At 39.0% G+C, this 141,202-nt stretch overlaps 2 protein-coding genes and 47 non-coding genes across 52 annotated transcripts in view; 48 read left to right on the forward strand and 1 right to left on the reverse strand.

The window, feature by feature from the left end:
* Positions 1 to 19,577: 19,577 nt before the first annotated feature.
* Positions 19,578 to 19,649, forward strand: trnac-gca (transfer RNA cysteine (anticodon GCA)). The gene has a single exon. It is a non-coding gene; the product is annotated as a tRNA-Cys (tRNA).
* Positions 19,650 to 20,652: 1,003 nt separating this feature from the next.
* trnac-gca (transfer RNA cysteine (anticodon GCA)) lies at positions 20,653 to 20,724 on the forward strand. The gene has a single exon. It is a non-coding gene; the product is annotated as a tRNA-Cys (tRNA).
* A 1,004-nt stretch (positions 20,725 to 21,728) lies between these two features.
* On the forward strand, positions 21,729 to 21,800 carry trnac-gca (transfer RNA cysteine (anticodon GCA)). Its single transcript has one exon. It is a non-coding gene; the product is annotated as a tRNA-Cys (tRNA).
* Positions 21,801 to 22,757: 957 nt separating this feature from the next.
* trnac-gca (transfer RNA cysteine (anticodon GCA)) lies at positions 22,758 to 22,829 on the forward strand. The gene has a single exon. It is a non-coding gene; the product is annotated as a tRNA-Cys (tRNA).
* A 1,986-nt stretch (positions 22,830 to 24,815) lies between these two features.
* On the forward strand, positions 24,816 to 24,887 carry trnac-gca (transfer RNA cysteine (anticodon GCA)). The gene has a single exon. It is a non-coding gene; the product is annotated as a tRNA-Cys (tRNA).
* A 1,004-nt stretch (positions 24,888 to 25,891) lies between these two features.
* On the forward strand, positions 25,892 to 25,963 carry trnac-gca (transfer RNA cysteine (anticodon GCA)). The gene has a single exon. It is a non-coding gene; the product is annotated as a tRNA-Cys (tRNA).
* A 1,004-nt stretch (positions 25,964 to 26,967) lies between these two features.
* On the forward strand, positions 26,968 to 27,039 carry trnac-gca (transfer RNA cysteine (anticodon GCA)). The gene has a single exon. It is a non-coding gene; the product is annotated as a tRNA-Cys (tRNA).
* A 947-nt stretch (positions 27,040 to 27,986) lies between these two features.
* Positions 27,987 to 28,058, forward strand: trnac-gca (transfer RNA cysteine (anticodon GCA)). The gene has a single exon. It is a non-coding gene; the product is annotated as a tRNA-Cys (tRNA).
* A 957-nt stretch (positions 28,059 to 29,015) lies between these two features.
* Positions 29,016 to 29,087, forward strand: trnac-gca (transfer RNA cysteine (anticodon GCA)). Its single transcript has one exon. It is a non-coding gene; the product is annotated as a tRNA-Cys (tRNA).
* Positions 29,088 to 30,091: 1,004 nt separating this feature from the next.
* trnac-gca (transfer RNA cysteine (anticodon GCA)) lies at positions 30,092 to 30,163 on the forward strand. The gene has a single exon. It is a non-coding gene; the product is annotated as a tRNA-Cys (tRNA).
* Positions 30,164 to 31,167: 1,004 nt separating this feature from the next.
* On the forward strand, positions 31,168 to 31,239 carry trnac-gca (transfer RNA cysteine (anticodon GCA)). The gene has a single exon. It is a non-coding gene; the product is annotated as a tRNA-Cys (tRNA).
* Positions 31,240 to 32,186: 947 nt separating this feature from the next.
* On the forward strand, positions 32,187 to 32,258 carry trnac-gca (transfer RNA cysteine (anticodon GCA)). Its single transcript has one exon. It is a non-coding gene; the product is annotated as a tRNA-Cys (tRNA).
* A 1,004-nt stretch (positions 32,259 to 33,262) lies between these two features.
* trnac-gca (transfer RNA cysteine (anticodon GCA)) lies at positions 33,263 to 33,334 on the forward strand. The gene has a single exon. It is a non-coding gene; the product is annotated as a tRNA-Cys (tRNA).
* A 957-nt stretch (positions 33,335 to 34,291) lies between these two features.
* trnac-gca (transfer RNA cysteine (anticodon GCA)) lies at positions 34,292 to 34,363 on the forward strand. The gene has a single exon. It is a non-coding gene; the product is annotated as a tRNA-Cys (tRNA).
* A 957-nt stretch (positions 34,364 to 35,320) lies between these two features.
* Positions 35,321 to 35,392, forward strand: trnac-gca (transfer RNA cysteine (anticodon GCA)). Its single transcript has one exon. It is a non-coding gene; the product is annotated as a tRNA-Cys (tRNA).
* Positions 35,393 to 36,349: 957 nt separating this feature from the next.
* On the forward strand, positions 36,350 to 36,421 carry trnac-gca (transfer RNA cysteine (anticodon GCA)). Its single transcript has one exon. It is a non-coding gene; the product is annotated as a tRNA-Cys (tRNA).
* A 1,004-nt stretch (positions 36,422 to 37,425) lies between these two features.
* On the forward strand, positions 37,426 to 37,497 carry trnac-gca (transfer RNA cysteine (anticodon GCA)). Its single transcript has one exon. It is a non-coding gene; the product is annotated as a tRNA-Cys (tRNA).
* A 957-nt stretch (positions 37,498 to 38,454) lies between these two features.
* trnac-gca (transfer RNA cysteine (anticodon GCA)) lies at positions 38,455 to 38,526 on the forward strand. Its single transcript has one exon. It is a non-coding gene; the product is annotated as a tRNA-Cys (tRNA).
* A 1,004-nt stretch (positions 38,527 to 39,530) lies between these two features.
* Positions 39,531 to 39,602, forward strand: trnac-gca (transfer RNA cysteine (anticodon GCA)). Its single transcript has one exon. It is a non-coding gene; the product is annotated as a tRNA-Cys (tRNA).
* Positions 39,603 to 40,559: 957 nt separating this feature from the next.
* On the forward strand, positions 40,560 to 40,631 carry trnac-gca (transfer RNA cysteine (anticodon GCA)). The gene has a single exon. It is a non-coding gene; the product is annotated as a tRNA-Cys (tRNA).
* Positions 40,632 to 41,588: 957 nt separating this feature from the next.
* trnac-gca (transfer RNA cysteine (anticodon GCA)) lies at positions 41,589 to 41,660 on the forward strand. Its single transcript has one exon. It is a non-coding gene; the product is annotated as a tRNA-Cys (tRNA).
* A 1,004-nt stretch (positions 41,661 to 42,664) lies between these two features.
* On the forward strand, positions 42,665 to 42,736 carry trnac-gca (transfer RNA cysteine (anticodon GCA)). Its single transcript has one exon. It is a non-coding gene; the product is annotated as a tRNA-Cys (tRNA).
* A 957-nt stretch (positions 42,737 to 43,693) lies between these two features.
* trnac-gca (transfer RNA cysteine (anticodon GCA)) lies at positions 43,694 to 43,765 on the forward strand. The gene has a single exon. It is a non-coding gene; the product is annotated as a tRNA-Cys (tRNA).
* Positions 43,766 to 44,769: 1,004 nt separating this feature from the next.
* On the forward strand, positions 44,770 to 44,841 carry trnac-gca (transfer RNA cysteine (anticodon GCA)). Its single transcript has one exon. It is a non-coding gene; the product is annotated as a tRNA-Cys (tRNA).
* A 957-nt stretch (positions 44,842 to 45,798) lies between these two features.
* On the forward strand, positions 45,799 to 45,870 carry trnac-gca (transfer RNA cysteine (anticodon GCA)). The gene has a single exon. It is a non-coding gene; the product is annotated as a tRNA-Cys (tRNA).
* A 1,004-nt stretch (positions 45,871 to 46,874) lies between these two features.
* Positions 46,875 to 46,946, forward strand: trnac-gca (transfer RNA cysteine (anticodon GCA)). Its single transcript has one exon. It is a non-coding gene; the product is annotated as a tRNA-Cys (tRNA).
* A 957-nt stretch (positions 46,947 to 47,903) lies between these two features.
* On the forward strand, positions 47,904 to 47,975 carry trnac-gca (transfer RNA cysteine (anticodon GCA)). Its single transcript has one exon. It is a non-coding gene; the product is annotated as a tRNA-Cys (tRNA).
* Positions 47,976 to 48,979: 1,004 nt separating this feature from the next.
* On the forward strand, positions 48,980 to 49,051 carry trnac-gca (transfer RNA cysteine (anticodon GCA)). The gene has a single exon. It is a non-coding gene; the product is annotated as a tRNA-Cys (tRNA).
* Positions 49,052 to 50,008: 957 nt separating this feature from the next.
* Positions 50,009 to 50,080, forward strand: trnac-gca (transfer RNA cysteine (anticodon GCA)). The gene has a single exon. It is a non-coding gene; the product is annotated as a tRNA-Cys (tRNA).
* Positions 50,081 to 51,084: 1,004 nt separating this feature from the next.
* On the forward strand, positions 51,085 to 51,156 carry trnac-gca (transfer RNA cysteine (anticodon GCA)). The gene has a single exon. It is a non-coding gene; the product is annotated as a tRNA-Cys (tRNA).
* A 957-nt stretch (positions 51,157 to 52,113) lies between these two features.
* trnac-gca (transfer RNA cysteine (anticodon GCA)) lies at positions 52,114 to 52,185 on the forward strand. The gene has a single exon. It is a non-coding gene; the product is annotated as a tRNA-Cys (tRNA).
* A 1,004-nt stretch (positions 52,186 to 53,189) lies between these two features.
* Positions 53,190 to 53,261, forward strand: trnac-gca (transfer RNA cysteine (anticodon GCA)). The gene has a single exon. It is a non-coding gene; the product is annotated as a tRNA-Cys (tRNA).
* Positions 53,262 to 54,218: 957 nt separating this feature from the next.
* Positions 54,219 to 54,290, forward strand: trnac-gca (transfer RNA cysteine (anticodon GCA)). The gene has a single exon. It is a non-coding gene; the product is annotated as a tRNA-Cys (tRNA).
* Positions 54,291 to 55,294: 1,004 nt separating this feature from the next.
* Positions 55,295 to 55,366, forward strand: trnac-gca (transfer RNA cysteine (anticodon GCA)). Its single transcript has one exon. It is a non-coding gene; the product is annotated as a tRNA-Cys (tRNA).
* Positions 55,367 to 56,323: 957 nt separating this feature from the next.
* On the forward strand, positions 56,324 to 56,395 carry trnac-gca (transfer RNA cysteine (anticodon GCA)). The gene has a single exon. It is a non-coding gene; the product is annotated as a tRNA-Cys (tRNA).
* Positions 56,396 to 57,399: 1,004 nt separating this feature from the next.
* On the forward strand, positions 57,400 to 57,471 carry trnac-gca (transfer RNA cysteine (anticodon GCA)). Its single transcript has one exon. It is a non-coding gene; the product is annotated as a tRNA-Cys (tRNA).
* A 957-nt stretch (positions 57,472 to 58,428) lies between these two features.
* trnac-gca (transfer RNA cysteine (anticodon GCA)) lies at positions 58,429 to 58,500 on the forward strand. Its single transcript has one exon. It is a non-coding gene; the product is annotated as a tRNA-Cys (tRNA).
* Positions 58,501 to 59,504: 1,004 nt separating this feature from the next.
* On the forward strand, positions 59,505 to 59,576 carry trnac-gca (transfer RNA cysteine (anticodon GCA)). Its single transcript has one exon. It is a non-coding gene; the product is annotated as a tRNA-Cys (tRNA).
* Positions 59,577 to 60,533: 957 nt separating this feature from the next.
* trnac-gca (transfer RNA cysteine (anticodon GCA)) lies at positions 60,534 to 60,605 on the forward strand. The gene has a single exon. It is a non-coding gene; the product is annotated as a tRNA-Cys (tRNA).
* Positions 60,606 to 61,609: 1,004 nt separating this feature from the next.
* trnac-gca (transfer RNA cysteine (anticodon GCA)) lies at positions 61,610 to 61,681 on the forward strand. Its single transcript has one exon. It is a non-coding gene; the product is annotated as a tRNA-Cys (tRNA).
* A 957-nt stretch (positions 61,682 to 62,638) lies between these two features.
* Positions 62,639 to 62,710, forward strand: trnac-gca (transfer RNA cysteine (anticodon GCA)). Its single transcript has one exon. It is a non-coding gene; the product is annotated as a tRNA-Cys (tRNA).
* Positions 62,711 to 63,714: 1,004 nt separating this feature from the next.
* trnac-gca (transfer RNA cysteine (anticodon GCA)) lies at positions 63,715 to 63,786 on the forward strand. The gene has a single exon. It is a non-coding gene; the product is annotated as a tRNA-Cys (tRNA).
* Positions 63,787 to 64,743: 957 nt separating this feature from the next.
* trnac-gca (transfer RNA cysteine (anticodon GCA)) lies at positions 64,744 to 64,815 on the forward strand. Its single transcript has one exon. It is a non-coding gene; the product is annotated as a tRNA-Cys (tRNA).
* A 1,004-nt stretch (positions 64,816 to 65,819) lies between these two features.
* On the forward strand, positions 65,820 to 65,891 carry trnac-gca (transfer RNA cysteine (anticodon GCA)). Its single transcript has one exon. It is a non-coding gene; the product is annotated as a tRNA-Cys (tRNA).
* Positions 65,892 to 66,895: 1,004 nt separating this feature from the next.
* On the forward strand, positions 66,896 to 66,967 carry trnac-gca (transfer RNA cysteine (anticodon GCA)). Its single transcript has one exon. It is a non-coding gene; the product is annotated as a tRNA-Cys (tRNA).
* Positions 66,968 to 67,924: 957 nt separating this feature from the next.
* Positions 67,925 to 67,996, forward strand: trnac-gca (transfer RNA cysteine (anticodon GCA)). The gene has a single exon. It is a non-coding gene; the product is annotated as a tRNA-Cys (tRNA).
* Positions 67,997 to 69,000: 1,004 nt separating this feature from the next.
* trnac-gca (transfer RNA cysteine (anticodon GCA)) lies at positions 69,001 to 69,072 on the forward strand. Its single transcript has one exon. It is a non-coding gene; the product is annotated as a tRNA-Cys (tRNA).
* Positions 69,073 to 112,923: 43,851 nt separating this feature from the next.
* Positions 112,924 to 120,297, reverse strand: ppp1r3aa (protein phosphatase 1, regulatory subunit 3Aa). 2 transcript variants are annotated; one of them, XM_088924278.1, is made up of 4 exons: positions 119,501 to 120,297; positions 118,193 to 118,245; positions 117,655 to 117,758; positions 112,924 to 116,235 (listed from the first exon to the last, which is right to left on the reverse strand). In XM_088924278.1, exons 1-4 carry the CDS (start codon positions 120,277 to 120,279, stop codon positions 114,133 to 114,135), a joined length of 3,039 nt encoding a protein of 1,012 aa, XP_088780404.1. In that variant the 5' UTR covers positions 120,280 to 120,297; the 3' UTR covers positions 112,924 to 114,132. The 2 variants fall into 2 exon arrangements, with proteins under 2 accessions (XP_088780404.1, XP_088780405.1); XM_088924279.1 differs by lacking the exon at positions 112,924 to 116,235 and having other exon boundaries at positions 117,477 to 117,758; positions 119,501 to 120,285.
* Positions 120,298 to 133,258: 12,961 nt separating this feature from the next.
* foxp2 (forkhead box P2) overlaps positions 133,259 to 141,202 on the forward strand; it is a 195,771-nt gene continuing 187,827 nt past the window's right edge. For 2 of the 3 annotated variants that reach the window (XM_088923349.1, XM_088923351.1), the window contains exon 1: positions 133,259 to 133,399. The gene's annotated coding sequence lies outside the window, so the exon portion shown is untranslated. The remainder of the gene's footprint in view (positions 133,400 to 141,202) is intronic. The other variant, XM_088923350.1, reaches the window with a different exon arrangement.

The raw sequence follows: 141,202 nt of genomic DNA on the forward strand, positions 1-141,202 counted from the left end.
ATACATACACATTGTATAATGTATTTTAAAATAAAATGTTAAATGCTCAAAATGAACACATTTATGGATGAAAGAATACACAACATCAGCAAAAACTGCAAATTAAAATCAAAAATGTTTTTTTAGTTTTAGGGGGTTGAATACTGTACATATGTTGGTTACATAAGTATTCACGCCCCTAAGTCAATAATTGTTGAAGCCTATGGCAACAATGACATCTGTGAGTCTTTTTGTATAAGTCTCTACTAGCATTGCACACCAGAATGTTTTCAACATCCCAGATTTGTTTAATAATATTAATTTTAAAAAAATCATTATTTGTAATTCAGCAAAATGGGACATCATTGAAAAGGAGTCATTACTTTTGCAAGGCATTGCATGGTGGGAAACACCTGACTTTACAAAATAATGTCTTTTTTTGCAGGTGTTGGAAAACGATTTGCTAGGGTCCCTTTTTTTAATTGAAAACTTGCTTGAATCAAAAGAACAATTTCTTGTTGTGCTCCATGATGTGTAAGTATGCTTGTCTGCAAATGAAAGACTTCCATAAGTGTTATAAGAGAAAGTGCTTAGCTTTATTTAAAACCAGGATCCATTGGAAAAAAAGCAATATTATATATATATCTTTTAATTCTGTTGGAATCTGATTCGTTTGAATGTTTTCCTTTACATATTATTAGAAACACTTTCTATGACTAGCAGTATAGGAACATTTCTATTATGCATCCAGAGTACATCTTCATATTCTGCCGCAGGCAGCCACAGGAGTTGTTTGTGTGAGTGGCACCCAGAGCGACCCGACAAAAGTGACATTTTGTTGAGAATCAATATAAGAAGAAAATCTCTTGGTTGTTTAAACACTGCATTCAAATCCCTGACACAGCTGAAAGTCTTATCTACAAACAACAAGAAATTCTACCAATAGTAGAGTTCAAGACCGTAGAGTTCAAGACCACTGACCATCCTTGTTATGAGCTCTTGTACTCTGCAAACCAAAGGGCAATAATTGGGGATTGAATGACATACAGCACAAAATATACTGTACATGTTAAGGAGAGATTGAACTGCATCTTTCTCTTCCTTATATAGTCCAAGATTTTTATTGTGTTTTTTCACTTTTTAAAAATAGTCTAGAATTCTCATTGGATCAGAACAGTCTGTGAGTAGCTTCAAATATTAATGCCCTTATTAAAACATCAAATATATTCTAATTTAAATAGGAAAAGACAGGAGAAGCAGGAGAGGCTATTTTAAATGTGTTCTGAGTCAGCAAAGATGCCATTTTAATTTTTAAGCTCCTATGTGCATCATTAAGAGTTTATAACTACGTTTGTATCACTGCTGTTTAATTCATCTGTCAAATTTTCTTATGTAGCGCACTTAAAACCCAGAACAGCAATCTGATAATGATCAACTGGCACAAATTTTAAAAATCAGGTAGCGTGAAAGAAAGAAACCAGATTTTTTTCATTTCTCAGGAGAAAAATAATTTACACATAAATGTCCAATTACATGTAAAAGTTCAATATCCACTGGTTTGAAGTAATTTTACACTTTGATGTTGCTTCTTCTGTGAACCTTCAGTCTTAAAAACTATAATTTCATTATGTCTTAAACATTTGAGTTCCTTTAAATGTACCTCAGATTCTTCAAATGGTTCATAGGATTTTCATCTTTTTTGTTACATATTTCTACATTCAGCAGGGTTCACTTGTTTTTAATTTATTGAGAACCCATTTTTTCTGTCATATTAGAAAACTGAAATACATTGGTAACTGGCATGAAAAATAGGAAGGAAAAAGTCAATAATTAAAGATTAAAGTGCTAAAACAGAATTGTAATCAAAATTTCTACAGTTCCTTGGTGTTGTACTAAATTGCAAGTATCCTAAAATGAACTTACTCTAACTCTAATAGGAGGAAAATCCTAAATGAAAACCCACATAAAAGCACTGATGCAGAAGACCCTTGCTGATAATGTAGGACAGTGCTGCTGCATACACAGAGGAATCATTATCAAAAGGCAGAATGACTTTCACATGATAATTCAGCCAATGCCTACTCGCACATGCCTAGGGATTCTGAGGTTTCCAAGGCTACCCTGCTCCTGTGCTACTCCATCAGTTCTGTTTCATCTTTTCCAGTTCCAGCTGAATGTCAAGCAGCTAATAAATGCAACATGGCTTGTTAAAGCAACACAGACATTTCACAATAATGACTTTCACAGTCTTAATGTGCCTGTCCTGGCTGTGGGCAGTTGAAGCCATGCAGTGAATAAGATTCTGCCCCATGTTATTTAAGGGCCTTTTCATTATGAAGGACACTACTGCCTTTTGTAGTGTCTTAGAAGTTGATTTTCTGCCAAATCAATCAATGTCACGTAACTCAATTAGCTTTTACTGCAAGATTTCCAAAGCCATGGTGACCCTCAGGCAATAGTATAGTTACCAGTTTTAAAAATCCAGTGATGACCGTAGTCAATATTCAATAAATTAATCTTTCTTTTCTTGGAATCAATTACCTGTCCCTGTGATGAGTCATCCATTTCCTTAAATTCAATAGTAGTGGCAGAAGAAAATGAGCAAGATGTCCATCATCATGTGGCATTATAAAATACAGAAGAGGAGATGATGGTTTGTCTGAATTGTGCTTACCTGTATACATCCTCTAGATTAGTGAATGTACAGTATTGGGATTCATCTCTATTATATACGATCTATTGTGACTGTTATATATGATCACATTTTAAAATAGATTTTGGAGCCAATGCTTAGGTTTAACTTAAATAGCAAATGACATGAAAGCATTTTGAGGGAAATCTGAAAATAAAATTATAGAAAAAATAGTAGAGGCTATTCTTAATTCAAGATACTGTAGGTATTTTTAACTTTTGAATCACCAAGTATTTTTGATTCTACTGAATATAAACATAGTCATTCTATTTTTGCATGTATGATTTTGTTGCCATTTTGAGTAATTGATTGTTTATGGTCAATGGTGAAAGTTTAAAAACATAAATGTGACAGAGGAGTCTGTCACGGGGTACAGATAGCACAGAAAATACAACATTCATACACCTTCCATTGAGCGGTTGCTAGATAAATTCCTGAGGGTGCACACTCAGGGCTTGACTAGTAACTGCTATTACTTAATTTCATATACATTCATGTACATAAACATACCTAATTTCACATACATTCAAATACTTAAACACAGGTATGAGTGAGTATTGTGGTGTGAATGGAGAGCGCTCTCAAAATGGATGTTACTCACTGTTTGTTTGGTGTCAGTACTTCCGGGGTGAGTCACCCTATGGTGGCCTCAAAAGGCCAAACCTAACCCCAGTTCTCAAGGGTTATTTATGGAAAGGGGAAAAACCACTTTGAATTAGAGATATGGTTTGTTCCAGAGGGGGAGTGGCTTACAAGCTATTTAAGCTGGCTCCTCAGCCTAAGAGGGGCTGGTCGCTGGTCGCTGGTCGCTGGTCGCTGGTCGCTGGTCGCTGGTCGCTGGTCGCTGGTCTCACTCTGCCTGAAATCCCTGCCAAGCAGATGGAGAGGAAGCAGTTTGGCAAAGTGAAGGAGCTAGTCTCCCGGCTGAAGAGGAAGTCTCTGAAGCAGCGGGGCAGCATGTACAGCTCGGATAGCCGGCCGCCGGGCCGGCAAGTTGTTGTTGCAATAGTAATCCTGCTCAATACAAGAGGAACCGCAGGTTCAGACATTTGGTGCGTGTGCTTGGCTGAGGAGCCAATGGTGCGAAGCTAACATCTGTGGGATTATGACTGAACGCCTCTAAGTCAGAATCCCACTCTGCCACCAAAAATGTCACACAATGGCCTGAGCAAGGCCAAAGTAGGTCTGTTTTATCTCAAACTGGCTCCGCCGCAAAAGCACCCAAGCAAACAAGTGCAGTCTGTTTACAGTGCTCCCAGTCCCCCACACCAGAAAACAACCCCCTCCCCCCAAAAAAGAAACAAAAACTAATTATTCAAATAAAGGTAAATCCTCTATCCCTCTATCTAACCACCAACAACCAAACCCTCTTAGGCTGAGGAGCCAGCTTAAATAGCTTGTAAGCCACTCCCCTCTGGAACAAACCATTTCTCTAATTCAAAGTGGTTTTTCCCCTTTCAATAAATAACCCTTGAGAACTGGGGTTAGGTTTGGCCTTTTGAGGCCACCATAGGTTGACTCACCCCGGAAGTACTGACACCAAACAGTGAGTAACATCCATTTTGAGAGCGCTCTCCATTCACACCACAATACTCACTCATACCTGTGTTTAAGTATTTGAATGTATGTGAAATTAGGTATATTTATGTATGTGAATGTATATGAAATTAAGTAATAGCAGTTACTAGTCAAGCCCTGAGTGTGCACCCTCAGGAACTTATCTAGCAACCGCTCAATGGAAGGTGTATGAATGTTGTATTTTCTGTGCTATCTGTACCCGGTGACAGACTCGTCTGTCACAGTTAAAAAAGAAACCATTGTGATCAAGAGGTCCAAGTGTGATGTTCTGGACAACAATAATCAAGTTCTAGGACCACACTTGGCATCTTTCCTTCAGGTTCATCCTGATGTGACAACAGTCCAGCAGGACAACATTCTCAAGTTGCTTGTTTAACAAAAGCTTTCCTGTGAGATGATCATTGTAACAGTAATGCTGTGGAGGGCCTGCCTGCCCTTGAACTGCATTGAAACTGAGAACTGAGATGACAAGTGGCATCTAGGGCTCAGAGACCAGTGTCAAGCAAATGCTTGTCCAGGGTCTACAGGAGGAATAGAACACAAATCCACAAGATAGCATCTACAACCTGGTGCGAAGTGTGAAATATACACAGCTTTTATTGCTTTAAGCAGTGACTGCACACTGCAAACACTACAAGCCTATGACTTTCACAGTACGATACCTTTTGACCAAACTTGTTGATAAGAAATATTATTCAGCATAATAATTTTATATACAACAATCAAGTTTTATCCGTATTATATCTGTTCAAAAGTAAGTGCACCTACCACAGAATAATTTATATCTGTTACAATTAAAAACGCAAATGTTTCTTTTGATGCTTAACATATACAGTCTACCTACACTGATTTGAGTTATCAACAAAGCAATGAGAGGATAAGAAAAGGTAAAGAGGCTCCTTTGACCAGAGACAAACCTAGCAGACTAATTCCAACTCCAATCCAGGTGGCACTGAGCCATTTGAGATCCCCAGATAAATTAGGTACTATCAACCAAGCAATGTAGATGGCCCAGTGGCCTCCAGTCACTTGTAATCTTTTGATGTTCTTATGTTCTAATCTTATTCTGCTGCATGGGAATCAAGGGGCCTTTGGCTAGAGGTTTAATTAAAGATTGGCCTTCCAATGTCTGGATCATAGAGTTCATCTAGCATGAGCTTGGAGGATGTGCCTATACTATTTGTAATATTTTGAACTGTAGGAGAGGAGTCTTTGAATACATTCCAAACAAGGGGTATATCTGAGTAAATTTATTTTAAAAAAACTGAAAAATGTTTAATAGAACTGTCAATACTATCTGTTTAAAATCTGTTGATGCTAACTGAGCAACCTAAAACACAAAAATATATAGAAAATCGAGTGGAGTCTTTCTTTTGCTGAATGTTTCATGTCTGAATATATTTTCCCCTAATGTCCTCTAGTAATACTGTTACTACTATGCTGCATAGACCTGTGGTAATTTTTTCTTATTTTTTAATATTGTATTTTAATTCTAAATTTTGTTGTAATTTTTTAATTGGCATTAAAATAAATTTTGAATTTTTCTTTTTATGATCCCAAAAACTCATGTAATTTCATGTCAAAGCCCAAGGTAAATTATTGTCCTGGAATGTAAGACCTCCATACTTTGTCATACATTAGTCCTGTATGTAACAAGGACAGCTGGAAGATACTTGTAATCCTTGGCTCGATTACAAAGAAGACATGTTCCACATAAGAGTCAATATCCCATTTGATATTAGGCCAGCAAAAGTGCCTTTGTACGTTCCTCCACCTTAAGCATGCCTGGATGTCCAGCAAAACAAGACTCTCTAATACTGTACCACAGATTTGGCAGAATGAGGGCCAAAGCAATCTGCAAGATAGGGTGTTTGGAGGTGTTTGATTGGCAGCAGCTTTTTCTACTGCCAACAAAGTAACTTCAATATTGTGGGTAGGTGGATTGGTTTGTTCTGGGTCAGTTACAGAATCATTGGGTGTTTAAATTCTAGAAATAACATCCACCTTGCCATTTTTTAAGATCAATCTGTAGGAAAAAGAGACATTAAATCTGGAAAATCTAGATTAGATCTGGAAAAGAGCAGATCCCATCTTGCCTGACATGGATTCAGTTGCTTGGCTTCCTTGATGTAAGCCAGATACTTGTTAGTAAAAACAACTGAAAGATGGGCTGCCCCCTCCAATAGATGCCATCACCACTCTTCTAAAGCCAGCTTCACTGATTTCAGTTCCCCATTGCCACATCATAGTTATGGTATGATTAAATACTGTATATAAGAGTAGAGAATTTGACAGGTTCCTAGTCGCTGTGACTGGACTACCCCTACTCTGAGGTTTGGATGCCTCCACCAGGGCATCAGGGAAACTGTATTTCAACAGTGGCGCCATCACTAACTGGTGCTGGAGGTCAGCCTTTTTTTCTGAATGCAGTAATAGGTGCCGTCTCTGTGCTAATATGATGATAAAGCAAAGGTTGCAATTGGCAAAACCCAAAAACATTGAATATGTTTTGAAGTGAAAGGAACAGACAAATCCCTCAATGCTATTACCTTCTGAGGATCCATTTGCAGACCACAGAGAAGCAATAGCTAAGAAAAGAGATTTTAAAGGTGTGCAATTAGCATTTCTCTAGTTTCACATAGAGGCGGTGTTGATGGAGCCATAGCACAACTGTCACACCCAGTACACCTAGAGGGCGCTCTACTTCTCTTCTGTTCCTAGTTCCCTGTGATTATTCATGTCTTTCTGGTGTCTTGTTGTGTAGCCCATTTACTTCCTGCTTCTGCTCTGCTACTGGCTTAGCATTGAGGTTCAGATGTCCTGAAACCCGCCTAGCACCAGGTCGCCCCACGTCCGCTACCTGAGGGCATAGGTTTCTATACGGCATTTCCTGAACAGCTGAGTCTGGGCTAACCCCCATCTCGCCGCTACGCATAGGGTCTATTTTCGCTCTCCTGCTATTCCACAGTTTTTCCTTTTGGACATCTGTGACAACAACATGATGCACATTCTAGATGAGATCTTCAAAAGAGTAAAGAAAAAAGAAAAGGTTATCAATATATACCACATAAACTCTATCCAGCATGTGGCGAAAGATGTCATTAATAAAGTTGTGGAAGACTGCAGGAGCATTACAGAATTCAAAAGGCATAAATACATACTGTATTCATAGTACCCAGAGCTTAGGTTGAAAGAAGTCTTCCATTTATCACCTTCCCTGATATGCACTAAATTATATGCCCCTCTTAAATCATATCTTTATAAATAACATAGCTTGACTAGTTCTTTCCAACAAAGAGGAGATTAAAGAGAGAGGGTAATGATCTATAACAGTTATTTTATTAAGACTGAGATATGAGCATATGAAGAAGGTGGAATAAACCTTTTTTTTCAAATTCTTCTCTACATATTCCTCCACTGCCTGTAGGTCTCAGCAGGGGAGAAGGCAAAAAAACAACCTCTAGGGGGTGATATCCCAGGTAGATCATCTATGGGGCAGTCGTAAGGTAGGTGCAAAGGCAGACCCTGAGATTTCTCCTTGCTGAAAATGTCCCTAAAATCTGAATATTTTATTGGCAGCCAAGCAGTAGAAAGGCCAGAAGAACATATACTTAGTCCAATGATGAGAAAAAACAATTGTGAAGCACAACAGCACCATCTGCTCTGAGACCACTCCAGAGCCAATGCCCTTAGGGTCCTTAAGGGCAGGAGAAGACATTAAAAAGGGAGCTGAACCAGGGATGTCTCGGCCACTGATAAGAAAATATGGGAGGTGGGGTTCAATAGTTCTCAACCAAATACTGTCCAGATTCTCTTACGAATCTACTGTCCATCTTGTCCTGATCTTGGCCAAAGAACAGTGTGGAACAATGTGTCCCCACTGACCACATTGAAAAAAAATTGGGGTTCCTTCTCAGATGTAGATTCCTTCCTTGGTCCCTTGCTTCTGGTGTCTCGAGCAAAACTATAAAGTCAACTGGCTGTTTCAGTACTAGTCATTCACTACCTGGGCTGATGTCTCGGTTTCTGGATCCAGCCATTTATTGGCCAAATGAATTAGATCAAATATTTGAGACTGGGTCAAAATGGAGGGGTTATAATGTCATTCATGGTACTTTTGAGACCTCACTCTTGACATGACTCCCTCTCTCCACAAATGCTTGCCCAGAGCCAAGGACCCCATGACAGGCCCTCCTCTGTTCTCACAAAAGGCTTCAAGTAAGTTTCCATATAATCTTGGGCATCATCCTCCACAGGACAGCTTATAGCCCCCACAGTGCTGGTTGGCTCAATATCCCCAAATGTTTCACCAGATCCTGGCACAGGCCCTGGGTTATCTCCATCTGTGCTTGTAGGTATTGGGTCTGGGCCTTAAGGGACTCCTCTGGGGCCATTTTGTAAAGTACAGTACTTTGCAAAACAAAACATTGTTTTGCTTCTTTAAGTCGCCTCCAATCAAACTTTGTTTTCCACATCTTATTCTAGTGAAGGGCGATTCTTCCTCCTTTTCTAGTGTAGCGGCAATGTTTGTTAATAAGACAGAATTAAGTGTTGCGGTGCTTTCCCAAATGAGGCCCCATCTCTCTGTTCATCTCTGTGGTGCAGCCACAGAGAAACTATTCATGCAGGCTGATTTAAAGATGTTTTCTTTTGATAAGGGACAGCTCCCAAAGGGGGATGCACTTAGCTAAGCCTGGCTATCATGATCAATGGTCATCCATTGGCACCTATCTGTCTAGGGAGTGCCAGATGGACATCTGGACTGCATTCCTAAGTGTCAGGAGTAAATGACTCATATCTCACCTTGATCAACCAATCAGGGACTGGTAGGGCCGAGTAACCCACGTGGGACTCTGATGCCCATGGAACTTTCAGCCAATGAATGAGCTAAAGTTCCTCCAGGTAAAAACAGGCAACACAGAGGGCCTGTAGTGAGAATTCTGGGGACTTTTCTAAAGGGAATTCAAAGGAGAATTCCAGGGCAGGACGGCCCAGGAGCAGAAGGCTCCCAAGGGCAGGACATTCTCGCAGTGCGCCTCCTGACCATCCTGAGACTCAGCCCGGACAACCACGGAACGGCCAGTGTGTCAGAGTGCCAGAACTTTGCTTTGTTCTAAGAGTCTACAGCGGAGGTTGCCAGAGAGTAACCAGAGGATCCACCTGAGGTTAGCATCAGCAGCAAGCCTCGTGAACAGGTCGGAACTGTGGACACCTGAATCACTATTCAGAACTAGCGCTTCATCAGGAACGAACTGGTCCTCTTCCTGACTTGCTGGGACCCACAGTCATCTTTTCTCCTGTGCACAAACTTTGCTAGTTAAAGCCAACACTAACTAGCCGGTCAGAGAGCATCAGCAGTGCACCGTCGCAAGCCGCACAGCACAGCCTGGCACGGAGCCAGAGAGCCCTCAGGAGATCTGAATCCCCAGAGATTGGATGAGTATTCAACTTCAATGCATTACAGCTCAAGAATTCAATTGTTATCCCAACCAGTTGATATCAATTTAATTCCTAAGAGTTATGTACTTGTTTTGAGTATCTAATGTAGAAGTTGTAACCAAGTTCAATTACGAAATGGTCTAAATGAATGATATACTGAACGTATGTCCTCTTGATATGTGTAACTCTTTGCAACTGATTGAATATATACCTTTTGTATTCTGATAACCCTCTCGATAAGATCTGTTAGGTTTACATGCATATTTTATGTATTAATAAATGTATCCTCGTGTATTAGTACCTGTGTGTGTGCGTTGTTTGAGTTATATCGCATGGTTGGATTCTAAAGCCATCAAAAGAATCAATTTTGTGATTTACGGCTACAATTAATAATTGTCCCCGTAAATGCCCAAACCCTACAGAACTGGTGCCTTCAGAGAGCACACTACACTAGGATGGACTATGATCCCCCATTTCTATTAACCTCTTAAAATATAGTACCCTTAGAATCAAAATAAGAAGATTTAAAGGCCAACCCGTTGCACCATTTAGCCTAATGAAACACAATGAGGATAGAAATCACGGGTCAGAAAAAAGCAGGGTTGAGAGTCTGATAAAAAACAAGCAAAGCTAGGGACAAAACAGTGGCTCTGAGCAGAACTATAATGGAACATAGAGTACACTGACTGGACACTGAAGCACTTGAGACAACACAATTCAGATTTTCTGCTTTTCATCCTACAGCAAAGTTGTAGTGACTCATGAAAAGGAGAAGATACAAAATATGCAAAGCTACTGTCATGAACAAAGCATTGTAAATATACTGTATAAGGGCTCAATGTTCTTCTGCTCACCAAGCTACCATCTCACTGCCATCTGACAGAGAGCACCTACATTTATTTCAGACTCAACCATGTGGGGGAACCTCTTCAGGGAATGTTTCTTTACAACTGCTGAAAGACTATGGCATCATGGAAGACCTGTACCACTGATTATCTAGTTGAGACAGTGGCTCATGAAGAATCATGAGTCACGGGCTGCAGTTTGTGCATCAGCATTGATAATAAATCCCATTTCTTGTCTCATTTAATTAATAATAATTAGAATTATTTGGTAAAAGCTAATGATGTGTATAGAGCAGAAATCATAAAAAAGTTAGTTAAGTATTCTCAAGAGCAGAAAACCAGTTTAATCATGTACTAATACCCTTCCCCAGCAAGTCAGCTTTTCTGGGCTTAATTTTAGTGAGAGTGGTTGAAGTCCTGATGATCAGATCGTTGAAATAGCTTTAGGACTCTGTATTAATTTTGACACACATCCACCAGATGTGTCACAAAAGGAATACATACAAAAGGTGTTTGTAAGACAGTACTTGTACTTTGTCAGTGTCCTACTTAAGGTTAAGCTTTGTCTAACCAGGAAGAGAATGTGATTTATGCTACAGTTTAAGTCAAACACTTATAGCCGTGCCAAGCAGTGGCTCTTTTTGCTTCTCCGACAGTGTGCTAATGTTATAGGTTTGTAGAACTTCAGCTTCAGTTCAGTGCAGTAAATGTGTACGTAATTTTTTTAGCCATCTTTGCAGTTTTCAGTGGTAGTCTAAATGCCTGGTGTTATGTTGACAACATTTTGAGACTTGAGATTCAGACGATGTTACAGCAATACCAAGATCAAGGTAATCCTTTAATCTTTCAGCACAGTAATCCTCATTCCCATATGGCAGGGCTGGCAGTGTGTGCTCTGATGATAGCAGCTTGACCTGCTGAGAGCTTTTGCACCTGAGTACTAAATACATGTTTCACATTATACTTGCACATTTGGTCTGATAGTCCCTATGTTTATTTTTTGCATACTATGTGTCTCATGTGGACAGTGTGCAAGCACTTGATCACAGGAACTGGCTCTTACAAATGTTCTGACATATGATTTTACAATGCTGCATAGTGTTAAGACAACTATGTTGTTGTGACAATTGCCCAAGCATTTTCCAAAATATGTTCAGTCATTAAGTAATAAAAATGCACAATGGTTAAGATTGCAGTTTCTAATCAGGTTACTATCAACATTGATCAGAATAATGTTTGAAAGAATTATTTGAATGAGTTAAATTATGTGTCTGAACACACCATTGATTAATCCCTCTGCTACTTATCTTAAGAGAAGTAACTTTTTAACTTTTAGATTGCAAAGACACAAATGGTAATGTAAAAAATACAAATTTTGGTTATGTAGCAGGTGCAGGTGCCACTTTTGCATCACACATAGCCTACTTGTGATTTTAATGTGAATATATCATGGCTTATTTCAGTTCAGATAACCACAAAAGAACTAAGCCCCTACCCCCCTAGATCTTCTGAAGGGCTTTTTGTACATTGTTTTACTCCTTACTTCATTATCAATAGTGACACTAGGTCTTGGATATTTTAGAGCAAGAACACAAAAGCCTCATTTGCAAGAGCATATTCCATTTTGTGGATGTGTTCCATTTTTTAATTGCTTTAAGGACTGTGTTGTCTGCTTTGAGACATGGGAAAAGCTAGATTGAATGGACGTGCATAGGTCCTGGTCAGGAATGTACCTGGGAAGGAGATTACAGAGCAACTACAGTCAAACATCTGTCCAGAGAGGAAGGGTTTTACTGCCACTACAGCTTGGAGAAGCAGACAAAGAGATTAAGTTCCTGCTGGAATACGAAAAAATACTCTGGGATTAGACAATTATTCTTCCATTAAATGACAAATCTAATCCCAGAACTCCCACACTGACCAGATCTTACAATCTAATGTAGTGAATCTGTCCCACTAGTTGATGTCAGTAAATATCTAATATGTTTTTACTGTAAATGGATGTAAAAGGTCTATTAACTATTTCTGCTTTGATAACACTGTAATTCGTTGGTCATGATAGTTTTTGAGTTTGAGTTTGAATTTGTATTTGGTCTGTGCCAGTGCTACTCAGGTAAATCAGGAAAATGGTGAAGATTGCCTGTTATGCTGGGTTAAAATGCCTTTTGTAAAAGTTATCACTGTTGTCCTGGTTCAGTGAAAAATGTAATTTCACAAAAATGAACCTCTAAACACTTGACTGGGATTATACAGTAGGTTTGTGTGCCAAGTCAAAGGCACAAAAGTGCCACTAATATAGCCAATGCAAGAGACCGCTTGAAAACGAAACCACATGCTAATAGTAAAGATAATATTCCTACACAAAAAATGACCCTTATCTTTATATAAGTGTATGTACTGTATAAGAAAATAAGTAAAATCAAGAAAAATACAAATTATACATATATAGAGACAGTACATGGAAGTTCAGCAACAGCTGCAGCCAGTTAGAAATTAACTCTCCTTGCTTTAGTAGAAAGAAACTCCCAGTTAAAAATGAAAGTGAACAGCAAACTTTATATTCAATAAATATCTGTGCTAGTTTCCCTGGCTCCTCACAGATTTTATTTTATTTTTTTAATTGAATACAGGGGCACTTCCTGGGTACTACAGTACCTTGTTACCATTCACCAGCAACAGGTAACTGTTTGTCACCATGGTTGACCTCCACTGGCTGTATAGTACCAAGCACATCAGGCCCAGTGGAGATGCTGTTGCTCCTATGTAGACTCATGCTTTGACACCTAATGTCTGACAGACTCAAATACAGTTGACAACTCTCCACTATAATTGACATAGCAGACAGCAGTAAGAAATATTTATTTTTGGCCAACCAGGTTTCTGTATGGAGCAGGCCGATGGCAGTGTGAGGAAAAGGAAATTACAATTTCACAGCTAATCCTCTTCAGGAGTTGTGAAACATGCTGCACGTCAAAGATACATATGTGGGCAGGACAGTACAAGAGTCGTTTCTGGGAGCCCAAAAAAGATACAATTGAAAATTCAAAATGTGGTGGCTACAAAATGTAAAAAAATACATAGCAAAATAAATACATTCATCTGCTGTGGAAATACAACAAGCAAGAAATGCTGGTTCTGAAAAAACACATGATTATTACTGTAAAAATAACTAGAGAAACTTTTTTCTGCAGTGATAGATGATTGCAGAATATAGTAAAATGTATAGTAAATATACAGTATATAGTAAATATATATGTAGAAACTTTACGTTAAAAAACAGTCAACTTTGTCTCTTTAACAGTATAATGGAAACATCTGCCAGAAGTCAGGAAAAGAATTTATAAGCAATTACTATTATCAGGATTTTAATTTATGATCTGTGACACCAGTAACTGGAATTTTGTCTTTTTATGTTTTACAGTGTTTCTAGGATACACATAAAGACATCATAAAGAAAGTTCAAGAATCCTTTGATGAAGAGACAATTTCTGTTCTAACATCATATCTTAATGCCACTGGAGATTCATTGTCACATACATTAGAGAGCAGTTTTCAGAGCATTTAGCACATATAAATACATAATAAAGCAGCAAATAACTTTTTAACAAGGCATTTTGAGAACAACATTCATTTATATGATGACAATAGCCTCAATTATTTTCCTCACATTTCTGAGGTAATAAAATTGTTTATAGAAATGCAGGAGTTTCATAAAAATTTTGTTCTTTACCTAGAGCGCTTACATAGAGTTACTTTAATAATAAATATATCATATTAAGAATCTTGATTTTTAAAGCAAGAGAAGCCATCCCACAAAGTCAGTACTTTATGGAAGGACCTTTGGTAGCAATCACAGTTATTAGTCTTTTTTCTCAGGTGTGTACCAGCATTGCACAGTGGAATGGTCTGCTTTCTGTCCATTTTTCCTGGCAGAAATTCACCAGTTCTGAAGACACATGAAAGGTTACTAATAAGATTACAAATTGACAAATTGGTAGTTACTGTAGTTGGTTTGACAAGTCCTTTGAAGATAATTTGATGGACTGTAATCTCCACACCTTTCTGGAAATGTATGCAATTTATTGGATACAATTTATTACTTTGACGGGGTGTAATGGAGCAGCCATTTCTGGAATTTTTAAAAGGGGTTGGGCCACCAGTGGGTGTCATAGAAACACTCCAGAACCTGAAAGAAAAGGAATTACCTGAATTCTCACAAGGATATTAGGGGATAGGCTTCACATGTTTGAAAACAAACTCCCTATTTAAGGACTAAGAGAATAGGCAGATGTTGTCTACTCAGGTTTTGGGATAGACCCTCGTATTCTAATTTTTTGTCTATCCTGATGTCTGTTTGTTTTTTTTTTGCTTGTCTTGGGCTGCTGTAACACATCAATTTCCCTTCAGGATCAATAAAGTCTTATCTAGTCTTCTAAATAGAGTTTTGATCTCATTTTGAGATTGTTTGTGATTATCGGAAGGTTCCAGATTTTATGGTCCAGTTAGAAACAAGAAGGAACCTTTAAAGAACACCAGCTCTTAGTAAAAGGTTAGCGAGAGCAAAAGGAGGATTACAACCAGCAGGAGTCTCTGTCATTACATTGTAGGCTTGTTGGTAAGTTAACAAAGGCGATAGAGTGGGACCAGCTAAACTGGACTGACCAGGTCGAGGTTGCATTCCACTGCAACATACTCTATCATGAAGAAAATAGGCGTGCACACAGGAAGGCCAAAGTCAGGTTGGGTAGGGTTAATTGCATCAGTGTTTGTCCAACCTCCATCTAATTCTTGCAAAAGGGGGCAGGTTTGTGCAGTTTCCCATACTGCACTGCCATCAAAGGGGGATTTGTCACACTAGGCAAATCAAGAACATTCTCTCTCTTAGACACTCCAGTGTGACTCCATAACATGATGCTGGCATAAGTTGGGATGGTACGGTGTTGATCTTGCACTAAATGTTATACTTTTCATGTAGACCAAAAAGTTAGATTTTTGTCCTAACTATAAAACATTTTGCCAGACATTGGTAGTGACATTTGCATACTTTGTCAATCTCTTTTTCAGTATACATTCTTTCATGCTCCTTGCCCATACAGACCCACTCTGTGTAGGTATCTGTGTGAGTCCTAATGCCCCAGTATAGTGATGGGGACACTACTGTATATTGTAAAAAATGTGCTGTCCTTAGGATGAGAATACCATCTGAAGGACTGTACCTGGTACCTAAATACCGCGTGAATGGATACAAATGTAAGTTGATTTTGAAAAAAGAGTAAACCAAATAAATTAATTGAATATAGTCCTTGATAGTTGATTTCGGGTAGTTGGTTTGTTGTACTGTTTCAACAGAGTGAGACATGGCTTCAAATTCAATATGTAACTTATGGGAACATCAAGTTAAATTTACTCTAAAGTCTTTACACCACTTAGATTACACACAGTCATAGGCCATCACAATAATTCTGTGACCTTTCAAATGATCCTTTTGCCTCTGAACTGATATACTGTAGTGTTATTGTAGTAAAGGGGTTGAATACATATGCTGTTCACAAATAATACAATCTCTATTATGGTGAACATTGTCTAAAGAAACATAAAAGAATAGAAATTACTTTTTTATTCAACAATATGAACCTTATTGATATCAGTGATGCCCTTCAGTGTCCTACTGTTTTCTACAAAAACTTTCTCTAAAAAAATCTGAAATTGTATCTTTGTTGTGACAGTTTTCCCCAAGCACTGTGCTTCTGACTTCTAAAACAAAAAACATCGAAGTTCTCTGAACTCTGCATACAACTGTCACAAACTGCACAAAGAAATTAATCAACCCTTGAAAAAAAAGAATATAAAATCCCAGAAGTCATCTCCTGTGGCATCTCTTTTGGGAAAATGCATTCATTAAGCCTTTCATCAAAGCAGTAAACAGGAAAAGACTGAAATCATTGCAGCTGAGGATAAAAATCTATCAATATATTCAAGAAATTCCATTAATGGGTCTGTTAAAATTAAAATTCAACATTTAAACTATTGTTTAATGGATTAAAATCTATTAATATAGAAAGGCATTAAGTAGTTTGAAATTCTTTCACCGTTGATTGCAAAGAAAGTGTGCTTTTGCTTTTGGCATATGAAAAATGTCTCATTTTCAAGATTGCTGTACTATTAGCTGTTTATCACGACTCTTAGTGTAAAACTATTCTTCATTATTACATTAATATTTGAAAAATACTGGATGCAAAAGCCTAATGTAGAGGACTTTCTGACTAGACCTGTTGTGTATTCTTTATTGCCAGAACAATTAACTTTCAATTCAATATAGAGTAAAAGGCTTTGGGAATTCTACCTTAATTTTGTCATCCATCTCTAAACAAAAAAGCTATTAGTGTTTTGGTTATACTTCCCAAATGTTGACTTCCAGTGAGGTTATATTTACATTTTAAATGCATATCCTACTGCCTACTTGTCAACTCAAAGTACTGGGGCAGGCCGTTCCTTTTCCACAAGTTTTATATTTATATTTGGTCTTACGTGCCCTGCTCTACCAGAATGGACCCTGCTAAATAGGATAAGTCCAGTTTGCTCACCGCTGTGCTAGCGGTTCTTTTTTCCCAGGCTGGACCCCGTTTAATAGGGTAAACCCAGCCTGGAGGTCACGAGGCACAGCAATACACTTTCTTTGTGCCTTTGTGTTTATTTTTCACACTTTTTGTGTTATTTTTCGCCCCTGCTAACCTCACACTGGTGCTTCCGTCCCCTCACCCCGGGGTGTTGACGTTTTACTGGTGCTCGCCTCGGTGCCTCCCACTCTGCACTGTCACTACAGTGTTGCTAAGGTGACCACACCAGCGATGGGTTGTAATAGGCAGGTAAAAACTGAGCTGGAATCACAAACTGAACATCAACCCATCCCTGATCCAGAGACTATCGGTGACAAATATATGCAATAAAAGGAATAAAAAGGAATTCCTGTGAGTACTGTATATTGTGAAAGTTCAAATTAGTTGATCAAAGTGATGGGTAGTTATGACAGATGTTTTTTTTACTTATATACTGTACAATACCAACCATCCTAGAATGTCAGACACTGAATGGATCTCTCACCTAAACCACAGCAGGATATTATTTTACCTTTCCTGTCAAATAAATTATATGCTCCTTGAAACAATTTATCAACTTAATGGAGTTAGCAATTCCTGCCTGGTGAACACATTGTTGGCAGACATCCCTTCACTGGTGCACAGCTCAGCCTGCTGTCTGCTGTGTTCTTGTGTTCATATCACCATGAAACATTGAAGCGAAACCTTAATTGCTGTTGTACTGCAGAATGTAGTGTTCATGTTGGGGGTGGCTCTCAATTAGGTTAAACTGCACACTGAGTCACATTTATCAATATCTATCAATTTATCAACAACATTATATGAAATTATTTTCAAGGGAAAATCCAGTTAGCTGTTGTCTTATTTTATCAGTTATAAGTGAATTCCATACATTCAAATTATATTTAATTGATACATTGTACACTTTAGTTTTCCATTATCAAATAAAGAATTTTTCACAGTAGTAATCTGCATTACACAGCTGATATTCTTTCTATAGACACAAATAATGACCATGCAGGACAATAAGCGCATAACATGGATTCCATATTTTCATGGCATCTATCAACATCATAGTGTCGCTATTGTTCTTTGACTCCAGGAGAACACCAGGAGAAGCTGACGGTTAATTGCTTGAACTTAATGTAAAACGTCTGATCTCTAACAATTTTCTGTTACTGTTATCTGGAAAACGTCTTTCCCAGATAATATCACAGGACAACTTTCAAAGAGAATTTTAGGGCTACTACAAAAAGCACAAGTAACCAAATTTACAGTTAACAAGAACAGCATATTTCTAATTTTGGTTTATTGAACTTTTGAGTACAATATATGCATTGAACGTCCTTGTTATTACTTCATTGTGTAATCTATTGCCAGAAGGCATATCATCCTGCAACTCAAAACTGGCAACACACTGAAATTTAGCAGAGTGTGAACCTGGAAGGGAGACCTCCCTGGAAAAAAAAAGTTGCTACTGGAAGAGGTGTAAGTGGGGACAGTAGGAGGTGCTCACCCTGCAGTCTATATGGGTCCTAATGCTCCAGTATAGTGACGGGTACACATCTACTGTCAAAAGGTGCCGTCCTTTGTATGAGATGTAAAACCGAGGACCTGAGACTGATGGGTCATGAAAAATACCAGGATGTTTCTCAAAAAGCGTAGGGGTGTAACCCCGGTGTCCTGGTCAAATTTCACAGTGAAATTACCAATCATAGCCTGCCATCCCAGGTTATGTTATTCTATGACACTAAATTAATTAGGTAATTGCAGTGATATTTTCATTGCATTTCAGCATTATTTTGATTCTTCTAATGTGTACAGATATTTTACGACGTTTCGACCCACTGTGTCTTGGGGTACACTCACAGGGTTTTGATTCAAATCATGAGCAAATTTAATTGAGACATGCTCCAAGATCATCGTGAAAAGCCACTCTGCACAAAGTTATCCTTATTACTATTGCTTGCCTTGAGCCTGATTGAAAAGTTACCAATCGCATTTTTCTTTAACTATCAAGATACATAGGCTGTGCTGGATTGTTTTACCTCCATTTTGTGTCGGGTTACACAGCTGGGCCTTCCAACGGCTTAAATGGAGGTAGCCTGTCATTCAAGGTGAGCTGGGGGTGGAGTCAAGGGAATTTAAACCAGACACTATTGGCGAGGAGGAAGTCTTGTCTCTGTGTGTGAGGGGGTTGTTTTATCATATTCTGGAAACTTTTTTCTCAAATGTGTTTTTTCCTGCCATCCCTGGTTATTTTTTTCTATGACCATCCCTGATTTACCCGCAAGGTGGGGTTTCACACGTAGCCAACCTTGTGGGACAAGCTCCAAGATCATCGTGAAAAGCCACTCTGCACAAAGTTATCCTTATTACTATTGCTTACCTTGAGCCTGAATGAAAAGTTACCAATCAGACCACTTAGAGAGTCATCTGGTTTCATGTGGGGGTATAGCTCAGTGGTAGAGCATTTGACTGCAGATCAAGAGGTCCCCGGTTCAAATCTGGGTGCCCCCTTTCCACTTCCCCAAAGTGGCTTTAAGAGATCTATTTTCAACCCACTGGAGTTCCCAGTTGATATGTTCTAACATGAACCGTAGGCTTGCAAAATCAAAAAGTACAGCTGGTGCTGGATTGTGGTTCTGCCACCTACAATGCCAAAGAACTTCCATGGTAATTGCGGTGACATTTTCATTTCATTTCAGCGTTAATTTGATTCTTCTAATGTGTACAGATATTTTACTAGATTCCTACCCACTGTGTCTTGGAGTACACTCACAGGGTTTTGATTCAAATCATGAGCAAATTTAAGGAGAATTTCACTTTTAAACACAAAATGTGTCTTTCTCAAAATTCCACCAATAAAAAACTTTTTCGGTTTTGGGGAATCTGCTCTATGTATGATAGTCGAATTCAGATACTGTGGTCACGCTGAGAATGTGAAATGCTTCTGAAAGAACAAATGAAACCGATAGGACCCTTGCAACTTGACAAAGCTTAGCGTGACAATGGCAGTACAGGCCTTCATCCCATGACCTCTCTTGAGGTTGTCCTCTGTTGCTCAAGGCTCGTATTTTTCTTTAACTATCAAGATACATAGGCTGTGCTGGATTGTTTTACCTCCATTTTGTGTCGGGTTACACAGCTGGGCCTTCCAACGGCTTAAATGGAGGTAGCCTGTCATTCAAGGTGAGCTGGGGGTGGAGTCAAGGGAATTTAAACCAGACACTATTGGCGAGGAGGAAGTCTTGTCTCTGTGTGTGAGGGGGTTGTTTTATCATATTCTGGAAACTTTTTTCTCAAATGTGTTTTTTCCTGCCATCCCTGGTTATTTTTTTCTATGACCATCCCTGATTTACCCGCAAGGTTGGGTTTCACACGTAGCCATCCTTGTGGGACATGCTCCAAAATCATTGTGAAAAGCCACTCTGCACAAAGTTATCCTTATTACTATTGCTTGCCTTGAGCCTGTTTGAAAAGTTACCAATCAGACCGCTTAGAGAGTCATCAGGGCTCATGTGGGGGTATAGCTCAGTGGTAGAGCATTTGACTGCAGATCAAGAGGTCCCCGGTTCAAACTCGGGTGCCCCCTTTCCACTTCCCCAAAGTGGCTTTTACGAGATCTATTTGCAACCCACTGAAGTTCCCAGTTGATATGTTGTAACATGAACCGTAGGCTTGCAAAATCAAAAAGTACAGCTGGTGCTGGATTGTGGTTCTGCCACCTACAATGCCAAAGAACTTCCATGGTAATTGCAGTGACATTTTCATTTAATTTCAGCGTTAATTTGATTCTTCTAATGTGTACAGATATTTTACTAGATTCCTACCCACTGTGTCTTGGAGTACACTCACAGGGTTTTGATTCAAATCATGAGCAAATTTAAGGAGAATTTCACTTTTAAACACAAAATGTGTCTTTCTCAAAATTCCCCCAATAAAAAACTTTTTCGGTTTTGGGGAATCTGCTCTATGTATGATAGTCGAATTCAGATACTGTGGTCACGCTGAGAATGTGAAATGCTTCTGAAAGAACAAATGAAACCGATAGGACCCTTGCAACTTGACAAAACTTAGCGTGACAATGGCAGTACAGGCCTTCATCCCATGACCTCTCTTGAGGTTGTCCTCTGTTGCTCAAGGCTCGTATTTTTCTTTAACTATCAAGATACATAGGCTGTGCTGGATTGTTTTACCTCCATTTTGTGTCGGGTTACACAGCTGAGCCTTCCAACGGCTTAAATGGAGGTAGCCTGTCATTCAAGGTGAGCTGGGGGTGGAGTCAAGGGAATTTAAACCAGACACTATTGGCGAGGAGGAAGTCTTGTCTCTGTGTGTGAGGGGGTTGTTTTATCATATTCTGGAAACTTTTTTCTCAAATGTGTTTTTTCCTGCCATCCCTGGTTATTTTTTTCTATGACCATCCCTGATTTACCCGCAAGGTGGGGTTTCACACGTAGCCATCCTTGTGGGACATGCTCCAAAATCATTGTGAAAAGCCACTCTGCACAAAGTTATCCTTATTACTATTGCTTGCCTTGAGCCTGTTTGAAAAGTTACCAATCAGACCGCTTAGAGAGTCATCTGGGCTCATGTGGGGGTATAGCTCAGGGGTAGAGCATTTGACTGCAGATCAAGAGGACCCTGGTTCAAATCCGCGTGCCCCCTTTCCACTTCCCCAAAGTGGCTTTTACGAGATCTATTTGCAACCCACTGGAGTTCCCCGTTGATATGTTCTAACATGAACCGTAGGCTTGCAAAATCAAAAAGTACAGCTGGTGCTGGATTGTGGTTCTGCCACCTACAATGCCAAAGAACTTCCATGGTAATTGCGGTGACATTTTCATTTAATTTCAGCGTTAATTTGATTCTTCTAATGTGTACAGATATTTTACTAGATTCCTACCCACTGTGTCTTGGAGTACACTCACAGGGTTTTGATTCAAATCATGAGCAAATTTAAGGAGAATTTCACTTTTAAACACAAAATGTGTCTTTCTCAAAATTCCCCCAATAAAAAACTTTTTCGGTTTTGGGGAATCTGCTCTATGTATGATAGTCGAATTCAGATACTGTGGTCACGCTGAGAATGTAAAATGCTTCTGAAAGAACAAATGAAACCGATAGGACCCTTGCAACTTGACAAAGCTTAGCGTGACAATGGCAGTACAGGCCTTCATCCCATGACCTCTCTTGAGGTTGTCCTCTGTTGCTCAAGGCTCGTATTTTTCTTTAACTATCAAGATACATAGGCTGTGCTGGATTGTTTTACCTCCATTTTGTGTCGGGTTACACAGCTGGGCCTTCCAACGGCTTAAATGTAGGTAGCCTGTCATTCAAGGTGAGCTGGGGGTGGAGTCAAGGGAATTTAAACCAGACACTATTGGCGAGGAGGAAGTCTTGTCTCTGTGTGTGAGGGGGTTGTTTTATCATATTCTTTTTTCTATGACCATCCCTGATTTACCCGCAAGGTGGGGTTTCACACGTAGCCATCCTTGTGGGACATGCTCCAAAATCATTGTGAAAAGCCACTCTGCACAAAGTTATCCTTATTACTATTGCTTGCCTTGAGCCTGTTTGAAAAGTTACCAATCAGACCGCTTAGAGAGTCATCTGGGCTCATGTGGGGGTATAGCTCAGTGGTAGAGCATTTGACTGCAGATCAAGAGGTCCCCGGTTCAAATCCGGGTGCCCCCTTTCCACTTCCCCAAAGTGGCTTTTACGAGATCTATTTGCAACCCACTGGAGTTCCCCGTTGATATGTTCTAACATGAACCGTAGGCTTGCAAAATCAAAAAGTACAGCTGGTGCTGGATTGTGGTTCTGCCACCTACAATGCCAAAGAACTTCCATGGTAATTGCGGTGACATTTTCATTTCATTTCAGCGTTAATTTGATTCTTCTAATGTGTACAGATATTTTACTAGATTCCTACCCACTGTGTCTTGGAGTACACTCACAGGGTTTTGATTCAAATCATGAGCAAATTTAAGGAGAATTTCACTTTTAAACACAAAATGTGTCTTTCTCAAAATTCCCCCAATAAAAAACTTTTTCGGTTTTGGGGAATCTGCTCTATGTATGATAGTCGAATTCAGATACTGTGGTCACGCTGAGAATGTAAAATGCTTCTGAAAGAACAAATGAAACCGATAGGACCCTTGCAACTTGACAAAGCTTAGCGTGACAATGGCAGTACAGGCCTTCATCCCATGACCTCTCTTGAGGTTGTCCTCTGTTGCTCAAGGCTCGCATTTTTCTTTAGCTATCAAGATACATAGGCTGTGCTGGATTCTTTTACCTCCATTTTGTGTCGGGTTATACATCTGGGCCTTGCAACGGCTTCAATGGAGGTAGCCTGTCATTCAAGGTGAGCTGGGGGTGGAGTCAAGGGAATTTAAACCAGACACTATTGGCGAGGAGGAAGTCTTGTCTCTGTGTGTGAGGGGGTTGTTTTATCATATTCTTTTTTCTATGACCATCCCTGATTTACCCGCAAGGTGGGGTTTCACACGTAGCCATCCTTGTGGGACATGCTCCAAAATCATTGTGAAAAGCCACTCTGCACAAAGTTATCCTTATTACTATTGCTTGCCTTGAGCCTGTTTGAAAAGTTACCAATCAGACCGCTTAGAGAGTCATGTGGGCTCATGTGGGGGTATAGCTCAGTGGTAGAGCATTTGACTGCAGATTAAGAGGTCCCTGTTTCAAGTCCGGTTGCCACCTTTCCACTTCCCCAAAGTGGCTTTTATGAGATCTGTTTGCAACCCACTGGAGTTCCCCGTTGATATGTTCTAACATGAACCGTAGGCTTGCAAAATCAAAAAGTACAGCTGGTGCTGGATTGTGGTTCTGCCACCTACAATGCCAAAGAACTTCCATGGTAATTGCAGTGACATTTTCATTTCATTTCAGCGTTAATTTGATTCTTCTAATGTGTACAGATATTTTACTAGATTCCTACCCACTGTGTCTTGGAGTACACTCACAGGGTTTTGATTCAAATCATGAGCAAATTTAAGGAGAATTTCACTTTTAAACACAAAATGTGTCTTTCTCAAAATTCCCCCAATAAAAAACTTTTTCGGTTTTGGGGAATCTGCTCTATGTATGATAGTCGAATTCAGATACTGTGGTCACGCTGAGAATGTGAAATGCTTCTGAAAGAACAAATGAAACCGATAGGACCCTTGCAACTTGACAAAGCTTAGCGTGACAATGGCAGTACAGGCCTTCATCCCATGACCTCTCTTGAGGTTGTCCTCTGTTGCTCAAGGCTCGTATTTTTCTTTAACTATCAAGATAAATAGGCTGTGCTGGATTGTTTTACCTCCATTTTGTGTCGGGTTACACAGCTGGGCCTTCCAACGGCTTAAATGGAGGTAGCCTGTCATTCAAGGTGAGCTGGGGGTGGAGTCAAGGGAATTTAAACCAGACACTATTGGCGAGGAGGAAGTCTTGTCTCTGTGTGTGAGGGGGTTGTTTTATCATATTCTTTTTTCTATGACCATCCCTGATTTACCCGCAAGGTGGGGTTTCACACGTAGCCATCCTTGTGGGACATGCTCCAAAATCATTGTGAAAAGCCACTCTGCACAAAGTTATCCTTATTACTATTGCTTGCCTTGAGCCTGTTTGAAAAGTTACCAATCAGACCGCTTAGAGAGTCATCTGGGCTCATATGGGGGTTTAGCTCAGCGGTAGAGCATTTGACTGCAGATCAAGAGGTCCCTGGTTCAAACCCGGGTGCCCCCTTTCCACTTCCCCAAAGTGGCTTTTACGAGATCTATTTGCAACCCACTGGAGTTCCCCGTTGATATGTTCTAACATGAACCGTAGGCTTGCAAAATCAAAAAGTACAGCTGGTGCTGGATTGTGGTTCTGCCACCTACAATGCCAAAGAACTTCCATGGTAATTGCAGTGACATTTTCATTTAATTTCAGTGTTAATTTGATTCTTCTAATGTGTACAGATATTTTACTAGATTCCTACCCACTGTGTCTTGGAGTACACTCACAGGGTTTTGATTCAAATCATGAGCAAATTTAAGGAGAATTTCACTTTTAAACACAAAATGTGTCTTTCTCAAAATTCCCCCAATAAAAAACTTTTTCGGTTTTGGGGAATCTGCTCTATGTATGATAGTCGAATTCAGATACTGTGGTCACGCTGAGAATGTGAAATGCTTCTGAAAGAACAAATGAAACCGATAGGACCCTTGCAACTTGACAAAGCTTAGCGTGACAATGGCAGTACAGGCCTTCATCCCATGACCTCTCTTGAGGTTGTCCTCTGTTGCTCAAGGCTCGTATTTTTCTTTAACTATAAAGATACATAGGCTGTGCTGGATTGTTTTACCTCCATTTTGTGTCGGGTTACACAGCTGGGCCTTCCAACGGCTTAAATGGAGGTAGCCTGTCATTCAAGGTGAGCTGGGGGTGGAGTCAAGGGAATTTAAACCAGACACTATTGGCGAGGAGGAAGTCTTGTCTCTGTGTGTGAGGGGGTTGTTTTATCATATTCTGGAAACTTTTTTCTCAAATGTGTTTTTTCCTGCCATCCCTGGTTATTTTTTTCTATGACCATCCCTGATTTACCCGCAAGGTTGGGTTTCACACGTAGCCATCCTTGTGGGACAAGCTCCAAAATCATTGTGAAAAGCCACTCTGCACAAAGTTATCCTTATTACTATTGCTTGCCTTGAGCCTGTTTGAAAAGTTACCAATCAGACCGCTTAGAGAGTCATCTGGGCTCATGTCGGGGTATAGCTCAGTGGTAGAGCATTTGACTGCAGATCAAGAGGACCCTGGTTCAAATCCAGGTGCCCCCTTTCCACTTCCCCAAAGTGGCTTTTACGAGATCTATTTGCAACCCACTGGAGTTCCCCGTTGATATGTTCTAACATGAACCGTAGGCTTGCAAAATCAAAAAGTACAGCTGGTGCTGGATTGTGGTTCTGCCACCTACAATGCCAAAGAACTTCCATGGTAATTGCGGTGACATTTTCATTTCATTTCAGCGTTAATTTGATTCTTCTAATGTGTACAGATATTTTACTAGATTCCTACCCACTGTGTCTTGGAGTACACTCACAGGGTTTTGATTCAAATCATGAGCAAATTTAAGGAGAATTTCACTTTTAAACACAAAATGTGTCTTTCTCAAAATTCCCCCAATAAAAAACTTTTTCGGTTTTGGGGAATCTGCTCTATGTATGATAGTCGAATTCAGATACTGTGGTCACGCTGAGAATGTGAAATGCTTCTGAAAGAACAAATGAAACCGATAGGACCCTTGCAACTTGACAAAGCTTAGCGTGACAATGGCAGTACAGGCCTTCATCCCATGACCTCTCTTGAGGTTGTCCTCTGTTGCTCAAGGCTCGCATTTTTCTTTAGCTATCAAGATACATAAGCTGTGCTGGATTCTTTTACCTCCATTTTTTGTCGGTTTATACAGCTGGGCCTTCCAACGGCTTCAATGGAGGTAGCCTATCATTCAAGGTGAGCTGGGGGTGGAGTCAAGGGAATTTAAACCAGACACTATTGGCGAGGAGGAAGTCTTGTCTCTGTGTGTGAGAGGGTTGTTTTATCATATTCTGGAAACTTTTTTCTCAAATGTGTTTTTTCCTGCCATCCCTGATTATTTTTTTCTATGACCATCCCTGATTTACCCGCAAGGTGGGGTTTCACACGTAGCCATCCTTGTGGGACATGCTCCAAAATCATTGTGAAAAGCCACTCTGCACAAAGTTATCCTTATTACTATTGCTTGCCTTGAGCCTGTTTGAAAAGTTACCAATCAGACAGCTTAGAGAGTCATCTGGGCTCATGTGGGGGTATAGATCAGTGGTAGAGCATTTGACTGCAGATCAAGAGGTCCCCGGTTCAAACCCGGGTGCCCCCTTTCCACTTCCCCAAAGTGGCTTTTACGAGATCTATTTGCAACCCACTGAAGTTCCCCGTTGATATGTTGTAACATGAACCGTAGGCTTGCAAAATCAAAAAGTACAGCTGGTGCTGGATTGTGGTTCTGCCACCTACAATGCCAAAGAACTTCCATGGTAATTGCGGTGACATTTTCATTTCATTTCAGCGTTAATTTGATTCTTCTAATGTGTACAGATATTTTACTAGATTCCTACCCACTGTGTCTTGGAGTACACTCACAGGGTTTTGATTCAAATCATGAGCAAATTTAAGGAGAATTTCACTTTTAAACACAAAATGTGTCTTTCTCAAAATTCCCCCAATAAAAAACTTTTTCGGTTTTGGGGAATCTGCTCTATGTATGATAGTCGAATTCAGATACTGTGGTCACGCTGAGAATGTAAAATGCTTCTGAAAGAACAAATGAAACCGATAGGACCCTTGCAACTTGACAAAGCTTAGCGTGACAATGGCAGTACAGGCCTTCATCCCATGACCTCTCTTGAGGTTGTCCTCTGTTGCTCAAGGCTCGTATTTTTCTTTAACTATCAAGATACATAGGCTGTGCTGGATTGTTTTACCTCCATTTTGTGTCGGGTTACACAGCTGGGCCTTCCAACGGCTTAAATGGAGGTAGCCTGTCTTTCAAGGTGAGCTGGTGGTGGAGTCAAGGGAATTTAAACCAGACACTATTGGCGAGGAGGAAGTCTTGTCTCTGTGTGTGAGGGGGTTGTTTTATCATATTCTTTTTTCTATGACCATCCCTGATTTACCCGCAAGGTGGGGTTTCACACGTAGCCATCCTTGTGGGACATGCTCCAAAATCATTGTGAAAAGCCACTCTGCACAAAGTTATCCTAATTACTATTGCTTGCCTTGAGCCTGTTTGAAAAGTTACCAATCAGACCACTTAGAGAGTCATGTGGGGGTATAGCTCAGTGGTAGAGCATTTGACTGCAGATCAAGAGGTCCCCTGTTCAAACCCGGGTGCCCCCTTTCCACTTCCCCAAAGTGGCTTTTACGAGATCTATTTGCAACCCACTGAAGTTCCCCGTTGATATGTTGTAACATGAACCGTAGGCTTGCAAAATCAAAAAGTACAGCTGGTGCTGGATTGTGGTTCTGCCACCTACAATGCCAAAGAACTTCTATGGTAATTGCGGTGACATTTTCATTTCATTTCAGCGTTAATTTGATTCTTCTAATGTGTACAGATATTTTACTAGATTCCTACCCACTGTGTCTTGGCGTACACTCACAGGGTTTTGATTCAAATCATGACCAAATTTAAGGAGAATTTCACTTTTAAACACAAAATGTGTCTTTCTCAAAATTCCCCCAATAAAAAACTTTTTCGGTTTTGGGGAATCTGCTCTATGTATGATAGTCGAATTCAGATACTGTGGTCACGCTGAGAATGTGAAATGCTTCTGAAAGAACAAATGAAACCGATAGGACCCTTGCAACTTGACAAAGCTTAGCGTGACAATGGCAGTACAGGCCTTCATCCCATGACCTCTCTTGAGGTTGTCCTCTGTTGCTCAAGGCTCGTATTTTTTTTTAACTATCAAGATACATAGGCTGTGCTGGATTGTTTTACCTCCATTTTGTGTCGGGTTACACAGCTGGGCCTTCCAACGGCTTAAATGGAGGTAGCCTGTCATTCAAGGTGAGCTGGGGGTGGAGTCAAGGGAATTTAAACCAGACACTATTGGCGAGGAGGAAGTCTTGTCTCTGTGTGTGAGGGGGTTGTTTTATCATATTCTTTTTTCTATGACCATCCCTGATTTACCCGCAAGATGGGGTTTCACACGTAGCCATCCTTGTGGGACATGCTCCAAAATCATTGTGAAAAGCCACTCTGCACAAAGTTATCCTTATTACTATTGCTTGCCTTGAGCCTGTTTGAAAAGTTACCAATCAGACCGCTTAGATTGTCATCTGGGCTCATGTGGGGGTATAGCTCAGTGGTAGAGCATTTGACTGCAGATCAAGAGGTCCCCGGTTCAAATCCGGGTGCCCCCTTTCCACTTCCCCAAAGTGGCTTTTACGAGATCTATTTGCAACCCACTGGAGTTCCCCGTTGATATGTTCTAACATGAACCGTAGGCTTGCAAAATCAAAAAGTACAGCTGGTGCTGGATTGTGGTTCTGCCACCTACAATGCCAAAGAACTTCCATGGTAATTGCGGTGACATTTTCATTTCATTTCAGCGTTAATTTGATTCTTCTAATGTGTACAGATATTTTACTAGATTCCTACCCACTGTGTCTTGGAGTACACTCACAGGGTTTTGATTCAAATCATGAGCAAATTTAAGGAGAATTTCACTTTTAAACACAAAATGTGTCTTTCCCAAAATTCCCCCAATAAAAAACTTTTTCGGTTTTGGGGAATCTGCTCTATGTATGATAGTCGAATTCAGATACTGTGGTCACGCTGAGAATGTGAAATGCTTCTGAAAGAACAAATGAAACCGATAGGACCCTTGCAACTTGACAAAGCTTAGCGTGACAATGGCAGTACAGGCCTTCATCCCATGACCTCTCTAGAGGTTGTCCTCTGTTGCTCAAGGCTCGTATTTTTCTTTAACTATCAAGATACATAGGCTGTGCTGGATTGTTTTACCTCCATTTTGTGTCGGGTTACACAGCTGGGCCTTCCAACGGCTTAAATGGAGGTAGCCTGTCATTCAAGGTGAGCTGGGGGTGGAGTCAAGGGAATTTAAACCAGACACTATTGGCAAGGAGGAAGTCTTGTCTCTGTGTGTGAGGGGGTTGTTTTATCATATTCTGGAAACTTTTTTCTCAAATGTGTTTTTTCCTGCCATCCCTGGTTATTTTTTTCTATGACCATCCCTGATTTACCCGCAAGGTTGGGTTTCACACGTAGCCATCCTTGTGGGACAAGCTCCAAAATCATTGTGAAAAGCAACTCTGCACAAATTTATCCTTATTACTATTGCTTGCCTTGAGCCTGTTTGAAAAGTTACCAATCAGACCGCTTAGAGAGTCATCTGGGTTCATGTTGGGGTATAGCTCAGTGGTAGAGCATTTGACTGCAGATCAAGAGGTCCCCGGTTCAAACCCGGGTGCCCCCTTTCCACTTCCCCAAAGTGGCTTTTACGAGATCTATTTGCAACCCACTGAAGTTCCCCGTTGATATGTTGTAACATGAACCGTAGGCTTGCAAAATCAAAAAGTACAGCTGGTGCTGGATTGTGGTTCTGCCACCTACAATGCCAAAGAACTTCTATGGTAATTGCGGTGACATTTTCATTTCATTTCAGCGTTAATTTGATTCTTCTAATGTGTACAGATATTTTACTAGATTCCTACCCACTGTGTCTTGGCGTACACTCACAGGGTTTTGATTCAAATCATGACCAAATTTAAGGAGAATTTCACTTTTAAACACAAAATGTGTCTTTCTCAAAATTCCCCCAATAAAAAACTTTTTCGGTTTTGGGGAATCTGCTCTATGTATGATAGTCGAATTCAGATACTGTGGTCACGCTGAGAATGTGAAATGCTTCTGAAAGAACAAATGAAACCGATAGGACCCTTGCAACTTGACAAAGCTTAGCGTGACAATGGCAGTACAGGCCTTCATCCCATGACCTCTCTTGAGGTTGTCCTCTGTTGCTCAAGGCTCGCATTTTTCTTTAGCTATCAAGATACATAGGCTGTGCTGGATTCTTTTACCTCCATTTTGTGTCGGGTTATACAGCTGGGCCTTCCAACGGCTTCAATGGAGGTAGCCTGTCATTCAAGGTGAGCTGGGGGTGGAGTCAAGGGAATTTAAACCAGACACTATTGGCGAGGAGGAAGTCTTGTCTCTGTGTGTGAGAGGGTTGTTTTATCATATTCTGGAAACTTTTTTCTCAAATTTGTTTTTTCCTGCCATCCCTGGTTATTTTTTTCTATGACCATCCCTGATTTACCCGCAAGGTGGGGTTTCACACGTAGCCATCCTTGTGGGACATGCTCCAAAATCATTGTGAAAAGCCACTCTGCACAAAGTTATCCTTATTACTATTGCTTGCCTTGAGCCTGTTTGAAAAGTTACCAATCAGACCGCTTAGAGAGTCATCTGGGCTCATATGGGGGTTTAGCTCAGTGGTAGAGCATTTGACTGCAGATCAAGAGGTCCCTGGTTCAAACCCGGGTGCCCCCTTTCCACTTCCCCAAAGTGGCTTTTACGAGATCTATTTGCAACCCACTGAAGTTCCCCGTTGATATGTTGTAACATGAACCGTAGGCTTGCAAAATCAAAAAGTACAGCTGGTGCTGGATTGTGGTTCTGCCACCTACAATGCCAAAGAACTTCCATGGTAATTGCGGTGACATTTTCATTTAATTTCAGCGTTAATTTGATTCTTCTAATGTGTACAGATATTTTACTAGATTCCTACCCACTGTGTCTTGGAGTACACTCACAGGGTTTTGATTCAAATCATGAGCAAATTTAAGGAGAATTTCACTTTTAAACACAAAATGTGTCTTTCTCAAAATTCCCCCAATAAAAAACTTTTTCGGTTTTGGGGAATCTGCTCTATGTATGATAGTCGAATTCAGATACTGTGGTCACGCTGAGAATGTAAAATGCTTCTGAAAGAACAAATGAAACCGATAGGACCCTTGCAACTTGACAAAGCTTAGCGTGACAATGGCAGTACAGGCCTTCATCCCATGACCTCTCTTGAGGTTGTCCTCTGTTGCTCAAGGCTCGTATTTTTCTTTAACTATCAAGATACATAGGCTGTGCTGGATTGTTTTACCTCCATTTTGTGTCGGGTTACACAGCTGGGCCTTCCAACGGCTTAAATGGAGGTAGCCTGTCATTCAAGGTGAGCTGGGGGTGGAGTCAAGGGAATTTAAACCAGACACTATTGGCGAGGAGGAAGTCTTGTCTCTGTGTGTGAGGGGGTTGTTTTATCATATTCTTTTTTCTATGACCATCCCTGATTTACCCGCAAGGTGGGGTTTCACACGTAGCCATCCTTGTGGGACATGCTCCAAAATCATTGTGAAAAGCCACTCTGCACAAAGTTATCCTAATTACTATTGCTTGCCTTGAGCCTGTTTGAAAAGTTACCAATCAGACCGCTTAGAGAGTCATGTGGGGGTATAGCTCAGTGGTAGAGCATTTGACTGCAGATCAAGAGGTCCCCGGTTCAAATCCGGGTGCCCCCTTTCCACTTCCCCAAAGTGGCTTTTACGAGATCTATTTGCAACCCACTGAAGTTCCCCGTTGATATGTTGTAACATGAACCGTAGGCTTGCAAAATCAAAAAGTACAGCTGGTGCTGGATTGTGGTTCTGCCACCTACAATGCCAAAGAACTTCCATGGTAATTGCGGTGAAATTTTCATTTCATTTCAGCGTTAATTTGATTCTTCTAATGTGTACAGATATTTTACTAGATTCCTACCCACTGTGTCTTGGAGTACACTCACAGGGTTTTGATTCAAATCATGAGCAAATTTAAGGAGTATTTCACTTTTAAACACAAAATGTGTCTTTCTCAAAATTCCCCCAATAAAAAACTTTTTCGGTTTTGGGGAATCTGCTCTATGTATGATAGTCGAATTCAGATACTGTGGTCACGCTGAGAATGTAAAATGTTTCTGAAAGAACAAATGAAACCGATAGGACCCTTGCAACTTGACAAAGCTTAGCGTGACAATGGCAGTACAGGCCTTCATCCCATGACCTCTCTTGAGGTTGTCCTCTGTTGCTCAAGGCTCGTATTTTTCTTTAACTATCAAGATACATAGGCTGTGCTGGATTGTTTTACCTCCATTTTGTGTCGGGTTACACAGCTGGGCCTTCCAACGGCTTAAATGGAGGTAGCCTGTCATTCAAGGTGAGCTGGGGGTGGAGTCAAGGGAATTTAAACCAGACACTATTGGCGAGGAGGAAGTCTTGTCTCTGTGTGTGAGAGGGTTGTTTTATCATATTCTGGAAACTTTTTTCTCAAATGTGTTTTTTCCTGCCATCCCTGGTTATTTTTTTCTATGACCATCCCTGATTTACCCGCAAGGTTGGGTTTCACACGTAGCCATCCTTGTGGGACAAGCTCCAAAATCATTGTGAAAAGCCACTCTGCACAAAGTTATCCTTATTACTATTGCTTGCCTTGAGCCTGTTTGAAAAGTTACCAATCAGACCGCTTAGAGAGTCATCTGGGCTCATGTGGGGGTATAGCTCAGTGGTAGAGCATTTGACTGCAGATCAAGAGGTCCCTGGTTCAAATCCGGGTGCCCCCTTTCCACTTCCCCAAAGTGGCTTTTACGAGATCTATTTGCAACCCACTGGAGTTCCCCGTTGATATGTTCTAACATGAACCGTAGGCTTGCAAAATCAAAAAGTACAGCTGGTGCTGGATTGTGGTTCTGCCACCTACAATGCCAAAGAACTTCCATGGTAATTGCGGTGACATTTTCATTTCATTTCAGCGTTAATTTGATTCTTCTAATGTGTACAGATATTTTACTAGATTCCTACCCACTGTGTCTTGGAGTACACTCACAGGGTTTTGATTCAAATCATGAGCAAATTTAAGGAGAATTTCACTTTTAAACACAAAATGTGTCTTTCTCAAAATTCCCCCAATAAAAAACTTTTTCGGTTTTGGGGAATCTGCTCTATGTATGATAGTCGAATTCAGATACTGTGGTCACGCTGAGAATGTAAAATGCTTCTGAAAGAACAAATGAAACCGATAGGACCCTTGCAACTTGACAAAGCTTAGCGTGACAATGGCAGTACAGGCCTTCATCCCATGACCTCTCTTGAGGTTGTCCTCTGTTGCTCAAGGCTCGCATTTTTCTTTAGCTATCAAGATACATAGGCTGTGCTGGATTCTTTTACCTCCATTTTGTGTCGGGTTATACAGCTGGGCCTTCCAACGGCTTCAATGGAGGTAGCCTGTCATTCAAGGTGAGCTGGGGGTGGAGTCAAGGGAATTTAAACCAGACACTATTGGCGAGGAGGAAGTCTTGTCTCTGTGTGTGAGGGGGTTGTTTTATCATATTCTTTTTTCTATGACCATCCCTGATTTACCCGCAAGGTGGGGTTTCACACGTAGCCATCCTTGTGGGACATGCTCCAAAATCATTGTGAAAAGCCACTCTGCACAAAGTTATCCTTATTACTATTGCTTGCCTTGAGCCTGTTTGAAAAGTTACCAATCAGACCGCTTAGAGAGTCATCTGGGCTCATGTGGGGGTATAGCTCAGTGGTAGAGCATTTGACTGCAGATCAAGAGGTCCCCGGTTCAAATCCGGGTGCCCCCTTTCCACTTCCCCAAAGTGGCTTTTACGAGATCTATTTGCAACCCACTGGAGTTCCCCGTTGATATGTTCTAACATGAACCGTAGGCTTGCAAAATCAAAAAGTACAGCTGGTGCTGGATTGTGGTTCTGCCACCTACAATGCCAAAGAACTTCCATGGTAATTGCGGTGACATTTTCATTTCATTTCAGCGTTAATTTGATTCTTCTAATGTGTACAGATATTTTACTAGATTCCTACCCACTGTGTCTTGGAGTACACTCACAGGGTTTTGATTCAAATCATGAGCAAATTTAAGGAGAATTTCACTTTTAAACACAAAATGTGTCTTTCTCAAAATTCCCCCAATAAAAAACTTTTTCGGTTTTGGGGAATCTGCTCTATGTATGATAGTCGAATTCAGATACTGTGGTCACGCTGAGAATGTGAAATGCTTCTGAAAGAACAAATGAAACCGATAGGACCCTTGCAACTTGACAAAGCTTAGCGTGACAATGGCAGTACAGGCCTTCATCCCATGACCTCTCTTGAGGTTGTCCTCTGTTGCTCAAGGCTCGTATTTTTCTTTAACTATCAAGATACATAGGCTGTGCTGGATTGTTTTACCTCCATTTTGTGTCGGGTTACACAGCTGGGCCTTCCAACGGCTTAAATGTAGGTAGCCTGTCATTCAAGGTGAGCTGGGGGTGGAGTCAAGGGAATTTAAACCAGACACTATTGGCGAGGAGGAAGTCTTGTCTCTGTGTGTGAGGGGGTTGTTTTATCATATTCTTTTTTCTATGACCATCCCTGATTTACCTGCAAGGTGGGGTTTCACACGTAGCCATCCTTGTGGGACATGCTCCAAAATCATTGTGAAAAGCCACTCTGCACAAAGTTATCCTTATTACTATTGCTTGCCTTGAGCCTGTTTGAAAAGTTACCAATCAGACCGCTTAGAGAGTCATCTGGGCTCATGTGGGGGTATAGCTCAGTGGTAGAGCATTTGACTGCAGATCAAGAGGTCCCCGGTTCAAATCCGGGTGCCCCCTTTCCACTTCCCCAAAGTGGCTTTTACGAGATCTATTTGCAACCCACTGGAGTTCCCCGTTGATATGTTCTAACATGAACCGTAGGCTTGCAAAATCAAAAAGTACAGCTGGTGCTGGATTGTGGTTCTGCCACCTACAATGCCAAAGAACTTCCATGGTAATTGCGGTGACATTTTCATTTCATTTCAGCGTTAATTTGATTCTTCTAATGTGTACAGATATTTTACTAGATTCCTACCCACTGTGTCTTGGAGTACACTCACAGGGTTTTGATTCAAATCATGAGCAAATTTAAGGAGAATTTCACTTTTAAACACAAAATGTGTCTTTCTCAAAATTCCCCCAATAAAAAACTTTTTCGGTTTTGGGGAATCTGCTCTATGTATGATAGTCGAATTCAGATACTGTGGTCACGCTGAGAATGTGAAATGCTTCTGAAAGAACAAATGAAACCGATAGGACCCTTGCAACTTGACAAAGCTTAGCGTGACAATGGCAGTACAGGCCTTCATCCCATGACCTCTCTTGAGGTTGTCCTCTGTTGCTCAAGGCTCGCATTTTTCTTTAACTATCAAGATACATAGGCTGTGCTGGATTGTTTTACCTCCATTTTGTGTCGGGTTACACAGCTGGGCCTTCCAACGGCTTAAATGGAGGTAGCCTGTCATTCAAGGTGAGCTGGGGGTGGAGTCAAGGGAATTTAAACCAGACACTATTGGCGAGGAGGAAGTCTTGTCTCTGTGTGTGAGGGGGTTGTTTTATCATATTCTTTTTTCTATGACCATCCCTGATTTACCCGCAAGGTGGGGTTTCACACGTAGCCATCCTTGTGGGACATGCTCCAAAATCATTGTGAAAAGCCACTCTGCACAAAGTTATCCTTATTACTATTGCTTGCCTTGAGCCTGTTTGAAAAGTTACCAATCAGACCGCTTAGAGAGTCATCTGGGCTCATGTGGGGGTATAGCTCAGTGGTAGAGCATTTGACTGCAGATCAAGAGGTCCCCGGTTCAAATCCGGGTGCCCCCTTTCCACTTCCCCAAAGTGGCTTTTACGAGATCTATTTGCAACCCACTGGAGTTCCCCGTTGATATGTTCTAACATGAACCGTAGGCTTGCAAAATCAAAAAGTACAGCTGGTGCTGGATTGTGGTTCTGCCACCTACAATGCCAAAGAACTTCCATGGTAATTGCAGTAACATTTTCATTTAATTTCAGTGTTAATTTGATTCTTCTAATGTGTACAGATATTTTACTAGATTCCTACCCACTGTGTCTTGGAGTACACTCACAGGGTTTTGATTCAAATCATGAGCAAATTTAAGGAGAATTTCACTTTTAAACACAAAATGTGTCTTTCTCAAAATTCCCCCAATAAAAAACTTTTTCGGTTTTGGGGAATCTGCTCTATGTATGATAGTCGAATTCAGATACTGTGGTCACGCTGAGAATGTGAAATGCTTCTGAAAGAACAAATGAAACCGATAGGACCCTTGCAACTTGACAAAGCTTAGCGTGACAATGGCAGTACAGGCCTTCATCCCATGACCTCTCTTGAGGTTGTCCTCTGTTGCTCAAGGCTCGTATTTTTCTTTAACTATCAAGATACATAGGCTGTGCTGGATTGTTTTACCTCCATTTTGTGTCGGGTTACACAGCTGGGCCTTCCAACGGCTTAAATGGAGGTAGCCTGTCATTCAAGGTGAGCTGGGGGTGGAGTCAAGGGAATTTAAACCAGACACTATTGGCGAGGAGGAAGTCTTGTCTCTGTGTGTGAGGGGGTTGTTTTATCATATTCTGGAAACTTTTTTCTCAAATGTGTTTTTTCCTGCCATCCCTGGTTATTTTTTTCTATGACCATCCCTGATTTACCCGCAAGGTTGGGTTTCACACGTAGCCATCCTTGTGGGACAAGCTCCAAAATCATTGTGAAAAGCCACTCTGCACAAAGTTATCCTTATTACTATTGCTTGCCTTGAGCCTGTTTGAAAAGTTACCAATCAGACCGCTTAGAGAGTCATCTGGGCTCATGTTGGGGTATAGCTCAGTGGTAGAGCATTTGACTGCAGATCAAGAGGACCCTGGTTCAAATCCGGGTGCCCCCTTTCCACTTCCCCAAAGTGGCTTTTACGAGATCTATTTGCAACCCACTGGAGTTCCCCGTTGATATGTTCTAACATGAACCGTAGGCTTGCAAAATCAAAAAGTACAGCTGGTGCTGGATTGTGGTTCTGCCACCTACAATGCCAAAGAACTTCCATGGTAATTGCGGTGACATTTTCATTTCATTTCAGCGTTAATTTGATTCTTCTAATGTGTACAGATATTTTACTAGATTCCTACCCACTGTGTCTTGGAGTACACTCACAGGGTTTTGATTCAAATCATGAGCAAATTTAAGGAGAATTTCACTTTTAAACACAAAATGTGTCTTTCTCAAAATTCCCCCAATAAAAAACTTTTTCGGTTTTGGGGAATCTGCTCTATGTATGATAGTCGAATTCAGATACTGTGGTCACGCTGAGAATGTGAAATGCTTCTGAAAGAACAAATGAAACCGATAGGACCCTTGCAACTTGACAAAGCTTAGCGTGACAATGGCAGTACAGGCCTTCATCCCATGACCTCTCTTGAGGTTGTCCTCTGTTGCTCAAGGCTCGCATTTTTCTTTAACTATCAAGATACATAGGCTGTGCTGGATTGTTTTACCTCCATTTTGTGTCGGGTTACACAGCTGGGCCTTCCAACGGCTTAAATGGAGGTAGCCTGTCATTCAAGGTGAGCTGGGGGTGGAGTCAAGGGAATTTAAACCAGACACTATTGGCGAGGAGGAAGTCTTGTCTCTGTGTGTGAGGGGGTTGTTTTATCATATTCTTTTTTCTATGACCATCCCTGATTTACCCGCAAGGTGGGGTTTCACACGTAGCCATCCTTGTGGGACATGCTCCAAAATCATTGTGAAAAGCCACTCTGCACAAAGTTATCCTTATTACTATTGCTTGCCTTGAGCCTGTTTGAAAAGTTACCAATCAGACCGCTTAGAGAGTCATCTGGGCTCATGTGGGGGTATAGCTCAGTGGTAGAGCATTTGACTGCAGATCAAGAGGTCCCTGGTTCAAATCCGGGTGCCCCCTTTCCACTTCCCCAAAGTGGCTTTTACGAGATCTATTTGCAACCCACTGGAGTTCCCCGTTGATATGTTCTAACATGAACCGTAGGCTTGCAAAATCAAAAAGTACAGCTGGTGCTGGATTGTGGTTCTGCCACCTACAATGCCAAAGAACTTCCATGGTAATTGCAGTAACATTTTCATTTAATTTCAGTGTTAATTTGATTCTTCTAATGTGTACAGATATTTTACTAGATTCCTACCCACTGTGTCTTGGAGTACACTCACAGGGTTTTGATTCAAATCATGAGCAAATTTAAGGAGAATTTCACTTTTAAACACAAAATGTGTCTTTCTCAAAATTCCCCCAATAAAAAACTTTTTCGGTTTTGGGGAATCTGCTCTATGTATGATAGTCGAATTCAGATACTGTGGTCACGCTGAGAATGTGAAATGCTTCTGAAAGAACAAATGAAACCGATAGGACCCTTGCAACTTGACAAAGCTTAGCGTGACAATGGCAGTACAGGCCTTCATCCCATGACCTCTCTTGAGGTTGTCCTCTGTTGCTCAAGGCTCGTATTTTTCTTTAACTATCAAGATACATAGGCTGTGCTGGATTGTTTTACCTCCATTTTGTGTCGGGTTACACAGCTGGGCCTTCCAACGGCTTAAATGGAGGTAGCCTGTCATTCAAGGTGAGCTGGGGGTGGAGTCAAGGGAATTTAAACCAGACACTATTGGCGAGGAGGAAGTCTTGTCTCTGTGTGTGAGAGGGTTGTTTTATCATATTCTGGAAACTTTTTTCTCAAATGTGTTTTTTCCTGCCATCCCTGGTTATTTTTTTCTATGACCATCCCTGATTTACCCGCAAGGTTGGGTTTCACACGTAGCCATCCTTGTGGGACAAGCTCCAAAATCATTGTGAAAAGCCACTCTGCACAAAGTTATCCTTATTACTATTGCTTGCCTTGAGCCTGTTTGAAAAGTTACCAATCAGACCGCTTAGAGAGTCATCTGGGCTCATGTTGGGGTATAGCTCAGTGGTAGAGCATTTGACTGCAGATCAAGAGGTCCCAGGTTCAAATCCGGGTGCCCCCTTTCCACTTCCCCAAAGTGGCTTTTACGAGATCTATTTGCAACCCACTGGAGTTCCCCGTTGATATGTTCTAACATGAACCGTAGGCTTGCAAAATCAAAAAGTACAGCTGGTGCTGGATTGTGGTTCTGCCACCTACAATGCCAAAGAACTTCCATGGTAATTGCGGTGACATTTTCATTTCATTTCAGCGTTAATTTGATTCTTCTAATGTGTACAGATATTTTACTAGATTCCTACCCACTGTGTCTTGGAGTACACTCACAGGGTTTTGATTCAAATCATGAGCAAATTTAAGGAGAATTTCACTTTTAAACACAAAATGTGTCTTTCTCAAAATTCCCCCAATAAAAAACTTTTTCGGTTTTGGGGAATCTGCTCTATGTATGATAGTCGAATTCAGATACTGTGGTCACGCTGAGAATGTGAAATGCTTCTGAAAGAACAAATGAAACCGATAGGACCCTTGCAACTTGACAAAGCTTAGCGTGACAATGGCAGTACAGGCCTTCATCCCATGACCTCTCTTGAGGTTGTCCTCTGTTGCTCAAGGCTCGCATTTTTCTTTAGCTATCAAGATACATAGGCTGTGCTGGATTCTTTTACCTCCATTTTGTGTCGGGTTATACAGCTGGGCCTTCCAACGGCTTCAATGGAGGTAGCCTGTCATTCAAGGTGAGCTGGGGGTGGAGTCAAGGGAATTTAAACCAGACACTATTGGCGAGGAGGAAGTCTTGTCTCTGTGTGTGAGGGGGTTGTTTTATCATATTCTTTTTTCTATGACCATCCCTGATTTACCCGCAAGGTGGGGTTTCACACGTAGCCATCCTTGTGGGACATGCTCCAAAATCATTGTGAAAAGCCACTCTGCACAAAGTTATCCTTATTACTATTGCTTGCCTTGAGCCTGTTTGAAAAGTTACCAATCAGACCGCTTAGAGAGTCATCTGGGCTCATGTGGGGGTATAGCTCAGTGGTAGAGCATTTGACTGCAGATCAAGAGGTCCCCGGTTCAAATCCGGGTGCCCCCTTTCCACTTCCCCAAAGTGGCTTTTACGAGATCTATTTGCAACCCACTGGAGTTCCCCGTTGATATGTTCTAACATGAACCGTAGGCTTGCAAAATCAAAAAGTACAGCTGGTGCTGGATTGTGGTTCTGCCACCTACAATGCCAAAGAACTTCCATGGTAATTGCGGTGACATTTTCATTTAATTTCAGCGTTAATTTGATTCTTCTAATGTGTACAGATATTTTACTAGATTCCTACCCACTGTGTCTTGGAGTACACTCACAGGGTTTTGATTCAAATCATGAGCAAATTTAAGGAGAATTTCACTTTTAAACACAAAATGTGTCTTTCTCAAAATTCCCCCAATAAAAAACTTTTTCGGTTTTGGGGAATCTGCTCTATGTATGATAGTCGAATTCAGATACTGTGGTCACAATGAGAATGTAAAATGCTTCTGAAAGAACAAATGAAACCGATAGGACCCTTGCAACTTGACAAAGCTTAGCGTGACAATGGCAGTACAGGCCTTCATCCCATGACCTCTCTTGAGGTTGTCCTCTGTTGCTCAAGGCTCGCATTTTTCTTTAGCTATCAAGAAACATAGGCTGTGCTGGATTGTTTTACCTCCATTTTGTGTCGGGTTATACAGCTGGGCCTTGCAACGGCTTCAATGGAGGTAGCCTGTCATTCAAGGTGAGCTGGGGGTGGAGTCAAGGGAATTTAAACCAGACACTATTGGCGAGGAGGAAGTCTTGTCTCTGTGTGTGAGGGGGTTGTTTTATCATATTCTTTTTTCTATGACCATCCCTGATTTACCCGCAAGGTGGGGTTTCACACGTAGCCATCCTTGTGGGACATGCTCCAAAATCATTGTGAAAAGCCACTCTGCACAAAGTTATCCTTATTACTATTGCTTGCCTTGAGCCTGTTTGAAAAGTTACCAATCAGACCGCTTAGAGAGTCATCTGGGCTCATGTGGGGGTATAGCTCAGTGGTAGAGCATTTGACTGCAGATTAAGAGGTCTCTGGTTCAAGTCCGGTTGCCCCCTTTCCACTTCCCCAAAGTGGCTTTTACGAGATCTATTTGCAACCCACTGGAGTTCCCCGTTGATATGTTCTAACATGAACCGTAGGCTTGCAAAATCAAAAAGTACAGCTGGTGCTGGATTGTGGTTCTGCCACCTACAATGCCAAAGAACTTCCATGGTAATTGCAGTAACATTTTCATTTAATTTCAGTGTTAATTTGATTCTTCTAATGTGTACAGATATTTTACTAGATTCCTACCCACTGTGTCTTGGAGTACACTCACAGGGTTTTGATTCAAATCATGAGCAAATTTAAGGAGAATTTCACTTTTAAACACAAAATGTGTCTTTCTCAAAATTCCCCCAATAAAAAACTTTTTCGGTTTTGGGGAATCTGCTCTATGTATGATAGTCGAATTCAGATACTGTGGTCACGCTGAGAATGTAAAATGCTTCTGAAAGAACAAATGAAACCGATAGGACCCTTGCAACTTGACAAAGCTTAGCGTGACAATGGCAGTACAGGCCTTCATCCCATGACCTCTCTTGAGGTTGTCCTCTGTTGCTCAAGGCTCGTATTTTTCTTTAACTATCAAGATACATAGGCTGTGCTGGATTGTTTTACCTCCATTTTGTGTCGGGTTACACAGCTGGGCCTTCCAACGGCTTAAATGGAGGTAGCCTGTCATTCAAGGTGAGCTGGGGGTGGAGTCAAGGGAATTTAAACCAGACACTATTGGCGAGGAGGAAGTCTTGTCTCTGTGTGTGAGGGGGTTGTTTTATCATATTCTGGAAACTTTTTTCTCAAATGTGTTTTTTCCTGCCATCCCTGGTTATTTTTTTCTATGACCATCCCTGATTTACCCGCAAGGTTGGGTTTCACACGTAGCCATCCTTGTGGGACAAGCTCCAAAATCATTGTGAAAAGCCACTCTGCACAAAGTTATCCTTATTACTATTGCTTGCCTTGAGCCTGTTTGAAAAGTTACCAATCAGACCGCTTAGAGAGTCATCTGGGCTCATGTTGGGGTATAGCTCAGTGGTAGAGCATTTGACTGCAGATCAAGAGGACCCTGGTTCAAAGCCGGGTGCCCCCTTTCCACTTCCCCAAAGTGGCTTTTACGAGATCTATTTGCAACCCACTGGAGTTCCCCGTTGATATGTTCTAACATGAACCGTAGGCTTGCAAAATCAAAAAGTACAGCTGGTGCTGGATTGTGGTTCTGCCACCTACAATGCCAAAGAACTTCCATGGTAATTGCGGTGATATTTTCATTTCATTTCAGCGTTAATTTGATTCTTCTAATGTGTACAGATATTTTACTAGATTCCTACCCACTGTGTCTTGGAGTACACTCACAGGGTTTTGATTCAAATCATGAGCAAATTTAAGGAGAATTTCACTTTTAAACACAAAATGTGTCTTTCTCAAAATTCCCCCAATAAAAAACTTTTTCGGTTTTGGGGAATCTGCTCTATGTATGATAGTCGAATTCAGATACTGTGGTCACGCTGAGAATGTGAAATGCTTCTGAAAGAACAAATGAAACCGATAGGACCCTTGCAACTTGACAAAGCTTAGCGTGACAATGGCAGTACAGGCCTTCATCCCATGACCTCTCTTGAGGTTGTCCTCTGTTGCTCAAGGCTCGCATTTTTCTTTAACTATCAAGATACATAGGCTGTGCTGGATTGTTTTACCTCCATTTTGTGTCGGGTTACACAGCTGGGCCTTCCAACGGCTTAAATGGAGGTAGCCTGTCATTCAAGGTGAGCTGGGGGTGGAGTCAAGGGAATTTAAACCAGACACTATTGGCGAGGAGGAAGTCTTGTCTCTGTGTGTGAGGGGGTTGTTTTATCATATTCTTTTTTCTATGACCATCCCTGATTTACCCGCAAGGTGGGGTTTCACACGTAGCCATCCTTGTGGGACATGCTCCAAAATCATTGTGAAAAGCCACTCTGCACAAAGTTATCCTTATTACTATTGCTTGCCTTGAGCCTGTTTGAAAAGTTACCAATCAGACCGCTTAGAGAGTCATCTGGGCTCATGTGGGGGTATAGCTCAGTGGTAGAGCATTTGACTGCAGATCAAGAGGTCCCCGGTTCAAATCCGGGTGCCCCCTTTCCACTTCCCCAAAGTGGCTTTTACGAGATCTATTTGCAACCCACTGGAGTTCCCCGTTGATATGTTCTAACATGAACCGTAGGCTTGCAAAATCAAAAAGTACAGCTGGTGCTGGATTGTGGTTCTGCCACCTACAATGCCAAAGAACTTCCATGGTAATTGCAGTAACATTTTCATTTAATTTCAGTGTTAATTTGATTCTTCTAATGTGTACAGATATTTTACTAGATTCCTACCCACTGTGTCTTGGAGTACACTCACAGGGTTTTGATTCAAATCATGAGCAAATTTAAGGAGAATTTCACTTTTAAACACAAAATGTGTCTTTCTCAAAATTCCCCCAATAAAAAACTTTTTCGGTTTTGGGGAATCTGCTCTATGTATGATAGTCGAATTCAGATACTGTGGTCACGCTGAGAATGTGAAATGCTTCTGAAAGAACAAATGAAACCGATAGGACCCTTGCAACTTGACAAAGCTTAGCGTGACAATGGCAGTACAGGCCTTCATCCCATGACCTCTCTTGAGGTTGTCCTCTGTTGCTCAAGGCTCGTATTTTTCTTTAACTATCAAGATACATAGGCTGTGCTGGATTGTTTTACCTCCATTTTGTGTCGGGTTACACAGCTGGGCCTTCCAACGGCTTAAATGGAGGTAGCCTGTCATTCAAGGTGAGCTGGGGGTGGAGTCAAGGGAATTTAAACCAGACACTATTGGCGAGGAGGAAGTCTTGTCTCTGTGTGTGAGGGGGTTGTTTTATCATATTCTGGAAACTTTTTTCTCAAATGTGTTTTTTCCTGCCATCCCTGGTTATTTTTTTCTATGACCATCCCTGATTTACCCGCAAGGTTGGGTTTCACACGTAGCCATCCTTGTGGGACAAGCTCCAAAATCATTGTGAAAAGCCACTCTGCACAAAGTTATCCTTATTACTATTGCTTGCCTTGAGCCTGTTTGAAAAGTTACCAATCAGACCGCTTAGAGAGTCATCTGGGCTCATGTTGGGGTATAGCTCAGTGGTAGAGCATTTGACTGCAGATCAAGAGGACCCTGGTTCAAATCTGGGTGCCCCCTTTCCACTTCCCCAAAGTGGCTTTTACGAGATCTATTTGCAACCCACTGGAGTTCCCCGTTGATATGTTCTAACATGAACCGTAGGCTTGCAAAATCAAAAAGTACAGCTGGTGCTGGATTGTGGTTCTGCCACCTACAATGCCAAAGAACTTCCATGGTAATTGCGGTGACATTTTCATTTCATTTCAGCGTTAATTTGATACTTCTAATGTGTACAGATATTTTACTAGATTCCTACCCACTGTGTCTTGGAGTACACTCACAGGGTTTTGATTCAAATCATGAGCAAATTTAAGGAGAATTTCACTTTTAAACACAAAATGTGTCTTTCTCAAAATTCCCCCAATAAAAAACTTTTTCGGTTTTGGGGAATCTGCTCTATGTATGATAGTCGAATTCAGATACTGTGGTCACGCTGAGAATGTGAAATGCTTCTGAAAGAACAAATGAAACCGATAGGACCCTTGCAACTTGACAAAGCTTAGCGTGACAATGGCAGTACAGGCCTTCATCCCATGACCTCTCTTGAGGTTGTCCTCTGTTGCTCAAGGCTCGCATTTTTCTTTAACTATCAAGATACATAGGCTGTGCTGGATTGTTTTACCTCCATTTTGTGTCGGGTTACACAGCTGGGCCTTCCAACGGCTTAAATGGAGGTAGCCTGTCATTCAAGGTGAGCTGGGGGTGGAGTCAAGGGAATTTAAACCAGACACTATTGGCGAGGAGGAAGTCTTGTCTCTGTGTGTGAGGGGGTTGTTTTATCATATTCTTTTTTCTATGACCATCCCTGATTTACCCGCAAGGTGGGGTTTCACACGTAGCCATCCTTGTGGGACATGCTCCAAAATCATTGTGAAAAGCCACTCTGCACAAAGTTATCCTTATTACTATTGCTTGCCTTGAGCCTGTTTGAAAAGTTACCAATCAGACCGCTTAGAGAGTCATCTGGGCTCATGTGGGGGTATAGCTCAGTGGTAGAGCATTTGACTGCAGATCAAGAGGTCCCCGGTTCAAATCCGGGTGCCCCCTTTCCACTTCCCCAAAGTGGCTTTTACGAGATCTATTTGCAACCCACTGGAGTTCCCCGTTGATATGTTCTAACATGAACCGTAGGCTTGCAAAATCAAAAAGTACAGCTGGTGCTGGATTGTGGTTCTGCCACCTACAATGCCAAAGAACTTCCATGGTAATTGCAGTAACATTTTCATTTAATTTCAGTGTTAATTTGATTCTTCTAATGTGTACAGATATTTTACTAGATTCCTACCCACTGTGTCTTGGAGTACACTCACAGGGTTTTGATTCAAATCATGAGCAAATTTAAGGAGAATTTCACTTTTAAACACAAAATGTGTCTTTCTCAAAATTCCCCCAATAAAAAACTTTTTCGGTTTTGGGGAATCTGCTCTATGTATGATAGTCGAATTCAGATACTGTGGTCACGCTGAGAATGTGAAATGCTTCTGAAAGAACAAATGAAACCGATAGGACCCTTGCAACTTGACAAAGCTTAGCGTGACAATGGCAGTACAGGCCTTCATCCCATGACCTCTCTTGAGGTTGTCCTCTGTTGCTCAAGGCTCGTATTTTTCTTTAACTATCAAGATACATAGGCTGTGCTGGATTGTTTTACCTCCATTTTGTGTCGGGTTACACAGCTGGGCCTTCCAACGGCTTAAATGGAGGTAGCCTGTCATTCAAGGTGAGCTGGGGGTGGAGTCAAGGGAATTTAAACCAGACACTATTGGCGAGGAGGAAGTCTTGTCTCTGTGTGTGAGAGGGTTGTTTTATCATATTCTGGAAACTTTTTTCTCAAATGTGTTTTTTCCTGCCATCCCTGGTTATTTTTTTCTATGACCATCCCTGATTTACCCGCAAGGTTGGGTTTCACACGTAGCCATCCTTGTGGGACAAGCTCCAAAATCATTGTGAAAAGCCACTCTGCACAAAGTTATCCTTATTACTATTGCTTGCCTTGAGCCTGTTTGAAAAGTTACCAATCAGACCGCTTAGAGAGTCATCTGGGCTCATGTGGGGGTATAGCTCAGTGGTAGAGCATTTGACTGCAGATCAAGAGGTCCCTGGTTCAAATCCGGGTGCCCCCTTTCCACTTCCCCAACGTGGCTTTTACGAGATCTATTTGCAACCCACTGGAGTTCCCCGTTGATATGTTCTAACATGAACCGTAGGCTTGCAAAATCAAAAAGTACAGCTGGTGCTGGATTGTGGTTCTGCCACCTACAATGCCAAAGAACTTCCATGGTAATTGCGGTGACATTTTCATTTCATTTCAGCGTTAATTTGATTCTTCTAATGTGTACAGATATTTTACTAGATTCCTACCCACTGTGTCTTGGAGTACACTCACAGGGTTTTGATTCAAATCATGAGCAAATTTAAGGAGAATTTCACTTTTAAACACAAAATGTGTCTTTCTCAAAATTCCCCCAATTAAAAACTTTTTCGGTTTTGGGGAATCTGCTCTATGTATGATAGTCGAATTCAGATACTGTGGTCACGCTGAGAATGTAAAATGCTTCTGAAAGAACAAATGAAACCGATAGGACCCTTGCAACTTGACAAAGCTTAGCGTGACAATGGCAGTACAGGCCTTCATCCCATGACCTCTCTTGAGGTTGTCCTCTGTTGCTCAAGGCTCGCATTTTTCTTTAGCTATCAAGAAACATAGGCTGTGCTGGATTGTTTTACCTCCATTTTGTGTTGGGTTATACAGCTGGGCCTTGCAACGGCTTCAATGGAGGTAGCCTGTCATTCAAGGTGAGCTGGGGGTGGAGTCAAGGGAATTTAAACCAGACACTATTGGCGAGGAGGAAGTCTTGTCTCTGTGTGTGAGGGGGTTGTTTTATCATATTCTTTTTTCTATGACCATCCCTGATTTACCCGCAAGGTGGGGTTTCACACGTAGCCATCCTTGTGGGACATGCTCCAAAATCATTGTGAAAAGCCACTCTGCACAAAGTTATCCTTATTACTATTGCTTGCCTTGAGCCTGTTTGAAAAGTTACCAATCAGACCGCTTAGAGAGTCATCTGGGCTTATGTGGGGGTATAGCTCAGTGGTAGAGCATTTGACTGCAGATTAAGAGGTCCCTGGTTCAAGTCCGGTTGCCCCCTTTCCACTTCCCCAAAGTGGCTTTTACGAGATCTATTTGCAACCCACTGGAGTTCCCCGTTGATATGTTCTAACATGAACCGTAGGCTTGCAAAATCAAAAAGTACAGCTGGTGCTGGATTGTGGTTCTGCCACCTACAATGCCAAAGAACTTCCATGGTAATTGCAGTAACATTTTCATTTAATTTCAGTGTTAATTTGATTCTTCTAATGTGTACAGATATTTTACTAGATTCCTACCCACTGTGTCTTGGAGTACACTCACAGGGTTTTGATTCAAATCATGAGCAAATTTAAGGAGAATTTCACTTTTAAACACAAAATGTGTCTTTCTCAAAATTCCCCCAATAAAAAACTTTTTCGGTTTTGGGGAATCTGCTCTATGTATGATAGTCGAATTCAGATACTGTGGTCACGCTGAGAATGTAAAATGCTTCTGAAAGAACAAATGAAACCGATAGGACCCTTGCAACTTGACAAAGCTTAGCGTGACAATGGCAGTACAGGCCTTCATCCCATGACCTCTCTTGAGGTTGTCCTCTGTTGCTCAAGGCTCGTATTTTTCTTTAACTATCAAGATACATAGGCTGTGCTGGATTGTTTTACCTCCATTTTGTGTCGGGTTACACAGCTGGGCCTTCCAACGGCTTAAATGGAGGTAGCCTGTCATTCAAGGTGAGCTGGGGGTGGAGTCAAGGGAATTTAAACCAGACACTATTGGCGAGGAGGAAGTCTTGTCTCTGTGTGTGAGGGGGTTGTTTTATCATATTCTGGAAACTTTTTTCTCAAATGTGTTTTTTCCTGCCATCCCTGGTTATTTTTTTCTATGACCATCCCTGATTTACCCGCAAGGTTGGGTTTCACACGTAGCCATCCTTGTGGGACAAGCTCCAAAATCATTGTGAAAAGCCACTCTGCACAAAGTTATCCTTATTACTATTGCTTGCCTTGAGCCTGTTTGAAAAGTTACCAATCAGACCGCTTAGAGAGTCATCTGGGCTCATGTTGGGGTATAGCTCAGTGGTAGAGCATTTGACTGCAGATCAAGAGGACCCTGGTTCAAATCCGGGTGCCCCCTTTCCACTTCCCCAAAGTGGCTTTTACGAGATCTATTTGCAACCCACTGGAGTTCCCCGTTGATATGTTCTAACATGAACCGTAGGCTTGCAAAATCAAAAAGTACAGCTGGTGCTGGATTGTGGTTCTGCCACCTACAATGCCAAAGAACTTCCATGGTAATTGCGGTGACATTTTCATTTCATTTCAGCGTTAATTTGATTCTTCTAATGTGTACAGATATTTTACTAGATTCCTACCCACTGTGTCTTGGAGTACACTCACAGGGTTTTGATTCAAATCATGAGCAAATTTAAGGAGAATTTCACTTTTAAACACAAAATGTGTCTTTCTCAAAATTCCCCCAATAAAAAACTTTTTCGGTTTTGGGGAATCTGCTCTATGTATGATAGTCGAATTCAGATACTGTGGTCACGCTGAGAATGTGAAATGCTTCTGAAAGAACAAATGAAACCGATAGGACCCTTGCAACTTGACAAAGCTTAGCGTGACAATGGCAGTACAGGCCTTCATCCCATGACCTCTCTTGAGGTTGTCCTCTGTTGCTCAAGGCTCGCATTTTTCTTTAACTATCAAGATACATAGGCTGTGCTGGATTGTTTTACCTCCATTTTGTGTCGGGTTACACAGCTGGGCCTTCCAACGGCTTAAATGGAGGTAGCCTGTCATTCAAGGTGAGCTGGGGGTGGAGTCAAGGGAATTTAAACCAGACACTATTGGCGAGGAGGAAGTCTTGTCTCTGTGTGTGAGGGGGTTGTTTTATCATATTCTTTTTTCTATGACCATCCCTGATTTACCCGCAAGGTGGGGTTTCACACGTAGCCATCCTTGTGGGACATGCTCCAAAATCATTGTGAAAAGCCACTCTGCACAAAGTTATCCTTATTACTATTGCTTGCCTTGAGCCTGTTTGAAAAGATACCAATCAGACCGCTTAGAGAGTCATCTGGGCTCATGTGGGGGTATAGCTCAGTGGTAGAGCATTTGACTGCAGATCAAGAGGTCCCCGGTTCAAATCCGGGTGCCCCCTTTCCACTTCCCCAAAGTGGCTTTTACGAGATCTATTTGCAACCCACTGGAGTTCCCCGTTGATATGTTCTAACATGAACCGTAGGCTTGCAAAATCAAAAAGTACAGCTGGTGCTGGATTGTGGTTCTGCCACCTACAATGCCAAAGAACTTCCATGGTAATTGCAGTAACATTTTCATTTAATTTCAGTGTTAATTTGATTCTTCTAATGTGTACAGATATTTTACTAGATTCCTACCCACTGTGTCTTGGAGTACACTCACAGGGTTTTGATTCAAATCATGAGCAAATTTAAGGAGAATTTCACTTTTAAACACAAAATGTGTCTTTCTCAAAATTCCCCCAATAAAAAACTTTTTCGGTTTTGGGGAATCTGCTCTATGTATGATAGTCGAATTCAGATACTGTGGTCACGCTGAGAATGTAAAATGCTTCTGAAAGAACAAATGAAACCGATAGGACCCTTGCAACTTGACAAAGCTTAGCGTGACAATGGCAGTACAGGCCTTCATCCCATGACCTCTCTTGAGGTTGTCCTCTGTTGCTCAAGGCTCGTATTTTTCTTTAACTATCAAGATACATAGGCTGTGCTGGATTGTTTTACCTCCATTTTGTGTCGGGTTACACAGCTGGGCCTTCCAACGGCTTAAATGGAGGTAGCCTGTCATTCAAGGTGAGCTGGGGGTGGAGTCAAGGGAATTTAAACCAGACACTATTGGCGAGGAGGAAGTCTTGTCTCTGTGTGTGAGGGGGTTGTTTTATCATATTCTGGAAACTTTTTTCTCAAATGTGTTTTTTCCTGCCATCCCTGGTTATTTTTTTCTATGACCATCCCTGATTTACCCGCAAGGTTGGGTTTCACACGTAGCCATCCTTGTGGGACAAGCTCCAAAATCATTGTGAAAAGCCACTCTGCACAAAGTTATCCTTATTACTATTGCTTGCCTTGAGCCTGTTTGAAAAGTTACCAATCAGACCGCTTAGAGAGTCATCTGGGCTCATGTTGGGGTATAGCTCAGTGGTAGAGCATTTGACTGCAGATCAAGAGGACCCTGGTTCAAATCCGGGTGCCCCCTTTCCACTTCCCCAAAGTGGCTTTTACGAGATCTATTTGCAACCCACTGGAGTTCCCCGTTGATATGTTCTAACATGAACCGTAGGCTTGCAAAATCAAAAAGTTTAGCTGGTGCTGGATTGTGGTTCTGCCACCTACAATGCCAAAGAACTTCCATGGTAATTGCGGTGACATTTTCATTTCATTTCAGCGTTAATTTGATTCTTCTAATGTGTACAGATATTTTACTAGATTCCTACCCACTGTGTCTTGGAGTACACTCACAGGGTTTTGATTCAAATCATGAGCAAATTTAAGGAGAATTTCACTTTTAAACACAAAATGTGTCTTTCTCAAAATTCCCCCAATAAAAAACTTTTTCGGTTTTGGGGAATCTGCTCTATGTATGATAGTCGAATTCAGATACTGTGGTCACGCTGAGAATGTGAAATGCTTCTGAAAGAACAAATGAAACCGATAGGACCCTTGCAACTTGACAAAGCTTAGCGTGACAATGGCAGTACAGGCCTTCATCCCATGACCTCTCTTGAGGTTGTCCTCTGTTGCTCAAGGCTCGCATTTTTCTTTAACTATCAAGATACATAGGCTGTGCTGGATTGTTTTACCTCCATTTTGTGTCGGGTTACACAGCTGGGCCTTCCAACGGCTTAAATGGAGGTAGCCTGTCATTCAAGGTGAGCTGGGGGTGGAGTCAAGGGAATTTAAACCAGACACTATTGGCGAGGAGGAAGTCTTGTCTCTGTGTGTGAGGGGGTTGTTTTATCATATTCTTTTTTCTATGACCATCCCTGATTTACCCGCAAGGTGGGGTTTCACACGTAGCCATCCTTGTGGGACATGCTCCAAAATCATTGTGAAAAGCCACTCTGCACAAAGTTATCCTTATTACTATTGCTTGCCTTGAGCCTGTTTGAAAAGATACCAATCAGACCGCTTAGAGAGTCATCTGGGCTCATGTGGGGGTATAGCTCAGTGGTAGAGCATTTGACTGCAGATCAAGAGGTCCCCGGTTCAAATCCGGGTGCCCCCTTTCCACTTCCCCAAAGTGGCTTTTACGAGATCTATTTGCAACCCACTGGAGTTCCCCGTTGATATGTTCTAACATGAACCGTAGGCTTGCAAAATCAAAAAGTACAGCTGGTGCTGGATTGTGGTTCTGCCACCTACAATGCCAAAGAACTTCCATGGTAATTGCAGTAACATTTTCATTTAATTTCAGTGTTAATTTGATTCTTCTAATGTGTACAGATATTTTACTAGATTCCTACCCACTGTGTCTTGGAGTACACTCACAGGGTTTTGATTCAAATCATGAGCAAATTTAAGGAGAATTTCACTTTTAAACACAAAATGTGTCTTTCTCAAAATTCCCCCAATAAAAAACTTTTTCGGTTTTGGGGAATCTGCTCTATGTATGATAGTCGAATTCAGATACTGTGGTCACGCTGAGAATGTAAAATGCTTCTGAAAGAACAAATGAAACCGATAGGACCCTTGCAACTTGACAAAGCTTAGCGTGACAATGGCAGTACAGGCCTTCATCCCATGACCTCTCTTGAGGTTGTCCTCTGTTGCTCAAGGCTCGTATTTTTCTTTAACTATCAAGATACATAGGCTGTGCTGGATTGTTTTACCTCCATTTTGTGTCGGGTTACACAGCTGGGCCTTCCAACGGCTTAAATGGAGGTAGCCTGTCATTCAAGGTGAGCTGGGGGTGGAGTCAAGGGAATTTAAACCAGACACTATTGGCGAGGAGGAAGTCTTGTCTCTGTGTGTGAGGGGGTTGTTTTATCATATTCTGGAAACTTTTTTCTCAAATGTGTTTTTTCCTGCCATCCCTGGTTATTTTTTTCTATGACCATCCCTGATTTACCCGCAAGGTTGGGTTTCACACGTAGCCATCCTTGTGGGACAAGCTCCAAAATCATTGTGAAAAGCCACTCTGCACAAAGTTATCCTTATTACTATTGCTTGCCTTGAGCCTGTTTGAAAAGTTACCAATCAGACCGCTTAGAGAGTCATCTGGGCTCATGTTGGGGTATAGCTCAGTGGTAGAGCATTTGACTGCAGATCAAGAGGACCCTGGTTCAAATCCGGGTGCCCCCTTTCCACTTCCCCAAAGTGGCTTTTACGAGATCTATTTGCAACCCACTGGAGTTCCCCGTTGATATGTTCTAACATGAACCGTAGGCTTGCAAAATCAAAAAGTACAGCTGGTGCTGGATTGTGGTTCTGCCACCTACAATGCCAAAGAACTTCCATGGTAATTGCGGTGACATTTTCATTTCATTTCAGCGTTAATTTGATTCTTCTAATGTGTACAGATATTTTACTAGATTCCTACCCACTGTGTCTTGGAGTACACTCACAGGGTTTTGATTCAAATCATGAGCAAATTTAAGGAGAATTTCACTTTTAAACACAAAATGTGTCTTTCTCAAAATTCCCCCAATAAAAAACTTTTTCGGTTTTGGGGAATCTGCTCTATGTATGATAGTCGAATTCAGATACTGTGGTCACGCTGAGAATGTGAAATGCTTCTGAAAGAACAAATGAAACCGATAGGACCCTTGCAACTTGACAAAGCTTAGCGTGACAATGGCAGTACAGGCCTTCATCCCATGACCTCTCTTGAGGTTGTCCTCTGTTGCTCAAGGCTCGCATTTTTCTTTAACTATCAAGATACATAGGCTGTGCTGGATTGTTTTACCTCCATTTTGTGTCGGGTTACACAGCTGGGCCTTCCAACGGCTTAAATGGAGGTAGCCTGTCATTCAAGGTGAGCTGGGGGTGGAGTCAAGGGAATTTAAACCAGACACTATTGGCGAGGAGGAAGTCTTGTCTCTGTGTGTGAGGGGGTTGTTTTATCATATTCTTTTTTCTATGACCATCCCTGATTTACCCGCAAGGTGGGGTTTCACACGTAGCCATCCTTGTGGGACATGCTCCAAAATCATTGTGAAAAGCCACTCTGCACAAAGTTATCCTTATTACTATTGCTTGCCTTGAGCCTGTTTGAAAAGATACCAATCAGACCGCTTAGAGAGTCATCTGGGCTCATGTGGGGGTATAGCTCAGTGGTAGAGCATTTGACTGCAGATCAAGAGGTCCCCGGTTCAAATCCGGGTGCCCCCTTTCCACTTCCCCAAAGTGGCTTTTACGAGATCTATTTGCAACCCACTGGAGTTCCCCGTTGATATGTTCTAACATGAACCGTAGGCTTGCAAAATCAAAAAGTACAGCTGGTGCTGGATTGTGGTTCTGCCACCTACAATGCCAAAGAACTTCCATGGTAATTGCAGTAACATTTTCATTTAATTTCAGTGTTAATTTGATTCTTCTAATGTGTACAGATATTTTACTAGATTCCTACCCACTGTGTCTTGGAGTACACTCACAGGGTTTTGATTCAAATCATGAGCAAATTTAAGGAGAATTTCACTTTTAAACACAAAATGTGTCTTTCTCAAAATTCCCCCAATAAAAAACTTTTTCGGTTTTGGGGAATCTGCTCTATGTATGATAGTCGAATTCAGATACTGTGGTCACGCTGAGAATGTAAAATGCTTCTGAAAGAACAAATGAAACCGATAGGACCCTTGCAACTTGACAAAGCTTAGCGTGACAATGGCAGTACAGGCCTTCATCCCATGACCTCTCTTGAGGTTGTCCTCTGTTGCTCAAGGCTCGTATTTTTCTTTAACTATCAAGATACATAGGCTGTGCTGGATTGTTTTACCTCCATTTTGTGTCGGGTTACACAGCTGGGCCTTCCAACGGCTTAAATGGAGGTAGCCTGTCATTCAAGGTGAGCTGGGGGTGGAGTCAAGGGAATTTAAACCAGACACTATTGGCGAGGAGGAAGTCTTGTCTCTGTGTGTGAGGGGGTTGTTTTATCATATTCTGGAAACTTTTTTCTCAAATGTGTTTTTTCCTGCCATCCCTGGTTATTTTTTTCTATGACCATCCCTGATTTACCCGCAAGGTTGGGTTTCACACGTAGCCATCCTTGTGGGACAAGCTCCAAAATCATTGTGAAAAGCCACTCTGCACAAAGTTATCCTTATTACTATTGCTTGCCTTGAGCCTGTTTGAAAAGTTACCAATCAGACCGCTTAGAGAGTCATCTGGGCTCATGTTGGGGTATAGCTCAGTGGTAGAGCATTTGACTGCAGATCAAGAGGACCCTGGTTCAAATCCGGGTGCCCCCTTTCCACTTCCCCAAAGTGGCTTTTACGAGATCTATTTGCAACCCACTGGAGTTCCCCGTTGATATGTTCTAACATGAACCGTAGGCTTGCAAAATCAAAAAGTTTAGCTGGTGCTGGATTGTGGTTCTGCCACCTACAATGCCAAAGAACTTCCATGGTAATTGCGGTGACATTTTCATTTCATTTCAGCGTTAATTTGATTCTTCTAATGTGTACAGATATTTTACTAGATTCCTACCCACTGTGTCTTGGAGTACACTCACAGGGTTTTGATTCAAATCATGAGCAAATTTAAGGAGAATTTCACTTTTAAACACAAAATGTGTCTTTCTCAAAATTCCCCCAATAAAAAACTTTTTCGGTTTTGGGGAATCTGCTCTATGTATGATAGTCGAATTCAGATACTGTGGTCACGCTGAGAATGTGAAATGCTTCTGAAAGAACAAATGAAACCGATAGGACCCTTGCAACTTGACAAAGCTTAGCGTGACAATGGCAGTACAGGCCTTCATCCCATGACCTCTCTTGAGGTTGTCCTCTGTTGCTCAAGGCTCGCATTTTTCTTTAACTATCAAGATACATAGGCTGTGCTGGATTGTTTTACCTCCATTTTGTGTCGGGTTACACAGCTGGGCCTTCCAACGGCTTAAATGGAGGTAGCCTGTCATTCAAGGTGAGCTGGGGGTGGAGTCAAGGGAATTTAAACCAGACACTATTGGCGAGGAGGAAGTCTTGTCTCTGTGTGTGAGGGGGTTGTTTTATCATATTCTTTTTTCTATGACCATCCCTGATTTACCCGCAAGGTGGGGTTTCACACGTAGCCATCCTTGTGGGACATGCTCCAAAATCATTGTGAAAAGCCACTCTGCACAAAGTTATCCTTATTACTATTGCTTGCCTTGAGCCTGTTTGAAAAGATACCAATCAGACCGCTTAGAGAGTCATCTGGGCTCATGTGGGGGTATAGCTCAGTGGTAGAGCATTTGACTGCAGATCAAGAGGTCCCCGGTTCAAATCCGGGTGCCCCCTTTCCACTTCCCCAAAGTGGCTTTTACGAGATCTATTTGCAACCCACTGGAGTTCCCCGTTGATATGTTCTAACATGAACCGTAGGCTTGCAAAATCAAAAAGTACAGCTGGTGCTGGATTGTGGTTCTGCCACCTACAATGCCAAAGAACTTCCATGGTAATTGCAGTAACATTTTCATTTAATTTCAGTGTTAATTTGATTCTTCTAATGTGTACAGATATTTTACTAGATTCCTACCCACTGTGTCTTGGAGTACACTCACAGGGTTTTGATTCAAATCATGAGCAAATTTAAGGAGAATTTCACTTTTAAACACAAAATGTGTCTTTCTCAAAATTCCCCCAATAAAAAACTTTTTCGGTTTTGGGGAATCTGCTCTATGTATGATAGTCGAATTCAGATACTGTGGTCACGCTGAGAATGTGAAATGCTTCTGAAAGAACAAATGAAACCGATAGGACCCTTGCAACTTGACAAAGCTTAGCGTGACAATGGCAGTACAGGCCTTCATCCCATGACCTCTCTTGAGGTTGTCCTCTGTTGCTCAAGGCTCGTATTTTTCTTTAACTATCAAGATACATAGGCTGTGCTGGATTGTTTTACCTCCATTTTGTGTCGGGTTACACAGCTGGGCCTTCCAACGGCTTAAATGGAGGTAGCCTGTCATTCAAGGTGAGCTGGGGGTGGAGTCAAGGGAATTTAAACCAGACACTATTGGCGAGGAGGAAGTCTTGTCTCTGTGTGTGAGGGGGTTGTTTTATCATATTCTGGAAACTTTTTTCTCAAATGTGTTTTTTCCTGCCATCCCTGGTTATTTTTTTCTATGACCATCCCTGATTTACCCGCAAGGTTGGGTTTCACACGTAGCCATCCTTGTGGGACAAGCTCCAAAATCATTGTGAAAAGCCACTCTGCACAAAGTTATCCTTATTACTATTGCTTGCCTTGAGCCTGTTTGAAAAGTTACCAATCAGACCGCTTAGAGAGTCATCTGGGCTCATGTTGGGGTATAGCTCAGTGGTAGAGCATTTGACTGCAGATCAAGAGGACCCTGGTTCAAATCCGGGTGCCCCCTTTCCACTTCCCCAAAGTGGCTTTTACGAGATCTATTTGCAACCCACTGGAGTTCCCCGTTGATATGTTCTAACATGAACCGTAGGCTTGCAAAATCAAAAAGTACAGCTGGTGCTGGATTGTGGTTCTGCCACCTACAATGCCAAAGAACTTCCATGGTAATTGCGGTGACATTTTCATTTCATTTCAGCGTTAATTTGATTCTTCTAATGTGTACAGATATTTTACTAGATTCCTACCCACTGTGTCTTGGAGTACACTCACAGGGTTTTGATTCAAATCATGAGCAAATTTAAGGAGAATTTCACTTTTAAACACAAAATGTGTCTTTCTCAAAATTCCCCCAATAAAAAACTTTTTCGGTTTTGGGGAATCTGCTCTATGTATGATAGTCGAATTCAGATACTGTGGTCACGCTGAGAATGTGAAATGCTTCTGAAAGAACAAATGAAACCGATAGGACCCTTGCAACTTGACAAAGCTTAGCGTGACAATGGCAGTACAGGCCTTCATCCCATGACCTCTCTTGAGGTTGTCCTCTGTTGCTCAAGGCTCGCATTTTTCTTTAACTATCAAGATACATAGGCTGTGCTGGATTGTTTTACCTCCATTTTGTGTCGGGTTACACAGCTGGGCCTTCCAACGGCTTAAATGGAGGTAGCCTGTCATTCAAGGTGAGCTGGGGGTGGAGTCAAGGGAATTTAAACCAGACACTATTGGCGAGGAGGAAGTCTTGTCTCTGTGTGTGAGGGGGTTGTTTTATCATATTCTTTTTTCTATGACCATCCCTGATTTACCCGCAAGGTGGGGTTTCACACGTAGCCATCCTTGTGGGACATGCTCCAAAATCATTGTGAAAAGCCACTCTGCACAAAGTTATCCTTATTACTATTGCTTGCCTTGAGCCTGTTTGAAAAGTTACCAATCAGACCGCTTAGAGAGTCATCTGGGCTCATGTGGGGGTATAGCTCAGTGGTAGAGCATTTGACTGCAGATCAAGAGGTCCCCGGTTCAAATCCGGGTGCCCCCTTTCCACTTCCCCAAAGTGGCTTTTACGAGATCTATTTGCAACCCACTGGAGTTCCCCGTTGATATGTTCTAACATGAACCGTAGGCTTGCAAAATCAAAAAGTACAGCTGGTGCTGGATTGTGGTTCTGCCACCTACAATGCCAAAGAACTTCCATGGTAATTGCAGTAACATTTTCATTTAATTTCAGTGTTAATTTGATTCTTCTAATGTGTACAGATATTTTACTAGATTCCTACCCACTGTGTCTTGGAGTACACTCACAGGGTTTTGATTCAAATCATGAGCAAATTTAAGGAGAATTTCACTTTTAAACACAAAATGTGTCTTTCTCAAAATTCCCCCAATAAAAAACTTTTTCGGTTTTGGGGAATCTGCTCTATGTATGATAGTCGAATTCAGATACTGTGGTCACGCTGAGAATGTGAAATGCTTCTGAAAGAACAAATGAAACCGATAGGACCCTTGCAACTTGACAAAGCTTAGCGTGACAATGGCAGTACAGGCCTTCATCCCATGACCTCTCTTGAGGTTGTCCTCTGTTGCTCAAGGCTCGTATTTTTCTTTAACTATCAAGATACATAGGCTGTGCTGGATTGTTTTACCTCCATTTTGTGTCGGGTTACACAGCTGGGCCTTCCAACGGCTTAAATGGAGGTAGCCTGTCATTCAAGGTGAGCTGGGGGTGGAGTCAAGGGAATTTAAACCAGACACTATTGGCGAGGAGGAAGTCTTGTCTCTGTGTGTGAGGGGGTTGTTTTATCATATTCTGGAAACTTTTTTCTCAAATGTGTTTTTTCCTGCCATCCCTGGTTATTTTTTTCTATGACCATCCCTGATTTACCCGCAAGGTTGGGTTTCACACGTAGCCATCCTTGTGGGACAAGCTCCAAAATCATTGTGAAAAGCCACTCTGCACAAAGTTATCCTTATTACTATTGCTTGCCTTGAGCCTGTTTGAAAAGTTACCAATCAGACCGCTTAGAGAGTCATCTGGGCTCATGTTGGGGTATAGCTCAGTGGTAGAGCATTTGACTGCAGATCAAGAGGACCCTGGTTCAAATCCGGGTGCCCCCTTTCCACTTCCCCAAAGTGGCTTTTACGAGATCTATTTGCAACCCACTGGAGTTCCCCGTTGATATGTTCTAACATGAACCGTAGGCTTGCAAAATCAAAAAGTACAGCTGGTGCTGGATTGTGGTTCTGCCACCTACAATGCCAAAGAACTTCCATGGTAATTGCGGTGACATTTTCATTTCATTTCAGCGTTAATTTGATTCTTCTAATGTGTACAGATATTTTACTAGATTCCTACCCACTGTGTCTTGGAGTACACTCACAGGGTTTTGATTCAAATCATGAGCAAATTTAAGGAGAATTTCACTTTTAAACACAAAATGTGTCTTTCTCAAAATTCCCCCAATAAAAAACTTTTTCGGTTTTGGGGAATCTGCTCTATGTATGATAGTCGAATTCAGATACTGTGGTCACGCTGAGAATGTGAAATGCTTCTGAAAGAACAAATGAAACCGATAGGACCCTTGCAACTTGACAAAGCTTAGCGTGACAATGGCAGTACAGGCCTTCATCCCATGACCTCTCTTGAGGTTGTCCTCTGTTGCTCAAGGCTCGCATTTTTCTTTAACTATCAAGATACATAGGCTGTGCTGGATTGTTTTACCTCCATTTTGTGTCGGGTTACACAGCTGGGCCTTCCAACGGCTTAAATGGAGGTAGCCTGTCATTCAAGGTGAGCTGGGGGTGGAGTCAAGGGAATTTAAACCAGACACTATTGGCGAGGAGGAAGTCTTGTCTCTGTGTGTGAGGGGGTTGTTTTATCATATTCTTTTTTCTATGACCATCCCTGATTTACCCGCAAGGTGGGGTTTCACACGTAGCCATCCTTGTGGGACATGCTCCAAAATCATTGTGAAAAGCCACTCTGCACAAAGTTATCCTTATTACTATTGCTTGCCTTGAGCCTGTTTGAAAAGTTACCAATCAGACCGCTTAGAGAGTCATCTGGGCTCATGTGGGGGTATAGCTCAGTGGTAGAGCATTTGACTGCAGATCAAGAGGTCCCCGGTTCAAATCCGGGTGCCCCCTTTCCACTTCCCCAAAGTGGCTTTTACGAGATCTATTTGCAACCCACTGGAGTTCCCCGTTGATATGTTCTAACATGAACCGTAGGCTTGCAAAATCAAAAAGTACAGCTGGTGCTGGATTGTGGTTCTGCCACCTACAATGCCAAAGAACTTCCATGGTAATTGCAGTAACATTTTCATTTAATTTCAGTGTTAATTTGATTCTTCTAATGTGTACAGATATTTTACTAGATTCCTACCCACTGTGTCTTGGAGTACACTCACAGGGTTTTGATTCAAATCATGAGCAAATTTAAGGAGAATTTCACTTTTAAACACAAAATGTGTCTTTCTCAAAATTCCCCCAATAAAAAACTTTTTCGGTTTTGGGGAATCTGCTCTATGTATGATAGTCGAATTCAGATACTGTGGTCACGCTGAGAATGTGAAATGCTTCTGAAAGAACAAATGAAACCGATAGGACCCTTGCAACTTGACAAAGCTTAGCGTGACAATGGCAGTACAGGCCTTCATCCCATGACCTCTCTTGAGGTTGTCCTCTGTTGCTCAAGGCTCGTATTTTTCTTTAACTATCAAGATACATAGGCTGTGCTGGATTGTTTTACCTCCATTTTGTGTCGGGTTACACAGCTGGGCCTTCCAACGGCTTAAATGGAGGTAGCCTGTCATTCAAGGTGAGCTGGGGGTGGAGTCAAGGGAATTTAAACCAGACACTATTGGCGAGGAGGAAGTCTTGTCTCTGTGTGTGAGAGGGTTGTTTTATCATATTCTGGAAACTTTTTTCTCAAATGTGTTTTTTCCTGCCATCCCTGGTTATTTTTTTCTATGACCATCCCTGATTTACCCGCAAGGTTGGGTTTCACACGTAGCCATCCTTGTGGGACAAGCTCCAAAATCATTGTGAAAAGCCACTCTGCACAAAGTTATCCTTATTACTATTGCTTGCCTTGAGCCTGTTTGAAAAGTTACCAATCAGACCGCTTAGAGAGTCATCTGGGCTCATGTGGGGGTATAGCTCAGTGGTAGAGCATTTGACTGCAGATCAAGAGGTCCCTGGTTCAAATCCGGGTGCCCCCTTTCCACTTCCCCAAAGTGGCTTTTACGAGATCTATTTGCAACCCACTGGAGTTCCCCGTTGATATGTTCTAACATGAACCGTAGGCTTGCAAAATCAAAAAGTACAGCTGGTGCTGGATTGTGGTTCTGCCACCTACAATGCCAAAGAACTTCCATGGTAATTGCGGTGACATTTTCATTTCATTTCAGCGTTAATTTGATTCTTCTAATGTGTACAGATATTTTACTAGATTCCTACCCACTGTGTCTTGGAGTACACTCACAGGGTTTTGATTCAAATCATGAGCAAATTTAAGGAGAATTTCACTTTTAAACACAAAATGTGTCTTTCTCAAAATTCCCCCAATAAAAAACTTTTTCGGTTTTGGGGAATCTGCTCTATGTATGATAGTCGAATTCAGATACTGTGGTCACGCTGAGAATGTAAAATGCTTCTGAAAGAACAAATGAAACCGATAGGACCCTTGCAACTTGACAAAGCTTAGCGTGACAATGGCAGTACAGGCCTTCATCCCATGACCTCTCTTGAGGTTGTCCTCTGTTGCTCAAGGCTCGCATTTTTCTTTAGCTATCAAGATACATAGGCTGTGCTGGATTCTTTTACCTCCATTTTGTGTCGGGTTATACAGCTGGGCCTTCCAACGGCTTCAATGGAGGTAGCCTGTCATTCAAGGTGAGCTGGGGGTGGAGTCAAGGGAATTTAAACCAGACACTATTGGCGAGGAGGAAGTCTTGTCTCTGTGTGTGAGGGGGTTGTTTTATCATATTCTTTTTTCTATGACCATCCCTGATTTACCCGCAAGGTGGGGTTTCACACGTAGCCATCCTTGTGGGACATGCTCCAAAATCATTGTGAAAAGCCACTCTGCACAAAGTTATCCTTATTACTATTGCTTGCCTTGAGCCTGTTTGAAAAGTTACCAATCAGACCGCTTAGAGAGTCATCCGGGCTCATGTGGGGGTATAGCTCAGTGGTAGAGCATTTGACTGCAGATCAAGAGGTCCCCGGTTCAAATCCGGGTGCCCCCTTTCCACTTCCCCAAAGTGGCTTTTACGAGATCTATTTGCAACCCACTGGAGTTCCCCGTTGATATGTTCTAACATGAACCGTAGGCTTGCAAAATCAAAAAGTACAGCTGGTGCTGGATTGTGGTTCTGCCACCTACAATGCCAAAGAACTTCCATGGTAATTGCAGTAACATTTTCATTTAATTTCAGTGTTAATTTGATTCTTCTAATGTGTACAGATATTTTACTATATTCCTACCCACTGTGTCTTGGAGTACACTCACAGGGTTTTGATTCAAATCATGAGCAAATTTAAGGAGAATTTCACTTTTAAACACAAAATGTGTCTTTCTCAAAATTCCCCCAATAAAAAACTTTTTCGGTTTTGGGGAATCTGCTCTATGTATGATAGTCGAATTCAGATACTGTGGTCACGCTGAGAATGTGAAATGCTTCTGAAAGAACAAATGAAACCGATAGGACCCTTGCAACTTGACAAAGCTTAGCGTGACAATGGCAGTACAGGCCTTCATCCCATGACCTCTCTTGAGGTTGTCCTCTGTTGCTCAAGGCTCGTATTTTTCTTTAACTATCAAGATACATAGGCTGTGCTGGATTGTTTTACCTCCATTTTGTGTCGGGTTACACAGCTGGGCCTTCCAACGGCTTAAATGGAGGTAGCCTGTCATTCAAGGTGAGCTGGGGGTGGAGTCAAGGGAATTTAAACCAGACACTATTGGCGAGGAGGAAGTCTTGTCTCTGTGTGTGAGGGGGTTGTTTTATCATATTCTGGAAACTTTTTTCTCAAATGTGTTTTTTCCTGCCATCCCTGGTTATTTTTTTCTATGACCATCCCTGATTTACCCGCAAGGTTGGGTTTCACACGTAGCCATCCTTGTGGGACAAGCTCCAAAATCATTGTGAAAAGCCACTCTGCACAAAGTTATCCTTATTACTATTGCTTGCCTTGAGCCTGTTTGAAAAGTTACCAATCAGACCGCTTAGAGAGTCATCTGGGCTCATGTTGGGGTATAGCTCAGTGGTAGAGCATTTGACTGCAGATCAAGAGGACCCTGGTTCAAATCCGGGTGCCCCCTTTCCACTTCCCCAAAGTGGCTTTTACGAGATCTATTTGCAACCCACTGGAGTTCCCCGTTGATATGTTCTAACATGAACCGTAGGCTTGCAAAATCAAAAAGTACAGCTGGTGCTGGATTGTGGTTCTGCCACCTACAATGCCAAAGAACTTCCATGGTAATTGCGGTGACATTTTCATTTCATTTCAGCGTTAATTTGATTCTTCTAATGTGTACAGATATTTTACTAGATTCCTACCCACTGTGTCTTGGAGTACACTCACAGGGTTTTGATTCAAATCATGAGCAAATTTAAGGAGAATTTCACTTTTAAACACAAAATGTGTCTTTCTCAAAATTCCCCCAATAAAAAACTTTTTCGGTTTTGGGGAATCTGCTCTATGTATGATAGTCGAATTCAGATACTGTGGTCACGCTGAGAATGTGAAATGCTTCTGAAAGAACAAATGAAACCGATAGGACCCTTGCAACTTGACAAAGCTTAGCGTGACAATGGCAGTACAGGCCTTCATCCCATGACCTCTCTTGAGGTTGTCCTCTGTTGCTCAAGGCTCGCATTTTTCTTTAACTATCAAGATACATAGGCTGTGCTGGATTGTTTTACCTCCATTTTGTGTCGGGTTACACAGCTGGGCCTTCCAACGGCTTAAATGGAGGTAGCCTGTCATTCAAGGTGAGCTGGGGGTGGAGTCAAGGGAATTTAAACCAGACACTATTGGCGAGGAGGAAGTCTTGTCTCTGTGTGTGAGGGGGTTGTTTTATCATATTCTTTTTTCTATGACCATCCCTGATTTACCCGCAAGGTGGGGTTTCACACGTAGCCATCCTTGTGGGACATGCTCCAAAATCATTGTGAAAAGCCACTCTGCACAAAGTTATCCTTATTACTATTGCTTGCCTTGAGCCTGTTTGAAAAGTTACCAATCAGACCGCTTAGAGAGTCATCTGGGCTCATGTGGGGGTATAGCTCAGTGGTAGAGCATTTGACTGCAGATCAAGAGGTCCCCGGTTCAAATCCGGGTGCCCCCTTTCCACTTCCCCAAAGTGGCTTTTACGAGATCTATTTGCAACCCACTGGAGTTCCCCGTTGATATGTTCTAACATGAACCGTAGGCTTGCAAAATCAAAAAGTACAGCTGGTGCTGGATTGTGGTTCTGCCACCTACAATGCCAAAGAACTTCCATGGTAATTGCAGTAACATTTTCATTTAATTTCAGTGTTAATTTGATTCTTCTAATGTGTACAGATATTTTACTAGATTCCTACCCACTGTGTCTTGGAGTACACTCACAGGGTTTTGATTCAAATCATGAGCAAATTTAAGGAGAATTTCACTTTTAAACACAAAATGTGTCTTTCTCAAAATTCCCCCAATAAAAAACTTTTTCGGTTTTGGGGAATCTGCTCTATGTATGATAGTCGAATTCAGATACTGTGGTCACGCTGAGAATGTGAAATGCTTCTGAAAGAACAAATGAAACCGATAGGACCCTTGCAACTTGACAAAGCTTAGCGTGACAATGGCAGTACAGGCCTTCATCCCATGACCTCTCTTGAGGTTGTCCTCTGTTGCTCAAGGCTCGTATTTTTCTTTAACTATCAAGATACATAGGCTGTGCTGGATTGTTTTACCTCCATTTTGTGTCGGGTTACACAGCTGGGCCTTCCAACGGCTTAAATGGAGGTAGCCTGTCATTCAAGGTGAGCTGGGGGTGGAGTCAAGGGAATTTAAACCAGACACTATTGGCGAGGAGGAAGTCTTGTCTCTGTGTGTGAGGGGGTTGTTTTATCATATTCTGGAAACTTTTTTCTCAAATGTGTTTTTTCCTGCCATCCCTGGTTATTTTTTTCTATGACCATCCCTGATTTACCCGCAAGGTTGGGTTTCACACGTAGCCATCCTTGTGGGACAAGCTCCAAAATCATTGTGAAAAGCCACTCTGCACAAAGTTATCCTTATTACTATTGCTTGCCTTGAGCCTGTTTGAAAAGTTACCAATCAGACCGCTTAGAGAGTCATCTGGGCTCATGTTGGGGTATAGCTCAGTGGTAGAGCATTTGACTGCAGATCAAGAGGACCCTGGTTCAAATCCGGGTGCCCCCTTTCCACTTCCCCAAAGTGGCTTTTACGAGATCTATTTGCAACCCACTGGAGTTCCCCGTTGATATGTTCTAACATGAACCGTAGGCTTGCAAAATCAAAAAGTACAGCTGGTGCTGGATTGTGGTTCTGCCACCTACAATGCCAAAGAACTTCCATGGTAATTGCGGTGACATTTTCATTTCATTTCAGCGTTAATTTGATTCTTCTAATGTGTACAGATATTTTACTAGATTCCTACCCACTGTGTCTTGGAGTACACTCACAGGGTTTTGATTCAAATCATGAGCAAATTTAAGGAGAATTTCACTTTTAAACACAAAATGTGTCTTTCTCAAAATTCCCTCAATAAAAAACTTTTTCGGTTTTGGGGAATCTGCTCTATGTATGATAGTCGAATTCAGATACTGTGGTCACGCTGAGAATGTGAAATGCTTCTGAAAGAACAAATGAAACCGATAGGACCCTTGCAACTTGACAAAGCTTAGCGTGACAATGGCAGTATAGGCCTTCATCCCATGACCTCTCTTGAGGTTGTCCTCTGTTGCTCAAGGCTCGCATTTTTCTTTAGCTATCAAGATACATAGGCTGTGCTGGATTCTTTTACCTCCATTTTGTGTCGGTTTATACAGCTGGGCCTTCCAACGGCTTCAATGGAGGTAGCCTATCATTCAAGGTGAGCTGGGGGTGGAGTCAAGGGAATTTAAACCAGACACTATTGGCGAGGAGGAAGTCTTGTCTCTGTGTGTGAGAGGGTTGTTTTATCATATTCTGGAAACTTTTTTCTCAAATGTGTTTTTTCCTGCCATCCCTGATTATTTTTTTCTATGACCATCCCTGATTTACCCGCAAGGTGGGGTTTCACACGTAGCCATCCTTGTGGGACATGCTCCAAAATCATTGTGAAAAGCCACTCTGCACAAAGTTATCCTTATTACTATTGCTTGCCTTGAGCCTGTTTGAAAAGTTACCAATCAGACCGCTTAGAGAGTCATCTGGGCTCATGTGGGGGTATAGATCAGTGGTAGAGCATTTGACTGCAGATCAAGAGGTCCCCGGTTCAAACCCGGGTGCCCCCTTTCCACTTCCCCAAAGTGGCTTTTACGAGATCTATTTGCAACCCACTGAAGTTCCCCGTTGATATGTTGTAACATGAACCGTAGGCTTGCAAAATCAAAAAGTACAGCTGGTGCTGGATTGTGGTTCTGCCACCTACAATGCCAAAGAACTTCTATGGTAATTGCGGTGACATTTTCATTTCATTTCAGCGTTAATTTGATTCTTCTAATGTGTACAGATATTTTACTAGATTCCTACCCACTGTGTCTTGGCGTACACTCACAGGGTTTTGATTCAAATCATGACCAAATTTAAGGAGAATTTCACTTTTAAACACAAAATGTGTCTTTCTCAAAATTCCCCCAATAAAAAACTTTTTCGGTTTTGGGGAATCTGCTCTATGTATGATAGTCGAATTCAGATACTGTGGTCACGCTGAGAATGTGAAATGCTTCTGAAAGAACAAATGAAACCGATAGGACCCTTGCAACTTGACAAAGCTTAGCGTGACAATGGCAGTACAGGCCTTCATCCCATGACCTCTCTTGAGGTTGTCCTCTGTTGCTCAAGGCTCGTATTTTTCTTTAACTATCAAGATACATAGGCTGTGCTGGATTGTTTTACCTCCATTTTGTGTCGGGTTACACAGCTGGGCCTTCCAACGGCTTAAATGGAGGTAGCCTGTCATTCAAGGTGAGCTGGGGGTGGAGTCAAGGGAATTTAAACCAGACACTATTGGCGAGGAGGAAGTCTTGTCTCTGTGTGTGAGGGGGTTGTTTTATCATATTCTTTTTTCTATGACCATCCCTGATTTACCCGCAAGGTGGGGTTTCACACGTAGCCATCCTTGTGGGACATGCTCCAAAATCATTGTGAAAAGCCACTCTGCACAAAGTTATCCTTATTACTATTGCTTGCCTTGAGCCTGTTTGAAAAGTTACCAATCAGACCGCTTAGAGAGTCATCTGGGCTCATGTTGGGGTATAGCTCAGTGGTAGAGCATTTGACTGCAGATCAAGAGGTCCCCGGTTCAAATCCGGGTGCCCCCTTTCCACTTCCCCAAAGTGGCTTTTACGAGATCTATTTGCAACCCACTGGAGTTCCCCGTTGATATGTTCTAACATGAACCGTAGGCTTGCAAAATCAAAAAGTACAGCTGGTTCTGGATTGTGGTTCTGCCACCTACAATGCCAAAGAACTTCCATGGTAATTGCGGTGACATTTTCATTTCATTTCAGCGTTAATTTGATTCTTCTAATGTGTACAGATATTTTACTAGATTCCTACCCACTGTGTCTTGGAGTACACTCACAGGGTTTTGATTCAAATCATGAGCAAATTTAAGGAGAATTTCACTTTTAAACACAAAATGTGTCTTTCCCAAAATTCCCCCAATAAAAAACTTTTTCGGTTTTGGGGAATCTGCTCTATGTATGATAGTCGAATTCAGATACTGTGGTCACGCTGAGAATGTAAAATGCTTCTGAAAGAACAAATGAAACCGATAGGACCCTTGCAACTTGACAAAGCTTAGCGTGACAATGGCAGTACAGGCCTTCATCCCATGACCTCTCTTGAGGTTGTCCTCTGTTGCTCAAGGCTCATATTTTTCTTTAACTATCAAGATACATAGGCTGTGCTGGATTGTTTTACCTCCATTTTGTGTCGGGTTACACAGCTGGGCCTTCCAACGGCTTAAATGGAGGTAGCCTGTCATTCAAGGTGAGCTGGGGGTGGAGTCAAGGGAATTTAAACCAGACACTATTGGCAAGGAGGAAGTCTTGTCTCTGTGTGTGAGGGGGTTGTTTTATCATATTCTGGAAACTTTTTTCTCAAATGTGTTTTTTCCTGCCATCCCTGGTTATTTTTTTCTATGACCATCCCTGATTTACCCGCAAGGTTGGGTTTCACATGTAGCCATCCTTGTGGGACAAGCTCCAAAATCATTGTGAAAAGCCACTCTGCACAAAGTTATCCTTATTACTATTGCTTGCCTTGAGCCTGTTTAAAAAGTTACCAATCAGACCGCTTAGAGAGTCATCTGGGCTCATGTGGGGGTATAGCTCAGTGGTAGAGCATTTGACTGCAGATCAAGAGGACCCTGGTTCAAATCCGGGTGCCCCCTTTCCACTTCCCCAAAGTGGCTTTTACGAGATCTATTTGCAACCCACTGGAGTTCCCCGTTGATATGTTCTAACATGAACCGTAGGCTTGCAAAATCAAAAAGTACAGCTGGTGCTGGATTGTGGTTCTGCCACCTACAATGCCAAAGAACTTCCATGGTAATTGCGGTGACATTTTCATTGCATTTCAGCGTTAATTTGATTCTTCTAATGTGTACAGATATTTTACTAGATTCCTACCCACTGTGTCTTGGAGTACACTCACAGGGTTTTGATTCAAATCATGAGCAAATTTAAGGAGAATTTCACTTTTAAACACAAAATGTGTCTTTCTCAAAATTCCCCCAATAAAAAACTTTTTTCAGTTTTGGGGAATCTGCTCTATATATGATAGTCGAATTCAGATACTGTTGTCACGCTGAGAATGTGAAATGCTTCTGAAAGAACAAATGAAACCGATAGAACCCTTGCAACTTGACAAAGCTTAGCGTGATGATGGCAGTACAGGCTTTCGTCCCATGACCTCTCTTGAGGTTGTCCTTTGTTGCTCAAGGCTCGCATTTTTCTTTGCTATCAATATACATAGGCTGTGCTGTATTGTTTTACCTCCATTTTGTGTCGGGTTACACAGCTGGGCCTTCCATTGGCTTAAATGGAGGCAGCCTGTCATTCAAGGTGAGCTGGGAGTGGAGTCAAGGGAATTTAAACCAGACACTATTGGTGGGGAGGAAGTCTTTTCTATGTTTGTGAGTGGGTTGTTTTATAATATTTTTGATACTTTTTTGTTAAATGTGTTTTTTCCCGCCATCCCTGGTTATTTTCTTCTATGACCATCCCTGATTTACCTGCAAGGCGGGGTTTCACACGTAGCCATCCTTGTGGGACATGCTCCAAGATCAGCGTGAAAAGCCACTCTGCACACAGTTATCCTTAATACTATTGCTTGCCCTGAGCCCGATTGAATAGGTACCAATCAGACCACTTACAGATTAGGCTGCTTTTATGTGGGGGTATTTCAAATTTGAGAAAGGTTAAATAATGGAGATCCTTTTCTAAAAAAGAATAAAAGAGATTATCTTTCTTATATAAGCTTGACTATTACTTTGCCATAATTCAGGGTTTCCTTGTAGATTTGTACTTGTCTTTCTGCATGCCTGCATTAATTTGGGTGTTTATTTCTCATTATATGCACAGTGAATACCAGTTAGACAGAGAAATAGTTGAACATAAAATATTCAGAAAATGTAAATGTATCTATTATAAATTAGTTTTATGTTTTGCTGCAGTATTGAGCAAATATTTTAAAAACACAGTTTTTATAGTGCAGTGAAGTTTTGGTCTGTTCATCAAACCAACATGCTTCTTGAATTATGAGAAACTCTCTGTGTTGTTTTAACCCGTGTTTGTGAAATATTTCCCCAGGTGCATAGATGGCCTGTTAAAATAAAACTGAAGCAGGCAGTGCAATGCATGCTTTGCAAACACTATTCTTTTTCTGGCTTTGTAGCACTCAAGCAGGGACTATAGACCTTCAGAGACTGAAGAAAAGAGGTACAGGTGATCAACGATGAAGGTAAGTGCCAGAGGAGAGTGTAAAATAAGTCACTGGTGAAGTAATGCTTTTCTGGTTAAGCTGCAAAGAACACAGATGTGAGGTATGAATCTCTGCAAGAATTAATTTACAGTAATCAAGCCTAGAGAGCATAAGATCTTCAGTAGAGAGGACATGGTAAATTTGTATACTTTGCAAAGAAATTGCAGGAAACCCATGCAGAGGAATTTTCACAAAATGTAAAAGTGAGATCAAAGGTGACACCAAATGTCCTTCCTACAGGAAAAGGTGGAAGAGTGTTTGAGCCATTACAAAACCCATAGATCAGAGGAGGAATCAACTGCAATGAACAGAAGGTACTATATAGTGAGCTCTCTGGAATGATGTTAATCTATGTATTATGAAAAGAAAAGAAAGAACAAGAGGGGTGAGGATAAAAGGTTCAAGGACATATCCTGGAAGATTGATAGGCAGGAAGAAACCGGCTGTGATCAGTACATGAAACATTCAGATAAGCAAGGGAAGGACATGGCTGACTGTTAAAGTTAGAGGAGATGTCAAGGCCAATCAGAGTAGTGGACAATAGCAGAAGCTCAGAAGAGAGGATCAGCTACAGAAAGGAGGGCTGTTTCCATGGAAATACTCATTCTTGTAATGATAAAAAAGTCATTTTGAGTGTTAGATTCTGTCCACCGCCCTAATGCCTGAGCCCCACAAACAGTTACCTCATCCAAACCTAGCTGTTGATTTATGGTTTATAGATCATCGTCAAATACCCAGCCATACATTTTTCTGTGTATACTTTATGCTTATTCTCTTTATGGTGTTAGAAGGAGAAGAATAAATCATCTGATCGTCTGGAGCTAAAACAGCTGTATATTAATGAGCCTTGGCAATTATCTCAGAAATACAGAATAGCATTAACACTGTCTGGTACCCTGGGCTCCACACCTCCCTTCCTCAGCTCTATATAAACTGTGTTCACTATCCCATCTCATATATATCTGGTTAGAGCACTAGACTCTTCTTCATCCTAGCGTTAATCCCGCATCAGCAGGGTCCGCTTCTTGGCACGCCCATCTCCATTTGGTGGTTTGAACCAAATCTTTGAGCTGACGTTGCCATTAATTGGGACCGAGAGATACTCTACCCGGCGCGTCGCTCCGCCTGCCGTCGGAGTGGGGGAGGAGAACAAAGTAATGTAGCCAATTCATAGAGGGGGATTATTAGGAGGCATGGGAAATTTGGCCAGGACACCAGGGTTACACCCCTACTCTTTTCAAGAAACACCCTGGGATTTTTAATGACCACAGAGAGTCAGGACCTCAGTTTTACATCTCATCCGAAGGACGGCACCTGTTTACAGTATAGTGTCCCCGTCACTATACTGGGGCATTAGGACCCACATGGACCGCAGGGTGAGAGCCCCCTGCTGGCCTCACTAACACCTCTTCCAGCAGCAACCTTAGTTTTTCTCAGGAGTCTCCCATCCAGGTACTGACCAGGCTCACACCTCTTACCTATTTTTTCCAGGACTTTAACTGCTTATCCTGCTTCTGTTTTATTTCAGTACTTGTTCACCCTTTTGGTCTTGATTTCTTGTTTTTTTTCTCCAGATTACTTCTATTTTCCTTTTATTTCTTTGGATTGACTTCCTGGTTTCTGATTTTGGTCTGTTCCTGAACTTTGATTGATGATTTAGTCTTGTTGTGTAGGTTTAGTATATCCATTTATTGGTTCCTGTACAGGGTCAATTTCCCTGTTCCCTTAATCTGTATAAGCAGTCCCTTTACAGGAGGAGGTAAAACTTTAACGATATCCAATCTAATGCATTTATAACATGATTCAATTAATAGACAATTACCATTATAAATGAGAAATGTACTGTACTGTAGTATAACTCTAGTTTATTTGGAATTCCAGAAGTCTTTTTTTTTCATACGTCACATTTTTGGTGTTACATTATATTTGGAGAATTAACAAGCTGTCCTAAATAATACTGAAACACGAATTGAACCAAATAGCTCAACTTTTTAAAAATGCTTGTGAAACTTTCTTTAAATGAACAGTAATGCATTCAAGATTTTCTAGGTTTCAAACTTACAGGTATAATTAGTATTATGGTGTTTCAATCAATTAGTCAAGGTTTATTTATCAATGCATGAACAGTACAGTATACAGCGGTGTTGTCGGCAATGTAATGCTTTATCTCGTTAAGTGGGATAGAAGAGTAGAAGGATAGAAGTTTAAAGGGATTAGGTTAAGATTAGGATGCAATAAATTATACAATTCCAATAACAATACAATTTACAGATTGTGCGAAAATAACACAAGGAGATATGGTAGGATAGGCGGTATTTAGCGCTGTTCATACTGTATGTGTCCTGAGTGTGCAAAGTGACAAGCGTGAGCCCGTACAACCTACCTGTTCAAGTAGGTTTCCTATTCGCCAGCGGCCGTTTGGGTAATTGTAGCTTTCTGCTGTGGTTGGGTGTTTAGCAGTCTTATTGCCTGCGGGAAGAAGCTGTTACGAAACCTGGTGGTCTTGGTCTGTATACTTCGTTATCGTTTTCCGGAAGGTAGTAGAGAGAACAAGTTGTGGTTAGGGTGACTGGGGTCCCTGAGGATAGACCTGGCCTTCTTGAGGCATCTAACAGAATAGACATCCTTGATGTTCGGTAGCACGCACCCGGTAGTGTTTTGAGCCAGTTTCACCACCCTCTGGAGTACCTTGCGCTCTCAGACGGAGCAGTTCAGTTCAGTAGATATACTGAATCGCTTTTTTACAGCTGTTCATTTGAATTTGATTATATTTAAAGCAGATATTATTTTCCTTTGTGGCCAGAACATACATAATTATGATGACATTGGGCTTATCAGTCTAGCACCTTTCAGTACAGTACAGAGTGGCTATGAAAGCTGGCATAACCACTGTTTTTCTACTGCAGGTCCAGAGTTTGAGTGGTGGAAAAAGGAGGCAGCAATTTATTTTTAAAGGTACTGTATACAATTCCCTTTTTCACAAAGGATAACTTACTGTTGATAAAATGAATACCACTGATACAAATTCACTAGATAACCTCATAGACAAGCCTTAAATCTTGTGAAAGTACATGAACAAGTTGAGCTCAATGGCATAGATAACATTTAGTCAGTAAAACATTGATTCTGAAATATGGCACAGTGGTGCAGTGGACAACATTGTTGCCTCACAGTACTGGGTTCAATTTCAGACCTGGATGATATTTGTGCGGAGTTTGTATGTTCTAGCCGTGTTCACATGGGTGTCCTCCAGGAACTTTGGTTTCCTCCCCAAATTTCAACAACATAGTGATAGGTTAATTGACTTCTGTTTTATTTTAAAATTGGCCCTAGTGTGAATGCACCCATCGCTTTCTGGGATAGGCTTTGGCTTCCCCACAATCCTGAATTGGAAGAAGCAGTTAGAAAATGGATGGATGAAAAGTAAAATAGTAATCAAATGAGTTATGAAAAATAATGTATAATTTATTTTTTCTTTTTTTTTGCTTTTCTTTATTTATGAAGTACAATATAAAATTAATCTCTAGGGAAACTTATTGGTAACAATAAAAAATAATTTCATAGTTCAGTATCTATGACTATTCTTTCATACTTGTTTAATCACATTTTTAATTGCACTGAATAAAACTAATAATGAAGCTGTTGGGGAAAGCATTTTCATTTTTGTTGCTTTCATTTCATTTTTAATACTGTACCATTGTCATTTATTTACATGGGGAATAAAAGTCTTGACGGTTATTACTGTAGATATTGTGAAGGTATGGTTGCCCAAGAGAATTAAAATGGGCATTCATTACTCTAGGAATGCATAGTGGCCACACTGAAAGCTAGAGACAAAAAAATAACAGTTTACGGTTCAAGGCTCAACAGCTGAAATGTATTTTTCTTCCTACTTTTCAGTGTGGAAATTAAACTCTACTTGTTTCTTTGCAGCCTTTATTCTAACACATCTCCCCACTCACATGAAATATAATTATGAACTTCAAACACAGCATCATTCAAAAACATTATCATTACTAAATCATTATGCTTGTCTTTTTAAAAAAAGTATTAATTAAATCCCTTTTAAAAGATTGATTAGCATAAATGTGGCAGTGAGACTCATGCAGACATACAGTTCCTCTAGTTATTCTTAATCGCAACTCTCTCCCACAAAAAAAATACACCACTGGCCTTTACTGACCTTTATATACAGAGTTTGACAACCACACCTAGTATGTTAATATGTAGAAAGAAATTTCCTTTGGAATTCCAGTTATGATTTAGTGGGGGGTTTCGTAGCATTTTGTAGCAGTCTCTGCAATTTCCTTTATCAGTGCTTAGTAATGATGAAAGAAAAGCACTATTTTTATAAAAAGACCCGACCAGGGTACTTCCCTGGGTACAGTTTCTCTCAAATGCCTTGTCTACTTACATTAGAAGTAACTCCTGAAAGCAGAGAATTGCATTTCATTCAGCTGTGCTGCCACACTTTTAATATTGTTGGGTAAAAACAACACATCACAACAGGTTAAATGTAAACTTCTCTCTCCCTCCAAATTTAATATAAATATAACTGACAAAAATGACCTGTTTAGTGTTGGCAGCAAGCAATCATATACAAATCTATAATGTGTAAACATGTATTCAGTTTTAGTTTTCAAATATGATTTTTCACGGATTTAACAATAATTAATTAATCATACCTGTACGTGCATGTGCCTTTTGATTGGTAAAAAAAATCCTTAATAAATGTATCTAATCATTTCACTGTTGAAAAAATACTCTGTATCAGAAAACGAAAAAAGCAAGTTGCTAGATTGGTTGAAAGGTTAAGGACAACGGGAAAGGCCCAATACTGGGAACTGTTCAGTTAGATAGTAGAACATTTTGGAATTTTCAATTCATTGGTGCAAACAGCTTGGAACTTAAGTGTAAATGCAAAGGGTTATATCTGGCACAGGAAATCACTCAGTCCAATACCATCCCTCTGTCAAATCTGGTGAGGAAACATTATGTTGTACATCTGCTTCTGATCAGCAGGGGCTGGAAGATAAGTGGAGCGAATTACTGGCAAATCTTAGAGGAAAACCTGCTTCAGTCAGCTAAAGACCTAAAACTGAAATGAATAATTCACCTTGCAGCACAAGAATGAACCAAAACACAAGACCAAAGCTACACTGGAGTGGTTTAAAGATAGAAAGGCAAATGTTTTTGAGTTCTGACTTGACTCCTATGGAGAATCTGTGGGAAGACTTGAATAGTTAGTTTGCCACAGACCTGGGTAGGAATATGCAGCTCTCTGATGTTAGGGTGCAGGATTAATTAAAAGAAATACTGAGACATACAAATATGTGCAGGTTTCAATATTGTCAGATCTTCATTATCATTTTATCAGGGTGCATTTTTCTAAAACAACAGTTGATTCAACTTTATAAAATTTATAGTTTAGAAACTTTACATTACAAGGTCAGGGTCCTGGACTTGTAACTGGAAAGTTGTGAGTTCAAATTCCATGTGAGACGCTGCTGTTACATACAAGAACAAGGTACATCATTTCCAGTAAAATACTAAAAGTTAGTTGCTTTGGATAAAAGTGTCAACCAATTGTCAAAAATCATTACCGAATTACGTGAACATTTTAATAATGTTGTTTTATAATTAGAATCAGTTTAAGATCTTTGAAATAACACCTCTGTCTGTCTGGGTTTTAGAGGAAGGTAGTATAATAAAACAAAAACTAGTAAATTGTACTGTATGTTTTACAAAAGGTTTGAATGATTCAAAATAATTTGTTTCAGAACATTGTGACAAATTCATTTGTCAGCTGTATACTAAGTTATTACACTCCCTTCGTTTGTTCTGTTGTTCTGCTCTTTTCCAATTTTTAAAATGTTCTTTATGTGCACAAAACTCTCATTTCAAAACTTTAATATCTGATATCAGTCTTGCTAGACCTTGCTGTTTATCAGCTCAGTGGAGTAAGATTGCCTAAAGCTCCTGCTCTCCCATGAAGTCTCAGCAGTGCCCCTGTTGTCACTCTAAAATATCACACTACACTGAGATTAAAACAGGGGTCTTTTGGGGAACACTGCTCGCTTGTTACCCGTAGAGTCTGCTTTCCTCCTGCTGATGTTGTTGTGCCTCATAAGCTGAAGACTAAAGAGCTACTGGGTATTAACACAGAACCAGCTGACACTGAAGTTTAGGAATAACTGCTTATGCTAACACTGTTTGACAGCATTCCCAGGAAGTCATGCCAGTGCAGTTCACTTCAAAGATGCTCACAAGTCTAGAATGCTGACATTGAGCAAAAGCATTATTACAAAATGAGAAAGTAAATAAAATAAAGATTCTCAATCACAGTTCATTCCTCACAGTTAAATTGAGTCTGCGCATAAATGTGAAGATCATTGCAAATTAATTTGTTGTCACTTTTTCTTTGCTACTATCAGAAAACACTTATTTCTTAACCATGTTAACAGATAATGCTTGTGCCAGAAAAGACTCATAGTCTTCATAGTCCCTAAACGTTTTGCTAATGATGTATGAATACTTCCTCTCTTGGGAGCGAAGCTGCTGATATGGAAACATAGCCTAGATCCTGCATTTAGGCAAGCCTGCAGGACCAGATTGCCATCACAGCTTGAATGCATTTACTGTGTCGTGTTTGTTTCAGAATGCAGTCACCATGCTGCCTCCAGTACTTGAGAGAATCAGACTTGACAGGTTTGGTTTAACTCAAATTGCCCTTAACATGTGATTTGCTGATAACCATGATAGCTCAAATTGTTATTTCATGAAAGGTGAACAGTCTACATTCATTCCTTCCATCACTCAGTTCTTTTCTAATCGCAACTTCAAGTCCTAGAGTTCTCTCTTCATTTTATGAATTAATGTTTGTGCTTAAGGAATTTATTTCTGTATCGTAGCTGACCATCACATTTATGTCTACAGCTTTCTGTCTCCCATCTGTATACTCTCAAAGTAGACCTGCCTTCCTTTCCACACTTAGAATGTTTTTAGCTGTTTATGAAGGAAGAATTGCTTAGATTTCTATTTTGAAACACAATAGTATTGTGTTTTGCACATGGCCACATTAAAGACAACATTAAACAGTAAAAGGCTTCAGTAGCGCAATTGTCATCTCGATGTTTCAGACCAAAAACAGAGGTGGTAAAGTCATTCAGTTGCACCTATGAATTGCAGGACATTCATAATCAAGGAAAATTACAGGTTGAATCTGGATATGTTTATTCCATGCTGAAAAAAAGAAGAAAGAGAACACAACGTTTCGGCCGTGGAGCCTTCTTCAGGTGTCTTTTTAGGGATGATATTATGTCGACGACATCTGTGAAGGAATAGAAGGTGGTTAGAAAGCCTGGTCTTGGAACAGATAGCTGTGAAGAGACGGAATGCTGGTTTAGTGAGAGAAGAGGGCAAGTGGCCCAGGGAGGAAGAGAAGGTATGACGAAGAGATCTAGAAAGAGATTTGGAGGAAGGCATAGTGGGTCGCAGCAGCTGTAGGCGTTAGTGACACCTGAAGAAGGCTCCACGGCCGAAACGTTGTGTTCTCTTTCTTCTTTTTTTCAGCATGGAATAAACCTATTACTTGTTCCTTTGCAGCCTACGCATGCTGACGCAGCTACCCACCTGAATCTGGATATGTCTGACAATATTAATAAGGTTGTTTTATAAACTCAAACATACAACCACACTAACCCTAAATTACTTAAATCAGAAAAAAGATAATAAGATTGTAAAATTTTAAGGTGGTGTCACCAACCATCATGTTCATGACATGGGGGGATTGAACACAACAGGTGACTTTGCTCTAACATGGTTAAACGTATGTGTAGTAACACCCAGGTACAACAGCTGAAATTTCATACCTTGGCTTCATACTAATCTTTAGATCTGAAACACAAATTTCTTTTTTACACAGCAAAAATTACACATTTCATTTTATGAGTCCCATCATTATTCATGCTTTCATTGTATACATAACCACAGAATAAAAAAGGTTCTACTTGCATGAAATACTGTAGCAATTTTATAAGCACCAAAGACAGGATGCATTTTCTAAAATCCAGTTGTCCGAGTCACAATAGCTCTGATCCCTGCTTTTATCTACCCGATCTCTTAATAAAGGAATGAAACTCTACAATTTTGACCAGCTGTGGAGAGAGAGAACTACAATCAAGATGCCACCATTGAACAGTGCCATCTTGGAATGATGTGTTTATTTACCATACACAATATATAAGATTTGGTCACAACATGATTCTTAAAGTCTATGGACATCATCAGACTCCAATGGCACTTTCATTCGCTTGTTTCCTCTGACAACCAGTAACAGCAGAATTTTAGAAGGCCTCTGGCTCTGTGCTCCAGACAGCACCTTTTACACACCTAAATAATAAATGTTGTTTTTGCATCACAATCACAAACGTGAACTTAGAACATAATATACTGTAAAGTATAACATTTTATTAGAGATCCACACTTTTTCTGCACTGGTATTTTACAGAAGTTTACAGAGCATATTTTTCTGACGGAAAATCTACTGATAATGTCATTGTGAAGTGCTGCTGCCAAGGACAACATTCTTAACGGTGGTGATGTGTGTGCAAAGCAGTTGGCTTCACTTGACTCTCCCTGATCCACAAACAGCTCGCCACCTCCTCCCAGCCAGACACAAAGAGATCAGGGTGTCTGCCTTCAATGTGATGACAATCAAAATGTAAGAAATAAATCTATTAAAGTGCTTCATATATCTTAGAAGCCTGTGGTTCATGGCCTTTGTTGGCATTGCATTTCACATGCTTAATATTAATATATCAGATTTTATTACCGAAATACTGTTCTGGAATGGCCATAGGTTTCCTCTGATGATATAATATATTTTAAAATCCATTTTCATAAAACCTTGCAGTTAAAATACAGGGCAGAAAAAATAGGAAAAAGAAAGAAGTGGTACTCCTATAGTATCTTATAAATAGAATATATGTCGTCTTATTAATGTTAATCAGTCTTATCAGAGCTAGTAGGAGGAGATGATCAGCTGCTTGATTTGTTCTATTAAGTAACCACTTGATTTGTAAACCTGAAGAGGCTTTTTAATTCTCAGACAAAATTTAATTTACATGTTTACTGATATGGAGGATGTTCTGCACGGTCTGCGTGTAATTAAATGATAACAATTAAAAAACAAAATTGGCACACAATTATTCCAAATCACTTTTTCAAATAATTCAGATTTGAAAAGTACTGCACATTCATTTTGGTAATTTGACAACAAATTCTCCTTTCAAAGAAAGTAAAATATTTTTAACCATCTCTAACACAAGTTTTCACAATCAATTCCAAATCTCTGAATTGCTATTTAAGATGGTTAAAGATTTATTCAAGTGAGTATAACGACCTGCTTCATAATTGCACCTGTGACACAACCATTGCTTCTGTTGGTCTGGAGGCTGTAATGGCAAGTAGGTGTACCCAGAAAGGAATAATTTTATTTACAATGCATGGAAACAACACCAAAGTCACAAAACCGAAGCCTAGCTCTTCTTGGAGGTCCTAACTAGACTTGTTTCAAAGCCCATTGTTTAATAATGGCCAGGCAACTAAGCTGCAAAGCAGTCTTCACTCAAGATTCTTACCAGAAAACAGGGGCAATCCTGAAATACCTACCCTCTCCATTATGCAAACTGCTTGGTAAAACATTTTTTATTATTTTTAATACTGAGGTTAATTCAGCTGTCCACCCAATGTTTCTAATATCAATTATAATAGATACAAAGTTTTCCAAATAGATTTGTGGGCAAAGGCTACATACTATTTTATTTTAATTTCAAATGAAAAAATAACTTAACACTAGCTTGCTTTAAATTCATTTGTCACAAAACCCAAATATTAAAAGAATTTCCGAAATACAAAATTAAAAAATTCTGTACTCTTAAAATTACTTTTTGTGCCTTATGTTTTGCAAACTCAACACATAAGGCAAAGTTCTTTTAGATTCAGTTTTCCAATGATTACATATTGTCCTGTCAATGTCATTATCATGACATTGCAGCATGTCTAACAAGACTCTCTGGCATCATTGTTGAGCACAAATGTAGAAGCTAAGCTTCCCACTAGCTAAGGAAACTAGCAAAGTAAAAAAAAAAGTGTAGGGCTATGAAAATGTTTTGAAAACTGTTTGAGAGTTTATTTTCACAAATAAACTTCAGTACTTCTTCAGGACTAGTATGTTCCTGAAGTTGTCTTGAAAAAGCTTGAAGCTCACTACACAAATCTACAAATGTCTTTTGAATTTTTATTTGTCAAAGCCGACTCCAGTTTTCCCTTATCAGTTTTGCTGTTTTTTTCACAAGCTGTGGATATCATATAGAAAGCCAAATACTGACTCCAGCAGCTACATCTGTTTAAATCTTTCGACAAACGAATGAATAGTAATATCAAGGACTGTGAAGTAGAAATTCACTTTGAAACCCTGTATTGAATTCTGAATTAGTGTATCTAGTCCTTCATAAGAAAACTGATCTTTTGCAGAAGGCAAACTGGCTCTGGCTGAAATTCTGTCGGAAAGTCTATTTCTTCAGCAAGCTGCATTAGTAAATTCTCAGAAATGTATAGCAATTAATTATAATTTATAATTCCTCCTTACACACATACAAATTGAAATAAGTACAACCTTTGTAATCTTATTTGTATTTTTTAAATCTTTTAATTAAAAAAAAAATTATCTTCAATTTGGTGCCTCATTTAACTTGGCACCCTAGGTGACCACTTAATTTGCCTGTATATATATGCCCTGCCAGTAAACAACTCAACCTCTGTCTGAGAGTCTTCAGGAGATTCACAATTCCAAAATTTGCACATACTGTATAGGACCTAAACCAAGACAGCAGATCAAGCCAACAGTCAGCCTCTGATTCCTAAATTGTCTCCTGACCAATTGTCTTTCCTCAACAGGTCAGGTGATTGAGGGCAGCAGCTCATTTTTCTCAGCATTCTTGGGATTTTAGGTCACAAAAGGTTCTTCCTCTTATACACCTTACAGCATGGGTCTGCAAACTACACCACATGTGCAATTATTGGCATGTATAGGGATTTTTAACAGCACATACAATAAAAAAGCATGTGCAATAAAAGTCTAATAAGTCACAAAGAACTTAAAAGACAATCAAAACTATGCTTGAACCATAGCTACCCAATGAAAACTCTTTGGCATACATAGAAAAAAACAATTCACTTGTTTTACTTACTGCATTATTTTAGTGGGGCTAGCCTATTATTTTCACCGTAAAGCCTGTAATTTGTGCTGCTGATAACATTTTTCACACTAAAGTCAAACATCTTGGACAAAATGGTGGTTGCTAAAAAATCAGTTAGATGTTTGTTCATTTCAGCCCTTTTGGAGGGATGATTACCACCATCTGCTAGATTAGTGAAGAGATGCATAAATGAAATGGCTGGAAATGTTATCAAACAAATAGACATTGGTTTTAAAACACGTCAAAGTATTAAGTGTTGTGCTAGATGAGTGTGTGGATATAGAAGATAAACTGCGATCAATAATTCTTGAGAGATACTGTGACGCAAAGGGAATTCGAGAAAAGCTGTGCTGCCTCAAACATGCATATTATTTATTAATTTTAGACATTATTGTATTTTAATGTTAAATTTCTATTAACTAAAATATAGGCAGGGTTATTACTGACATTAATAAAGTATCAATGGCACCCAAATCCATAACAACAAGTGCATGAGCTAACACTTGGCATGCTCCTTCTGACAGGTTGGCAACACCTGCCTTCCAGGTTGTACAAATACTGTATATGCCCATATTGGGTTTTCACCTGCATGACAATGCTCTTTTTCAAAAACTGGTTAGCCAATTAACTCAAAATTTAGTATATAATACTGTAGCAAAAGATTTATTGATGTATGTCAAAATGGGGCTTCTACTTAAACCAGGATGACTGCCTAACTGCATTTGTGTTCTCAAACATCTAAATAGTGCTCTACTAAAAACTGCTAGACTGATTGATTTGAAACTTAGAAGGCCTCATTCATCACACTTAAACCTAATTCAGGATTAGTAAGTTTAAACGTGATGTCAAATGTCAGTGCAAGATGTTTCAATGCCCACAATGGATAAATAACTCTTTTCATAGCATGCCTCGTACCTTTCACTGCTTTTCCTCAATAAGTCTTCGGCCAAATGAACATCAAACTTGTTATTATCCTAGTTTTGAAGTTTATTTGCAGTTTACTTTAGGTTGCCTTCACTTGCAAGCCTGCTCTGATCCTTATTAAAAACCAAGGGAGGAATCGCCATATGCCAAAACGGCAGCCTTGCACCAGAGAGGTCCATCTGTTACAGATCTCAAATTGTGAAAGAATGGCAGCCATGTTCATGGCAAGTGGAGATGGGCTTCCTGTGGCATCCTGTCAGGGAAATACTGTCAATTTGTTGAAAAACAAAAACTGTCAGGAGACTATTCTTGTTATTCTAAATGTTCTATATATTCTATATACCAGAAGCTATCTAAAATATTAAAAATATCTTAAAGAGTTCTAAAAAGAATTTAAAGATAACTAAAATGCATGTTAGCTATCCTGACATGGTAGAAAAATAAAAACCTGTAAACATTTCTGGGGTATTATATAAAAATTTTAAATAATAATCTTATATTCATTCTAAGATTACATTTGAAGATAACCTGAAATCGCTAAAATAGCTGTGCACATTTTAAGAAATGTATATGATATATATTTATTTTATTTAGAGATATCGTTAAATATTTTATGAATCGTATTATCTCAATTCAAGAAAAATATTGAGCTTAACATTTATTTTCTCATAAAGAGGTTATTGAAAGCTGTATGAGTTCATTTTAGCTCTGATTCAAACCCTGGGAAATATATATTTGTATTACAGTAGCATTGTGGTGCACAAACAGAACAACATAAATGTATTTTTGTCCATACAAATGTATCTTCTTACCTTGATGAAAGATGTAAACCAATCTAAATTACTTAAGGTCTTATGATCTTACTTAAACGTAATAATGGTCATGTTAATATTATGGGTGAATCTATTTTTACATTTTTTTTTACATTTACAGCAGACCGCCCTTTACAAGGGAATGGTAAATTCAGGAATCTTCGACTGCATTTCAGTCTCAGTAACTTCATCCCTTTTTTCAATAATTCTTCCCTTTGCCTTAATCCCATCATCTATTTTGTCTCTCATAACTTTTTTAATGATTTGGAATAGTATAAATATATTTACATATGTTTACTCCTTGTAATTGTTACTGCTTTCTACACCCAAGGAAATCTTCCTAATAGCTTATCTGCTTTAATTTTTTAAAATATTTAAATACAAACTCAAATCATGTGACTATGGATTCAAAGAAATATACTGTGAAGGAAATTACATTCCACAGAAAATAATAAAAATATGATTACACTCTTTAGTTTAAATAGAGAATCATTGCTTAATACAAAACAGATTTGTTTTACTGCTGAGTCATGTTGCAATGTCTAAAAAATGACCCTAAAACTATTCATCAAATTCTGTGGTCTACAGCTAGACAGTTTTTTTTTTTAAATTTGTATTGTACTGCCATCTGCAGAGTCTATGAAACACTACAGCCTCGTCACTGCACAAGAGATTCAGACATCTGGGACAATGTGTGGATCCAATGTGAATTTCCCTGAATACAGAAACTACACAATTAGGAATCCAACAGCTTAGAAACCCTCCAATCTTCTCTATAAGGCTAAGCAGGTTACGGTTAATAATAAAAATGCTGGAAGAAAAAGCTGTAGTACTGTTTGTATTCTAAGTTTCAAGTACTTCTTTCAAGTATGATACATTGATTTGTACCAGGTAACAATTTAGCCAAAAATCATTGTGCTTTTTAATAAAATCCCTAAGGCTTTTATTAACCATGTAAATTCCTTTGAGTAAATTCCTTGAGTGCGACTTGCTGCTAAAACATCATACAGAAAGAAAAGCTAAGAAGACTTTTTAACAAAAAGATTAGTCAGTACTGTGACACATATCAGTCAACAGAGTTTCATTTTATAGAATGCCTCTTAATGGAGGATAGCATTTCAAGACCTCAGCATTAAGAGAGGCTCTGTTTGAACACATTAAACCAATATGAGATGGATAGCCTTCACTAAAACCCTTCACTAACAGGAGGAAATTCTAAAAGTTTACTGAAAATACACTGAAGGTTTAAAAATAGTAGCTGGGATAGTGGCTCTGATAGGAGTAGCCCTCATCAAACCCCATGAAGCACATCATTCTTGTCAAGGGATAAGATTGAAAATATTTCACCTTGTTGGTAATGCCTCCCTCTCAGACAAAAAAAGACGGACAGAGAGGTGCTCACCTGTCAGAAGTATGAGATCAGAATTTGTATCTTAACACAAATGAACAAATAAAGTCATCTTCATGAACATTCATTAACTCAAATATTAAAAATTGAATCATTTTTTAACTATTTCAAATATAATTTGACCCAGTTTCCATTATTACTTTTTCTAACCTCTATGTATAACTGTATAACTCAAGGGCCATTTATCCTTGAGTAAGGGCTGCCCTAACTTTGGACTAATTAACTGGTTACAAATGGACAAATACTTACAAAATGTACCAAAACAATGCCTTTAGAGTTGCTGTCAGAACTGACTAACATTTTACATTTCCCAGATTCTGCTGCATAAGGCAATACTACAGATCAGTGACAACTAGAGATGCCTTTTTTTCACTGTTTCCAAACCCCAAACAATTGGTCATTCTTATGGCATCAACCAGTTAAATAAATTTTCACCTTACTGCTAATGTAATCTTTCATCTTGTGATAAATAAAGAGAGCAGTTAAAGATGTCTCCTGGAACCATTTTGATCTTGCAGTAAATTAATTGCACTGTCTTGCTCTGCTAAGCAAGAGAAGCTGCTTTTTATAATTATAGCACAGAGCACTCTGGGCTTCAGAAATTAAAAAAGACCTTTTGTATTGTAATGCATTACATGCACACTATCCCAATATGGATTGCACATAGTTGCTGAGCATTCTGTTCACCACTCTGTTCAAATTCAGTTGGGCCTAAAAACAAACTTCCAAACTTGAGTTGCCAGTTCAGCCACACACATACTGTACAGATACAGTATTTATGTTAGAACTCAAAGAAGAAGTTAAATTGAAAATATTGACAAGTACTGCATTCACAATGTATTTAACTGCGTTACAGTAGTGGAAGCAGGGCAAAGGTTTGGGATTTGTGTTTGCATGAGTTATGCATATAATGACCAGTCAGCATCGGTTAGGGTGTGTTGTTTTGTTGTGTCCACATCCCTGTCATTTTAAGGTCTTCCTATCTCCCTAGCACAAACAGTACAGTAGACAACAATCTTTACAGAACTGAGTGACGGACTTTTTGACTAGACATAAGTCAATTACCTACCACGCAGTCAGAGGCAACACCCGAAGTGTGTGGAGGCATTGAGCCAGTGCAGACTGGATCTGAAACACAGAGACAGAAGGGAAACAAAAGAGACAAGAAAAAAAAAACACCACCAGGCCTCAAAATCTGCATTTAGTCAAGGTCTGCAAGCAATCTCCAGATTGTTTCCATCTACTCCCCATGATCACTGGAACGTACAGCCCCTGATCCCTGGCCAGTGGCGGTACAGGAGCTCATGTGCTCTCTCCTTCTCTTCCCTGTTTGTTGCCCATGGTCAGGGCAGGGGAGGTCAAAAGAAACATACCATTTGGGATTTTCAGGATGGAGAGGATGTTACAGACAACTGAAATACCGAGCAGGATCTTATTTCTTTCTTTGAAAGGCAGAATGAAGGAAATGTGCCTAGGTGGCTGACCTGAGATAAGTAAGGGGAGTACCGAGGACAGCAACACAAAGAGAGCACACCTGAAGAAGGCTCCACGGCCGAAACGTTGTGTTCTCTTTCTTCTTTTTTTCAGCATGGAATAAACCTATTACTTGTTCCTTTGCAACACAAAGAAAAGCTTGGCGAGGATGTGTTCTTTGGTTTTGCCAGGTGGGGAAAGTGGTGCCAACAGGAAGATTTCTTTGTGCTGCAAACAACAAAGAGAGGGCCATGCAGCATACAAAGACTGCTTCTTGGGCTTTTTCTTCTGGTTACTTGCAACTATGTTGTTAATTAATTTTTTGCATGGGTCCAGTGAAACGTACCTGGTTGTAATTGCGAGCAGCTGTTAGAATGAAAATACAGTTATTAAATCTCGTCTGGGTACTGGTCTGTGGGAGCACCAGTCAGATCGAAGGGAAGTGGAGCCTGTCCCCACAGGCTAAGAGAGCAAGGCGCGATACACCCTGGATGGGACAACAGTATGATGCACCTCACACCTGAGCCAATCTTCTTGCCAATTAATCTGCCGGTATTTGGACTGTGTGAAGAAACCTGAGTACCCAAAGGAAACCCACTGGAACACAGGGAAAATGTACATACTCCAAGCAGATCATTCTAAAAGTTTATTGTAGGTGTAAAGATGCTTAAAATACATTTTAAAAATACACTTTTTTAAATAGTTAAGTAGATATTATTTTATACTATATGGAAAACTACATAGTTATTTACTACGTAATAACTACATACATGTCCTTGAACCAACTGTCTGTTGTTCAAATACAGGTGTTTTGTAAAATGATTATAAGCTATTATCAGACATTTTATACAACATGCTGTTACATAAACAGCATGTGGGTAGAAAAACAAAACCAATGAAATGAAAAGAATTGTGAAAGTATAGTTTCCTGTATCATGTTACATACAGAATTTGCATACAATATTTAAAAAGCGTTCAAAAACTGCCTAAACAAACTCATTAAACTTAATTTTGAAATCTGTCTGAGATGCAATCAACATTAAATCATTGACAGCACAGATATTACAAAAGAAGCCATGTTTTGGAAACTAAAGTTTCTCAGTAAAAATGGCAAGATATCACCAGTAAATGTAGGCTTTGGAAAAAGATTGTATGAAGCTAAAGCACCAAAAAGTAGCTTGTGTTACACTACAGCCATAACATTAGAATTAAAATAATAGTATTTAAGCAGTTAACACATCATCTGTTGTCTAATTATAAAAATTCTGTGAAAGCTGAAGGTTAGTTGTAACCATTCTATAACTGATACACCTAAATGTCATGAATATCTGAAACAAAGACCTACTGTAACAAATGATGATTTTAAACTAAGGTATAATTAGACACAAAATTTGTGTAGGTATCACAGAGCAGAATAACACTGGCAATGTGCGAATGGCCAAGTTCAAATTCTAAGCTGAGCATCAGACTAAAGATATCTCACCATTTTTATTTTGTTTTATTAAGATCCCATTTATTTTCTACACATCTAGTGATCAGTGTATTACAAAGTTTGCACATTCGCTCAGTGTAAATGAGCTAGTTCTCCTATGGCATTTGTCACATTTTAATTACAGAAATAAACCTGTAGTTATCAATATAGAGAAGAATATATGCCATTTCATAATTTGGATGCATTAGTTCTCAATTTAACAGACTTGAGTGCGACTAGCAACAGGCAGGTGGAGTGTTTGAGACAATATACTGTATGCTGTATGCACTCAGTAGGTTAACTTGGGTGACACACAGGCAGCTGGGCTACATTTGTCTCAGTGTTCATCTTCTATCCTCTCACGCTAACTAAAAAAATCTAGAAAATATATTTAGTTTGATCGAATTCTCATAATGACAAAAGGCGCCAACAAATATAAAAGAATAGCATATTTAATTCATTGGTGTTAGATGGACTGGCTGAGGAAATGACAGCACTGGCTGAAGGTGCTAGAAAAAATGTGCATAGAGTTGTGAACAGCCAATGAGTTTTCATATACTGTATAGGAAAGAGGAAGTACAAGATTAGAATTTGACCTCCTCCCAGACCTTCATTGAATAACATAATTTATAATCTTATGTTTATATTGTGTAAATCTAAAATAAAGCAAATAAAATTGAGTGGAAAATATATTAAAAATGAAATCACAACACAAAATAATTTTAAATCAACTAAAAACCTAAATAAACAATAGTTCCTAGTGTTAGTTATGAGTCCTTAAAATATATGGCATATAAAAAAGACCAAAGACAGCTGTGCAGTCCAGATGTGCCTATGGGCACATTACTAATTTATTTAAGATAAGATCAATTTATTAGCCATATACAATTTCTTGCATTAGGAATTTGTCTTTTCACATACCCCAGCTTGCTCTCCATGAGACACACAGGCACACAGACAGGCAGAGAGAAGCTTGGGGGCAGAGCACAGGGTCAGCCATTTATATGGCACCCCTGGAGCAGCTGGGGTTAAGGGCCTTGCTCAGAGTCCCAATGGAGTAGGATTCCTCTGCCAGCCATGGGATTTGAACCAGCAACCTTCAACCAACAGGTACAATTTACCACCAACCACAAGCAACACTCTTCTCTTCACATTTTAAGTGGAATTGATAAACATTAACAAACATTTAGTTTGAAATTACCTTTAGTAAAGCTACATAAGCATCATGCCAGGCTGCTCTCTAAACAGGCCGCATACATTAAATTGTTGCTGTCTTTAAAACCACTACGCTATTTGACATGAAGCTTGATAGCTTTCATCATGTAAAATCTGCTTCAGAGTTTCACCTCAAATGTTGCAGCTACTTTTTTTAGACCCACAATGGGTCTATCACCTGCTCAACAATAGAAGCTTCTTGTGCAGAAACAGATAGGTAAAACAACTCCAAACTTGGCAGGTATCATTGTAGTTTTCCTCCTTAATAAACATGAGTTATACTCACATACTTATAATTAGTAGTACTTATAATTATAATTGTATAATTGTACAATACTTATAATTAGTAATTGTAAGGATTATTTTAACTTTTTTTTCTTTATGCATTTGAAACAGGATGTGAACAACAATAGGCACATGAGGAACTTCAAACTTGACAGGTGTCTTTGAATATATAAGCTATCAAATTTTTACAAAAGATAGGAGCCCGGCCATCATGCCTTTTTCAAACTTCAAATTGCTTGATTCCAGAGAACTGCTCCAAAAATGTAATTATTTAATTGACAGATTCCATCAACAACACAAGGTGCTTCCAATTTGCAACTCAGAAGTTTCTATTTTTTTCACCTACATTGGGACATCAAGTGTGTGGTGGAGCCTAGCCAATTTGCAACTGTTTGCCAACTTGCCAATTCTTTCCAAAGGTGGGAAATGCAGTTACAACTGTAGCATAATCAAATTTCAAACTGCCTCTGTTCAAAGTGGTACAAATGCTTCTCTATTAATTTGACATTTATTATCCCTGGCACAAAAGGTTATCTTTTTTCAGCAGTTGTGGTCCTACATAACAAAATGGTGGCTTAAATATGATCAAATTGATCTTAAACTTCAAACTCCTACTGTTTGTATGTTTAGCCAGGTAAGTCCAGAACTAATAGGTATTGTCCTGGAGTAAATGCACTTACAATATTATCCAATACAACCACTGTTACAATACAACCACTGTTGCTTGCACAGAAACTCTCAAAGTACTTCAATCTGAAAGGTAACTTGATAAGGCGGGTGCTAAACTTCCTAACAGGTCTCAACAAGTCAAATTGGGGAAGTGCTTATTTGACATTCGCTACACATCAATTGGATCACCACAGGGCTGTGTCTTGTCACCTCTGCTGTACATTTTGTACACTAATCAATGCATAAGCAAACACACAGATAGATATCTCATTAAGTTTGCTGATGACACAGCCCTGGTCAGTTTATTAAAGGACACAGAATACCATCATGGGCCCATTCTAAATGATTTTACTGCTGCAACGTGTTCTCCCTAAAGTTAAATGTTTCAAAAAGGAACTGGTTATTGATTTTAGGAAATATACCACATCCCCTCAGCCCATTATAATTGATGGTCAGCTTGTTGAAATTGTCGATGACTATAAACGCTTGGGACTGGTCATTGACAAAAACCTAAAATGGGACAAATGTTGTAACACTATCTATAAAAAAGGCCCACAAAGACTTTTCTTTCTTAGGAAACCCAGCTACGTTAAGGTAGATAAAACAATTCTTACACTTTTCTGCAAATCATTAATTGAAAGTGTATTAACATACTGCTTCACTTGCTGGTTTGGCAACATAAGTACCGGTAATTGTAATAGGCTGGGTAAATTAGTGAATATAAGTGGCAAATTACCCATTACCTGTAAAGCGCTTTGAGTGGAGTGTCCAGAAAAGGCGCTATATAAGTGTAAGCAATTATTAATTATTATTAAATCAACTTACAGTAAGTATCCTTTACAAACAGAGGGTGACTAAGAAATCCAAAAGCATCATGGAGTGTGTCTCACCCCTTCCATTGTGAATTCACACGTCTCCCATCTGGGAGATGCCTCTGTGCCCCCAGGTGTAAAACCAACAGACTCAGGAAATCTTTCATTCCCACTGCAATTACACTCTTAAACAATGCAAAGTAACTACCTTTTCTCTTGTTTCTTATCTCCTGTAACACTACTGTATTCTCTTCCCTTTTGGTGATGTTTATTTGTCATTGTGTTGTGTTTGACTGTGCCGTAAAACACATTTCCCCTAGGGGACAATAAAGCTTGAATTGAATCCAATGGTTCTCTTATGTGTATACCAGTACACATACCTGCCCAACGCTAGACACTTGCACTATTCTGAACATTTGGACTTCTTATTGTCAAAGTGCATAACAACTGTATTCAAAACTGTCATGAATCATCTAGCGTGCTTGCTAACTAACTCTTATGATAATATAGAAACCTAACTTGAGAACAAGCTAGCCAGCTATGTTGTTGAAGCTGATTCCCTGACTTTCTTCAAGAAACAGCTGGAAGAGATCCCTGGATCAGTTAACTAGGGGAATAGACTGTACTCTGGCCAATGTTGTGCAAAATCCAAGTCAGTGGAAGGTGTCACATGTGTACAGCAGGCTAAGGATCTCCTGAACTTAAAATGATTTCAAACTGACATGTTCCTCAATACTGAGGTCTCCCACAGTCGGCATATGGAATAACCTAGAGTTCAACCAGACACCTCCTAGACAAAGGACTTAACCGGCTCTGTGAGAGGAGATCAGATACTTATGAAATATTCACTCTTCTAGGAAACCTTTTTCTGCACACAAAACAATTAATCTACTTACTATTTAGATGTCTGTACAGTAGTTGTCAATTCACAAATAGGTAAATTACACAAAATAAAAACAAAATAAAGCAAAACATCTTTTAAAGGATACATTAAAACCTCATTCACGATTTCACTTCCTCAGAATAATGAATTTGTTTTAAATAAGGTCGTTATCAGTTTATTTACACAAACCTGCTCATAAACATCATGTTGGCAACATGTTATTATACATCATATCATAGCAATTAGCTTTGCACTTATGTACCCTAAAGTGTTAGAGAAGGGATAAACAGAGGCAGATGTGGAGCATTTGTGTTGTTAGTATTCACAGAATGTTCTGTAATATGTAAATACAGGCAGAGACTGCTGTATCCACTGCTCTAATTAAACAGCAGCCTTACCCTATAATCCCCTGCTGAGAAACCTTCAGTTTGAAAAACACATAATTAATTATTAACATAGAATTGATAAAAAGGGTTTACTTACTGCAAATAGTCATTTGAAACAGAGATAATGGTTTCGAAATTCTGAAGATAACCTGTGTTCCTTGTTTTTCTCTGCTGGTTTCGTTAGAGTTTAGAGTGTTTGATATAACCAATAGGCAATTTATTCCTAAAGCATAAGTTCATATTAAAGTGCATCTTTAATGCATGTCCTCTCTTTAGAGATCAAATGGTCTTGAAAGAAACTGCTTAGTTTTTGAGGAAATATGAAATTTAAGTTCATGTCGTAGATGAAGGTTTATCTAGCTATAAATACATAGGCTGTTAGTTTTGCCAGCAGTGTGATCTCTCCTTCTTACTTGAGAGATACATATTACCATGTTTCTTTTAAAAAATCTCATTTAAGTACATTGATGTTGTTAACATTTTACTTCAGTTATTGCTGCTGCTAGGAAGACAGTTTTAACATTTGTATTACAAGTAAATATAAATGTAATGAAAGAATGTGACATTCTGTTTTTACAGAGTGGTCACTGTGATCACCGTAAGTGTATTAATAAGAGTGTAATGTGTGTACACATGTGTTATCAGACTCAGACAGTTTTTAAGAAATAAAGATGGAAAAGTAAAGCTTCCACACAACATGCACACATAATGCTGTTACATAATGCATGTACATCTGCTTGGGAGTAAATAAATTCTTTCAGATATCTGTAGCTTAGTTTTGCACTCTTAAAAACACTAGTACCCCATGTTGAATATCAGCTTCTTCTTTTCCAATTTAACTCTTAAGCTTTGATGGTTAAAAGCCTGATCATGTATTCTGTGGGAAAATCAAAACAAAAGCCTTAAGGTTAAGACAATGAGGCTTGTATGAGGCAAACAAAAGCAGGTAACAGATTATGTCAGGGAGGGAAGGAGTTTACACCAGGATTCGACCACTGTGTCAGTGTTTGTGGAATTCCCCAGTCTTTGTACTGAAGGTTTTATTAAATGTTACAGCACATAGGAAGCAGACACTCTGTAGCAGGAGGTTCACTGGTGGTGCAGGTTCTCCACCCCCCCTTCTCAGGTGGAGACACTTCAAAGTCACGGACACTTCACCACTTCTGAAGTATTTCTCCTCCTAGTTTTGCATCATCTTCAGATTTACAGGTTACTATGCAGTTAATCCAATTACCTTGGAAAACTTAGAATTCTGTTTTTCCTGTGCAATTTATGTTTACCTCATACAAGCCTCATTGTCTCGACTTTATGTGGGTCTAACCCTGGTGTAAAATCCTTCCCTCCCTGACATGACCCATAACCTGCTTGTGCCTTTTATAGGAAAGCTACAGAGCAGTGGCCAAAACATGTACAGAGGCTGAGAAGTGCAAATACGGTGCTCGTCTACTGAGAGAAAGCAGTTTTCAAAATAACAATTGTTGCCATCAACAAAAAAACAAATTGTTGCCATCAAGCCATAGCTTGTTAAAAATAATCTTGGGCAACATTGAAACCTCCACAGCAACTTTCAGAAATATTTGGATTTTTAAAAAAATGTTTTTTATTTTTTTTTAAATACAGTCCTAATAACAGATCATTTAAATCCTAAACAATTCTTCATTACAACTGAAAATGTCAGTTTCCTTTTTCAGAACAGTTTATTCTGATCTATAGATTATTCTTTATTGTTTTGAATTTACAGAATTTAGTTTCTTGTCACATTAATTTTGTGGTAAATCATAAACTTTCATCTGTATATTTGGCTTCATACTGTATTACATATACTGTACATAGTATTGCTAGGTCACATAGTTCCTAGTGATTTTAATTAGATTTTACAGACAAATATTTCTGTTTCCACTGCTCTAATTAAACAGCATTAAATATAATTCTATTCAATTCTATAGGTGAATTAAGTAATCAAAACAACTGATATCTGGGTTTTTTTGCAAAAAGAAGGTGTATAAAATAAGCTAATTATGGAGACTCTGGTGTTTTTGAAACTAAATCATGTTTTTCACAATTACAGTATGCCACTAAACAATGCTACAATATTTACAACCACAAGAACCTCTGTGAATTTCCTAAGATTAATATGCTGAAAAATGTCATAATCAGCCTTTTCTTCAGCTCTCCCTGCCCCTGGTTTTAGTCAATCGCAGGCTCTGAGCACTTGGAGCTCCACTCCCTGGGCAGTGTATAACTCCTCCATACCAGAGGTCCTGCTCTCTGCCACAGCAGAGCTTTACAGTGTCTGAGGGGGGGTGACATCACTTCCATAACTGTCTCAGTGCTCCTAGCGCTATAACATCAAGATGAGAGACTGCATGTCACAATAAACAGTAGAGAAATTACTTATTGTCATTTTTTGACTGTAGTCAACTTTTTTTAAGCTATTTTATGCCAAGTCAGTCTTGATGATAAGCCAAAAAGTCAACACTTTTTGATTATGTCCAGACATGAATGGGGGAGTGTTTTATTGGTGTGACAGCTGACACTGATGCACTGCAGAAACTCTAAGTTTAACTACAAAAATGTTTCACTGGTTTGCCCACCAAGAAGCAGCTACTAGCAAGGTTTTGAAGAAGGTCACGAATGAGGTTTTTATCACGTGGTGAAAAAGAGCATTAATGCACTGTACACAGACAGTGTGAATAAAATCAGTTTTGCAAATGTGTGCAAAACCAGAAGTGAGACTCACAATGTGCTGCTGAAATACAATCTGATATGCTGGGTTTCTTTAAATTACAGTGTACAGCAGCTGTTTGAACTCTGAGAAGAACTTGTAGAGCTTTTAACGCACTTTCGCCAGAACTGTCTGAAAACTACAACATCCAGAAATGCATTGAGACAGTTTCTTGGTTGTCAGAAAGAGGTTTATGGGATGATTGGTTTAGTTACTACAGAATACTTTAACACACTTTCACAGATCTAAAGTCTTGTTTCAGTGAGGGAAGGTTTCCTGGCTAGTACCGCTTTGTAAACAAACCCTTCAGCAATGAAAGCCTAGATTTTTTGGCTTCTTACAATCTAACTGCCTTACAGCAGAGATTCGCATCCTTTAACAATTTCTATTTCAACGATATCAGGTTCCTCATATACAGTACATACAGCATATATGTGCAAATATAAGTTAGAGTGCATACAGCACATATATTGTACATACAGTATTAAAATGAAAGTAAAATATTGTGTTCACAACACGATGCAAAGTAGTTTCGTTAGTTTCTGTCATTTCTGGCAAATGCTGCTTGTGACTTGATCGGCCGAAGACCGTATTGGCGAGACATTGCAATGGCAATCTATTGTCAGTAGAATTATAGCAGTGATGTATTTTTGAAATAATGGATAAAGAAACAGCATGTTTCAGTAGACCTGTCCTATCTTTTGTTTTTATTGACTGCAAGTATCCCACTGGGAGTGAGGAGGCAGATCATGTTTTTGGGCACCATTTCCACCAGATTGGATTGGAGCAGATTGGAGCAGACTGGAACCTTAAAAGGGGTGTTCAGTTGCAAGTACAGGTATCCAAAAGGTACCCCTTTGAGTGACACTTTTACCTACACCTTTTATTGTGGAGAAAGCAGCACACCTGTCTCCACACATATCTTGACAGAACTTGACCTTTATCTAAAGGTATAAAGACCAAAATGATCTTTTTCTGCTGCAGTCTTTATCTGCCACAACTGCTCTTTAGTAGTGCGACTTTTGCCTGTTTGACCATTGATGGCTTGCCTACCAGAAGCCCTGTTTTTTTAGTTTGGATGCAGCTCTTGTCCTTCCAGACCCCACCATGTCAATGCCTAAGCTACTCACTGTCCAGCAACGATGAACGTTTTAAACCTTTCAGATAATAATATTGCTCAGAAGAGCAAAGCTTTTTCTAAAAAAAATAGGAAAGCAAATTATTCCCAGCTAACTTTCATTGCTGGCCACCTTCTTGGCCAAAGATGAAGGCTGTTTGTATCATGGAAGTGCAAATATTGGGTTCCATGTTCTGGTTATGCTGCTAGTCATGTGATGCGTTATATAATCTTGGAGTTTTCATAAACATGTGCAGTTAATATTACAACCCACGTTAACAAGATGATATTCCAGACCACACTCTGGATCCACACTGCCATGCCAGGAGCAGCACTGGGACCCTGCTCATTTCAAACTTGAATGGAATTTGAGGTATCAGTACACAAGAAAAAGCAGGTGTTGCATGGCTTTAGATAAATAAAATATAAAATTAAAATTAAGGTTAAAAAATCAGTTCAATTTATATTGAAGGCCATACTTCGGGGTACAATAATCTTTTATTTCTGATTAATTAATATTAAAATAGACTACTTTTAGACTGACAGAAGTAGAAGAGTTTGTTTTTGCTAGTTCCACACATAACTTTTACTATAGTGCCACAATCTCTTGTACGTTAAAGCATCTTTGAAAAAAAAAAAGAGGGTAAGGTATCTCACTTCTTACAAAATAAGTTTAATTACAATGTACTTATGTTCAGCTCTTATCAGAATGTCACGTGATTATGTGAATGATCTTTGTGGTAGGTGTAGGTGCACTGCAGGATTGCTGTATGTAGTTTGGAAGAGCAAAGAAAAACTGTTTGCTCTGTGGAGCTGTTAATCCTTGGACTGGCTGAAACCTTGACGAGCAGTTTCAGCTGTTGCGGTGATGGCCAGATGAGAAGGTCACAGCCGCTGCAGCTGGTATCATATAACTGAACCCAAGTGCATCATCATATAAGATATAATGTCATCAAATACTTTGCTTTTTATTTTATTTTTAAAACACAGTAGAATCTGTATGAGGCCAGTAAGCTCTAAATAAATCTTTCTGTAACAAACGCCTTTCAGAACTAAATATAAGCCCGCTACTGTTCCTGCTTACTTCTTAGAAAGTAAAATAAATGCTAGGCAGAACGAGAACAATCGCTTGGGACTGCTGCATGTGAGAATTAAAATGGCAGGAGTCACACGGTCAGGAGGTATGTGCAGAGAGAGCATGACACTTGCTGCTTGTCTTCAAAGCCTGCTGACTGACAGCCAGATGATACATCATGTCTCAAATGCCCTGCTGTGGCCTGAGTGCTATTTCTATAAAGGCTCGACTCATCACAGGCTCACTCACTGAGGTTTAGGAAGTGTGGTGCAAGAAAGCACTTAAACACTGACATTCCAATCAGAAAACCATATGTGTTGGTACAGTAATGACCCGATAAGCATTGCTTCATCACAGCGTCCTTTGTCCTGGACCTTATTGTTATTAAATTCACTAAACAATTTGGAGAAATGTATCCTGCTATTATTTTTTCTACAGATAAAATACAGTTTATAAGTATTCAAGCCTTTTGATGTACCACCCCTAAATTAATCTAGGAGCACAAATTACCTTAAAAGCCACACAATTGTAGAGTGGCCTCTGTGTGTGTACAATAATAATGGTTCACATTATTTCAGAATAAGCACACCTGACCCTGTAAGGTCCCTCAGTCAGGTGTTGAACATCAAGCCTAGATTCAACCATGAAGGCTGAAATTTTCAAAACAACTCAGAGATAAAAGTTGTATAAAGGCACATACAGTATCAAGAGAAGTTTAGAAAACCCTCTTAATACCTGTTTGAGGATGTTAAAGTGGAAGGCATACAGACACTGCCTAGTTCACAACGCTAGATCAGGCTCTGCCTCCACACTGAGAAGCCAGACAAGGAGGAAACTGATTGGAGATGCCACAATGAGATTGATAGTGACTTTGAATGAGTTAGAGTTCAGTGGCTGAGATGGAAGGAAATGTACTGAATGTCAAATCCCACATGAAGTTTACAACAAAGCAGCTAGGTGATACTGTAAACATGTGGCAGAAGATATTTTGGTCAAGCAAGACAAAATTGGAACTTTGTGATCTGAATGTAAAGTAGTGTGCTGTAATCTGATTCAAACCCAACTCAGTCAACACCTACTGTCAATCATGCTGATGGCAGCATTATGTTTTAGTTCTGGTTCTCATCAACAAGGACTTGGAAGCTTATCAAGACTGATGGGCAGAAAGATGGAGCAAAGTACTGGTAAATCTTAGAGGAGAACCTGCTTCAAATCTAACACTGGACAAAAAATCACCTTTCAGCGGGACAGTGATCCAAAGCACTAGACCGAAGCTGCACAGTAATGGATTAAGAATATAAAAATAAATGTCCTTCTGTAACCTAGTCAAAGTCCTAACTTGAATCCTATTAAGCATCTCTGGATAGACTTCAAAACTGCTGTCCATAAGTGATGCCCAAGCAACTTGACAGAGTTTGAGCAAACCTGCCAAGAAAAATGTGCATACGTTACATCAATGACAGGGCAACGACCAAAGTTGGTAAAATCTAGAGTACCCAAAAAGTAGCACAGTGGCTATAATTGCTGCCAAAGCTGGTTCCAGCACACATGGTTCACAACATTTACATGGCTCTGAAGCTTACAGAATTAATAATTTAATTTTTATCTCTGTAATTTTTGCTAATATTTACAACAGCTCATCTTGCCCTTAGAAGTCCTGAGATTGAGCACAAGGGTTTTGAATGAAATATTAAAGCTTAGTTTAAATTATACATATGTGTATGCATCATTTTGTAATTTCACAAAATGGAACACCACCAAAAGGGTTTGAATCTGTTTACAAGGTACTACAGTATGTGTTCCTATGTTTCCTGTGGTTGTCCACCATTAACAAGCCACCATTAAATTTAAGGGTAATTTTAGGCAAGTGAAATTCTGAAGGTGGAATTGAGCCAAGACCCCAGGGTTAACAGCTCTACATTACAGTGTCACGAGGAAGTCAGTGACAAAGTATCCAAAACCTTGTTTAGCATTGCATCTGAAGGTCGCTACCACCTACAGATAAAGTGACATAGGTGTCTTTTGTCACTTCCAACGTATTTGTGAAAAGTTACTTGAGGATTGATATTTTATTGTAATAGTATTTTTTAGTTACTTTAGGCAATTCAGTTGTATATGGCATTAGTTTATGATGCAGAAACGTGGCACCTATTTATTATTCTTTTGTCCACTTCAATACACACAGACAGCTCTCTCCCTAATAATGGAAGTGTTTCTGTTTCACTGAGTTTATGAGCACTACAGTATATTAAATTTCAGCACTCTACTGTATTCAGTTGAGACTTCCATGAAAAGAAAAGTAATGCCCAAGTTCATTAACACCCAACCATAGTGACTGTCACAGCTGTTTCACTGAAAATATAAAAAATGTGATCTGTGAAGCTGTGCTCCCTCGTTCCTCACTCATCCCAGTCACTGACAGGTTAAAAAGTCACATATACCCCTCCTCCACTGCAATGAATACGTACTCATTGATTCATTGATTGATTTTCACAGGTTCTAACAGCTTTCAGAACATGAAAATCTGGGAGAAGCCAGCTGATTGATTGGGCATTATCATATAAATACTGTTCAAAATGGCACAAAGGCTCTGCTTAAATGTGCAAAACAGATCTCCATAGCCAGGAAGACAAATCATCCCACCATGATAGCTGAAATAACATTAGTGGTTGAAATTATCTGTGAAATTCTTTTAATGATCATTTCTATGCATCAAGATCATCAATGAACATGTACTCGTCATTTATAGCAAAAAGTGGGTCTTCCTGTCAAGGGGAAACATTTGGTTGCTGCTTCTCTTACCGGCGTTGTTTAGTTTTACATTTTTAGATACAGTACATGTTTTTTCCTTTGCATTCACTAAATCTGTATATTTATTTCTGGTTTAGGCTGTATTAATTTATTGCTCTTTCCCTGCAATTGGACTATTATTGCATTCCTGACTACTACAACTGACACTAATGATCTAGGATGTTCCTCTTTTTTTGGCATTTCATCCAAGATTTCACCTCGTCACAATTACTGCCTTATCATTTCCTTCAAAAAGGAATTACCTGATATTGGGATTATGCAACCTATGAGATACATCTATTACAGCTCTGGAAGATTTTGACCAACTCTTTCTAGCTGAGTTATGATGCCAGTTTTTAGACGCCAAGCCCCTGCATCATCCCATTCTGGTGTTGACTTTAACAACTTACATTGCCTTCGTGTCTGGAACACACTTCGCTTCAAGCCAAACCCCCTGACTCACCAAGACAGTCCACATCAGCCTTATTCAACACCCATTCTGCAAACAACAGTGCAATCTTACTAAATGATTTCATCACTACCTTATTCCTTATTCTAGATTTAAATGAACCTTTCCTGAATGTACTTAATCTAGACTTTTCAGAAAGGCTTTTATTAATTTATGTCTGTGTCTGCTCCATTTTGTAATGATTAAGTAACTTCTGCTGCATCTTTAACCACTAGTGTTCTTCATAAACTTAATTTGTAATTTGCTATCCTAATAATATGCTTTTAAGCCCACTGTAAATTGCCTTGACATTCTACATTTAAAGATGCTTTATAAAATTATTATTATTATTATATGAAATTATTAATGTATTTCAAAGGTCCACAGAAGGAGCATTAAACCAAACAAGAATCCTTGAATTTGAAGCACTAGGGGTACCGACTATTTGTGATGTTCAGCACTTAAACATTAAAGGGAAGCAACTTGGAAACCATTGCAACCATTTCCTGCTAACCTTGTAGATAATATATAAATCTGCTCTGATAGGTGAACAATATGCTGATTTCATAAGAGAAATGGCATTAAATTGGCATTAATTTATCAAGCATAAGAGGAAGGAAAATTCAATCAGAGATGCACTGCTGGTTTGTGGTAAATGCTGATAAATGATTTTTGGATGGTCTCCACCAAGGTCTGGCTAACAAAGTGACCTCAGGAACTCTACTTGTTAAATTTGAGAGAGAAGTGGCTCTGAGAGTTTGAGGTCAAGGGAGAGAAAATGTAAGACTGATCTTTGGACCTTGTTATCATGATACAAGTATTGAGATCCTCTGCAACTATTAGCAACCAGACAGGTAGATTGTTTCTAACCTTTTCTGTTTTCAAATGTTCCAAAAAAGCAGAACAAAACTTGTACTAAGAGACCAGAACATATGGACAAGAATGAATGTTTGCATCCTATACAAAAAGAATAGTTTACGTAATCTCTGCACCAGAAAAGAAACAGCATGGAATGGGCAGTTGAGGAATAAGATGTTCAACAAAGTGAATAAATTAGGAATAAAACATTTCTAATACATATACCTCAATTATCCAAGTTTTCAAAGTCTACGTCTCAGTCCTCATAATATTGCACAGGGGTGTAAATCCAAGTCACAAAGTCATCTTGTATGACCACCATTTACATTGAAGACTGCAGGGTGTCTGCACCTCATAAAGGCCACCACATTGGAGTGTTCTCTCTGGCTGTTGCAGCTGCCAACTGAAGGTGATTATGGAGCTGTATGACCCTGATCCTTCTATCTTGTGCCAGTGCTGTTGCAAGTGAATGTACTGAACATACCTAGTGACTGATAGAGTAACATCTCAGAATGTTCCAGAGGAATCTGAAGAAACTTGCAACAGCTTGTTCCGACATTACAGCTTGAATTATACCCAGTACTTCATGCTCACTACAGGGCAGGGAGTTTCTCATTCATTTATAGATTCTCTGTATTTCTTAATAAATACCTCTCAGTTACTTTACTAAAACTAGGTCTGCACTTAGCATGAGCAATTCAAAGAGTGTGACATGTCATATTTGAATGTTTTGCTTCATGTCCAAATGATAAAGCTGTTTGGCTGAGATACATGTAATTCTGTAATGATACTGTGACAGGTCTACTTATCAGCAGGTGGCTCATAAAGGAAAAACAGGAAGATGTTGTTTGAAATCTTTCCAAATACCACCACCCAAAATAAAAAAGAAACTACTCTCAACAACCATACCACCAAATCCCTTTATAAAGCAAACTTATCTCAATTAAACTCATTTGAGAATGTGACTCTCGGCGCTTCACTAGATACCTAATAAACCATATGTGCACTTATTTACACATGATAGAGGCCTAAACAACCTCTAGTGGCAGGTCATCGGAAACTACTAGTTATTGAAACTACCAGCTATCGCTGACCTGCCACAGATACTTTTTCTGACTAATTTAATATGGATTAACAATTTTTCCATCCATCTATTTTCTTACCACTTTATCTAATACAGGGTCCCTGGGCGACCGGCCCTATCTCATCAAGCAACTGGCATAAGACAGGACACACAGGTGTGTAGTGAGTCACTGGAGTGAATAGACACCCAGTCTATTGGAGGGAACATACAGACACAGACATTCATACACTTGCACCATGGCCATTTTTTTGCAGCAGCCATTGAATTTATCAGTACAGTATATATCTGGACTGTGGCAGGAAACACGAGCACCCAGAGGAAACCTATGCAAACACAGGGAGAACATACAGTACAAACTTCATCCAGATAGCATCCCAGATTGGACCCAGGGCTCCAGAGTTGCAAGGCAGCAAAGAAAACTACTGTGTCACCTAGTCACCCTTAACAATTTATTTCCTTTATATTCCTTATTTGTTATTTTATGTGATTCAGCATTTGTTTTTCGTTCCTTTAATTTCAGTTCATCATACATGAATACTGAAAAGTAATTTTTAAATGTGGTTGGCTAGGAACTTTGGCTACAACCTCATTTTAGGAATGTAATGGTCCACCTTGTGTTTGCAGTTTTCTTTGTTTTCATTGATATTACAGTATGTTTGGCAAAGTATAGTAAAGTTTACCAATCCTATTTTAAGTAGAAAGTAGCAACATTTTCCTAATGCACGAATTCAAAACAAATATAAAAACTTTAAGAGGGTGGTAAATTCAGACCAGCTCTGTCTTCTTGTCTGCACCTAACATCCTCTAACATAACATTAAAACGTTTGCAACTAGAGGAGCCAATTCGACTCATGTAGTTTGATTGCTTTAACCACATGACTGGGCAGCTCTTTCCAGAGTCCCATGACATTACTTGTAAAGAAGCACCTCCTGTTTTGAGATTCAAAACACTTCCCCTTATTTACCACAAGGAAACTTTTAAACTTATTTCAGTATCTCTTTAATTAGTAAGATAAAAGAATAATGTCACACTTTCCAACTATGGGGAATTTGCTCACAATGAAAAACCAGATGGTAATTTTATTTAGTGGTAATGTTTTATGAATATATATAATAAATAATGTCCTGTTATTCTTAAGCAGATTATATCAACCTAAAAACTATTGAATATCCTTAGCCAATAATTTGAAGATGATGATGATGATGATGATTAATATTATTATTGTTGTAGTTGTTGAATTCTGAATGCAGGAGCAAAGTCTTTGCTCAAAAATGAAACCACTCTTTATTGTAACTCCCAGCTCATGGCTTTGCCAGACAGCAGAATATAGCACAAGCAGGAGAAAATGTTCCCTCACAAAACATGTGAAGTCCATCCCCTCTCCTTGCACCTTCTTAGCACAGTTAGAATGAGAACACAGTGACTATGCTCAATTTCATAGTTTTTTATTCCTTTACTTTACTAGGTAAATCGATTGAGGAAAAAGCAGTCTTGAACACTGAGTCAGTTCTCTGTATTGAGAACTACTGCAAGTGACCAGTCGCACAGACTGAAAGTTATCGCTTCAAAGCTGAGACTACATTTTAGTTCCTTATTAGTCAAGTCCATTGCTTTTCTTTTTTGCAGGTTTTACGTGGTACTTATACACTGGCAAAGAGTAATATTTCTAAATTCTAAACTATTTTAGTATTTACAAATTTCAGTTCAGTGGTTGGGCATTGTCATTTTTAATTTGAATCTCAATCAATTTAATATTGTTTTATACATTTAGAATCAGACATCTTTGTTACACCCACCTTATTTGGAATAGCCTTTTATTTTTCACATGCACATAGGAGAATGAGTAAGTGTAGAGAGACACCTTCAATCTACCCATCTTGGAGTCTGGATCTTGATTGTCTCTTAGCATTACAGGCAATGCAGTTCCATACTGGAGGTTCTTGAGTAGTTCTAAAGGAAATATATTCAAAATTGACTGCATTCTATGCAGCACACTAAGAGAAAATGTACTCTGCTGACACAATGAAAATAGTCATGAAATAATGTTTTTAATCCTTTAGAAAATGGCATTTTCATGGTTACCTATAAAACATGCTGGAATGGGGCTCTCCAGGAACAGGGTTGGAGAAACCTGGTCTAAAATATAATAGTGTTAATTAGTTTATTGTTCTTTGCCATTTATCTTTGAAAACATTGTTTTTCAACATGTTTTGTGTTATTTTCAAAACTGCAATGTTCTGTGCTTTCATTTTCAATATTCTATTATGAGAATGTTTTGAACGACTCCCCAATTTATTTTCTACCCACTTTTAATGTCATCTGATGACCATAGCATGCTTGCAAGAAGAAGCTTTCAATGTACTGTTTTTTTTGGGTTAGCATTGCTGTGATTCCTGCTTTTTCCTCAGCAGTATCAGTGAATGCAGGAGCGAAGGAGAGTGCAATTTATTAGCCTTACTGATTATGGGCTGGAGGTGGGGTGAGGGGGTAGAATCAAGAACACCTACTGTATAGACAGAGAAAGCCTGTGCTAAAGGTCATAGGTGAAAGGTCAAAGGACTGTCCAATGCCAGGTAATGGAATGCTATAGTAGTATTTTTGCCATCAGTACAGAATAATGAAATAAAGGGATATAGCACCAGGAAAATGAATATAATGAATACAGCACTGAAACATCTTCAACATTCTTTAAAATCCCTACACAACATAGTCAAAGGTACAGCATCCGGAAATATGTTTTTGTTTTGTATCAGGAGTCTTTTCATGTTGTCTATCTGTTAAAACCAAAAACTAGACATCCTAGCTACACTTTACAATGTTTTCATAGGTTATTCAGTGACACTATAAATATCAAGAATACATGTGTTGCTATGTTTGCTATTAGATTTGTTTGGTAGTGAGCACAACTCTCTTTTCTGATTCTCCTGACCCATGCATATGTTACTTTCCTGTGCTCTTATCTACTTTTATGTCTACAAGCTCTGTGCTATTTTCCATGCAGTGTCTGGCATGAATTACTGTATATGTATATCATTTAAGGAACGAAGGCAGGAGGTACAGTATTATACACTGTCGCTTCCTCTTGTCGGTTGTTAATAATGGACTTGTTTTATTTTGTAATTAAACATAATAAAGTGTTGTGATTTTTCAACATAAATTATATGCAGAATAAAATAATTATTGTATAAGCATCCAATCTTTGCATGATCCAAAACAAAAAAATGAATTAATGAGTTTGTTGGCATTTAAGAAGAGCAGGAACATAAACATTGTCAATATAATCTTGTGTTATACCTTAACAATTGTACACATCTACCTGTAGATATGTGTTCTTTCAAATCAAACATATCAACATTACAGCAGGGTAGTAAAAACAAACTATTTGAAACTGAGAAAAACTAATATTAACTGTGCTGGTATTGAGAAATGTATGTAAATATTATAAGAAAGCTTATCTGAGCTACTGTATCTGATAAGAAAGAAAAAGATAAGAAGGGAGGTTTCTCCTGGTGCTTACCATAAACTATTATTTTATTTTAGTTTATAGTATTAAAGTATTAGAGCAAGATATTAGTATTTAAGAACACTCAAATTTCCTCTGTCATTTCATACTGGACTTAATAGCACAAAGGTTTACAATAAAAAGGTATGTTACTAGGTGTTTTTAATGATAAGCCAACATATATATGACAAAACTGGACTGAAAATGTTGGTGTTTTGTCTTTTTAATTCTTTTTCTTTTTTGTCTACCACATAATAACACACATCAGTAAAATAAATAGCTTTATACAAACCTGTGTCAGTCATTTTGCCTGTTTCTGTCTAATGTGAAACAAATACTGTATAATATTGTTATACTGTTAAAGCTTGACTAACACTAAAGAAAAGGCTAGGGTCTTCACTGTATTTCAGGTTTCTCTCATTTCAATTGAATCTCATTAGTCCAGCTGCTCCCATCAGTCTGATGACGTATAATTTATCTGGTGTTTGATAACAGTATGTTGTCCCTACCACCCCTAATAATTATATTATAATCTAAATATAAGGCTTTTGTAAACTACTATTAAAAAAGTTACAAATATTTTGGCAGACGTTTGGCAGAACTTGATGATTAACTGTCTAACTTTGGTTCACTGTTTCTGTTCACTCCTTGCAGTGGAACTGTTGGAACTGTCATCCTGATGCTACTGCAGCTTGCTGGTCCTCCGCACTGGTTTCTTCTGCACAATGCTGTGCAGTGCAGCTGACCCTGGACTAAGCTGTGATCCCCTTTGTCCTGCTATGAGCCTCTTTGCTAGAGTGTCTTAGTCCCAGCAAGGATTGCCTATTGACTGTGGGAATACTGTGTTTCCTACAGACAGGTTAATTTCGTATTACTGCTGGTGCTTAAATATACTTAAACTTTTAAATTTATACTATAATCTGGTTTTGGTTCAAAAATCAGTGTCTCTAACTCAGCTTCACACTAAATGGAGCACGTTGGATGATCATTGTCACATTTTAGTAATTATGTGCATGTAGAAACACAAGCAATATCTTTAACACTACCTCTAACAACAAGTTCTATCTTGTGAGTTAGTTACTCCACAGTGTTTTTCTTTTGTCTAACAGAAATATAGCATTTATCAAATGACTGCTCCTGAAAATGGTTAATCCCTTTACATATGTTTATATTGAACATCTCTGTTCAAGACAGTGTTTAGCAGTTAGAAGTTGATTGCTTTATGAGGTGCTGTATATATTTAAGTTTAGTTTCATATTACTATGGATGCTGGTGTAAATATAACTCCAGTGAAGAATATTATGTTCTCTGAGTATTTGTTTTTTCAACACAAAGGGTTCTCAGACTCTGCAGGTACTGGTTCACTATCCTTTTGCTGGGTGTCTAGCTGACTTTTCAGAGATTAGAGTTTTACCTCTGTGTGATTCAACTTTCGCCTTTGACTTAATTTAAAAAAAATAAAATTTAAAATTAATTAAAAATTAAAAACTGAATTTACAACCATCAAAACCTATATAAAATTTCAGAAAAATAAAATTAATATTTACATATCAACATAAAAATTATTTCGGTCATTATAAAACTAATGGCAGTGGGCAAACTTGCGTTTCTCAAAACAGTTTGTTCTGCCATTAAAGCAGGTAAGTTGATTTCTATTCCTCTGCAACTTGTTTGAGCAGTTAGCTCTCCATGGAGGAAGCATTTCATATAATGGACATTGAGGATGTAATGATTTTCAGGGCCCTTTTTTGCACTTTCTTTAACAGCATCCAAAAGGGGCTTCACCATATTCAAGACCTGACCAAGGCGGTATAAACAGTAACCAGGTCCTCAGTAGGTAAATCTGGGGTCAGCAATCCACGGCATGCCCGCCGTTATTGGCATGTAAAAGGATTTGTAACAGAAGACTAATAAGCCAAAAAGAAATGACATTAAAAAAAATCTTTAAAAGTTTTGCTTGACTGTTCTATAATTATTTTCAACATGTTACCCAATGAAAGCTCTTTGGTGTAGAAAAAATGATTCACTTGGTTTATTTACTGCATTATTTTTAGCAGGGCTAGCCTATTGTTTCCACGGGAAAGCTCATAATTTGTGCTGCTGATAATATTTTTCACACTTGTGAAAAAGTGAAAAATGGTGGTTGCAAAGAAAACAAAGTTCATTCATTTCAGCTCTTTTGAAGAGATGAATATTGATTTGTGAAATGGCTGAAAATGCTAACAAAGAACAGACACTGGCATTAAAAGATGTAAAAGCATTTATTGTTTGTGCTTGATGCGTGTATGGATATAAACGATGTACCGCGATTAGCAATTCTTACAAGATCTTGTGACTCAGAAGGAGTGCTGCCTAAAACCCATGCATAGCACAACTAGAAGATATAGCTAAGACATTTGTTCATCTTTTTGAGGAGAGAGGAATTTATCACCAAGAAAATAATTTCTGTGACAACTGATGGTGCTCTTGCTTTGGTAAGAGAACAGAAGGTGGCTTGCATTAGCCAAACCAAGATACATTTTCATTGTATTATTCATCAGGAAAATGTTGGTGCCAAGATTTCAAATTTTGAGCTTTATAATGTGATGACTACAGTGGTGAAAATTAATTTTCTTGTTGCTTGATCTACTTTTACACACAGTATATACTGTACATGGGCATTCCACTTCACAGCAGTGATTGTTGGCTGAACTGTGGGAAGTATTTGGCGTGCTTTATGGACTGTCTTGATGCGATCAAACTCTTCCTGTCAGAAAAAGGTCAAAACTACCTCGAACTGCACAATGAAAAACAGGCTGCAAAACTAATGTTTCTAGCCGACACCACCACAGATATGAGTGAACTCAACCTCCCATTGCAGGGTGCAGATCAAACTGTATTTTTGTAACGTGGAATACATTTATTGCAAAACTTATCATTTTTCCGCTGGACATTGACATCTCAACTTTCCACTATCAAAAATATCAAAAAGAACTTTCAAAACATTGCATAATCCATGTTGCTGAGTTTGGAGCGTACAGAACTGGCATCATAATTTTCTGTCAAATTTCCAGATTTCCAATGTTTTGCCCTGATAATTTCTTTTTGATTAAGCCAGACAGCTTTGATACCAGTGGCATGGATTTTTCAGTGTTTCAGTGGAGAGGTATGAGATTTTGAAATGCAGCTAATTGAATTGCAATGTTCAAACTTATGAATTTGTAAAACACACTTGAGGCTACTGAAAGCAATCACAACATCTCTATCATGATCTGGTGGAAGTCCCTGCCACTGAAATTTGACTGAAGAAAGTGGCATTTTTACTGCTCTCAGCATTTGGCTAACAATGAACAGGTACTGTATGTTCACACAGTTCTCTCTACCTCCTCTAGCCGGCTAACAATGATACACTCAGAGGCTTGCATGCTGTGTGGCAAACTACAAGCCTGAGATAGGAGAACTCAGCAAAGGAAAGCAAGGGCAACGATCACACTAAATGGTAAGATGGGCATATTAATTTATTAATTTTAGATATTATTATATTTTAATATTAAATGTGCATTGATCATAATGTAAGCAGGCCTATTAATGACATTAAAAAGGTGGCAATGGCATGCAAATCATTAAAAACAAGTGCATGAACTAATTCTTGGCATACCCCTTCTGAAAGTTTCTGAAACATTCTGAACCTTCTGAAACCCAAACCCTGTGGTCCCTGTGGTCTCTGGCGTTGACCACATCTGGCTAAGACAATCGGAAAGTGACGCTTCTCTCACTGACTGCTCCACCTGTATGTGGCTCCAAAGGTTGGAGTCTAAATGGAGCCCAAGATATTTTGCAGCAGTTCAAGTAGGTACAGTAGCTGCGTCAGCTACTGTACCTATGTGACACCCGAAGAAGGCTCCACAGCCAAAACGTTGTGTTTCTTTTCTTCTCTTTTCAACATGGAATAAACCTTTGCTTGTTCCTTATTTGGCAGTAGTGACAACAGGACCTTCCCGTTCTCCTAAAATAAGAGGAGCAAGCAACACAGACTTTTTTCCATTCAGCAGCATGCTATTAGATACGGCGCACTTGTCTAGATGCATAACATCATGTCCATGGACATATTTCCTTGAATATTGGTCAACTTCAGTATACATGTGGACGTAACTGCTATCTAGGTTTAGATTTACTCAGTGTCTTAACTTCCCAACATATAAGTGTGGTTAGCTCTTAATTAATTAATCAGCTTTCATGTTTCAGCATTTGCAACCTACAGGACATTTCTGATCACAAGGCTCTCTTATTGGACCTGACTACTTCTCCACCTCCTGTTAGTAGTAAATGGTCAATGGCTTTCTGTAGGCTGAAATTCATTAATTGAAATAGTTTGGTGGAGGAGATTAAGAAAAGTAGTTCAGACTTGTTTCACATGAGAATTATGTTGCTCTTTACAAATATACTGTAATACACAGTGTATCTCCTAAAACAATACCTCATTTATTTTCTAATGTATAATATTAATAACCAGTTGCTAACTTCACCTCCTGTAGCCACAATATGTATGCTGTCTCCTGCATTCATAAATTCAAGGTTTGCTTATTTATTACCGTTGATGCACCTTTTATGACTGAATTAGAAGACAAAATGAGATCTACTGCCTGTGTCTTGGACCCTATTCTTATGATTCAAAACTAGTTTCTTTGCTCTTTGTCCATTTGTTACTAAGCTCATCAAAGTGTCCCAATATCTGGCCTTGTTCCTGCAGACCTAAATAAATCTGGTTTAAAAAATTAGCCTTAAGGACTTGATGAAGATTTATTCGAGAAACAGAACCCTGTCCCAAAAAGCATGTAAGGAGTTATGGAGAAAACTGAAAGATTCTTGAGACAAAAAAAGATTCTTAGATGAGATTTAAAGGTGACTGAATCCACTCCTATCTGCCTTTCAGCCTTACAATTCCTATGCTGTTCAGCACACAGGATCACCTGCTTCTTGAATGGAAAAATTACTGTGACCTCTTGTTCATTATAGATAACTAAAAAGGAATATAAAAGTTTTTTTTTTCTCATTCGATCACAAAAAAAGCTGTAACCAAGCAAAATGGTGGTCCATTATTGTCACGGATGTCGGAAGGGCATGCCGTGGAATAGCCAGGAGAGCAAAAAAGACCCTATGCGTAGTGGCAAAAGGGGCAACACGGAGGTTAGCCTGGGCTCAGGGGGTTAGACGATGTCGGTAGAAACCTATGCCCTCAGGCCTCAGAGGAAACGACCTGGTGCTACGCGGGTCTCAAGACATCCTAACCCTCAATGCTGAGCGAGGAGGAAAGGGTGACCCGGAAACATAGCCCCACACTAAGACACACCGGAAGGACAAGAAAAGCACGGGGAAACTTAGAACAGGACAGAGAAGGAGCACCCTCTAGATGTAGAAGGCGTGACAATTATAGTATGCAAAAACAGATAAATACTAATCAGACGTCTGGTGGTAAACAGGTCAAAAACCAGATCAAAGTTTTTTACATGTATTTGAATATACTGTAAGCCACAGGCCAATTGTACTACCCTGAAATTTGGGGAAAAGTGTGGCTTATATTTGGGTAAATACAGTATCTTGATTTCATTCACTGGTTAACATATACAAATCAGAATATTTTTGCAAAAAAGGGTCACGATATATTTGTGGGGGCCTTTTGGTTACTATGAGACACAGAGGTGGGACCAGATTCTCGTTTCAGGTGTCAATATGCCGGAAACACTAATATGTACACATCTAGTTCATTCTCAAATAATCCTGCAAAATTAATATCACTAATAGCATGCTACCCTAGAGTGTCAGCTGGCTGTTTCAATGTAACTTTGTCTTCCAAAACCATGTCTTCACAACCCTGATGTAATTACAAGAAGTTGTCTTGAAGTGTCTATCTGTCACAACTTAATTCTGCAGCTTGTTAAGTGTTTTGTGGCATCAAAGATCTGTGTCTGAAAGTGTCACTCTTAATCAAAATCATAAATAAGAGGCATAGCCCTCGCTTTTTAGGGTAAACGGAACACTGACTTTATGTTATTACATCTAACATCATCGCTGGCATTTCCTTCTACGATAGTTCTGGAACCCTTGACTGTGAGGAAGTCTATATTTGATGCCTTATTTCAACAAATTTTCAAGCCTCTGGAGGTAGAATGGGTGTAGGTGCACAGGCAGAGATTAAAGGATTCCATAGATTTGCTAAGAGCACTAAAAATCTTTAGTTAAGATGAAGGAAGGTTAGTGGTACACTTGATGAAGATTTGATTTGTTACTGCAGTGCTTGTGGTAGATTTTATTGCAGTGGAGAGCAGCTTCATAGCAACAGATGAGAGTGATTTAGAAACTTAATACGTATGCTTTAAATACAATCCAGTTCTTGTCATGCCAGTTCAGGTCAGTGCCTTATAATGTTAAAGGTCAACAGCATAGAATGTGGGGATGTGCCATTGAAGAATGAAGCATGTGACACAGTACCTTAAGCTTTATGGATGTTAGTCTACTTAACATTCAAAAACAGAAACGAAAATTAACCTTTTAGAATTCTTCATTTTATTCTTTTCCTTCCCCTTTTAGGGCAGCTTTTTAAATTTTTTAACTAGAACTAGACAGCTTTAGTATAAAAATATTTTAATGATTAACTGTATATTTTGTAAATTATTTGAAATATATTTTGTAAGTATTTAATATACTCCTAACTTGAATAACCTGTATGGATTTTATTTTAAAATTTTAATGGTATATTTTTAAGTATGCCAATGTTTTTGAATTTTCAATATCACCTAAGTAGGAAGCAAATGGAGAACATTTCTTCTTGTTTTGAACTCTGGCTTTTATCTGTTCTTCCTACGTCTTAGGTATTAACAAACTACCAGGCTTTCAGCTGTTTTAAAAAATCATGAGTATATACAAAAAGAATCCTTGATAAGTATCAAGTTTTAATACAAACTGAAAATTGACAATCTATGGAAATTGATCTTCTATATGTAAAAATTAATGATAAAAAATAGAACAGAACAAATGCCTTAGAATAATTATTTAAGATACCATAATGGGAAGGTTTGTGTGCTTAATTTAAACAATTGTATTTTTTATTGACAGTTTTTATTTTAATGTCAAAACAATTATCCAGTTGTACATCATTAGGTCCATGACAATAGCAGATATCAAACATGAAATGTGTAACATTATGTCTGACCTTGGTACCGACAATATAAGTCTATTTAAAATGAACTAATGAACTATACATATATTTAGGAAAATTTGCAAAGAAATTTTACATTAATAATTACCAGTGATCCAGTTTCATAAATGGTCCTTTAGAAGATGCACAAGCTCTTGCTCATGTTACACTATTGTATTCTTTGGTTTCTGAAGGGCACAGAGCTTGAACTGATTTTATGCCCCTGTATAGGTATAAGATCCAAATGAAACAACTGTGAAATGACTCACTGTCTCCTAATAGAATAAATTACAGTGAATTATACACCTCACCAATCTCATCTGTCAAATACCTTGCAATTAGTGGCGCTGGAAAACATCTGGTATGATGAAAAATGAGTGTTTTTTTAGGGAGAAGAACATATCTGCTTGATACAAACTGACAGGCCCCAAACATAAAAGGAAAACGAATGAAAATGCAATGCCGAAGAACAGACAAGCACTGTGAAATAAAAATGTTAAAAATCAAATTTCTATAACAAACAACCAAAAGTCATAAAATCTGAAATGTACACAGGACAAGCTAGGGATAACATATTAAACTCCAAATGTCACAGAGAAATCTAAGGAAATATACAAAATACATTATACTAAATGTGATCTGTTTTCTTCTTTATTTGTCTGGTGTTTTCAACTTTAAAATTCTGTCTAAATGTTTTCATGTTATTAAAAGAATCAGTTCACAATTCATCTTATGATTTTGTAAGGGTATAGTCTTACATTGCATCGTTTGCTTTGGTGAACATTATATTGTGTTTTATATTAAATGCATGTCTCTCCTGAGTTGTGTGTTCATTGTATTCATTTGTTGTGCAGTTACGTTTGCCTGGGGAGAGGTGTATAATTACGACAAACCTAAACAAGGGCAAACTGGATGAGTGAAACCCCTTCACTGCCCAGGAACGCCATCAACATCTCCACCAGATAAACCACTCCTCTAACACCACTGTAGGTTTCGTTCTTCTTGAAACACCTTGCATTCACTTGGAAAATGAACTTGGAATAATGAACTATCACAATTAGATCATGACTCAGCAAGTACATTATCTGTGCTGTGTTACTTTCTGTCAAAGGATTCGCGTTGTTTCCTCCCCTGACAGCACAGACAATACACAGAAAATATGTAAAGTGCAAAACAGGCAATAAAATCATAATGGTAAGCGGTTACAAGGAAAACTATAAACAGGGAGCAGTAAAAAAACTCTTTTGAAATATAATGCAAAATAAAGGGTTCTTCGTTCCAGTGTAATAGGTCATTTCTGCTCTCATCTTCTGCTATTTCACTAGTAGGCTGCTCCATACCTGGGTGTCCTTCTGTTTCTTCTGACTGTGTCTGATCTTCTTCCAGATCGTGACCTTGCTCACATTCACTTTCTTCCAGTGGAAACTCACTTTCTACTAATACTGGCTGAAGCAATCTCTGATCTGCACCTTCCTCAGATCTTCTGCTCGTAAATGTCGAAACTGCACTGCTTCTGTCCCTCTTGGTGCTGATGGTGTGGTGGGTAGCCTCTGCCTTTCCCACTGGAGCTCTTAGGAATGCAGTTTCAAAGGGATTTAGAGAGGCACCAGACTGTAAGTTTGATGTCTCCTCTCTTTGCTCACTAGATTCCAACTTATCAACTGTGAAGGAATATTGATGGTCTGTATAGATATCTTCTTCTCCGCTTTCTTCTTTTTCTTCTCGGACTGCTTCTAAAAATGCTCTTTTGTGGATCATAACCACTTGTGCCATTTGTTCAGAAAGTACATTTTCAGTTTCAGTTTCTGTTTCTGCGGAGACATAACTTTCACATTCTTCTGGTGTATTCCCATTTGTTTTATCACAAATGTAAGTGTCTTGTGCCTCATTATGACATATTTCTTCCTCTGCACGTGCTTCTTCTGAGCTTGTTGTCCGGTCAGTAGTTTCAGAGGCAGGATGCTGCATTGCATGGTCTGTTTGTTTAGTGTCACACTCTCTAGTGTTCTCAAATTGTTTTATGCTCAAATGTATGATAGATTCCAATTCAGCTGCCCCAGGCTGTTTATTGTCCTGCTGAGTCTTTGCTTGAAGATCTCTCTGTTTCAATTCTGTGACTTCGGGTTCATCAAAGATTATTTCTTCCTCCTGGGTATGTGCTGAACGCACCCTTCCACAAGTTGAATGCTCTGCTATCGAATCCAAATTGTCATGTTGACAAGACTGGTAAGCAGAGGCTACAAAAGCCTTTCCTACAAGATGTTGCTGAGCACCTGCTGTCTCTGTGAAACTGGCCTTATGGATCATTTTGTCTTGGCTTTTCCCTTCCTGTATTTTGTAATGCGTCAGTTCTTCAACATCTTTGTGACTAGCAGACTGACTTTTCCAGTCCTTGCTGATATGTTCTGTACTGTACAAAGAAGGGTCAACATTCTTAAAGTCTAAAGAATCGTCTTCTCCCAAAGAAACATTTACTGTTTCGCTTCTGTCCTGTGTAACATCCGTTTTGTCTTGACTAATAACACTGCTTTGCCGTTGATCCCTTTGATTACTGTCATGAACATCATTTTCAGTGTGTTCCCATACTTTGGATTCCAGTTCATTGACTTCCTGGCTCAGTGTGTTTTTACAAGCAGAGGGAGCTTCATTGTTTAAACTTGCTTTGCTGATCAATGTTTCTGGGGAAGATAAGACCTTTTCATGCAGGCAATCTAAACACAATAATGAATACTGTGGGTCACTCTCATCTGGTTCAGTACTGCAAACTGGTAGATCCTCCTCAACAAGGATCAATGTCTGTAGCACATCTCCTTCATTTTCTTCTTCCTTTCCATTTTTGATTGTAGCTTCCTTTTCATCTCCTTTCAGTGGTAGCATGCCCTCCTTGTTCGATGCAGTTTGCAAACTCAGCAAAGGAGCTTGATAACTTCCCAGTAGCATCTGATGTGCACTCTCTTCACTGTTGGTCTGGCCACCATTGCATCCCACCAATAGACCTGAGTCACTTCTCCAAAACAAAGGTGTGCCAGTTTCAGGTTCCTGATCTTCTGATTCTATGCTTATCGTTTCTTGTCCAACAGAATCCTGACCCAGCTGCATTTCAGTTCCCTCTGGAAAGCAGTGGTCTTCTGAGGCTGATGGATTCAGTACCTCTTTTCTACCCTCTTCCATTCTTGTCATGTTGAAGTTGCTATCCATCTATTAATACAAAACAAAATTATTATTATTATTAACACAGTCTAAAAGTATAGTAAAACTTATATGTTGCATGTATATTTCTAGCTTATTTAAATTAATTTCCCATTATATATAAATAACTTCCAAAGATGAAGCAGAGCAAACTGTATAATCTAGAGTTTAAAGTACATTAGTCTCACGGTTCCTTTGAAAATTGATAGGAGAAAACTTTAGTAATAGTTCAGTACTACATTACTTTGAATCATTAAAAAAAAACATCTAAACCTGAAATCATGTGTTGGGGTCTAGTATTAATGGTAGTTATACTATTTTATCTAACCGATTAAAAAGTACAAGTATGTCATCAGGTCACACATATGTTCCTTCTGTCCTACCATTGGCATGTTTAACTAAAGCTTGCCAGCCTTGTAGACATTAGAGAACTCATGGCACTCTTTCAAAAAGGTCATGAGAGTTCACTGAGTACACATCTTGCATTCCTGTTAACAGGCAGAAATCTATTCTAACTCCCTGACTCTGGTAAATTTATTCTAAATTTAATCTGATACATATCCTGCTTTATGGAACTTCTGTGTGTATAGATATCTAACACTATTGCAGTTACATGTTTGTTCAAACCCATCAAAGAGAAAAATAAAAGAATAAGAAAATTAAATAATTACAACTGAATTTCACTAATAGTAACTGCAGCACATGCAAGGAGCTCTGTAATACGCACAGCTTTAAAAAGCCAGGGGGCCACCTCTGCTGTGACCACTTTGATCAGGAATGTTCTAGATTGCAGCGGATTTTTATCAACTGCACCAAACTATCAAACAACATGGAGAAAGCCTTAACAACTTTACAACCTAGAGTCCAACTAGATTACAGAGAATATAAACCCTGAGATTTTTCAGATCTTGAAAATGAAACATATATCTGTGGTAATAAACACTATCAAAATCAAACAATATAGAAGTAACCAAAGGGGTCTGCATACCAAGCAGAAAAAACAACAGTTTGCTCATGAAAGTAAATTATGCCTATTAATTCTCATATGAAGTAAAACGGATTTGAGTGTCTAAGGCTTTTTTAGTAGAGAGCCCAAAGTGAAGTGAAGTTGATTTTTCTTTTTCTTCAGCTCAATGCAGAATGCAAACAACTGAAATATTCTGCGGAGTAAATTTTATACCCTGTCTGTTCTGTTTATACAGATAGCACAGGTGGCTGAGAGATCATAAAGAGAGGTTATTAATTTATTGTTGTGCAATATACATATAAAACTATGAACAACTGTGAACTAGGTAGGAAGTGCTGGTTATAAATGATAGATTGTAGATATATAGATATATTAAATATTATAGATATTCTCATGACTATTTCAATCATATTTCACATATGACCATATTGTGGTTCTCTTTGAGTGTTGCCATACAGTACCATGGTCTCCAGCTCCTTGTCCCCCTCATGAAACTCTTCAGTGTCTGGCACGGGGGTTTCAAGGACTTCTCCGACTGTCATCTCTGCTCCATGTTGAGACACACCTGAAAAGGGAGGTTCTTACATCTTAATTCATTTTTTTGAGCTCCAGGGTGGCTCCGCCAGGACCAGAAGAGGAGCCTGTTTGGAGCGAGGTTGAGCTATGTAGTCCAGTCATGGCTAAGTCAAGTCCTGGGCTGACCAGGAGTCTCCCAGCTGTGACACATAACTCCTGGATGCCAGGACAGGGTGTCCTTGGTTGCCAGGCTGCCCTCCATGCTGTGCCACAGGCGGCCGCTGGGATTGGCCAAACTCTGCTGTTAGCAAAGTGGAGGCCACGTTTTGGAAAAAGGGCTTAAGGGTGAAGCAAACTAGCATCTTAAATTAACAGCTTGTGGTTCCAAATTGCAATTGTACAAAAATAAAAAAATAATTACCAGTTGCCTTTTATTTTTTATATATAAAGAACCCACCCTGAAATTCAAACACTAGCCATTACCTGGAGTCCCGACTTCAACCACTGTGTCATTTATTTCTGTGGTGCTGTCCTTGCTACAAAGAAAGAAACAATCATCACAGACAAAGATCAGTCAAGAGCCATGCCAGCTACAAATCATCATCACTAATGATATATGAAAATCTGGAATTACCATAATGCTCTTTGGAATTATACAATATCCAGCTACACTCTTGGTAAGGCTAAGCACACACCAGTATCAAATTGCATGCAGTTTTTAGATAAGCATGCAATACTACCTCTACTGCTGTTGCTTGATACAATCAAACATATTTGAGCTAATTCAGACCCACAGTCTTAAATGACAAGGCAGCATTGTAAAAGGTTTCAATTGCATAAATACAAATGGATAAAATAAACAATCTGACACATTTTCTCAGATGTACAGTAGGCCACTGTAGCTGTCTGTATGACATTGTATGTATGACATTGTTGAACTCGGTAACACATCTGGTATGGGTAGAAATTTAATGTGCTGAGCTGTCAAATATTTTCAAAGAATATTTTTGTAAATCAAAATTTAAAATATTGTCTCATAAGCTTCATGTGGGACAACACATAACTTAGTGCCGTATATTAAAAACCAATAAATGACAACTATATTGGTAAGAGTTATTTCCAAAAATAAAAAAATAAATGTTACTTTCAGTACGAGAGAGAGAACACCTTAAAGGAGATATTTACATGAAATGTGAAGTTTTTTTGCAATTTAAAAAAGCACAGAATTTATGCAAAGTCTTTAATAAGATGTATCTTAATTTATTTCCAGAGTTTTGTAAAAACAATTTACACCACTTTTTGCATGTGAAACACAACCATGGCCTGGAATAATAGTAATCAGAGAGTTTTTAAACTCTACACTTTACGATGCTGAGTTGTCGTTAATCAACAGAACACTAATGAACAAGTAAACTTTAACCTAAATATTGGTAAACAATTTTGATACTTCCAAACCTTTTATTTGGATTTAACTAAAATATGACTCATGATATAATTGAACAAAAGGTCTGTGGCTGCACACTTGCTTCCTGGACATAAATGTGAAGATGATGTTTGTGAAAACCACAAGAAATGATAAGGCAATGCTATGCCATCATGTACTTTAGTGAACTACTCTGTTGTTACACTGCCTTAACTGTAATCTAATGTTATCTGACATCAGAAATTAAGACATTTTGAAATGACTGTTTTCACTGTTATGTGTTACTATTTGCAATAAAAGAAACTGTCAGTTTAGCAAAAACATAAATAAAAGGATATCTCCAGTATGTCTATACTGGCAGGCCTCACCTGTTGGTCTTTAAACAGCTTTTCTTATTTTTATTGCTGCTTTCTTCCTGTTGTTTCTCTTTGGCTTCTTTGACCTTCTTTTTGTTACAGAAGAGCACATAGTTTACCCCATTATTGTTTGCCCAGAAAGTGCCAACATCTGTTTCGTAACGTATGCAAAACTCAATTCTGGCTCCTTCTTTCTGATATGGTGGCACTAAGGAAATTTTAAAAGAAAATTGATCTGTTTTCCCGTCACTAGAACCAGGGATGTACTCTGCCATTAGATCATAAAAGCTGTTCCAGGCATCTAAAGTCATCCGAACATACACCAGCTTCTGAAAGCACAAATTCAGAACACGGATAATCCCCTTTATTGAAGTTGAACCTGGAAGGAATTCAATGCTTTCCACCTCTACTTTCTGGTCAGAAATTTTTTGCATGAGTTCATATTGTGAGGATGGCAGTGTGAACAAAGCCGACAGGAAATATTCCTCAATGTCTTTGGCTTCTTCCTCCAGGGGATCACTGAATGATGTAATAGGTACATCCCAGGTATCAAACTCTTTAACAGACACAAGATCCAGACCAAATGCATCCGCAAAGGAAACCTTTCTTGCTATCACATTGGGGGGTTCCGGCTCTAAATCGTCTGAGGAGACGGAGCTCTTCCTTCGTGGCAGGGGAGACAGCTTTGGCTTGATTGGGCTCTCATCTTCATCCTCAACCCAGGAATTACCATCGATAACTTCCAAGAAGTTAGAGGCACCAAATTGTCTTGGTTGTCCAGCGGACTCCATTGGGCTGTCTGTAACAAAGTGGAGGGCCACTGTGCTTCTGGCAAGTGACATTTGAGATGCAGTGATTTAACAGAAGGATTTGGGTTACAGTTGACATTGTAAAGAGAGCCAGACCTATTAATAGATCTAACATTCTGTAAGCTACAGTATGTCTGTCTGCCCTCCGCAGGCCTTAGGAATAAAACCTTCAAAGTTTTTCATTACTGTTATTATTAGGGTAATGATGTTGAACAGGACAATTGTGTTGGTTACGACCATTACCAAAGAGAACTTCAACTATGGGCGTATGTTTTTATTTAGCTAACCTTTTTGACATCACTGTTGAAATAAAAGTTAATAATTAAGGCTTTATCAAGGGTTTATGTATCTTACAAGTATGAATCATCAATCTAATATTACAAATTGTCAAATGGTCTGATACATTTTTGTAATATTTTCTTAGTTTCTGGGACAACGTGTATGCACAATGGAAATATGTAATATATAATGTGAAAGAACACACGCTTGAGTACAACTAAGGCAGTTATTTCAAAAGGTTCTATATCGGCTTTAAGGGCTGGTCTTTCAAAAGCGCTATCTAACCACAGTAATTTATTCATTAATCTTGACATTTTAAAAGGGATATTTAGGTATGTTTGGAATTTTTTTGAAAGGAAAATCTTGCACCATTGAGTATTTGGAAATTTCACGAGAGGTTATGTCCAACTTATTCTGTTTCGTGACTTCTGTCAATAGAGACAGTCCATTTGTATTGAATCAGATGTCAAACATGCAGGGTATAAAAGTGAACTGCAAATCTCCCTCAGATGTAAACGACTGACTTTACAATAGAGAAAGCTTATGGGAATAAGCAATGGATCTTAAAATGCTTTCAAACATTCAGTCACTATTGTAATGTTCTGCATCGCAATGCCTAGAGTCTGAGGTACAGCATGAAGAGGAAGAACCATGAACAGAGGAAAACAACATGATGAGTTGACACCGGGCGAGTCCCTCAGCGATCCTTCCGAAATGGTTTCAGATTGTGCTGTTGGAACCCAGATGAAGTCAGCTGAAACCAATGAGGATTGTCACATAAAACCGTCTCTGACCTACATAGCCATGATAGCAAAAGCCATCCTTTCCTCTCCCTCACAGAAGCTTAACCTGTCTTCCATTTACAAAGAGATTGAAGACCATTTTCCGTACTACAGGTTCCAGGGCCAAGGCTGGAGAAACAGTGTGCGCCACAACTTATCCCTAAATGACTGCTTTATCAAAGTGGGCAGGTGTGAAGATGGGAAAGGGAACTATTGGGGTATCCACCCAGCCCATCGCAATGACTTTCTCCGGGGTGACTTCAGGCAGCATAGAAAAGCAAAGAAGAAAAGGCTACAGAAGGAGCTTCAGAGACCTTATGAGATGAGCTGCTTCACAGGGTCTGGAATTTGCCCTCAGTGCTACTTGCAACAAGCATTCCTCGGCAGAACATACTCCTCTTTTCCTCTTCCAGTCTGGGAACAGAACTGCAGTAATGCTGCTCACAGAAACTGCTGTGAATATCTGCTGTGGAGAACACACACCTGGGAGCTAAAAAAAGCTGAAAGAAGGCATACAGCTCCATTTATCTCAGACAAACCTAGATGTAGCTTCTTGGAGTGCTACCAGAATCCATATCGTCTATCAGCGCCTTTCCAAACTATGGCTTACTCACAGGGTATTCCAGAATTGATCCCAGATGGACTATACTCTTTAATGTAGGCTGCCTGTTTTACGCACAAAGAGCTGTGCCTATTACAACAGATAAGAGTACTTCTTTGTAAAAAGGTAACTACAGTACATGGATGCTATGGAGGGTAACTAATCTGAATTACTAATAGATAATTTGACCATAGTAGAAAGACTGTTTCATGAAATCACCTTTATCTTTATCTTTGATCTAGAATTTTTCAGTTTGAGTTTTGTACAAATAACATTTTGAGATTGGTATATACAGTATATATTTTTGAAAATACCAATTGTATATCAATATCATATTTGTCATAAAACAGGCTAGTTTTACAGTATGTATTATAACTCTCTTCATATGTATGATGAACTGTTCTGTTAGGCTAAGCAGAAATTAATTACTCCTATATAGATTGTTAACAAGCAGACCCAGAAAGACAGTCAGATGACTGAATATATAGTATTCAGTCGGATGACCGAATATATAGGATTTTAGAGCTGGACTCTGTATTTGTTCAGTTCTGAACCAGTACTCTTTCACAAACTTTCTGCAACTCTGCTGTGTCTAAGAACAAGTGTTCCCAACCTTGGTCCTGGGGACAAACACCCTGCTGTGCTTCATTGCAGCTGAGCTCTTGGTTACATAACTGAATCTGTAATGACAGTTTACAGTTTCTAAACATGTAGGAGGTTGCCTTTTAAACATTGTGTTTCATAGGTAACTTAAAATCAATGTTTTAATAGAAAAAAAAAAACTTCTAAGTTTCCAATCAAGAAATGTGTTTGTTCATTTAAGGATTTAAAAAAAGTAAAGAACGAAATGAAAGAAGAGAAAACCAGCAAGTGTGAGGGTCTTCAATACCTTCCTCAGGGGGATAATTGCTAATTTATCAACCAATTATGAAACTGCAATTAGTTACATTACGATGCCGTTCAATAAGACAATTAAGCCTCCAGGTAAAGCACTGTTAAAAGTCCACAAAGTTTTGATAAGGTCATCCTATGACATGACATATACTCTACATATACAATTTATTGATTTAATGGGTTAAACATGAACATAAAGTTATGTGCTATCATGTTATTAATTTGGCCATTTTAGTAAATTAAACTAAGACATAAAATTGTTCTTATTCATATATTTCTTACCTTGTTTTGTGACAGTCATTGTGGTTTGAAATTTTTAATCAATGTTTAAGACTCAGTTTTTAGAATATGAAGAGACCACAGACACGTGTCCTGTTTACTTGCATTTTCATAATTTCATAAGGTAATTTGGATAAACATTTTTTTAGCATCACTTTTCATCTTCAAGAAAGATCTGCCTTGAAATTCATAATCTTATCGAACGTTACAGCTTGGTCATTTCAAGCTCATAAGTGGCCTGAATGATGCAATCAATCTTGTCTTGGAGTAGGTTATTTCGATCAGGAAGAAAAAAGCAGTCGCGTTGAAAGATGAAATGACTTGTTATATTTATATGATGTGCCATTTAAAGAACTACCTGTATGTCAAAGACAACTACCATGAAGGGGTCTCTGATCAGCAGCACAACACGTGAACAAAAGCCAGTGTCTGTTGTTTAGTCAGCTCATAATCTTACATCCCCTACCCCCTTTTCCTGTTACTGCCTGCCTTCCCAAACCTTTAAACCAATATCCTTATGTGGTGATCAAGGACACTGCCTTCGAAGATGTTCTTCTTTGGGTGAGATATAACATTAAGGTCCTGACTTGCTCATTATAGATCCAATGACTTCCACAAGTGTACAGGCGCTGGCCCCAGTGACTGGCCAAATTCCACTACGGACTTCTGCAATCTGATCTACCTAAAATTCCCTCTTAAGTACTTTGGAGATTCGTCAGGATGTAAAGCACTATACAAATAAAAAGAATTATTAATATTATTGTAAGACATACGATGGCAACAATGGTTTCCTGCCACACCAGTTCAATGGAAAATTAAAATGGAATTACTGAAGTGATGATTTCTTTCCTTAAATAAGAAATAATAAATTGTAGCAATAGCATGCTTTTTTATCATTGGTAACTTTTCCATTGGCATTAAAATCACATAATTTCCACATTGTGGCGAACTGTCTTATAGCTTTTTATTTTTAGAAATCTTTCTCCTGCTCAAGAAGTACAACTCAGTATTCATGTGGAATCTGTACAAGCTGGACATTGGCATGCTGGTACAAGTATTTTTCCTGCTGTCTATAGGCATTTCCATCATGAGTTGAAAGCTGATGTATTCCTTTTTCCTTTAACTCCTTCTTAGTGCTATCGTAGGCATGTAACACCACAGGCATTTTCACATATTTTTTAATCGCCAGCAAAAGTAAATTCTTCCGAAGGTATGGAGCTCTTTCAAGACATGCAGAAGCTTGCATTACTCCTGCAGTTATATGTCCTAATTATAGACTATGAACAACATCTCTCTATTATTTCTCTAACGGTAATCAATCAATTAAACTGGTATTCAAACATATTACACAACAATGTAAAATAAAAAGTTATATAAATATATTTCACACAGAACTTTTATGGGCCTTTGTCTAGAAGCTGTTTGACAGGAACTGTTTAAGCAATACTAAACAATAAAATTGTTTATTATTTATTATGGTTGGACATCTGTAGTAAATGAAGTGTTAAATTCACCCTATTAGATGAGGCTTAGGAAAAAAACGGATTTGATCAAAAGGGTTGCTCACTTATGAGGGTGCTTGACTCAGATTTAGTGAAGAATTTCTCTGTGATTTCCTTCTGTTTTAACAGATGGCTTGTAGAGAAATAATTGGTTTGGATTCCCTGAGACAAAAAGCTGTGGTTTTGTGTGCAAAACACATTTTCACATAGAAAGATTATCTCTTTAGCTCCATCTGCCTGTAGAAAAAAGAATCTCTGTATATGTGAAGTTAGCAAGAAGGGCACCATACGTGCTCTTTGTTTCAGTTCACAGCTCCACTTACCTCTCCAAATCATGAGCTTGTTTGCTTTTGATGAAATGGAGTATTGTCATCATATTCTATAGAGTGCAAAAGCAAGAGGGTCTTTGTTTTTTATCTGCTGCTGACTTAGAAAATATTTAAGCATTAAGCAGGAACAACAACTGCTCACCGGACTTCATGTTTTAAGAAAGGTTATCTCATTGTAGAACTGAATCATCAAGTGTCAATGTATTAAACACCTCTGAATTATATTATTGTGGAAGGAAACTGTTAATAAAAAAACCTTTAAAGGAAAACAGACGCACTTCATCTGTGGTTTCGCAAAAGTAATACATATCAGTTCTTGCTATATTAATTAATTTTTCTAAACCCTGAATTGTTTTGGAATTTTAGTTTACTGTACATTTTGACTTCTATTCATAAATAAACCATTATTTTTTAAAACCTTAAAATAATGTAGATGTATTTGACAGCACCAGAAGATGGCACCATACAGCCAGCTATGAAGAACTCATTTTTAAAAATATTCCCAAGTGAAAACAAATGTATCATCATACCTGCTACATTAACGTAACTGTTACATTATGCAATAATAAAATGATGAATGCTTGTATAAGTGTAAGGACACTACCAAATTTTGACAGAATATGTTAATTCTTTAAAAATTAGGTCCAAATCATAGCAAAATCCTGTAGTATTTATATTTAAATATAAAAAAGTGATCTTTCACTTTTAGCATTTTGTTAAAATAAACCATATTTAACATAAACCTTTGTAAAAGTGTTTTAACATAAAACAAAAGACATATATTAAATATATCATTTAATATATGTTATATGTTAAATAAGTCTTCATAATATTCGTAAGAAAAATAATATTATTCTCATTTACTCAGATATGAACACTGACGGAACTGCATTTTATTCAAACTACAATATACTGAATCCTGAAGAACAGCAAAGTTATATTAATTATGTAGTAGCTCCTGAGCATTAATTTCATACAATGCTATTAAACAGTATGAAATTTTCAAGTTAAATGTTTATTCACACATTTTTGGAACTCCTAGATTTGAGTAAAATGCAAGTTATTTTTTAAAATAGTCAAAATAGGTTCCAGCTAGAAAGTATATCATACTTTCCAAAAAAAATAGTCTTAATTTGCAAAGTCTTAGTCAAATTCTTTGCTGAAAAGAAAATGTTTGCTTCATTATTTTTGTTTAAAGTACAATAAAGCTGCTTGCTGCGCTATATGCTATATACAAAGCAGTAGTGAAAGAAAATTCAGAGTTTTCCCATTTTTGATAGACTTGACAATAAAATTGGGGCATGCTTGAAAGAATTACCGACTCACCGTTATTTTTATAGCCAAATATTTAAGACTAGCCAGGTATTTCTCAAACTGGATCACTGCTACAACTTCCGGACCAGCCCAGGAGAGGTGAAGGAAACATAGTTGATTGATTGATTAGTATTGTGAGTCATCCAATTGAATTTGCACTGTGCGCCTGGAGCGCTAGTAGCAGGGCTGCTGTGTGAGCCAGAGGCCAGGCACAGCCTTTACGGAGAATGGCATGATAACACTCACTGGTATGCAGTATGTCAAGGATGCCCTCCCAGCATCTCTTTATTCCACAAATGCAGTGTTCAGTCAACGGCAATGAATCCCCCACATGCTGGCTACCACAGTTAGCTACTGAGGCATGAGAACTGTCCATCTCCTCTAGAAGTGCAGAAGAAGCCAATCCCTAGAAATGTAGATCTATGGGGATCTAGATGTCTAAATCTAGGGATCTCTAGAAATCTAGAAGTTTTCACTTTCTCCAACTGCTTGGATTTTTGTTTGATTTTAAACTAACTTTCTAGATTTAAGGAGTGGCAACTACTGTCTATTTTATACAGAGAGCAGAGAATGGGCTCTGGGAACAGCAAATAATATCAAGTCTGATTGGATGTATTGAGCATTTGACATAAAAAGCCGACAATCAAAATGAACCAGAATGTTAAATTTCTTCATCTTGTTCCCTTAAAAAGGCAACAAGGCAATAAGCAAACACTATATAATTTATTTCCTCAAGGCTGAAAAACATCAATGAGCCTTTTTTAGCATGATATGGTGTTGCCAGCTATCATTTCTGACAACAGTATTCTAGTTTGAAACTAATCAAGGATGGCTGACTGGTAACAACTGCAGGACTACAGGGATTCCTCCATTTGTTATAGGAAATCTATTTTCATTGACTTACATTATTCATCTGGGAATATGAATCAACTTTGTGCAATTGTAAATAATTGTGAATGAAGACTAAAATCTCTTGATAATGGATGTGGAAGCACAATACCTCGGAAGAGATCCGTATTCCACTGTATTTAGGAAATGTGACTAAGTACATTTTGTAAATTAGTACATTTTGACCAAGACCTTCAGTTATGTGACGTTTGCTCAATACAAACAGGATTGTTTCACATTACTATGTGCATTTACATCATCCAATGTACTGAATCACAATACTAGAGATAAACCCAATAAAGTATAAAGTGTTCTTCAATTCAGTATCAGTAAATCAAGAGAAGAATAATTTTAGTTTGTGTGTGGCTTTGTATTTGTAATTTCTTTAATTGGAATTAACATTTTTGTAATTGAAGCTATTGATTGAGTGCATTTGCTGTACATGTATTCACTGCTTTTTATGATAATTGATTTATTGTATTTGCAATAATCTTTTCTTATAGTATTATGCAAACTTTGACTATTATGCAAACTTTCACAAAAGTTGCCATGGAAATCAAAGACTGAAACATTAACTGATTAAATGTGGATTGTACATCTTGTAGCATTCTGGACTCACAACTGAAGACCTTGAGCATACTCTAAAGTATGCTTTAGAGGTACTGTATAAACAAATACATTAAATAATCCAAAATCCATTAGCCTTTGTGAACTTGGTTTATGCACTACCTACAAAAAAAAACATTTGCTTGTAAAGAATTACCATTGTCATGAATTTCTTTTTTAATAACAGAATATGTTAACGTCATTAGCAGGAACAAATTACCATGGTGACACTCGATTATACGAGAAAAACATAAATAGAACCGTTTCTATGATAAAAAATAATTCCAAAACTGGTACAGATAAAATGGAGCTAGCAAACACTTTTCTCGGGTACACTACCTTCATTATACTTGCCAACACCAAACGAGGAAGAATCCTATCTGATGATTAATGTGTGTTTAATATGTCAAAAAAATCCGCAGCAATACTTAAGCTGATCTTAAAACACTGTAATTAAGGTCCCAAACAGACCTGAAGCACAATAGTCCTAAATGACTCCTCAGAGCGCTTCCAATAGATCATGCTTCTAACAACACTGGAGGAATGCGAAATCCTGTAGCCCACCAGGAGTGGCTAAAACTGGCCTTTTGAGACCGTCATTAAATTTGATCTCCGTTCCTCTAGCAATTATCTAGACTTCTGTGTTATATTACAGGCGGAAATGTTGGCAGCCAGGTTTGAATTTGGATGTCCGTCCTTAGTGTAATAATATCGGGAAGAATGTTATTTGATTATTCAATATCCAGTTGTGATGCGGAAAGCTGAAATCTGTTTGTGAGACATACACTAGGCACAGTCGGAAAAATGGAAGTTGAAGTTGCCCAAGTATATTAAAATACGGTAAATCTGTGGGCACATGCTAAAGCATCCAGATTTAGGATCATCTGAGCCATCTGAGCACAGATTAAACGTTGCGTTGCGCAACAGTTTGCCCTGATACATTTTTACTAACAATTCAACGGAGCGGGAACTGATCCTACCAACCGCAATAAACAAATGATAAAAGCAAAATTCGTTTGAATTGTGCTGCCTCAACATTAAGAAGCAGAATGTGGCTTTTTTCTTCTGTCAAATGTGGGGGTTTATTGAAAAAGATCTTGAAAGTAGATTCTGAAGTGATAGGCGGAACACTGTTTTGCAAAGAATGTGGTTATTTGTTTGAAATGTTTCTGGAGTAAAATAATTAGACCCAATTCATAGCAATCCCTGAAAAAAAAACAGTTTGATGTTACAGTCACTGCTTAGATCGTTATATGCTTGGCCATAGCCTTGTTCGCAAACTAGGTTGAATTCTTATGAGAATAATTCTAAATTTCCCTGTAGAAACTTATGCCTTGTAAGTACTTACAACTATATAAAGAGATGTATTTATATTCTGCCGATATTGACAGTAAGACCAAATATTATTTTATATCGTCACTCGTAACTGACTGTGCATGCTTATCTGTGCTTTTTGACGCTCGTTTTACCAAACTCATAGCGCATGAAAATGCCTTCCACATTGATTGTCATAATATGGTCACTAGATGGCGACAAACCTATATTTTTAGGGTTTGCACCCAATGTAAGACAGTTGTGTAGATTTGTTTTAAGTGAACTTGGATGAGATAAACGGCTATATGCTCTGTTTTAGAACATAAACAAGTTTGAGGTTTTGAGACACTAATATTATTTCATACTTTGATATTGAAATAATAGTTAATGACTCCTAATTTCTGAGTGAGAAAGACATGAATGACACTATTAATACCACTATTACTAATAGTTCGTGACCTAATACCATACAGTTCAACAAATCTGTTGTACCACCACTGTAATGCTTAATAAACCGTTTCATTCTTTCTACGTTATTTAAATGTTTTCTTTAAAAATTAGTCTATTTTATTTGATTTTTGCTGTTCTGTATACACATTACTTAGTTCTATTTCTCTTTCACAGTGAAACCTGTGCGGTGTCTGGTCTACATAGGTACCGATACAGATTATCTTACTATAGAAAATACGGTAGGTGTGATGACTGCAGGTATACTGTAGTATATTATCTACGCAAATACTTTCTTAAACTGATTTTAAATAAGATATAAACCGCCGACTTTACAACTACTTTTTGATGGCTGTTTTTTCTGTTAAAAAAATCTAAAAGACATAAAAAGGCGGACTTTCAGATATAACTTCTAGTTACCTTGATTGGATCTTTAATATGGCGTTGACTGTTAAAAAAAGAAGGCTATATATTTTTCTTTTTAAATAATTGTTTCGAAAAATAATTATTCCTTAACAGGAACACCTCATTTTTTCTAAATGGTACCGAAGTGTAACCGCACGCGAACATTTATTCCTGTTCCATTTAAAACAATCATATCAGGGCTTTATCACTGATTTTATTTAAAATGTCCTGATTTGCTAAAAAGCTATTCAACCCCCAGTCGTCGCATTTTCTATTGCACACTACGCACACACAAATAGAAGATACGTGTAGCATGTTTAACTGCGTTGTAATTGATACACAATATATCGTTGAACTGGTAAAACATATATACTCCATATACACGTGCATATACACGTTTAACGACTTTTTTCTTTTAAGTTGAACCCCAAAAACTCTTTGTCATTGGCCCATTTTTAAAGCTGTCACGAGATGGCGGTATAAATCCACTACAGCTTATAAACATTTCGCAAACCGTTCAAATGTCAAGCGGATTGTCTTAAAATATTACCGGCGCTTTAACATTGTTGTACCGCTAAAAGTTTAACAGTACCGAAAAGTACCTTTTAAAATTAGCGAAGTCAATGCTTTTAAACACAGGTTGATTTATTTTGTTAACTGCAGTTAGCGCACATGCGATGGAAGCTGTTAAAAATTGGCCAAACTGAATATTCCGAAAGAAAAAAGGACGTTATTTATGGTTCCTTTATTATTAAATAGCCTCACTAGTTTTAATTGTATTTAATTTATTATCCTTTGGGAAATGGGAAATGTTGGGTTATATACTTACATTTTTAGGTGCTTCGCATTTCGACGGTCACGATAAATTCGAATAACTGACTTCAACACAATCATTTGTATTTAGCCGAAGTTACGGCATGCCAGAATTTCTAGCTCATCGTAGGGCTGACTAAAAACATTTAAAAAGTAACATTTTTGTATTGTGCACCAGTTCTATATAAAAATGAATATTCTATCCATAGGTTGTATAATTCCAGAAATGTATCTAAAAATGCCGTCGCGCAATATTACACAAAAACGCCCACCTCAAACGTTTACTATACAAAACATTTATAGACAAATAAACGTTTTTTTTTGCTTTTGACTAATTTAAAAAAACAGTATGAAAAAATATTTTAAAAAATACAAGCAAGCTTGTTAATAAAAGTACGATTTTTTAATTAACTTGGAAAATAATTTCGCACTTCTATCGGCCTAAAATTCCCAAACAACCAAGCACCACTCCCGGCAGTCAATAAAAAAAGTGTCCTTCTCCTGAACTTTCACCTTGCGAACCCGTCCTGGCTGTAAAGTCGAGGGCTGAGAGGAACAGACTCTTCATTGTAATGCCCGTCTTCGCTGGCGCAGTCCCGTTGCCTACTTGTCACTTGCGATGCCTACAGTCAGACCAGCGCACACCTTTAAAAAGTGACAGCTGTAGGAATCACAATCCGTACTTGTGAACCTACACATAGAGTATTTTAAAAATGGTTTCAATTTGCTGATCAGTTACGATCTCTAAACAATGAAAGAAAGTTTTATCCTGTAGTTTTAAGACCGAACCAAACCAAATTCTGCACAGTTAAGGCTGTATAAATCTCTTCAGTACGTATCCAACCAAACCAATAGAACAGTCGTTCTAATTCCAGAACAATGACTATCCTAAAATTAAAGACAACATTTGTTTTGGAGGTGCTTCAAATTGGTCTTGATTTATCGATACAACCTTTCCATTATAGGATAAAATGAGGCGCGCATTTTGTGGGGATGGAAAGTGATAAATTGAGGTTCACTTTTAATGTCTAAACTTTAAAATTAAATATTTTAAAATGGAAAAGACTAAATATTTCAGTTGATTTCGCTATCCCTTTCAGCTGATTTCGTATACTATCCCTTCATGATAGGTACAATTACTCTGCGGTGTTGTTCTTGAGCACCGAGTTTAGTACTTTTGCGTAGGTGAGCAATCTAAACACCTGTGTGATTGTATACTTCGAAATATTCTCGTTTCGATAAAAAAAACTTTTTCTCCTTTTTATGTATGACTCAAGCAAAACATTCTTTGCAAATGCTACCTTTTAGGTTACAGAATGCGACCCGTGTTTCAGTTTAGCCAGTCAGTAAAAATTCCAATTTCCCATTTTCTTTTCGTCCAATTACTAATATCTTTTAACTTTAAATTTTAATGCCCTTTAGGTCCCGTGCCGTAACTCAAACAGATTGCGAACGGATACTCTATATATCAAAACAGTAATAAAACGCCGAGGTTCAGATGTTAAACTGCAGAATTTGATCTTCCAAAGCTGTTAGCATAACTGAATAAAGCGACTAATTGTCATTGAAGCAAAAAAAAAGGTAGCTAACTCCCTACTGTTTTTTCGTCTGACCTCTAGTCTATATCCTTATTTTCCAATATGTTTTTATTGCCTAATAATGAGAAACAGTCTGAAGACGGAAAGTTGAAATGCATTCATAACTAAACGTCTGTTGTAACGCATCCTTAAACCTTTCCTATAGCCTCACTCATAAACAGGGTCTCGCAGGCTGTTATCTGACACGTAGATGCCGTTGTATCACACTCACTCAAAGTGGGTGAAAAAACATGATGAGAGTCTTGACGTCTGTTGTCTCGGCGAAATATGGGGAAAATACATATTTCTGTGTAAGTTGCACAGTGAAACAATGACCGCCCCCTCCCCTCTGAAGCATACATACACAGTACTGTATATTCCTTCTTAAACACCGTGACTGTATTTGCCACTGGTGCTCTATACAGTGGGTCAACTTGTCTGCAACACAAAGAGCCAGCGTCTCTTTATTAAACCTGCGAACGGATCCGGCGGTAACCAGCGCCCCCCTACTTTACAAAAGGCAAACTTTGACTGCTCTTGCCCCCGAGAGAGAAAAAAAAAGAGGGACAAACAAACAACTTCCAAAGACTTTTTGTTTACATAGCAGGTGGACGTGACGTCACCTTGGGTCGAGGTACTCCAAAAAATAACAATATCCAACTCCGCGCGAGTACCTCCCCTGGGGCAGCATTCTAATAAGCTAGTCCCAAATACTTAGTTGACTGTTTTTTAGATATATTCAATTCTAATAGACAAACATGCTACATCTTCTTACTGTGAGTCATGTGAGAGCAATCTAACAGGACTTAGTGTACAGTTTTTTTTCCTTTTGCATTAATAATAACAGCAGCAGTGGCTGAAGAAGAGAGCGCGAGACAACGCGTGCATCTCCGAGCCCGACGCGAGCGGAGGAATATCGCAGTTGTTATTTATTCTTCGGCTTGTTGTTCATTTTCTATTTTCTGATTAACCCACACTCTCACGTGTGAACCCTTCCAAACACCGAAACTCACTGCAACTCCCGCACAGCTGGCGGCTCTTGTTTTCGAAAAGGAAATAAATCGGCATCTCGGTAAGTTTGCACTCTTTCTGCGTTTCTCCTTTTTTTCCTGACTTTCACTTTTCTCATTACGCTGCCAGCTAACTTAACTTCACTTGTTCCTCGGGGTTGCATCTGAAATGCAACGCACACATTCAGTTGTGTGCAATATCGTGCCTTTCCAATGCTATTAGGGCTTTCTCGAAGTGTTGCATTTGATCATTTTTTGGTGTTTCAAGCTGGTGAATGTTGATAAGTTGCCGCGATTGCATTCTTAAGCACTACTATCGTTCTCATGCTGAGAAAGTAGCTACTTTATAGAGGCGTGCAGGCGTTAGATCTCACTTTATTATTTTTCTGGATTATTTCTAAACAACGCCTTGGCGCGTTTAAAGGATTAATGCAGACATCAAACTTTTTAAATAAATCATTTTTTAAAAACTCATTGATTCATTTAATATTGTTCGACTCCTTTTGTGAATAGGTGTGTGCCAACGTGCATTTTGAAGGCAACCACTTTTTAAATAACACTAAGAATCACTGAAAATCATTCGATTTATTGCAACAAACAGCAAGAACCCAAAACTAGGGTAAACGGCGATAACACAATCGGTTTTTATTTTGTTACACCTTTTTAAATGTGTTCCATAATACTATAAGTAGAATTGGAATTGTGAGGATCACATCCCCGCATTTGTAGAAAGAAAGTGAAGTTCAGTTTTAAAAATGACCGGTAACCCTTTGTGGTCAACTAGAGCAACTACAGTCATTGTTTTACACGGCGATGACCACACCATCATCATTGTTGTTATGCGTTACTTTCCAATTTCACAGTTTTTTAAGATGAGTGTTGTGTTGGATAATACGCAACTTTAGAGGAAAATCTTCAACGTTGCCTTTTACAGACAAGAATTTTCTCTAGATGTCTATCGATTGAGATGTCGTTTTGAAAAGGTTGCTGTAGCTACGGGATATAAAGACAGTCATGGGCAGCCTCGGATTATTATGTGTAAATTTCCTAATATTCAAAGGTTCTTGTGAGATCTGAAAGATAATTCAACCTGATATTAACACCGACCGTAGGTTTAGGTCCATATAGCACGTGACCAAAGTATAGGTTTATACTGAAGTTTATTTTGTTAAAGTTTATCAACGGGTACATCTTAATACAGTGTATAGAGCAAGAGGTAGAAAGTTGCCGTGTATAACGGTGTATAGCGCACTCCATTTACTCAAAATTGCAATGAAATTGCCGAAAACCGTGCCACCTTAAAAATAATATTTGTCTTATCGGTGCACTTTAAAATGTATTTTTTCAACATTCCACACACTTTCGGTAGGGACTCTATATTAAAATTCAGAATACAACTTGCTTGTCTCCATTCGCTATTTTGAACTTAAAGATTAAAATTAATACTAATTAAATTATGTTCGGTCAATTGAAAAAAAAGTTTTAAAGATCGTTGTTCTATGGAACTCCATTGTTATTTGTAGGTTATTTGCATGACAGTTTTACAGCTCATTACTACAATGAGACTGATGTAGTTAACAACATTGTCTAAAGTTATTAACAATATCTTTGTAGTCATGTATTATTGTTCTTGGTATTTTGTGTAATTGTGAAGTTGATTACGGTTGATTACAAGCCGAATGACCCATTGTACAAAGCTTCTGTAATCTAGAGCTTTGTAAATGTCCATACTAGCTAAAACCGTTCCCTTTTTTTGTTGTGGCGCACCTCCTGTTAATAATTTTTAACGGTATATTTTTACAGCTAAAACGAATAAGGAACATTGACGAAAAGTCTTACCATAGCTGACTGCGTCGTTTTCATATTCTTGAGGTCTTCAAAGCCCAATTGTTAATTTGAAATTTCATTTTGGTAGTCTGTGTAATTAGCAGATTGGAGGGGTAGTTCTTATCATTACTAGTGCATTACTATTAGTCCCTGGCCTTTTTTAACAGTTTCTGTCAGCGCTGCAGCTGTAACTGGGCTTGAAAATAACTCGGTATCAGTTGCGTGTACAACCAGCAGAGTACTCCGACAGTTCCCTCACACCTAATCTGTGGTCAATTTCCCCCATTAATTTACAAGGGTTTAGTCTTGACTGTTTTTAGCAACAGCAGATTTTTTTGGACAAGTATACTGAAGTGAAGGTCTGTAATATAAAATTGAATCACGTTTCGTTGATTTTAAAGGTAAAATCACATTTAATGAATACCTTGTGATACTATGTCAGCATTTTAAGCCTTTTCCTGTTTAAAGTTCTGTAGCTTTTGACTTATCTGACAAAGTGTTTCGGATTGTGAAACTAGGAATGATAGTTTACTCCACACTTCACTAACATCTAGATTTCTGATAAATTGTGCTCCTTTTTGTTGAGTGGTTGGGCCAGTACATTATGTAGATGCACCTGCGTGAATCATAAAATCTATTCATTGATGATTAAGGTTATACCTATGAACAGTTTTGAGTGTCCCAGCTTTTTTCACTCCTTTAAAGTAGTGTTGCAACTTCTCAAATAATTGCTGTTAAGGGAGTTGTCCTTGCTCATTTTTATAACCACCCCAGAATGAATGTCATTTGAAGTTTACTATATATAGTAGATAGATTTCAAATTGTATATCATTGATTCATTGATATACACACACTGTAGTTAAAAGTAGCTGCAGCTTTCACCTATGATTTCTGGAAAAAAAAACTTTCAAGAAACTGCTTGTTTCCACTTAAAGATGAGTTAGTTGCTTATAATTCAGAGTGAATTCATTTTTTGGGGGGGAGACATTTTTGAAACCTTCATTTATGCTGCATGAAATAATTAGATAATCACTTGCCAGTTTCTTCTACATATAAAAAAGGATTTGAAGCTTACATTAAATTTTGTTATGCTTGAAGTAAATACCCATTTTTACTTTGAAAACTAATGTTTTGGGAAATGCATTAAGAAATTAATTTGTTTTTTTTTGTGGTACAATACAAATTACAGCTGAGTGTTAAGTTTATTTGATCATTTTCTTGTGGTAAACTTCATGTTGTCTATGCCAAGTTTTTTCCCTCTGCCCCTCCCCTAAAAACGTGTGGTAAAGATATATTGGTGCTTGTTCAACCTTGGGGGGGGGTTTCAGTGTTTTGGAAAAACTGGAAAAAGAAAAGCTTGTGTACTATGGTTTCATTTGTCAAAACATTGTCTTTCCCGAAGTCTGCCAGTGTTTTAACGTATGGGCTTCATGTATAAATAAACTGTGCTGGACTAAGCCTAATAGCAATTAAACTGGAAATGTTTCTGTTTTTATCACTGCGAACTTCATAGAAATGTTTCCATGACAACCTCCATGCTAGTTAAGGCAACCAGAGGTGATCAACAGTTTATATTTTTTCTCCAGCAAGAATGGAATCTGTGTTGACAGTTTTGGCCTTTAATGGCACTTTTGTACCGCGTGAAAGTATTTGTTTACCAGATCATATGCTGTTAGCTGTCAGCCTGAGATAGATTGACTTCTTGTGATAAAAGACTGTATTACATGTTTAAGAGGCTCCTACACTTTAATTATCCACATCAGTGTGTGAGTTTTTTTTTTCTCTGTGCTTCAGTGCATTGTAAATGATGGACACTTAGGCTTTAAAATCTACTCTTGGTTACTTTCTTCTCAAGCCTGGCTTGCGCGTGTTTATTTTTAATGTTAATGCCAAGCATTTCATCCTGAAAAAAGGAAACTGGGTGGGGGAGAGTGGACGTTGTAAAAACATTGAAAAAGCTTAACGCAAGTTTTCATTTTATGAAAAATTTAATCTGTAGTCGTTTGAGAATAAATTATGCACTGAAGAATATGCAGTAGGCCTGTTTGAATAGCTGCGATAGCAGATGGCACTTATTTACCATATGAACCAACAGCAGTAGTTTTCCAGTTGTGTGGTGGTTGTATACAAGACTGCGGGCGTGCTGTCTTGTAAGAGCTTTTTGGTATGTTTTAGTGTCCAAGTTGTTGCTCTACTGTAGCAATCAAAGTGGAACTGTGTTGTGAGCTGAAACCCTTTTCTTGAGAACAAAGGCCTGGACGTTCAGGGAAATACTGTATGTGTAATAATACTTTTCTCTGTAGTCTGTAGGTCCTACGTTAAACGCTGTTACGTATCTACTACAGCAACTTTATACATTTAGAAGGTTAAGGCGGGATTTCTATCTACTCTTGTGAACAACAGTTCAGCACAGATGTGAGAAAAATAAAAAAAGTGTTTCCAGCCTTCTCTTACTCACAGTACTCCGAATCCTGTTCTTTATTCCATTTGTTTCTGAAGGTGGCAGAAAAACTCGGAACAGAGGTGCTGCCGCAATTCCGTCATTTCTCATTCTTGCAAGATGCAGAGCAACCTTTCCTGAAGGTCTGAGTTTAAAAATTATAGAGCTCACTGATTGGTTCATGTTTTTTTTTCCTCTTTAGAGGGGTGGGGGTGTGGATCTAAGAGCATAGCCAATGGCTTTATGAAAAGTTATTTCTTAATTAAAAAAATTGAAGAATACAGATGAGTGGCCCATGAATTTGACTCTTCATGATTGACAGTACTGTGTACCTGCTTATTTTGTATGAGCATATTCTCCACTGTATTTTTTCAGAAGCAGTGGTCAGAACCATCTGTACTCACTGTAATTACAGTGAAAGGTGAAAGTGGGATGGACCAGTTTAACTGCTAATTACTTTTAAGTCATTCTCTCTTAGATTGGAGGGTTCTGTACGCTGTGTTACGTAAAAGCTTTTGATGTCTGACGCTGTTTTTGTCTTGTAGGGGTCAGTCTATTTATGTGATTACATTTTAATCCTGACATAGTATGAAATTGTGATTTGTACCTGAAATTCAGTTGTCAGGTAACAAAAGGTTTCAATCAAGCAAAAGAAGCTTAGAGCAAGTAACAGTGATAGCAAAATAATGCCTCTTAGTAACTTGCACATGCAGTTTTCTGTTTAGTCAAATTATTCTTTTCTAATAATTTCAAGATGGAGTATTCAATTTGTGATGAAGTAACTAAATCAAATAAATTAAAACATTATACAATTCTAACTGGAAATTGGTTTTTAAGTTATTAAAATGTATTAAATAGAGGGTTTCATTATCTTTTTATCCTATCATCCTTTAAATTAACTGAATCTGTTATTCATAATAAAAATGTAAAATTTCTGTTTGTGATTTCCAATCTCTAAGCAGATTTCAGAATAAATAATTTTATATGGCTCAAATTTGTTTAAAGTACATTCTGCATATTTTTTCTGTTATTTGACCAGTGGATTAACTTTTTTTTATTTTTTAATTGGAGCATTGGTCATCCACAAGCACTTTACCATGTGTTACTGTGGAATAGTTTAACTTTGGAAAAGATAGATTTAGCTGTTGGCTGAAATTTAAAAGATAGGCTTTTCTATAGACTGGGGAGTTGAGCTGCGGTAGACCTCTTTAAAATAAAAAAAAATTGTAAAAAATTGTTTCAGTGGTAAAACTAGCATTCATACAGATTATTAATGTGTGATCACATGAAGGTAAAAAATCTTTTCAGTGGGGAAACCACATCCATCAGTTTTAAAATGTATAAATCGGAACCTTTTCATTGCTTGCTCTTTAATAAAATAAAGGTTTCTGTTGGGCAGAGTTTTGTTCTTTGGCATTTTAATACTGGTATGTTCTTAGGTGAAGATAGAAGCAAAAGCTCCCCAAAATCAATTTCAAGACAGATTTGTGCTGGCTCATGTTGTATTATACAGAATATTTAAAAATGCTAATGATTTTGTGTTTAATGAACTATTTGGATTGCTGCACTTGCATACAGCCATGCTTTTTGATTAGTTATGCATTCTTATAGCAAGTCTAATGTAGTAGAGAGAGAATAGCAGTTTTAAGGTGATGTAGCAAAAATAAGAATTTTGCATTGACCGCTCTTTAGTTTCAAAATATACTTCTTTAGAAGTTTCATCAACTTTAAAAAATAACCCAATAATAAACCCAGTGGCACTAGGCACTTAAAGAAAGAATGCACTGTGGATGTTCATGTGTGTAGATGCATTATAAACAAGCTGTTAACAATCCAAAAGGCGATGTCTAGGTTTTGGAAAACCTTTCAGAATATCTTCATTTACTCTCTATTATTGTGCAAATGTGACATAGCATACACAAATTGTACACTCACAGCATACAGTAGTGAAAGGGGGAGCCAAAATGTGGGGTTAAATCCCTCTCTGTTATTTGCTTTATTAATACACAACAGTGCTAAAAAGGGACATGGTGACAACTGCAAGCGCTGAGTGGTCGGCTCTGAAGTCTTCAGATGAAAAGGCATCGACATTGTGGTTCTTACCAGCAAGAAAGGTTGTTCCATGCTCTGAAATGGGTACACTGATAAAAGCAGCTTCACCCTTGAATTATTAGCTTGGTTACGTCCGTGTGAAAGAACGGCCACACTTGTAGGCAGTGATAAGTGACCTTCCTGATCAATGCAATACAGCAGCTAAAGGGAGTTCCTACAGAAAAGTGCAGAACCCTCTTTTGCAGTGGCTCAGGTTTTTAGGTATCCTACTTCTGTTATTATAACACAGTGTGTTCATGTGGAGCCGTATACTCTTTCTTTAGCCCGTAATTGTAAAAAAATGGATAAAGCATAATAGCTGAACAGACTTGAGCAGATCCCCATTCATCTTGTTTGCTGGTGTATAGGACTTTGACATCTGTAAATAGAAGTGAAAGTTTAGGATGCCTGAACATTGAAAACAAAAATCACACATGGAGACAGGAGATGTACATTGACCTATAGGGTAACCCCTTGCCAAATGAGATTTCTGACAGACATGGTTCTCTCTTCCTTCTCCCTGCATGAATTTTGCTTCTCTTTGAATGATTGAGCTGCTAGAGGCTTAGAACATAAGAACGAATGAGGCCATTCAGCCCATCTAGCCCAAATGATAAAATCAGAACCTCAAGTGGCCCTCAATTGTTTTTCCTTGTGGGCCACTTCAAGATGGTCCCTTTAGTCACTGGGCCAAGACGTGTTTTGGAATGTGTGACTAACACAGGCACAGAGCACAAGGCAGGCCGTCACTGTGTGTTGGACCGACTGGTGTTCCATATGTCGTTTTACTTATTCTGGTTGATACGATGACGGCCCTGAACTTGATTAACAAAAAATGTTGCTGATGAGCAGAGTATTACAAATCAATGTACTGATCTATTTTTGACACTGGATGCAAATTCTCTAAAGGCTCAGCTTTGGACGTTATTTTAGCTTTTGAGATGTCTTTGAGGCCTGTCGGTTGCCTTCTTGTTTCGACCAGAGGTAAGGGTTTAAAGGCTTCTTGGTTTAAAAGTTGGGGCGCTACTGGGATGGGAGACCTCCAAGCAAATTCAGGTTTGCTACTGGAAGTGGTGTTGGTGGCCCAGTAGACTGTGTTGCTCCCTTGGGCTGGAATTTCCAGACTGATTTCCCAGCATGGTGAGGGGGGACACTCTCCAAGGTGCCACCCTGTGGACGAGTCATTTGTCTGACCTCCCCAGTATCCCCCCTTAATTTCACTGTAGGAGCAATTTCTCACATCCCCCCACCTGATGGGCTGTGGAGTGGGGCTGCTGCACACCTCCCAAGAAGATACCGTGTTTCAGTGGTAGATGAAGAAGGTTCCCTTTTATGTCTAAAGTGCTTTGGGATTCTTTGGGATGAAAAGCCCTATATAAATGCAAATTGTTAGTATTAAAATTATAAATGAATCACTTAATCGCAGTTTGAAAGATGCATGTTTTGAATGGGAGGGGTGGACCTGAGCACTTGCACAAACGCGTTTAATGTGCTTATGGCAACTTGT

The sequence above is a fragment of the Atractosteus spatula genome, chromosome 8, assembly GCF_055471065.1.
Source record: "Atractosteus spatula isolate fAtrSpa1 chromosome 8, fAtrSpa1.hap1, whole genome shotgun sequence".
Lineage (NCBI taxonomy): Eukaryota > Metazoa > Chordata > Actinopteri > Semionotiformes > Lepisosteidae > Atractosteus > Atractosteus spatula.

Bases quoted from the DNA above. Each gene is read 5' to 3' on its own strand.
- ppp1r3aa (XM_088924278.1), bottom strand. From the start codon at position 120,279: ATGGAGTCCGCTGGACAACCAAGACAATTTGGTGCCTCTAACTTCTTG. The intron at 118,246-119,500 runs GTGAGGCCTGCC...CTTTCTTTGTAG, and splicing joins AGCTGTTTAAAGACCAACAG to CAAGGACAGCACCACAGAAA. The intron at 117,759-118,192 runs GTAATGGCTAGT...CTCCCTTTTCAG, and splicing joins GGTTGAAGTCGGGACTCCAG to GTGTGTCTCAACATGGAGCA.